This window comes from Molossus molossus, unplaced genomic scaffold, assembly GCF_014108415.1.
Source record: "Molossus molossus isolate mMolMol1 unplaced genomic scaffold, mMolMol1.p scaffold_m16_p_1, whole genome shotgun sequence".
Classification (NCBI taxonomy): domain Eukaryota; kingdom Metazoa; phylum Chordata; class Mammalia; order Chiroptera; family Molossidae; genus Molossus; species Molossus molossus.
In genome coordinates this window covers 119,708-258,324 of record NW_023425344.1, presented here as the reverse complement: position 1 = coordinate 258,324, position 138,617 = coordinate 119,708, and the positions used below count along the sequence as shown (strand labels likewise).

Here is a 138,617-nt window from a genome sequence, read left to right as displayed (position 1 = left end):
AAGTTATATAGAAAGTGGAGAACCTGGCTGGTGTGGCTCAGTGGATTGAGCATCGTCGGGTGGACTGAGAGGTCACAGGTTTGATGCCGGTCAGGGCACACGCCCAGGTTATGGGCCTGATCCCCAGGGGAGGGCATGCAGGAGGCGGCCAATCCATGTTCTCTCTCATTGATGTTCTATCTCTCTCCCTCCCTCTCTCTAAAAAAAAAAAAAAAATCAAAAAAAATTTTTTTAAATCAATAAATAAAAATCTAAAAAAATAATAATGATAAAAATAAACTTCACCTGTGCTAATCACTCATTGCTCTATGTAAACATATTGTCTCAGGAGGAAAATCTTCAGATCTGGTTTTAAGTGTACAGACTCTGCGGAGCCCTTTCTGCTGTTTACCGACTAGGACAAGCTCAGGGCAGCAGGCTCACGGCAGAGGCTGGGGAGAGAGGTCACCACAGCTCCCGGCTGTGGCCACTCATGTGGCCTGCGCCCAGCCTCGTGACGGGGGGTGTCAGGGAAATGTCTGTCCGTTTTGTAGACAGAAACTCACCTCCAGGTCCAGGAGCAGTTCGTAGATACCTGCCCACCGTCCTGCCCCTCCTGCCACGCCGAGGGGTGGACGTGTGATTCTAGTCCAGGCTGGACCCAATGATACGGAACTGAAGCTACATCTTTCTCAGGTCACCCCGTGAGAAGAGCCCCTCGTATTTCTTGGTGATGTGCTCACTGCTGTCACCTCAGAAGTGCTGCAGTTTCCCGGGATGGATTGGGGACCCACAGGGGACAGACCTCCACACCCCACACCTCCAAGGTCATATCAGCGATGGGTGCCCCTGTTGCCATGGACACGTGACTAGTCATCACTGATGAGCTGGTGCCAGGCTACGTTTCTTTCTCTTAAGACCTTCGAGCAGGCCCTCCCTTGAGCACGCTCTCCCCTGAGCACACCTGTGCCCCTTTGCCTCAGGTGTGTGCGTCTGCTCCCTTAGTCTAAGCTCGAAGCTTCCGACGAGACTTGCAAGCAGGGAGCAGTGGGCACCGCAGTTCAGCCCAGGCTCACCCCTCGATGTCCCGAGGGACCTCCTTTGCCTCACTGACCTAAGCTTTAATAAACTTGCTCTCACTTTTAAAAAACAAAATCTTGCCCTGGCCGGTTTGGCACAGTGGTTAGAGCATTGGCCTGCGGATCAGAGAGACCCTGGTTCGGTTCCTCAGTTGCAGTTTGTCCCCGGCCCTGGATGGGGTCATGTGTCTCTCTCACACCGATGTTTCTCTCTCTCTCTTTCCCCCTCTCTCCCTCCCGTTCTATCTGAAGATAAATGCAAAACTGTCCTCGGGTGAAGATTAAAAAAAAAAAAAAAAAATTAAAGATGGAACAACAAATTGATGTTTCTGTCTCCCTCTCTAAAAATCAATGAAAGAATAATTTTAAGAAAATGAACAAAATCTTTGATTTGCCTATAATTAACAAACATCTCATTTTCCATTTGCCTAATTTTCTGTGTGCTACCTTTTTCTTTTTTTAAATTCTCACCCAAGGATATTTTTTCATAGGTTTTCAGATAGAGCGGAGGGTGGAAGGGAGGGGGGGAGAGAGAGAGAGAAACATCAGCGTGAGAGAGACACATTGACTGGTCGCCTCCAGCATGACCCCCAACCAGGGCCCAGTATTTAACTGCAACTGAAGTATGTGCTGTTGACCAGAATCAAACCCGCAAGTCTTTGGTCCGAGGGCCAACACTCTAACCTCTGAGCCAAACTGGCCAGGGCCTTTAATTCCACACCCATGAGGTTCCAGAAGAACCGTAGGTATTTTCCGAGCAGCTGCCCCAGGACATTGGCACCGCCACTGCCGTCCAAATGGCTGCTGTCAGGGCCTCGTCTTCCTTCCTGGCCAAATCCTTGGGAAGTTTCCGAGGTGGGGACACGGAAGGCCAATGGAGTCTCTGGTCCACCCTCACTTGTAAGTGGTAGTTATGGGTATAAAATTTCAGATTCAAAAGAATTTCGTCCTTAAAAAGTGGAAGTCATTTTTCCATGGTCTTCCAGCTCTTAAAGTTGCTGTTGAAAAGCCAAGTGCTATTTTTACTTCTGGTGATTTTTTTTTTTTATCCTCACCTGAGGACATTTTGTTCAGATAGAGTGGGAGGGAGGGAGAGAGAGAGAGAGAGAAACATCGACGTGAAAGAGACACATCGAGTGGCTGCCACCCACACGACCCAACCAGGGCCGGGGACAAACTGCAACCAAGGTACGTGCCCTTAGCGGAAACCGAACCCGGGTCTCTCTGGACCGCAGGCCGACGCTCTAACCGCTGAGCCAAACCGGCCAGGGCGATGATTTTTTTTTTTATTGTTTTTCTTTATTTTTTTAGAAAGACAGGAAGGGGGAGAGAGAGAGAAAAAAAAAAACATTGATGAGAGAGAACATCGATAAGACGCCTTCTGCATGCTCCCCCGCCAAGGCAATTTGGTCCACAACCTGGGCCCTGACTGGGAACCAAACTGGTGACCCCCTGGTGCATAGGTCGATGCTCAACCACTGAGCCACACTGGCTGGGCTATTTCTGGTGGTTTTTACATGACCTTTTTTGTTCTCTCTAGAGACTCCCTCTCCGCCTCCCCCTGCCCCCTCCCTTTCACCCCCTCCCTCCTCCCTCTTCCCCTCCCTCTCTCCCTCTCTCTTCATTTTTGATGTTGTTCTTATGCTGATTTCACAAAAGTAAACTGTGGAATTACCCTTGTTCTGTCCCTTCCAGGAACATTCTAAATACCACCGGAATGATGTTTCCCAAGTGTCTGAAAGACTCTGTCTGTGACTTCTCAGACACAGTTCTGCTTTGACAACACTTTTTAGAGTCCATGACATTCCAGTTTTCAGAGGTGTTAGGATGGCGTGCTCAGCACACGGTGTGGTTATTGTCAGTTCCTTCCCATCACGGCCATTGCTCAGCGTGTTTCTGTTCCGACCGGCTCCTTCCATCCGGCCCCGGGCAGGCGCCTGTCGGGACGGTTCAGGTCGACGTGTGCACTTGGCCGCTGCCCTGCCTTCGACAGCTCGCGCCGCACAGTGAGCTTCCCACACCTCCCCTCCGCGTCCTTGTTCCTCGCCAGACTCAGGCACAGGTGTGCCCGCGTGTCTTGCTGACTCGGGGACTCGGGCAGAGTAACGGGGCCTCTGCGGCGCTGGCAGCCCTGAGGCACTGCCAGATGGAGGCCTCGGCTCTCTGGTTCCCAGACATCAGCACAGTGGTCTGACTCATGTTCTAACTCGTTTGCCGTTGGAGTTCACACTCACGGGAACCCGGGCTGGGGTCCTGCCATCTGTCACGCGAGACGCGGTCCTGTTCCTCCTGCATGTGTTGCGGCTGTCTCTGCAGCCTGACGGGCATGCTCCCTTTCTCTATCGGGAGGAAGCGCAGGTGACATTTACCATCCCAACGTTTCTGAGCTGTGTGGTCACAGGGTTCTGCAGCTGTCTCCACGTGGTCTCCCCATCTTTCTGTCCCCCACACTGACACTCGTCCCCGTCAGACACCGCTCCCTCCCCTCCCCCACCCGGCGCCACCATCTGCTTTCTGTCTCTGCGGATGTGACTTCTTGGGGACCTCGTAGAAGTGGGATCGTACTGTTTTTGCAAACACTGTCTGACTCAGTCACATCGCATCATAGTGTCAAGGTTCATCCATGTTGTAGCAGGTGTCAGCATTTCTTTTTTATTTTTTTTAATTTTTTTTTATCCTCACCCGAGGACACTTTTCCACATTTTGTTCAGATAGAGTGGGAGGGAGAGAGAGGAACAGAGAGAGAGAGAAGCATCGACGTGAAAGGAACACATCGAGTGGCTGCCACCCGCACGACCAACCAGGGCCGGGGACAAACTGCAACCGAGGTACATGCCCTTAGCGGGAACCGAACCTGGGTCTCTCTGGACTGCAGGCCGACGCTCTAACCGCTGAGCCAAACCGGCCAGGGCAGGTGTCAGCATTTCCTTCCTTTATTTATTTATTCATTTGTGAATCCTCACCTGAAGATATTTTTCTATTGATGTTTAGAGAGAGTGGAAAGGAGGGAGGGAGAGAGAGAGGGAAAAAAAATCAGTGTGAGAAAGACACCCTGACTGGCTGCCTCCCACACAACCCTGACTGGGACCAGGCATCGAACCCGTAACCCAGGTACTTGCCCTCACCAAGAATTGAACCTGAGACCCTTTGGTTGGTGGGCGGAGGCTCCAATCACTGAGCCAAACCAGCCAGAGCTGAATCTCCTTCCTTTTTTGCTTTCTGGACACTGGCCTTTCTTGTGGGCTTAACGAAGACGAGGCTGGACTTTCTCCACAGTCGACTGTCCGGAACCTGGTGCAGCCATTATTTCAGCCCCAGGAAAATGTCACCACTGAATTTCACCCTCCCATGCAGGGTTCCCGGAAATGCTGTCATCACAACTCCACGAAGGGGCCCGTTTCCACCAGCGACAGAACAACCAACAAGAAAAAAATGAACAACCCTGTTGAAACTAGCCTGCAAAGGACTCGAGCAGACAGTTCGCAGACAAGGAGATCGCAACACGAACACAGGGGTTGAGGCCCAGCCTCATCACTGATTTTACTTATTTATTGTATTTATTTATTTATTTTTTATCCTCACCCAAGGACATTTTTTCATTTTTTGTTCAGATAGGGTGGGGGGGAGAGAGAGGAAGAGAGAGAGAAACAATGACGTGAAAGGGACACATCGAGTGGCTGCATCCTACACGACCCAACCAGGGCCGGGGACAAACTGCAACCGCAGTACATGCCCTTAGCGGGAACCGAACCCGGATCTCTCTGGTCCGCAGGCCGACGCTCTAACCACGGAGCCACACTGGCCAGGGCTAGGCCTTTACTTTCTGACAATAATTCTGTGGTTCTAGGTGCAGCAGGCTTGAACATCTATTAAGAATATCGTTATAGCCCGGCCGGTGTGGCTCAGTGGTTGAGCGTCGACCCTGCACCAAGAGGTCACCGGTTCAATTCCCAGTCAGGGCACATGCCCAGGTTGTGGGCCCGATCCCCAGTGGGGGGCGTGTAGGAGGCGGCCAATCGATGTTCTCTCTCGATATTTCTATCTCTCTCTCCCTCTCTCTTCTTCTCTCTCTCTCTCTCAAATCAACAAAGAAAAAAATGTTTTTAAAGAAAAAGAATATAGTTATACTTGGTTTTGTCAGCATTGTTGATGAAATTGTTTTTATATTTCATATTCCAACTGTTTGCTGCCGATACCTAAAAATCCACTTGTTCGTTGTTTACTAATCTCTTGTGACCTTGCTCCGTTCACCTATCGGTTCCACTAGGGGTTTTGTAGGTTCCTTCAAATTTTCTGCACAGATGACCATGTCGTCTGTTAATAAGGATAGCGCTGCTTCTTTGTCATCGACCTTCATGTCTTGTCTAGATGCAGGGCAATGGCTGGGTCCTTCAGCAGAGGGGGAGAGGGCACCCTTTGCTCATTCCTGAGCGACAAGAACAATGTTCAGTATTTCACTGTGGACTCTCTGACGTTAGGGTTTGTCAAGGTTTCGTTTGTGGCTGAGCGCATGATGCATCTCTTAAATGTCTTAAATTCATTTTTTGCCCATTATTTGTCGAGCACCTTCTACGTACCAGGCCACTGTCTAGGTCCGGTCCGGGTCCCTGTCCTCCTGAGATGCTGTTGGCGGCGACGGGCGGGGAAACGCCAGCGAGCCCACCACACCCTTCAGGTCACGGTGGTCGCTGTTGGGACAACGGGCTGCTGACGGGACAGAGGGTGGCGCGGGCTGGTTTCCCTTTGCCCATTTTCATGCTGGGCTCATTTCCAAATCTGTAACAAGAGTTTGTCGTGCTTCCCCACCAGGAGCTCGCTTATCCCGGCCCCATTTCGGGAGAGCTGGTTCTTTCTCCAGGGCGCGGTCTCAGCTCTGTGCAGCCCCATGTCTGGGGGTCTCGCTCTGGCCCTTTCTGCCTTCCTCCCCTGAACCACGCCGGGCCACGCCGGGCCACACTGGTTCTCCCTTCATGGGTCTGTCCCAGCTGATCGGGGCCTTTGCCTTTCTATACAAAACTCCCTTCGCCTGTCCAATCCCACAGTTCCCTTTGCAAGACGGGATTTCGCTTTGCGATCGCACGTACCTGTCCCTCCGTTTAGGGAGAGTGCGAAGTCTCCCCACCCACAAGATTCTTTTTTTTTTTTTAAATTTTTATTTATTTATTTATTTTTATCCTCACCCGAGGACACTTTTTCATTCTTTGTTCAGATAGAGCAGGAGGGAGAGAGAGAGAGAGAGAAACATCGATGTGAAAGGGACACATCGAGTGGCTGCCACCCGCACGACCAACCAGGGCCGGGGACAAACTGCAACCGAGGTACGTGCCCTTAGCGGGAACCGAACCCGGGTCTCTCCGGACCGCAGGCCGACACTTTAACCGCTGAGCCAAACCGGCCAGGGCACAAGATTCTTGATTTAGGTATTTTTTAGTTTTACATTAAATGTTATGATTTTCCTCATAGTTTTTTTTCAAATTAAAAATACTTTTCTCTTTTGAAAAAATGGACTTTACACGCAACACGGGGCCTGGGACAGAAGCCAGGCGCGGGTGGAACGCGGGGACACTCAGTGGCAGGCGGCGGCCGACGGGGTCGCCTGTGGGCAGGGGCAGCGCCCACCACTTCAGCTCCAACGTGGCCTGTGGTCAACATTAGGGGAAGCTGGTCCAGTGACGAGTGCACACGACCTGCGTGACTCTCCCATCTCTTACTTAAATATACGTCGTTTCAATGATGGGTGACGCAGTGGGCACCGAGCCCCGTGCTCTGAGCGCTGGGGCGACTGGTATGCACGTAAAGCCCCAGGCAGACTGTGTGGGGGACGCTGGGCTGGGAGCAAGGGGGGGAAGTCCTGGGAGCAGCTCCAGGGAGAACGTGGGAGCCCCTCACCCCACCCAGCTCAGGCCGGTTCCCCTGCAGGCCTGGGGCGGGTGTGCTATGAGCTGGGCATTGAGGGAAGGGGACCTGGGTGGGTGGCGGCCAGAGCAGGACCCGTCTCATGAGTTGCAGGCCACCATGGACATTGGTGAGCGGCTCTTCAGCTTGTTGGTGGGTTTCGGCGCGACACCCCCCTCCAAGGATGGGACCCGATCCAGGGTGCCACCTGGTGCTGTGCTGGGGTCATGCCCTGGAGGCTTGTCCGGTTGTGTAGAGCGGGGTGGGAGGCACTGAGCTCCGGTCCCCACTTGTCACCCGGGAGTTGAGCCTCAGGGGACCCGGGTACAGTTACTCCCATGACACCTCCTGCCCGTGTCCATAAGGCCAGCGCCAGACCCAGACCTTGCACTGCCCCTGCATCGGACACTCCGGCTGCCGGTGTCTGGGCCCTGGGACACCTGTTCAGTTTCCTGCTCTGTGAACGGGAGCGTGAAGAGCCTCTCTGGAAAGCTGTGGGGGGCCCCCGTGTGCTGGCTCAGGGGTGGGGGACACTGTCAGCACCTACCACACAGACGTGGCTGGGATTTGTGTGCGTCTCCACCTCCTGGTTCATTCCTGAGGCACCGACTTGTGTGGCCTTGGGCAGTGCTCATGGGGGCTGATGAGGGGCCTGAGAAGGGGAGACCTTCAGAGACAGGGCCTCCATGTGCAGGAGCAGCTGTCACTGGGAGCAACGGGGTCCCCTCAGGAATACGGCCAGTCCAGCGGGAGCATGCAGGGCAGGGTCGGCTGGCTCCTCCTGGCCGTGTGTGTGTGTGTGTGTGTGTGTGTGTGTGTGTGTGTGTAACCCTGCAGGGCTGGCGGCCCCAGCCTCAGTGTGCTGACCTGCAGCACCACAGGGCCAGGGCGCACGGCGGGGCCTGCCCAGATCCGAGGCTGTCACGACAGGGCTCTGTCCTGTGGGCCGAGTCACAGGGGAGTCTGGGGAGGTGTTTGTGGCTGCCTGTGAACCAGGAACTCAAGAGCAAAGTGGTGACGGGTGCCGGGGGAAGATTAGGAGCTTGGTGCTGAGCCTCAGCAGATGGGCCTGCCCCTCGACCCACCCCTCCAACACCTTCCAGGGGCTGAGCCTTGGCTGGACATAGGGCCCAAAGGGGACACACGCCAGTCCACTCCAGGGGCTCACGGAGACGTGTGTGCGCGCGCGCGCACACACACACACACACACACACACAGATACGACTGCAGCACCGTCACACACACAGGCCGCCTCTCCGCTAACACCCTGTGCACCCCCCCCCCCCACATCCACCTCCCTCTACAGACAGAACGTGCGGGGCCAACGGGGCACCTTCCGTCTGGGCGGGCGCACCCTGGCAGGGCTGCCCGACTCATTCCCTCTCTGTCCCCAGGGGCCACCAAAGACATGGGAAAGATGCTCGGGGGCGACGAGGAGAAGGACCCTGACGCCGCCAAGAAGGAGGAGGAGCGCCAGGAGGCCCTGCGGCAGGAGGAGGAGGAGCGCAAGGCGAAGTACGCCAAGATGGAGGCGGAGCGCGAGGCCATGCGGCAGGGCATTCGAGACAAGGTGGGGCCCGGCGGGCGGGCCAGGGCTGCAGGGCCTGGCTTGAGTGTGGGGGTCGGGACCCGGCCCTGGGCAGAGGGCTGCTGCGGCCACAGGAGCCCGGTGGGCCCCTCCTTCTCTTCTTTTGCCTGGTCCACTGGACAGACCTTTGGACTGTCCACTCAGGAGCTCCGGGCGTTGGTCCCGGGAGGCAGGACATGTGAGTTCTCTGCACCCCAGGTGACCTCATCTGCCACAGACTCACTGAGGACTGCAGAGCACCCTGTGGGGCCCCAAGTCCTCCCTGTTTCTGATGGCGGCCAGTGTCCTCTTGGGTGGTGGCTCCCAGGTGCCCTTTGGGTAGGAGGCTGGGGGGTGCAGTGAGGCTTCTGAGGGGATCTCCATGGTGCCTGACCCTGGACCAGCCGAGATGCCCGGGATGCTGGGTGGAATAACCTGCCAGGTTGTGCCTCAGTGACCCAGGGAAGGGCCGTCTCCATGAACCTGACACGCAAGCTGGACCTCATGAGGTGGGGCAGTACTGGGGGGCACCTGCAGGCGTCTGAGCCCACAAAGGCCCCACATAAATGAGGCACACCCCCAGATGCCCCACCACCGGTCACTGGACTGCTTTCCTGGGAACCTGCAGAAAGCTCAAGTCGATTTTGTTGTGGCAGCGACTGACAGGTCCCCGCCCCCCAGAACAGCCCTGCGGCAGTCAGGAGCCGGGAGGGGAAGAACCAGAGACGGGTGCCATGAGCCAGACCTCAGGGAGCCTGTGCCCGGGATGCTGGAGTACTGGTGGGCGCGGGGGAGTGGTCAGAGACAGAGAGACCGAGACAGACAGAAACAGAACCCCCAACTCCTGGGTCAGAGGCTGCTCAGGAGGGTCGGACACGTTCTGGCTGCTGGAGCCCCAGGGCTTCCCTACCTCACCACTCCAGCCTCCAGAATTTGGTCCACCCTCTCCCAAGAGCGTTCAGCTCGGCGGAAGGTGCCCGCCCAGCGCCAGGTACCCCCAGGGTGGGAGGAGAGGCTGGCCCCTTGACCGGTGAGGTCAGGGCGCCCCCTGGCGGCACCTCCCTCCCGACGGTTGCGGATGCGTCTCCAGCACCGCGAAGTGACCCAGCCCCAGGCCTTGTCCCCGAAAGGTCTGTCCGACGCCCAAGCCCGCACCTTCTCCGAAGAGCCCGTCTGCACCTGGGTATGTCCAGGTGACTCGCCCCCAGCCCTCCTGCTTCTCACAGGTGGGAGGCCTGCTCTTCAGGTGTGACCCCCTCCCCATGGCCCTCGCTGGCCCCCCGCGCCAGACCCAGCTTCCTCCAGCCCTACCTGGTGCCCTGTACTCCCCCTCCCAGGACCGGGGCGGGTTAGCGAAGGGGGTGTTGAACTGTCCAGTGCACGGCCCCAACAGATGGGGGTCCGAGTCACGCGTCCTGGGGGGGGGGCGGCCCGCTCCCCAGGCAGCTCACACCCGGGACGCGGAGCTGGCTGGTGGGCGGTGCCTCCGTCGCTCTCCGGGCGCCCGCCCAGGTGGGAGCGGAGATCCGCTCGCGCGCCGCCGGCTTTGCGTGCGGGCTTCTGGGTTCGCACAGCCACCTTCTGGTTTGCACACCTGCCCTCTGGTTTGCACACCCACCTTCAGATTTGCTCGCGCACCGTCGGGTTTGGTGCTTCCAGCGTCCAGGTTCCGCAGCTTTGAGCCAGAACCGCCCTCCTACCCGCGCCGAGCTGTTATAGATTCTCACCGTTAATGAGCACGCTCCGAGCTCCCCCCAGCCGCAAGGTGTCGGTCAGGGCTCCAAGCTGGGCGCCTGTTGTCAGTGTCTCTGGTGAACAGCTGTGGATGGACTCCGGGGCCCTGGGGCATGGCAGCCTCAAGCTGACTCAGCCAGACCACAGTGGAGCCAGGCTCTGGGGTGGACCCTAGCTCAGGAGCCTCACCCCGCAGAGTGACCCTCAGGTCAAATCCAGAGTGAGGGGCGGGGGTCTGGGGTCTCCTTCCTGGACCCCAGAGGGGACGACCCAATCCCTGAGCTCACGTCCTTGGTCAGGGAGTTTCTCTGCTCAGCGGTGCACCACGTGTTACACGTGTGTTCCTACCCCACGCCTGTGCTTCCGGCAGGACCTCGTGTTCCCCTGAGCACGTTCCCCTTCGCTGTGAGAGTGGGTGCTGGCTGTGGCAGCACAGCCTCCTGGGGCACCCTGGCACACATGCGCCTACCGCGTGCATAGTCATCCTGGGAGGAGGCTGCTGGGCTCTCTGCCCCTGGCTGGAGGGAAGCTCTCTCGGTCTGACCTAGTTTCTGGCAGCCTCTCTCTCCAGCCCACGCTCTGCCCCACGGGACTCCCAGTTACATGTCCTTTCCTCCCTTCTGTGCCTGGGGGCCGCTGCTCTCCCAGGTGAGGTTGTCCCAGGGCACTGACCCAGAGGGGCTTGTGCACCTTGCACTGGTCCCAGGAGAGTGCCTGGTGCGTGGCCAGCTCGTCTCCCTCTGTACCCTCAGCTGACCTGATGCACTGTTCAGTAGGGAGGCCCTCTGGGCAGTGTGCCTGTTGCTCTGGACATTCTTGGGTGTCCACTGCCCCTCGTCAAGGCCCTCCTTGGCTCAGGTTCCGAGTGCAGACAGGGCTGTGAGCCGCTCAGGGAGTTGCTGAAGAGGCTTAGACAACCCTTGTCCCTCCTCCTGGCCTGCAGGTGCCCTGGCTGCGCTCTGGTCACAGTTGGACTGAGACTGTGGCCTCTTCTTGGACCTCTGCTGAAGGTGGCACTGGCCTCCCCCATGCCTGAGGCCACCCGTCCAGGGGAGGTGAGCGGTGCTGAGGTTCCCCCAGCAGGATTGGGGTGCGGCACAGTCAGCCCCCAAATCTGAAGCAGAGAAGGGACTTGGAGAGGCAGATTTTGGGGGAGGGGCTGATGAAGAAAGATGAGCAGCAGCAATGGGGGGGTCCTCCACCTTGCCAAGGCATGTGTGTGCCCCTTAGCAGGGTCCTGCGGCCTGGCAGTCGCTGATACCCACACCTTCTCTCCATCCCCCCGTCTTTACCCTCATTACTGCTTCTGCTCCTGTTCACTCCTGAATGTGTGATCTGGTACCTTAGACCTGACTGAGGGCAACCCTCCCCCCAACCTGGGTGGGTTGGGCTTAGTCCATGGGATGACCAGCCCCCCAAAGCCATGAGCAGTTTGGCCCTGCCTGGTTCGCATCAGCCCTAAGGTGGGAGGTCCTTCTGTGGTCTCATGGCCTCGCCATGACCACAGACTCCGTGCTCCTGGGGGGTGGAGGGAGCCCCCGACGGATGTGGCAGGGGGTGTATTCATCTCCTGGAAATTGGTTCTCAGTTCTGGGGGCACGAGGCCTGGGCTGCGCTCTCTCTGAAGCTTGTAGGAGCGAAGTCTGTCTGCATTTCTGGTGGCTCCCGGGGTCCTGGGTGTCCTTGGCTCGTGGCAGCGACATCCCGGCTCTCTCCGTGTCACGTGACTTTCTCCCGTTCCTTCTCCAACAGGAAACTCCCATTGGATTTAGGGCCCAGCAGTATCTCGTTTCTGCCCTTACCTTAATTACATCTGCAATAATTAATTACATTTCTCAATAAGGTCGCATTCTGAGATTCCAGGGGGACACCATTCAACCAGCACAAAGGGGAGACTCGGGTAAGGGTGGAGGCCAGAGACACACAGGAAACCAGCAGTGGGGGCGCTGTGGTGCCCAGCAGTGTTGGCTGAGGGCACACCTGGGTGGGGTCTAGGATAGCCGCCTAGAAGACCCCTGGGCAGGCTGCTTCCCCACCAGCTGCTTGCACATTGCGTAGAGGGACCTGCCAGGGGCTGGGGTCATGGCTGCATTCAGGAGGACGTGGCCAGGCATGAGGGTGTGACTGCCTGTCCCTCGACCAAGGATCTGGGCTGCGTGGGGTCAGCCAGCCACAGAGCAATGGGTCCTCTTCACCACTGTCCGCCCCTCACGCGGCTCCTGTAATGCAGCCCAGGCCAGCATCTCTTCCGCAAGGAGGGACTGTCAGGTCAGGCCAGGGGCCCGGGTCGCGGCATTGGCCCCTGCTAGGGAGACGCGCCCCTCCCCCCGCAGCTCTCCGCTCGGCCTGGCCACAGCCCCGGCCTCCGCACCCTCAGTGGGGTCTCCCGGCCCCTCCAGGCACCCTCCTGGGGAAGGACTTCTCTTTCCTTTCGAGGTCCGGGTGGCCGTTGGCGGGGCTTCCCTTAGCCGCGGGCTTTGCCCCTCGCCCAGACCCGCAGCGCCGCGAGGGTCCCACCCTCCGGGTCCTGCGAGCGCCGGGCCTGGCGGGAGACCCCTGACCCCGCCCTGTCCCCACAGTACGGCATCAAGAAGAAGGAGGAGCGCGAGGCCGAGGCCCAGGCCGCCCTGGAGGCCAACGCGGAGGGCAGCCTCACGCGGCCCAAGAAGGCCATCCCGCCGGGCTGCGGTGACGAGCCCGAGGAGGAGGACGAGAGCATCCTGGACACGGTCATCAAGTACCTGCCCGGGCCGCTGCAGGACATGTTCAAGAAGTAACGCCCGGCGCTGCACAGCAGCCCGCCGAGCCCGGAGCCCCTCCCCGCCGCCCCTCCCCACCCCCTGCCCGTGCCCTCCACGGAGGCCCGAAGGGATGTCGGGAGCAGAGTGCAGCCCCAGCGCCAACATAAGCCATAGTCTCAAATCCCTCCGCCCCACGCCCCTCTCGCCTCGGGAGCCTCCGCCCACCTCTTCACCACCCCCTGCACTACCGTCGCCGCCGCCACGTGGGAGGCGCGCCGACCCCCAGGGCCCCTGCGGTCTGTGCTGCAGGCCCGGGACGAGCCCGAGCTCCTCTGGCCGCGGGTGGGTTGGGCCCTCCCCCAGAGCCTCGAACGCCCTTACGGCTCCCACCGTTCACCGCCCACCCAGCAGCGCCTGAGGCGGGGCCACCGAAAGGGCCAGCCCCCGACCACCCCTCGGCGCGCGGTCCCTGCGTTGGTGCGCGCTTGTCCGGGCCCAAACTCAGGAGCACAGCCATAGTTGGGGGAGTGGGCGGTGGGAGGTCGTGCTGGCGGGGAAGGGTTGGGGAGGGGCAGCAGCTGGTGCCTGGGGCCCCACCCTTAGGGCAGGGGTGGAAAGCCCCTCCCCGTCCGGATCAGCCTGGACCCCCAACACCTTCCTCCCGCACTGACACCTGTCCGCTGGCTGCCCACTTCTCTCCATCTGAGCCCGGCAGGTTCACTGTCCGTGTGTCTGTCCTTCCCTCTCCCCTGGCCCGCTCCTCTGGAAGGTTTTGCTTCTTATGAATGACATGGCCCTTTTCTAAACGAAGGGAAACAAAGCAATACGATTAGGGGGGAAATTCTCATACCCCCGAGCGTGGCACGGTCCCTCGCACACCCTAATAACTCACGCTCCCCAGTGAGTGCGGGCACAGCCGGGCCCGCCCACTCCCCTCCCTGGTTGTCACCTCGTCTTCTGCGAGGCTGTTCTGGGGGAGGGCCTTGCTCTCCCCTCTAACTCACCCCTTCAGCAGAGCCGGGGAGGAGACGCAGAGACCGTGGTTAGGGCTGTGCGTCTGGAGGTGTGTGCGCTTGCCCCGGTCCATCCCTTCGCAGGCTGGCGGTGGACTCGATGGGGCAGGCCCCGCCAGGGTGGGTGCGGGTGTCCTTGCGCACAGCCAGACAGATTTGACAGAAACGCTGACCAATGCCCTCCTCTGTCCGCCATCCTTGTTTAATTTGCATTACAATGTGTTGAATCTCAGGTAAATGAGGTCTAATGTATTCGGGGAGTTCATCTGGACAGAAAGCCCGTGGCCTGGCCCCGAGCCCTTTACGTCCACATCGGAAATTCAATGTGTCCAAGTGCTGCGGGCCAGGGGCGTCGCCTACACCGCTGTTTAGAGAAGCCATAACAATTAGACTGACTGCAATACTAACTGCGGACGCCCCGCGCCCTGCGTCCCTGGCTCCTCCCGGTTCCACGTCGTTTTAAATGCCTGTTTTCACACTTTCAAAAGCCAGTTCTGAGCAGACAGGGCGTTGTCTTGTAGAAACCCCGCATCCCGTTTCCAGCGCATGGGGCGCCCGGAGCAGCCGAGCTTAGCGTAGACCTTGGATGTCGTCCGTCTGTCTGTCCTTGCGCCTGCGCCTCCTCCTGCATGTCGGGGGCTCGCGCGCGTTCTCTCCGGATGGAATCACAGCCAATAAACAACACAGTGATTTCATGCCGTGTGGACCTTCTCTCCAGAGTCCTGATTCCTCCCGGAAGGCAATGGCCCGTCGGGCGACCTCACGAGGACCCACATCCTCCAGGCCGCTGCCAAACCCTCACCTGCACCTGCCAGATAGGAAGCTTCTCCCCTCTGGCTGGAGCAGCAGCTGGGTCTCCCCTCCGCACAGACCCAGATTCACCCCTGACCCTTTCACTAAGACAGCCCCGCCAGAGTAACCCTCATCTTAAAAAAAGATGAGCCCTGGCCGTTTGGACTCAGCAGTTAGAGCGTAGGCCCGGGACCAATGAATCGCAGGTTCAATTCTGGTCAAGGGCACGTATCTCGGTTGCAGTTGTCCTCAGCCCTGGTTGGGGTCGTATGGGAGGCAGCCAGTCAGTGTGTCTGTCTCCAATCGATGTTTCTCTCTCCCTCCCACTCTATCTGAAGATAAGCAGAAAAATATCCTCGGTGAGGATTAAAATAACCAAAAATAAAATTAAATGAAAACAGCCCCTTCAGCCAACCTCCCACATACACCACCTGCAAAGACCAGTCACCAGATTCTCCTTCCCCATAGCTATACCTGGCCCTGGGGGCTCTGCCCCCCCCCCCGGGGGGGCATTCCTGCAGTCCTGAGAGGCCTGCCCCTGGTCTGTCCCGTGGTGGCATGCCCCTTTCCTATGTGTCAGGGAGGCCTGGGTCCCACATCTCCTGCTGCTCTGGGTGCTGCACCCCACAGGTGATGCCTGCCCATGAGGCCATTCGGGGTGCTTGTGGGACCTGCTTGGCATTGGGCACCTCAGCCCAGCCCAGAGAACAGCCCTGCTGTCTTGTGGACCTTGTCCATGACCCTCCCATGCCCAGAGCCCACCACAGGTGTAGCTACTCGTGTCCCCAGAAAAGTCTGTTTGACATTCACGTCTGGGGCCTTTCTCCAGGGAGGTGGCAAATCTGGGTCACCTGTGCTTTTTCTCACTGTACTTGCTTGGAATGAACAGAACCTCCCAAATGCCTGTCCAGTGTCAGTGAAGAGAAAGGCGACGCTGGTCCCCACCTTGGGCCCTGCTGCGCCCCTCCCAGCAACCTGTGCCAGGAGGGTAGAGAGGGAGCCAGCATGGCCCCGCCCCTCTCCTCAGGTGCTGGGACCCGGAGAGGAAAAACGCGCTCTGCGGAGGTGGTGTGGTTGGTTACAGCCCCAAGTACCCCTGAGCCGCCCAGTGCACCTCCCACCCGCTGAGGAAGCAGCTGTTCACCCTCTTTCCTTAGATCCAAAACTCACGGTCTCACAGCCAACTGTGCTTTGCTCTGCAGCCCCTGCCCCCCCCCAACGGGACTCTTAGAAGAACACCCCTCTACCCAAGCTCAGCCTGGACCTGGCTGGGTCCTGAGGAGCAAGCTGGATGTGCCAGGTGACCTGGTGCACCTTCCCTCAGCCCTGGCTGCCCTTCCTGGGTGTCTGGTGGGCCAGCCCCTCCGGGGAGAACCCTCGCTCACTCGTGTTTGCTGAGCCCGACAGGTGCCCAGCTCAGTTCCACGCACTGCAGATAACTGAGGTCCCCTCCTCTGGGAACTGGTTTCTCCAGTGGCAGGAGACAGATGGTAAAGAAAGTCAAGTGATGCTTTCTTCTGTGGAGGGTCCTGAGCCGGGGCGAGGGGACAGAGGACTGTAAGGCCCCTGCTTCACCTGAGGGGGGGTGTGCACAGAGGGAGCCCCATGGGCCACAGCGTTTCAGGCAGAGGGACAGCCGTGCCCTGGGCGCTGCAGAGCGGTGACCAGCTGGCCCTGGCCTTGTCCCTGACGCTCGCTTTAAGTCACAGTGCCCACTAGCAGTTTCTTTCCTTTCTGCACGTTTAACCACCGTGACAGAGCAGAGCCCACTCGGGTACCGGGCCCCCTCCAGGGACCCTCCACTGGCAGGCAGGCGCCCTGCGGCTCTGATGCCCTCTCCGTGCCCCGGGGCGCAGCCAGTCCAGCTAGGGCTCAGCTTAGGAGTCGCAGACACGAACCACCAAGCCTGTCAGGACAGCATTTTAAAGGTCTGGCAATTAAGGGCCATTTGTCTGTTGTGCTAATCCGCAGCGAGACAGTCGCGCTGCCGCAGTGACAGCCAGCAGGTCGGGAACCCCGGGTCTGCGCCACCTGTCGGCGTCGGGAACGGCTCCACTCCCGCCTCAGGCGGGCCCGGGGCTGGCGCGGCTCCGGCGGGGCCGGGATCCGGCTGCCTCGAGGCTCAGCCGGGGCAGCGGGTCCGCGAGGCCCGGGGACCCCAGACCAGAGCCCGGCTCGCGGGGTGCGGGGGCTCGGCGGCGCGAGCCCTTCGGCGTTTGCGAGATCGACCACTGCGATTGGCTCCGAGAGGGTCACGTGCAGCAGCCTGGCCAATCGGGGCCGGGAGACGCCACTCGTGGGCGGTACCGGAGGCTCCCGCGGTCTCGGTGTCCTCGGAGCCACGGGAGGGGCGATCTCGCGGGGCCACATGCAAGCGGACGACCAGTCCCTCCCGCCGCCCCCGACAGGCCCCAGGACAGCCCGCGGGCGCGCGTTGTTCCCGCAGGAGCCCAGGCGGCCGGGCGGAGTAGGCCCGAGGCCAGCGCTGGGAGTGGGTGTCGTCCTGCGCCGGGTGGGTGCGCTCCGCCGGCACCGAAGTCCTGCTGATCCCAAGAGCGGGGTCTGGCGGGGTCCCCCAGCTGCTGGCCTCCGGCCCGCTCAGGCCTGGGCACCCGCCTTTAGGCCCAGTGGTGCCCAGGGTGGTTTCTTCCAGCCCAGAGGAGGAGGCCTGGGAGCTGAAGTTTGGTTGATTTCTACAAAATAAAACACAATTTCCTACCCCCCTGAGTGAGCGCATGGAGATTTTTTTTCCTTTATTGATTTGAGAGAGAGAGAGGAAGGGAGAGAGAAAGAGATAGAAACATCCATGAGAGAGAACATCGGTTGGCCGCCTCCTGCATGCCCCCCACTGGGGATTTGGCCCACAACCTGGGCATGTGCTCTGACCACTAATGGAACCTGCGACTTCTTGGTGCAAGGTGGACGCTCAACCACTGAGCCACACCTGGGGGAGTCCATGGAGATTTATGCTAAGCAACCAGCAGAAGACTATGTCTGGAGAGAGGTGGGGGCCGGCGGCTGGGTTGTCAGGGAGGAGACCCAGGGACCCCGAGCTGGTGGAGGGTTAGGGGATCAAGTGTACAGCTCCTGCTACTCCATCCTCCCAGTTCTCTCCAAAGTGCCCTGTGCACAGTTTTGCTCAGAAAGGCCCCTGTTAATGTTCATAACCAATCCCTGAGGCTGGCCCAAGCACTGCCCTTCAACCTGCTCTAGGAACAAACCTGTGGTTGGGGCCTGGCAGCCGCAGAGCTCACTCCCCACCTGGCCTGTGCTGTGTCCAGGTGGCCCCAGACCCGGAGGCTCTCCAGAGTCCTAGTTTCCAGGGTCTGTCAGCCGGAAGCCAGCCTCTGTCCCTATGTGTCCTGCAGGTCCTGGCCATGGGGCTGGAGGAGAGGGCACACTCATCACACCTCCTGCCCCTCCCTGGCCTGCTCAGGACTGGGGCCAGGGAGGAGGGGCTGGGCCTGGCTGGAACTTCCAGGCTGAGTTGGGCAATTGACACTCCACACAGATTCTCTCTCCTGCAGTTAATTCCTCATACAGTGAACAGAAGTAACGTTAAATAAATAATCAAAATGCACCCACCAGGAGACATTCACTGACAGATGGGGCAGGAAAGATCCAAGATGAGCCTGGAAGCAAGAAAAAGCTAAATAACAAACACACCTGCACTGATGGCCATGTGATTGCAGCTCCGCAGCCCAAGCTGCCAGTGGCCCAGCTGGAGCAGCCTGAGCGCTGCGTGAGGCCCACTGCGGAGCCAGCGGCCATGAGCCCACCCCGATGCCAGAGACGGCAGACGCACACAGCAGCAGAGACAGTCTCCCAAGCAGAAGGGTTCCAAATAATTGACCCAGACACTGCCCCCAGGAGACGGAGCGGACGGCCCGCTCTGAGTGAGGGCTGCACCGGGTGCCTACCTTCCAGAGCACAGCGAGGACAGGGCTGTGCAGTCCCTGAGGAGAGGACCTGTGCAGAAACCTGACAAAGCACCTCTAGGAGGTCAAGGTCAACACAGTGATGGGTCACGTATTTTCTTTTTTTTTTCAATTTGAGAGAGAGAGAAACATCTATTTGTTCCACTTATTTATGCATTCATTGGTTGCTTTTAAAAAAATGTTTTTTCCTTTGATTTTAGAGAGAGAGGAAAGGAGAGGGAGAGAGAAACATTGATTTGAGAGAACATCAATTGGCCACCTCCTGCATGCCCCCCACTGGGGATCGAGCCCACAACCTGGTCATGTGCCCTGACTGGGAATTGAACACGTGACCTCTTGGTGTACAGGTCAACGCTCAACCATTGAGCATCATACCATGAACAGAAATGAAGTTAATACATTTAAATTTTGGTTGCTTCTTGTATGTGCTCTGACCAGGGACGGAACCAGCAACCTCGGTGTATCGGGATGATGCTCTAACCAACCAAGCTACCCGGCCAGGGCGGTGGGTCACACCCAGAAAGGCACTTTGCCTCTGTGCTCCTCCTCCCCCAAACCCATGACCCCATCTAACCACGAGAAAACATCGCAGTAACCGCAGGAGTGATCAGCACTCCTTAAAACGGTCACGGTCAGAGAGAAGGGCTGCCTAAGGAGCTGCGACAGCCAAGTGTCGCGTGGAGTCTTGGAAAAGAGACATCAGGAAAAACTGGAGATCTCAATAAAGAATGGACTTTGGGCCCTGGCTGGTTTGGCTCAGCGGTTAGAGCATCGGCCTGTGGTCCAGAGAGACCCAGGTTCGGTTCCTGCTAAGGGCATGCACCTTGGTTGCAGTTTGTCCCCGGCCCTGGTAGGGGTTGTGTGGGTGGCAACCAGTCGATGTGTCTCTCTCGCATCGATATTTCTCTCTCTTCCTCCTTTTCTCCCTCCTGCTCTATCTGAAGATAAATAAAAAAATGTCCTCAGGTGAGGATAAAAAAAAAAGAATGGACTTTGGTTAATGAAAATGTATCCAGGTCCGTTCACCTGTTGCAACAGTGTGTCGTGCCGATGCTCCTCCCAGGGAACTCTGTGCCAGGCGCAGGGAACACTGCACCATCCTCAGTGTTTCTATAAATCTGAAACAGTTCTAAAAATAGTCTAAACATTTGCTTTATAAATTCAACTGGAAAAGGCACAATCCAACTCAACTAACATTGAAACAAGCAGCTAATGCCAGACACAGAGAAGAGGGGCGTGCGGGCTCAGCCCCTCAGCAGCTCCCCCGCAGAGCCCCTGGGCCCCAGGGGAGTATGGCAGCGCCTGCGGGGAGCGGCTGTGACCCGGGAAGGACAGCGGCCATGCCCGGAGGAAGGAGGGCTGATTCCCGCTCCCACATGACATGTGCCTGACAGCAGAGGCTGACGCCTGGCCCGGCCCCTGCCGTGCTCAGGACACACAGGGTCAGCGCTCCTACACAACGCAGAAGAAAAGGCAAGTCGGGCTCAGAAATGGTGGGAAGAGGGTAACCTCACCACAGCTGGCCCAGCTCTGGGCAGAGGGGCCCAGGCAGGGGCTGAATGGAGAGCCAGCGCATCTTCCTGGGGACGTCTGCTTCCCTTTCTCTAGGCAAGTACCTGGGGTGGCACTGCTGGGTCCTGGGCAGTGCCCGTCTAACTTCAGAAGGAACTGCCAGACTTTATTCCAAAGCGTTCGTAGCAGCAACACGTGGGGAATAAACAAGACGCTCTCGGCAGTCCTCAGCGCCAGTTGCTCTCGCGGTCCTTTCGGCCGCTTTAGTGAAGATACCACGGGCTGGGGCTTAAACAACAGACACTTATTTCTCACAGCCTGGCTCTTCGATCAAGGTGCCGGCAGCTTCGGTGTCTAGTGAGGCCCCTTCCTGGTCCATAGACGGCATCTCCTCGCTGTGTCCTCACAGGGTGCACGGGGCGAGAGACCTCTCTGTGGTCTCTTTTATAAGGACACTGGTCCCATCTATGACCTAACTACCTCCCAACGGCCCCACCTCCTAGGATTTCAACATACGCATTTTGGGGGTAGGGGGTCGCGAAGATTCAGTCCACAGTCTTGAAAGTTTCCGTCATTCCGGCAGGTTTGCAGAGGAAGCTCATCTTGGCTTGTTTCCCTGTGACGAACGGGGCACTTTTCCCAGTGTTTGTGGTCCCTGTGCATCTTCCTGTGAGAAGTCTGTTAGGATCGTCTGTCATTTCAAAGAGTTGGGTTGTTGTCTTTTAAAAAACTAAGACTTTATTTTTTGAGCAGTCTAAGTTAGGTTCACAGAAAATGAGTGGGAAGGACACAGCATTTCCCGTTAGTAGCGTCTTGTATTCGTGTGCTACATTGTAAACATTGTGAGCCAGCATTGGTACATTGTTGCTAAGCAAAGTTCCCAGTTCAGAGGTCATTCTTTTCCACACGACACAGTGTCATACAGACGGTTTCACTGCCCTGAAAGCTATGCCCCAGCTCTGCTCCCTCCGTCCAAACCCTCCACCACCTCCTCTGCGCTAAAGTCACAATTTAAAAAAAAAATTTTTTCTTTATTGATTTTAGAGAGAGAGGAAGGGAGAGAAACACTGATGAGAGAGGACATCGATTGGCGGCCTCCTGCATGCCCCTCACAGGGGATTTGGCCCACAACCTGGGCATGTGCCCTGACTGGGAATCGAACCAGCGACCTCTTGGTGCAGGGTCCACGCTCAACCACTAAGCCACACGGGCTGGGCTTTTGTACATATTTTAATTGAGTTGTTTTCTTGTTGAGTTTTGATAGTTCTTCGTATATTTTGGATAACAGTCTTCTATCAGATATCACTGATTTGCAAATATTTTCCTTCAGTCTGAGGCCGGTCTTTTCATTCTCTCAACATTGTCTTTCCCAGAGCTGAACTGTTCAGTTTTAATGGAGTGCAGCTTACCAATTCTTTCTTTCACACTTGGTGTTGTCTCTAAGAACTCATGGTCAAACCCAAGGTCATCTAGATTTTCTCCAGTTATCTTTTAGGAATTGTGTAATGGTGCACTTTACATTTAGGTCTATCACCATTTTGAGCTGGTTTTTGTGACAGGGTGAGGTCTGTGTCCAGATTCCCTTTTCTGCATGTGGGTGTCCCTGCCCCAGCACCATCTGTAGGAAAGCATGGCTGCCCCCTTGTCCAGGGTCAGCTGACTGTCATCTCTGGGCTCTCTCTACTCTGCTCCACTGCCTGGTTTGCTCTTCTGCCAACACCACACAGCCTTCTCTGCCTTCGGCGTAGCCCGGAAGCGGGCGGGTCAGCCAGTCCTCTGACTGTTTTCTCCTTCACATTGTGTTGGCTGTTTTGGGTGTTTTGCTGCCTCGTGAAGTTTAAAATCAGTTTGTCAATATCCACAAAGTAACTTGCTGGGATTTCGACAGGGATTACATTTAACCTGTGGATCAATCGGGAAGAACTCACATCTTGACAGAGTTGAGTCCTCCTGTCCGTGAGTAGAGATCCCCTTTGACTTCTTTCATCAGTCTCTGTTTTCCTCTTACAGATTTTGTAAGACCTGTAGCTAAGTATGTCAGTTCTTTTTGGTATTATATAAATGACATTATTTTAAATTTCAAATTCCAATTGTACATCGCTGGTTGTTGTTTTTGTTGTTGTTTTATCCTCACCAGAGGAAAGTTTTGCATTTATCTTCAGATTGAGCGGGAGGGAGAGAGGGAGGAAGAGACAGAGAGAAATATTGATGTGAGAGGGACACATCGAGTGGTTGCCACCCACAGGACCCCAACCGGGCCTGGGGACAAACTGCAACCCCAGTACGTGCCCTTAGCGGGAACCGAACCCAGGACTCTCTGGTCCACGGGCCAACGCTCTAACTGCTGAGCCAAACCGGCCAGGGTTTTTTTTTTTTTTTTTTAAATGTATTATACAGCCCTGGCTGGTTTGGCTCAGCGGCTGGAACGTCAGCTTGCAGACCAAAGAATCACGGGTTTGATTCCAGTCAAGGGCATGGACCCCAGTTGTGGTTCAGTCTCCAGCCCCAGTCAGGGTCGTGCAGGAGGCAACCAATGATGTGTCTCTCTCACATCGATGTTTCTCTCTCTCCTTCCCACTCGATCTGAAAATAAATGGAAAAATATCCTTGGGTGAGGATTTTAAAAGAACATATTATACATTAAGACAGACTTTTTTGCGTTTAGTATACAGACCTATGAACTGTAATGTACAGGGCTGTCTAACTGCATAATACTTGCTGGTGAAATAGAGAGTGAGTGCTTCCCCGCTGAGATCAGAACCGAGTAAGGATGTCCTCACTTGCCACTCCTGTTCAGTGCTGGCCAGCGCCCTACGGCAGGAAAAGGAGACTAAGTAACACAGGTTGGAAAGGGAGAAATAAAACTTCCCCTGTTCACACACCACATGCGGCCAGTGATTAGACATTATATATGATTGCCTACGTACAAAATGCCAGACTAACCTAAAACTACCACAACATGATCACAGGATAAGACACAAAAATCGATCTGATTACTATATGCAAGCAGCAAAAAATTGGAAATTAAAATGGAAAATAGCCTCCTTCAGAGAGAGAAAGGGAGAGAGACACACAGACAGACGTAGGTATAAATATAACCACACATGTACACGACCTGTACGCTAAAAACCACAACATGCTGACGGAAGGGTGAAGACCTAAGTAAACAGAGACACACAACATGCTCATGGGTCAGAAGACCCCAGGGTCAAGATGTCAGTCTCCCCAAATCCCAGAAACTCCAGCAGGAACTTTGTAGTGAAAGACGATTCTAAACTTCTGTGGAGGGAAAAGGAGCTCAGGCAGCTAAAATAATTCTTACAAGAATTTTAACACTTCCCACCCATAAAGCAACAACAATTAAGGCAGTGTGGTCAGAATGGAGAGCCCAGAAGTGGACGTGTGACCATCAGGCTGAAGCAGGCCCGTGGAGGAAGGACAGTCTCCTCATGGGGCACCGCGACCTGAACCCCACTCCTTCCAGGGAACCCCAAGTGGATGATGTGAAACATAAAGCTATGAAACGTGTACAAGAAAACAGAAAGATACATTTGTAACCGAGCCCTTGGCAAATAGTTCTCGACAAGGCTCCCAAGGCCTAATCCATGAAAGAAAAATGTGATAAACTGAACTTCATCAAAATTAAAAATGTTTGCTCTGCTGAAGACTGTCAAGAGAATGAAAACACAAGCTACAGACTGGGAGAAATATTCACAAACCACATATCCAACTTAGGACGTGTGTGCAGAATACATAAAGAACTCTCAAGCCCGGCCGGTGTGGCTCAGTGGTTGAGTGTTGGCCGGTTTGATTCCTGGTCAGGACACAAGCCCAGGTTGTGGGCCCGATCCCCGGTGGGTGGCGTGCAGGAGGCGGCCAATCGATGTTCTCTCTCATCAATGTTTCTATCTCTCTCTCCTTCTCCCTCCCTCTCTCTTTAAAATCAATAAAGAAAAAATATTTTTTAAGAAAAAGAACTCTCAAAACCCAATTATCAGGAAAAAACTCAATTTCATGCAAGTGTAAACAAACAAACAAAGCTGGGGTACCAATACTTATGTACCAGACAAAGAAGACTTAATAACAGGAGACAAAGAAGGACCCAACAATTCCACTTCTGGGTATGTATCTGAAGAAACCCAACACACTAATTCACACAGACATAGGCACCCCTGTGTCCACTGCAGTACTAACCATGGCCAAGATATGGAAGAAACCTAAGTGTCCACCCATAGACAAGTGATAAAGAAATGGAGCAAGCCCTGGCCACTGTGGCTCAGCGGTAGAGCGTCGGCCTGTGGACCAATGAGTTGCAGGTTCGATTCTGATCAAGGGCACATGCCTTGGTTGTGGTTCGTCCCCGGCCCTGGTTAGGGTCGTGTGGGAGGCAACCAGTTGATGTGTCTCTCTCACATTGATGTTTCTCTCTCTCCCTCCCACTCTATCTGAGGATAAACAGAAAAATATCCTTGGGTGAGGATTAAAAAGAAAGAAATGGTGCAGTCGGCAGCAACATAGATGAACCCAGAGAGTATTGTGCTGAGTGAAATAAGTCAGATAGAAAAAGAAAAACACTGTGTGGTTTCACTTCTATGTGAAATCTGAAAACAAATGAACAAAACAGAGACAAACCCATAGATACAGAGAACATTTTGATGTTGCGAGATGGAAGGAGGGTGATGGCTGGGTAGAAAAGGTGAAGGGATTAAGAAATACAAATTAGCTGTGGCCAGTGTGTTCAGTGGATTGAGTGTCGTCCCATGGACTCAGTGGTCCGGGTTCAATTCCTGGTCAGGGCACATGCCCAGGTTGCAGGCTGGATCCCCAATAGGGAGCGTGCAGGAGGCAGCCGACCCATGTTTCTCTCTCTCCTCCAACCTCTCGCTCTAAAAAAATCAATAAAAACACATTTGAAATAAAAATAAAAGGATGTTTTAAAAAACACAAATCAGCCCTGAGCCACTTTGGCTCAGCGGTTAGAGCGTCGGCCTGTGGACCAGAGAGACCCGGGTTCGGTTCCTGCTAAGGGCGCGTACCTCGGTTGTAGTTTGTCCCCGACCCTGGTTGGCCACTAAATGTGTACCTTTCACGTCGATGTTTCTCTCTCGCTGTCTTCCTCTCTCTCCCTCCCATTCTATCTGAACAAAAACGAAAAAATATCCTCGGGTGAGGATAAAAAAAAAATACCAATCAGTTGTTATAGAACAGTCGTGGGATGTCAAGTACAGCACCGGGAACACAGTCAATAATACTGTAAAAACTACGTATGGTGCCAGGTGGGTACTAACTTTTTTGGGGGGAAGACTTTGTAGGTTATATAATGTCTAATCACTGGCCGCATGTTGGAACTAATATAATATTGTACATCAAGGTTTTAAGCCTAGTGCAACTCCCCCTCCCACCTCCCCGCGCCAAATGGTCTGTGGTTAATTTCATGTGTCAACTTGACTGGGACCCTGGGTTGCGCAGATAAAACTATGCTCAGTGTGTGTGGGCTGCTAAGGAGGAGGTGAGCATTTGAATCTGAGTCTCCCTCAATGTGAGTGGGCTACCCCCCCAGGACATGAAAAGAATGAAAAAGTGGAGTTGGAGGGTACGCCGCCCGACTGACAGGCTGGGCTGGACATGGTCTTCCCAGCCCCTGGACTGCACCACCCGGTCCTCTGGACTGCACTGCCCTGGACCCCCCTGGACTGCACTGCCCCTCCCCTCAGGACTGCACTGCCCCTCCCCCCTGGACTGCACTGCCCCGACTCCCCTCAGGACTGCACTGCCCCTCCCCCTGGACTGCACTGCCCCGACTCCCCTCAGGACTGCACTGCCCCGACTCCCCTCTGGACTGCACTGCCCCTCCCCCCTGGACTGCACTGCCCCTCCCCTCAGGACTGCACTGCCCCTCCCCTCAGGACTGCACTGCCCCTCCCCTCAGGACTGCACTGCCCCTCCCCTCAGGACTGCACTGCCCCTCCCCTCAGGACTGCACTGCCCCTCCCCCCTGGACTGCACTGCCCCTCCCCTCAGGACTGCACTGCCCCTCCCCCCTGGACTGCACTGCCCCTCCCCTCAGGACTGCACTGCCCCTCCCCTCAGGACTGCACTGCCCCTCCCCCCTGGACTGCACTGCCCCTCCCCTCAGGACTGCACTGCCCCTCCCCCCTGGACTGCACTGCCCCTCCCCCCTGGACTGCACTGCCCCGACTCCCCTCTGGACTGCACTGCCCCTCCCCTCAGGACTGCACTGCCCCTCCCCTCAGGACTGCACTGCCCCTCCCCCCTGGACTGCACTGCCCCTCCCCCCTGGACTGCACTGCCCCTCCCCTCAGGACTGCACTGCCCCTCCCCTCAGGACTGCACTGCCCCGACTCCCCTCTGGACTGCACTGCCCCTCCCCCCTGGACTGCACTGCCCCACTCCCCTCTGGACTACACTGCCCCACTCCCCTCTGGACTGGACTGCCCCTCCCCCCTGGACTGCACTGCCCCTCCCCCCTGGACTGCACTGCCCCGACTCCCCTCAGGACTGCACTGCCCCCCCCCCCTGGACTGCACTGCCCCTGGCCCCTGGGGCTGCTCAGCTCCCACAATCCTGAGCAAGCTCCTCGGGTAAATCTGCGTAGGCAGATCTCTGCATATGTGTCTCTTCTCCCGTTGGGGCTGGTGTCTGCAGAACCCCAACTCACTCACTATCAGAGGGTGCACCTGACCTGCCCACGTGGGGGCAGGTTCCCAGTAGCTGTCGTTGGCACAGGTGCTTCGAACCACAGGGAGCTCCCACCAAAGCCGTGGCACCAAACACTGGGCCAATTTATCTTGCATTTCTTGGTTAATCCTCACCCAAGGATATTTTTTCTATTGATTTTTAGAGTGGAAGGGAGTGAGAAACATCGATGTGAGAGAGACACATCAACTAATTGCCTCCTACATGCACCCCAACTAGAGCCGGGAATTGAACCCCAAACCCTCTGGCGTGTGGGCCGAGGCTCTAAACACTGAGCCACGCCAGCACGGGCACTGGGCCCAGCTGAAGGTGGAGGTGAGCTGTGAGGTGCAGGGCCAAGGTGTGCGCAGGGCAGGGTTCTCACAGGTACTTTATATGATAAATTTCCAACCCAAGAGAAATTCAGTTAAGTTTTTCTTTTGCTTTTATTACAAGCATATAATATTAATTGGCAAAACACTGAATACAAGCTTCACTGTCATAAAATCAAAACATTTAAGCAATATTCCAAAAAAGATTTGACAAAAACTAGCCACCAATAGTACAAAAATTACACACCAACACAAAGCATAAAAAATGTAAACTTTCAAATTAAACAGTCAAAAATATGTGTCTGCACTGTCATCTCCATGACCCGCGGCAGTGTCTGCGGCACCATGAGGGGGCGGGCTTCGTGGCGAGCTCCCCGGACCCACACCGTCTAGGGAATGTGGTTTCCTCACTCCCAGCGAGTTGTCGGGACAGACATCTGCACCGAGGCTGCGCATCTCAGGGACACTCTGCCGTGGGGACGCGGCGCCCTCCCTGCCCGCAGGCCGTCTGGCGGACGTGCGGCCTGAACGTTTTCTCGTCTACTTATCCCACTCCCTCCGTTCACTCCAAACCAAGGCAGAGACACACTTTATCGGGCTAAGGTCACAGGTGAAGTGTGGGGTGCACATGGGTTCCTGAGGAAATCGAGAAACTGATTTTTTATCTGCACTGAAGTTATTTTTGATGTTGAGAGCACATCGAATATTGACATAGGATGCAGAAGTCAGCTGGTTTGTTCCTGGAACATTCGATCCAATGACACGTGTCCGATCAGTGAAGAGCGTGTGCTCTGAGAACACAGACGGGCCGCCCAGGCTCCGAGGCCACGAGCCCCACGGCACGTGGCTGGTCGGGAAGGCGCCACGGCACCTCAGGCCGCCGAGTCACTCACTCGTCATGCTGACAGGCACACGATGCCGAGTCGTAGTGTTCCTGCCGCGACAATGAGGAGGAAGAACCAAACAGCTCGATGCACAGGTTTCACTCCCACCTGCTCCCTTGCTCTGCAGCAGGAGAGGCTGCTCCCAAGCAGACGAGCCTATTGCACACCAAGCACAGCGTGGACAGTGCTCTCCGTCCGTGTGAACAAACATACAGGTTACAGCTACTGAAAGGAAAAAGAAGCTTGCAGAACATCTCAATTTCATCTTATATGCCTGTAAATAAAGCAGGGCCACGGAACCGAACAACTGGATGGGAAAATAGGATAGAAGGCTTAAAATAGAATAAATAATTTTATAAAGTTAAGTTTTCTTTTTTAACCCCCCAACTCTTAAATTCCATATTATATATTCTATCTGAACTTTCTGTTCCATGAAGACCGCACGGCGAGTCCACGCCGCCAGAGGGCGCGGTCAGGGAAGCCGCGTCCAGCCGCAGACAGGCGTGCACTTCACAGGGTCCACCTGTCAGGGCGCCTGGCTGGGTCCCCTCACTCACCGACCCCGACTTTCACGCTGGAGAGAATGAAGTGCAGCTGTTGTGTGAGTTGGAGCCCTTCACGTGGCCCCAGCTGTCCTGGCTGCGGTCAGACGGGGCAGGTCCCAGGGGCCGTCCTGTGTGGACAGTCTGCACGAGGAAATCTTAGAAAAATAGGTGCTTCTGCTGCTGAGCTCCCATCAGGTCAACACGGCCACAAGGCGGGATCACACCAGAGCGGTCGGCAGTCGGCGGTGTGGACGTGCCCGGCCTACCTCCATCTCTCTGTATGTTTAAATGTATCGACTTAGCACCATAGCAAATTCAAGTGATTTCAAAGAGAGCTACAAAGTTACAGGTGTAGTCAGAAGATGGTTACAGACATATTCGGCTGAGTCTGAGCTGGAACCAGTTTTGTTTGAATTTGGACGCTCACGCTGCTCACCCCTCACTTCACCCCACGGGAAATCCCTGCACCCTACGCCCCCAGAGACCGCACCGTGGTCCTGTGATCTGACAGGTGCGCCAGCAGTAATGTGCGTTTTGAGGTAGACAGGTCATATTTACTCATACACATCTACTTGTTAAAACCTCAGAGAGTAACTAAAAACGATTTGGGTGAATAGCGAGCTTAGGTAACGAGACACTCTGAACAGAACTGGGCAGTAAGGGGCTGAAATAAAGAGTGAATTTTGACCAATTCCTGAACAATGTGTTGTGATGTTTTTAAAAGGCCTTTCATTAAAATTGCTGGGACTGAATGAACTTGACGTTTCTGCAGCTGCTTCTGGCGCCTGCGCACGCGGAGCCCGTCGGCGAGCCCAGGCCTATCTTCTGGAGCAGATTCGAGAAAGTTCTGGTCACTGAAGTGAATGGAAAACCCAGCCTGGGGGTGGGGGTGGGGATGGGGGTGGGCAATGGCCCCAGGACCCTCATGCCTGACAGGTGACAGAGAGGAGTGCAAAGGTCACCGAGACCTCAGGGGACAACGAGGGTGACCCGCGCTCCAAGACAACACTGCAGCCACGGGATGGGTCTTTCTCCTCGATCTCGCCTTCCCAGGTTCCAAGATCCTGTTTTAAAGGAACACATTTGTGTGCGGGCAGAAAGTGTCTTCTCTGATTGCACAGATTAACGTTTGGGAGGAGAAGGGTTAGAACGCAAGTGTTGCGGTGGCTGTTTTAGGTCTCGTGTAGGTGAAGCCCACTTAATGGAGTGCTGGTCCCTAGCAGCTCCGCCCGAGACGCCGACCCGTGAGGCTGGGTGAGAACCTCCCCCACAGCATTGGGCAGAAAGGAGGGCTGGGTGCCATCCCCCTTTAAAGGGGGGATGGATGTGGGGGACCTGGTGTCTACGAAGTCCCCGCAGGCCACCAGCTCCCCCGTCAGCAGAGCTAATGCAGGGAAGAGGGAGGAGGAGAGCAAACAGTGGCACCGAAGGCCCGGTGCCCTATTTCATAATAAAAGTGATTTTTAACAAGATTGTTCTGCAAACCAGCGCCAGGTCCCAGGTGTCCAGGCCATCGGAGCCCGAGCACAGGGGTGGGAGCTGGGCTCCATCAGGTTTCACAACAGGGGCCTCAAACACCGGGTTAACACACGATATGAATGGCAGCCTCTTCTGGTGTGCTTTCAAATGAAACTTTTATAGCTCTTCTAAGTCTTCAGGAAGCTAAAGGCAACGTAAAAATCGTCATTCACCATGAAAAGACATATTTTCAATAACTTAGTAAGGATTCAATAAACGTACAAGTATTTCTGAGGCTTATCATGAAACCTAATTCATAAACTAAATCGAAACGACCAAGATTTGAAGACCTGGAGAGAGGCGGGGTCCGCCGTGGGAGCCTGTGCCGTGTCACCACCTGGTCACCGTGCTGCTGGTGGTGGCTTGCTGAGTGTGAATTCTCTCGTACAAAAGTGATAAATATTCTCTATTCAGAAGTCTGGTCCCAGGACGCCTGAGGCCCCGTCCACGGGCGCCACGGTCCTGCGCCCTGTGCTCACGGCACCTGGGCCAAGTCTGGGCGTCACAGCAGGTCCATCTTGGGTCTGTAGTGCAGCAGGAGAGGCGCCTTCTGCAAGACAGGCCACGGTGAGGGTGCCACGCGGCAGCTCCGTGGAGCCCCAGCGGCACCGCATTGGTTCCAGGGAGGGCGATGAGCCAGCAGAGTGCTGGGCACCCCTCCCGCCCCAGCTCACCCCATATCGTCACGGCCACCAGGAGAGGGCGAGTGGGAGGCGGCTCTGGGGCTGATTTCAGAATAACTGCGTCTCACAACCACCTGTGACTGAACCCTCATCTCTCAGGTGAAAATGCACAGCCCTGGCCCGGCGGCCCAGTGGGTTGCAGTGTCGTCCCGTACACCAAAGGCCGCGGGTTCGATCTCAGATTGGGGTGTGTGCAGGAGGCCACAGAAACATGTTTCTCTCACATCGATATTTCTCTCTCCACCCCGCCCCTTCCCCTCTCTCTAAAAAAGGCATTAAACGTGTTCTCAGGTGAGGACTAAGAAACTGCACAGAAAAGCACGGCATCTGTGAACACGGCTGCAGGGAGACGGGCCTCACCTTGAATCTCCACCTCGTGACGACCACGAACTTGAGTGTGTGGTCCTTGCCCAGGATTTCCTCGTTGCATAAAATGTCCAGCTGGCGGGAGAAGAAGCTGTGGTCAGAGGGCGGCCAGGCTCTCAGCACAGGTGGCCTCTCCACACCCTCGCTTCCCTCAGCCGGGCCAGGTGCCTCGTTCCTTGTGGTTCCGGGGAAGGAAGTGGGAGGCTGGCCCCACACTGCAGAGGGCCCAGGCCCTCGAGCTCCGTCCACACCCACGGGACAGCCCCCGGCGGCCCTCGCCCAGAGCACCCCCCGGTCCACCTCCTGGCCGAGCGTGTCCCCTCACCTCAGTGGAAAAGGTAATGGGCTTCCCAGTCTCTTCTCTTTGCAAAGAAAGATTATTTTTAGAGCAGTTCCAGGGTCACAGTAAACGGGAGCAGAAGCACAGACATCCCCATGTGCCCGCTGCCCCTGCTGCCCCACTACCCACCTCCCCAAGGGGACACTTGAGACAGTCCCTGAGCGTGCACGCCCACCATGTCACCAAGTCCACAGGCGCGAGCCAGGGCCACCCTGGCACCGTGCACCCTGCGGCCTGGACACAGCGCAGGACGTGGACCGGCCTCAGCCCCACACAGGGGCGTGTCCCCACCCCACCCCCGCGCCGCCTGCTCACCCTGCACCTCAGCCCTGGCACATGGTACTCGGGCCCCAGCAGGCTTGGCCTGCACCCCCACGTCCCAGCCGGTGGCTCCCGCCCTGTCGGTGTGGGACGTGCTGCAGCTTATCCACCAGCTAGTGAGGGCTCTTTGGTTGCTTCCAATTCGGGGCAATTTTGAATGAAGTTGTAAATATCCACATGCAGGTTTTTCATGAACGTTCTTTCTTTTTTGGTGAATCCTCATACGAGGATATTTTTTTTCCATTATATATTAGAAAGACTGGAAGAGGGAGGAGGAGAGAGACACATCCATTGGTTGCCTCCAACATGACCTCACCTAGGGCCGGGGATCGAACCTGCAACCCAGGTACATTTCCTTGACTGGGAATCGGTCCTCGGGCTGATGCTCTGACTGCTGAGCCAACCTGGTGAGGGCTGGGCATTCACCATGGACTGTAATTGCTGGATCAGGCGGTGAGTGTGCGTCTAGTTCTGAGACCCTCGTCCCGGCGCCCAGTGTGGCTCCTGCGACTCCAGGGCCGCCAGCCCGCGGGTGAGCTCGGGCTCCAGCCGGTTGGGCAGGTGCGCGGTGCTCTCACCGCTGCTTCCGTGTGCATTTCCCTGATGTGATGTGACGCCACACGGACGGTCTGTCACATGTGTCCGTGGGCCAGGGCTGGGGAAGGGCCCGCAGAGACGCGATGCCGGCCGCCGCAAGCTTGGCCCCACGCGCCAGGGAGGGAGCGTGGTGTTTCCGCTGGCAGAGGGTCTCACTCCCGGCCGGGCGAGGGGAAGGCAGCAGCGAGGGCGGCGTGCCGGGGCAGGGCCTGCGCTGCGGGAACCCGGCTGCTGCCTCGTCCGCGCTGGAGTCTTCTGGAACCTGGGAGCCGTCCAGAGGGGTGCTGTCGCTGCTAAAAGGCTGTTGTCCTTGGAGCGCTGTGCTCCCGGGGAGCAGGCTGCTGGTGGGGAGGCCGCTTTCCCTCAGGCTGCCGACTGCGCTGCCCCCAGGGCGCTGGCCAGCCCGGCTGCCTGGAATGTCGGCCTGGTCCTGAGCCTCGGGCTTGAGCTGCTTTAGGCCCCTGCTTCTCGCGCAGACAGAGCCTTGCAAAGTGGGGCCCTGAGTACCTTCAGGTGGCCCTCCTGCAGGGACCCCAGCCAGATTGGTTCAGAATCGTGGTCTCTCCTTATGGCCATTTTAACTAAGTGAACTGATCTGACCAATAGTAACTCAACACCTGAGACTCCCAAACTTACTTTTCTTTTTGATTTTTTAGAGAGAAACATTGATGAGAGAGAAACATCAATCAGCTTCCTCCTGCACCTACTGGGGATCAGCCCACAACCTGGGCACGTGCCCTGACTGGGAATCCAACTGGGACCTCTCAGTCCACAGGACGACACTCAGTCCACTGAGCCACACTGGCCGGGCCGAACTTACTTTTCTTAAAACCCGAACTGGAGATCTGTAGTGCCGACTGCAAAGCAGAAAGAACCGCCCATTCCGAGCGGCGATCCGAGGCTTCCAGAAACCACCGGGACGCTGACGGTGCCTCTTTGCAAATGGTGAGACTTAGCCAGCGCTACTGGACTTCAAAAGAAAGACCAGCCCTTAGAACATCCCAGCAGACCCCACGTTCCTAAGCTCCAGAAGTGAAGCAGCGCCGAGCCCTGGTGAGGTGCTCGCTGCGGGGCGGAGGGCCCCCCTCGGACCTGCAGGGTCCTCAGAGCACCCGCGGCTCAGGTCCACGGCAGCAGCTCTCCGCGCGTGGGGAAGGTAGGCTCGACACTGGCTGCCCGACGGCCGTCTCGAAGGGAAGTAGAAAACCCACCTGGATCTGGGGAAATGCTCGACCTCGCACCGGAGCCCGCGGAGCCGGCAGCAGCTCCCCGAGCCTGCAGGAGGCAGGTGTCCTCCCGCTCAGACAGGCCCCCGGCTCTCCTCCCACTGTGGCTCCGCCTGGGCCTCTCCCCCCTCAGTGCCAGGGGCCAGGGCGGAGTGGGACACGCCACTCGAGACTCCGCTGACTTGAAATAAGTGGGCTGGCACCCTCAGCACGCCGCCTGGAAGTGAGACCCTAAGATTTTAAATTCCCATCTCCAGCAAACGAAGGCTCCCAGCTTGGGCCATTATTGCAAACAGCCAGGGCACTGGAAAGACATCGTCACAGCTGTGAGCACGCCAGGGCCTTCGGCCATCTAACCCACGTCCTGAGCCCCTGATCCAGGGACAGGCTCCAAGAACTACAGGCCCCCCCGGCCCTCCCTCTTCATCGGCTGGCAGAAACTCTTCTCCCACTCAGGAAGGGCTCTGTTCTGGCTGACCCGAGTCCCCCTCTCAGCCCCAGAGCAGCCGTTCAGCTAACGCGGATCTCCACGGGCACCATCTCTGGGCCCCCTCCCCCTGTTCAGGCCCAGGAGAGGTGCCCACCCTTGTCTCCCCAGCTTCCCACCACACTCATCGACTAGGCTGAGACTTCCAGACACGTATCGTGCTGGAAATGTCTCCAGGAGGGGGTTACTCTAGAATTAGATGGTGCTGTCAGAACAGCCAATCAGCTCCTCACAGCTGCTCAACAGGGCTGGCTGGGCTCCTGCGCCTGGTGGCTCCGGGCAGCGTGGACCTGGCCACACGGTCAGGGTAGAGCGGGGAGTGCCGTGCGGCCCCTGCAGGGCCACCTCGAAGCCGAGGTGACGTTTCCACCGGGGCCACATCCGGCTCTCACTGGGCTGCCCTTCGACCAGGGCGAGACCAGTGGCCTACACACGGACAGTGCCGGCCTGTGCAGGAGCAGGTGCCAGCACAGTTCCTGCGTCCAGTGGGAACAAAGCAAAGTGCCTGGTGTGCCCTGGCTCGTTGTCTGAGCGTCATCCTGGGCACCAAACAGTTGCAGGTCTGATGCCCAGTTGGGGTGCGTACAGGAGGCAGCTGATGGATGCTTCTCACATCAGTCCTCCCTCCCCTTCTGAAGTCAGTGGAAGCAAGTCCTCGGGTGAGGGCTGGGAGAAAAAGCGACCTGTGCTCAGGACCCCCGGCCGCTGTGCCTTGACCTGCCACGGCCGCAATTTGCAAGGTCCTGTCAGCCCTGGGCACGGGGCGAGATCATCTGGGACACTGCTGTCCCCCCTCGTTGGCCAGAGGGTGTGTCTCCAAAGGATAATCTAGACAAACCGTGCAGAGGGCCCAACAGCTGGCTCCGGAAAGGAGAGCGAGATTGGAGCTCCAGCTGCTGGTGTGACGAAAGCAGAGCTGTAGTTCAGACGAAACACAGCCCCTCCTCCCGGAGACTCCAGGTGTCCGTCCGGACCACGGTCCATGACAGGGAGGGCCTGAGAGTCAGCAGTGGGGGACAGAGTAACAAGGCCTTGGAAAAACAGTGACCTCATCGTCCACCTGTGCAAAGTGCAGCATCCCAGGGAAGCCTGTGCACACGGCCCTGGACACTGCAGATCGCCTCACGGGCCACTGGAGGTCTGGCAGATGGACTGCACACAGGTCCCCACCTCATGGACATCGATGTCATTTAGTCATGGTTGGCATGTGCCCTCACTGGACGGAACCTTTTCCTGTGGACAGGCGATGGCCTCATCTGTGGCTGAAGTTCTGTTAGGGAGAGTGTCCCACTGGGGACCCTCAGGAGCAGCACAGGGGTCCAGGTGCTCACCAGGTCTGTGCTGTTTGGCCAATTTCACCTTTTCACTGAAGTCCTCAGCTTAGGCGAATGCACTGTGGGTATTATTAGGGTTCAGTTGGAGCCAGGCTGGTGTGGCTCAGTGGTTGAGTGTCGACCCTGCACCAAGAGGTTGCTGGTTCGATTCCCAGTCAGGACACATGCCCAGGTTGTGGGCCCGATCCCCAGTGGGGGGCGTGCAGGAGGCAGCCAATCGATGTTCTCTCTCATCGATGTTTATATCTCTGTCTCCCTCTCCTTTCCTCTCTCTCTAAAATCAATAAAGAAAAAAAAATTAAAAAAAAAAAAAAAGATTCAGTTGGAAAATTTACACAGACCCTCCAAACTCCATGGCCCACGTCTGAGACCCACCCCTTCTGGCCCGAGCTCTGGCCCTGAGGTCACCACAGGACGCCCCGTGCATCTGGCCCCGGCCGCCTTCCACCCAGCTGCGGCAGAAACGGCAGGAGCACCCCGACTGCTCCGCACCCCGCTGTCCTACCGAAGGGACCGTGCTCAGGGAGAGCAGTCTGGCACTGGGCCCGGGATGACCCCACTGCCCTGTGCAGCCCGGCTCCACGCAGAGCCCACCACGGCCTGTCTGGAGGGGCGCCGCCAGGTGCTGTGGACCCACCTGGGCGGCTGAACTCCAGGGAGCAGGCTCTTGGGTGCACGTGTCACCCCAAGAGGGAAGCAGAAACCCTGGGCTGCGCGCAGTCGCGGCCTGAATGTACAGCTCGGTCATCCTCTTCCTGCAGTGAAGCTGTCACTGCTGTGGTCAAACCCGGACACAGGCCGTCCCTCCGGCACCGGGACAAGAGGCCGCTGACGGGAGGACCTGGCTGCCGACCAGCTCTCAGGGTGAGACCTGACGACAGAGAGCTTGACCCACACAGGGGGCGGGAGAGCTCACACCATGTTTACGGCGGGCTTGGGGTCGGAGCCTCCCCAAACCTCCTGCCCGTCAGAGGGGTCTGCTGCTCCTGCGCACCCCGCAGCACGGATGGAAACGCCAGGTTTCCTTTCCCGAGTGAATCCTTTTTGATGGCGGAACACCTGGTGGTGGTGTTTGTGGTCGACACACCGACACTCTCTCCAGCAAACAGAACTGCCCATCAAGCCCGTGGCACACAGCACCCACTTTCTGTCTCTCGGACGGTCCCAACAGCACCGTGTGAAGGGAGCTCACAGGACTGTGACGCAGCCCAGCGGCCTCGAGGTCTGTCCCTGCCAGCAGGTGTCAGCACTCCCCTTCATGTGATGGCTGCGCGTGTCCACTGGTGGACGGACCACGCTGTTCACCAGCGGTCAGTGGACACCGGCTGCTTCCATGTCTCTGTTTCCAGTGATGCTGCACATTCATGGACACGCATCTCTTTCAGATCCTGTGTTCTGTCCTTTGCACGCACACCCAGAAGTGGAATCGCTGGTTCGCGGACAGTTCTGTGGGTACTGTCTGAGGCTCCTCCCTACGTTCCCGCAGGGCCGCCTCGTCGGACATCCCCCCGCGGCCCGCAGGTCCCCATCCCTCCACGCCCCCCGACACGCGTATCTGTTCATTCGTATCACAGCAGCTGTCCTAATGGGTGTGGGTGGTTCTCATCGTGGTTCTGATTTCGTTTCCCTAGAGACTGGTGATGCTGAATGTCTTTTCATGTGCTCATTGGCTATTCATATGTCTCCTTTGGGAAAATGTTCAGATCCTCTGCTCATTTTTTTAATTAGATTGTTTTTTGTGAGTGTTAAGTTTTAGGAATTCTCTATATATTCTGGATAGTAATCCCTTCTCAGATATATAATTTGCAAATACTTTCTTCCATCCTGGGCAAAATTTTTAAATTTCCATGAAGTCCAGTTTGTCATTTTTTTTTTTTGCCCCTGCCTTTGGTGTCATTTCCAAAAAACCACGGTCAAGTCCAACAGCGTGAACCTGGGTCCTTCTGCGAGTTCCGTGACTTACACTGAGGGCTCTGAGTGAACAGTCCGTCCTGAGCTGTTCCGCACGTGGGGCTGGGCTGGGGTCTGACTCCTTCCGCACGTGGGGCCGGTGCTCCCCGCTCCTCTGTGGACAGGCCCGTCCTGCCCCATCGAAGGGCCGGCCCGGCGCCCGACAAAGTCGTTGGCGCGCAGGCGAGGGTTTATTTCTGGGCTTGCTCTTCCACCCCCGGTCGACATGTCCGTGTTTATGCCAGTGCCACGCCCTTGTGGTTACGGGGTTTGTAGTAAGTCTTGAAATCAGGAAGTGAGGCCTCCAGTATTTTTAATCCTTGCCCGAGGATATGATTTTATCGACTTTTAGAGAGAGAGGAAGGGAGAGAAGAAACATCGATGTGACAGAGAAACATCAATAGGTTGCCTCTTGCACTCACCCTGATTGGGGATCGAATCCACAACCCACATATGTGTCCTGACCAGGAATCAAACCCACAACCTTTGGGAGTGTGGGACAATGCTCCAACCAACTGAGTCACCTGGCCAGGGCCAGTTTTATTCTTTTTAAAGACTGCTTTGGCTATCTAGGTTCCTTGAGATTTAAGATACATTTTTAAAATTTCTGCAACATAGTCACTCGGGTTCTGGTAGATAACGCATTGAATCTGTAGTTTTTTAGTATTTTTAATCATTTTTTATTTATGTATTTTTTGCATTTATCTTCAGATATAGTGGGAAAGAGAGAGGGGGTAAGAGAGAGAAACATTGATGTGAGAGAGGCACACTGACTGGTTGCCACCCACATGACCCCAACTGGGGAGGGGACTAGCTGCAACCAAGGTACGTGCCCTTAGCAGGAACCGAACCTGGGACTCTCTGGTCCACGGGCTGACACTCTAACCGCTGAGCCAAACCAGCCAGGGCTGAACCTGTAGTTCTTTTAACAACATGTATGCCAAAACATATGAAAGAATGCGTCTCTATTTGTCTTCGATTTCTTTCAGCATTTTTTGTAGTTTTCACTGTACAAATATTTTACTTCCTTAGTTAATTCCTAAGCACTGCACCGTTTCAATGCGACTATAAATGGAACTGCTTCGTCATTTCCTTCTCAGACTGCTCAGCCTAGAAACGCGGCTGGGCTCTGTGGCTGGGCTCAGCTGCCGGCGGGCTCACCCATCGTGCTCACAGGCGGTGGTGTGGGACGTCTAGGCTCTTCCACACACATGGTCACATAACCTGCACACAGGTAACTTCACTCCTTCCTCTTCCATTTGAATGAGTTGCTTTCTTTTTCTTGCCTAGTTGTTCTAGCTAGGACCCCCAGCAATGTGCTGAGGAGAGGGGTGGCGTGGGCACCTTGTCTTGTTCCTGACCTTAGAGAAAAAGCCCCCCAAACTCACCACTGAGATGATGCTCATGGTGTGTTTTTCATGTATGGCTTTTATTCTCTTTTCATTTCATACCTGGCTTCTATCCCTAGTTGACTGTTATCGTGAAAGGATGCTGAATGTTGTCAAACGCTTTTCCTGTGTCAGTCGAGATGATCATACTCTTCTCCCTTCATTCCCTGATGGGACAGATCACATCCATCGGCTGTCATGTCGAGCCGTCCTTGCATTCCAGGTACAAATCCCACGTGGTCACGGCGCATGATCCTTCTAACATGCGGACGAACTGCTGGTGAGGATTTTGCATGCATGTTCATCAGAGACACTGTCCCATGGCTGTCTTTTCCTGCAGTGTTTGTCTGGCTTTGGTATCAGGGCAACACGGGCCTCATGAAAGGAGTTGGGACGTATTGTCACCTCTTCAATTTTCTGGAGAAGTTTAAGAAGGATAAGTATTGGTTCTTCTTAAAAGTTCAGTAGAATTCACCGGTGAAGCCATCAGGACCAGGGTTTTTCCTTGTTGAGAGATTTCTGATTAATGATTCAATCTCCTTACTAGTTATAGGACTACTCAGATTTTCCACTTGCTTATTATTTAGTCTTGGTCGGCTTCATGTTTCCAGGTGTTTGTCTACTACGCCTAGGTTATTCAATTTGCTGGTGTGTAGTTGTTCAGAATTCTCTTATAATCCCTTTTATTTCTCTAGAATCACAGTGATGTCCCCACTTTCATTTCTGATTTTAGTAATTTTTATTCTTTCTTTCTTAGTCCATTCTAGAAAACTCAATTTTGGCTCTGGCTGGTTTGGCTCAGCGGTTAGAGCGTTGGCCTGTGGACCAGAGAGACCCGGGTTCGGTTCCCACTAAGTGCATGTACCTCAGTTGCAGTTTGTCCCTGGCCCTGGTTGGGTCGTGCGGGTGGCAGCCACTCGATGTGTCCCTTTCTCTCTCTCTCTCTCTCTCCCCCCACTCTATCTGAACAAAAAATGAAAAAATGTCCTCGAGTGAGGATAAAAAAAAAAAAGAAAACTCAATTTTGTTGACCTTTTTGAAGAACCATTGATTTTCTTTGTTGTTTTTTTACTCTTTATTTGTTTATTTTTGCCACCGTCTTTATTATTTCATTTCTTCTGCTGGGTTTGGGTTTAGCTTGCTTTTCCTTAGTTCCTTAAGCTGTAGATTGAGGCTGCAGGCTGAGATCTGTCTTGACCCGAGTGCTGCAGCCCAGCCCCCGGCACTGCTCTCGGGGCGCCGAGAGCCGGGATGTCGTGCTCTCATCTCTAACCGTCGCTAAGTATTTTCAATTCTGCTCGATTTCTCATGTGATCTTACACATTTCTCATGTGTTGCTTACAAGTGTGTTGTCTGGCCCTGGCCGGTTGCTCAGTGGTTAGAGCATCGGCCCGCAGACCAGAGTCGCGGGCTCCATTCCAATCAAGGGCATATACCTCGGGTGCAGTCCGGTCCCCGGCCCGGGTCAGGGTCAGTGGGAGGCAATGTGTCACAGGTTCAATTCCAATCGGCCGCGGTTCGATGTGTCTTTCTTGCGTCTTTCTCTCCCTCCCTCCCACTCTGTCTGAAAATAAACGGGGAATATCCTCGGGTGAGAATTAAAATAATAATAAAAGTAAAATAAAAGTGTGTTTGTTTCCACAACTCTGTGAATGTCCCAGTTCCCCTTTTATTGATTTCCAACTCCACGCGCTGCGGCCAGAGAAGACACCTCATGTGATGTCCACCTTTTAAGTCCATCGAGACAACTAGTGCCCCGTCTCTCACGAGACCCCTCACCATTGCACTCAGGCCCCACTGGGTAATTCAGAATAATCTCTTTATCTCCAGATTCTTTTTTTTAAATCCTCACCTGAGGATATTTTTCCATTTATCTTCAAATAGAGTTGGAGAGGGGAGAGAGAGAGAGAAACATCGATGTGAGAGACATATCGACTGGTTGCCTCCTGCACGACCTGACCAGGGCCGGGGGCGAACCACAACCGAGGTACATGCCCTTGACTGGAATTGAACCTGTGACTCTTTGGTCTGCCAGCCGATGCTCTAACCGCTGAGCCAAATGGGCCAGGGCCATCTCCAGGTTCTTAGCACATATCCGATGTCACCCGAAGCCAGAACCATGCTCTGGGGGTAGGAAATGACATGTCTTTGGTGAGGTCACCACTCGCCCCACTGCAGTCAGCCTTCTCATGCCCCACGTCCACATCTACCCACAAGCCAAACACATTCAGCCCATCCCCCGAGCTTCCACTGATCCCAGCATCAACTCCCAAATCCCATCTAGATATTAGCAGTTCAAAAATCCCAGATCCTATTTCTAAATCATGTCAATCAGTGTAGGTGAGACTCTGGTTATGGCCCATCCTGGGGCAAAATTCCTCCCTGGCTGTGAACCTGCGAGACCAGAAGGCAGGACACCTGCTCCCAAACACAAGGGAGCAGCCGGCACAGGACAGCCCTCTCCCCCGGGGAGGCCTGTGAGAAAGCAGAAAGGGCGGTGGTCCCAAGCAAGTCTGACACCCAGCAGGGAAATCCCACAGGCTGCCAGAGAGCACACCGTGGTCGAGGTTCTGCCCTCTGGGCCCAAGCTCTGCCCTTGGAGACAGCCCTCCTTTCTCTTGAGGGGCAGCCCCTGTTCGCGCCCGAGGAGCTCCGTCAGCTCAGGCTCCGCACAGAACCGGAAGCCTGCTCTCAGCGCCTCCTGCTTCTGTCTCCTTCAGTCCAAGTGGGCGGTGTTTCTGCTGCTCCGATACTCGCACGCACTCTGAGGGTCTCCCATGTAGTCTCGGGCCCAGGACATCAGACAGAAAGATGCTCCAGAGATCTTCCCTAGTAACCCTCTCCACTCCCAGAGGGCCGGGCTACCGCGCGTCACACCACCAATCTGTCCAGCAGAAGGCTGTCCGGCCGCAGCCCGGCCTCCGCAGAGCTTCCCTCACAGCGGGTCCCTAGCACAGGCCTCTCCCTCGATCTGTCAGGCGTGGATCCCCAGGGCACCAAGCGCTGGTTTGATTTGCTCAGCAGTTCCTTTCTGAGCTCCTGCCTCCTCTCCTATTTCATCTCAAGTAGGAGAGACTAGACTGCACTTCCACACTCTGCTCGAAGTCCCCTCAGCGAACACCCAAGTTCTGCTTCCCCAGGACTGGAGAACACGGCAGCCGCACGCTCGCTCCTGCGCACGGACGGAGGCCCTTTAACACCCTGCTTCCACCAGCCCTGTCTGTGGTGCCGCGTCTCCTCCGAGAAGCACTCTGTGCTCCCCGCTCCCTCTGGGCTGTCACCAGAGTCACCTGTAAGGACCACGTTCCTACCAGCAGGCTCTTCCAGGCGAGCTAGGCTTTTTAAACCGTCTCGAATTCTTCCGGCCCCACTGTCGCCCAGTGCCGAAGCCACAGCCAGTGCCGAAGCCACAGCCAGTGCTCGGTCTTCGTTAGGCTGCTCTCCGCTTTCTGGCACCAAAACCTACTTCGGTTTCCCGCGGCAACGGACAAAGTGTCAGCACCCCGGTGGCCTGAACAAACGAACATGCTCTCTCAGACAGCAGCCGGAGCCCACGGTCCAGTGGGGCAGGTCGAGCTGGCGCTGGAGGCTCAGGGAGGGTCCCTCCTGTGCGCAGGCCACACTGTCTGTGTCCCCACGTCTCCTTCTGTGTCCAGACGTCCGCCTGGCTCTCCTTGTATGGACACTTGTAATTGGATTGAGGGTCCACCAGACAGACAGGATCATTTCATCTCAAGATCCTTAATTACCCTGAAAAGACCCTCCCGCCCCGAAGGCCACACTCACAGGCCCAGCAGGTTGGATGCAGCGCGGCTGGGCCGCCGCCCGAGTGCTACTCTCCAAAGTGCGGCTCAAGCCTGTCCACCCCCACGGCCCTGCACTGCCTGGTCCACCCCTCCTGCCACAGACACCCCCGACTGGTCTCTCTGGCTTCCACTTCTGTACTCCGATGATCTGTTTTTCTTTTTGTTAATCCTCACCTGAGGATATTTTTTCCAATGATTTTTTTTTTCTTAGAGAGTGGACGGGAGGAAGAGGAAGAGAAAGGGAAACATCGATGTGAGAGAGACCCATCGATTGGTTGCCTCCTGCATGACCCGACCAGGGCCAGAGATCAAACCTGCAACCCAGGTACCTGCCCTTGACCGGGAATCGAACCCGTGACCCTTTGGTTTATGTGCTACACTCTACCCACTAAGCTGTACCGGCCAGGGCGACCATCCATGTCTCTCACAGCCCGAGGACCACTGTGAAACGGCAGCTCAAACCGTGTGTCCACGCCTAAGGCCAGGCCCTCCCTCACACGCGGCCCTGCACTGTGACCCACAGACAGCTACCTCCACGCGGCCCCTCAGGGGACTCCCCGTGACCCCAGCTAATGTGCCCCCTCACTGGGCACAACTAAGTCACCAGGCTTTATTTTAGTCTCCGCAACAATCACAACCTGAAGTATTCTATCTCCCTACCTATCTTGCAGTCCCATCCACCTTGTGAAATGAACCCTTCAACATGGGGCAGTGGCCCCTGGGACCCCTTTCTCCCCTATTAGCAGTGGGCCCCCGTGCAGGGTCCCCGGGCCACGCACTGCCCTCACTCTCTGGGGGCAGGCACAACACACCGAGACCCCCGAGGGCGCTCCGACGGCTGTGGGAACGACCCCGTCCCTGGAAGCAGGCTGACACGAGTAAGAAAGGTGCTGCAGCGGCGCCGGCGAGCGTTACCTCGTTGAAGGAGGAGAGGTTGAGCTTCTTGGCGATGAACTTCTTGAGGTGCAGCACGGTGGCCTGGGCGGAGCAGCGGATCCACTTGCGCTTCAGGCCGCGCAGCTTGCTGCTGTTGCACTCCAGGCAGATGCTCACCTGCGGGGACACACCAGCTGGCGGGCGCTCCGGGCACAGGCCGGCTGCCCGCGGTGCTGCGAGGTCTAAGGGCGCTGGCTTTTTTGAAATCAGAAATCACCCAGACCCCAACACTGTGGGAAAGGGGTTTTAAAAGTCATTTTACGCACATTGTCTTAACACCAGTTCACCGTTTGCCATTTCGTGACGTGCGCTGTGCGCTGTCAGTCCTGTCTCATCGACAGCACTTGGGAGTGGATCCGAGACCTATCCATTCACTGCAGGCTCTGGGCTGGGCCGAGTTACACCAACAGACACAGGAGCTCTGTCTGCCGAGCACTCTGCAGCGGGACAGGGCTCGGCACAGGGGCCAGGCCCAGGTCCCCCCGGCACAGGGGCCAGGCCCAGGTCCCCCCGGCACAGGGGCCAGGCCCACGTCCCCACGGCACAGGGGCCAGGCCCAGGTCCCCCCGGCACAGGGGCCAGGCCCACGTCCCCCAGCACGGCACAGGGGCCAGGCCCAGGTCCCCCCGGCACAGGGGCCAGGCCCACGTCCCCCAGCACAGGGGCCAGGCCCACGTCCCTCCAGCACAGGGGCCAGGCCCACATCCCCCAGCACAGGGGCCAGGCCCGTCCACCAGCGCCGGCACAGGGCCGGCCACGTCTCCAGCAAGGGGCCAGGCCCACGTCCCTCCAGCGCGGCACAGGGGCCAGGCCCACGTCCCCCAGCACAGGGGCCAGGCCCACGTCCCTCCAGCACAGGGGCCAGGCCCACGTCCCCACGGCACAGGGGCCAAGCCCACGTCCCCACGGCACAGGGGCCAGGCCCACGTCCCCACGGCACAGGGGCCAAGCCCACGTCCCTCCAGCACAGGGGCCAGGCCCACGTCCCCACGGCACAGGGGCCAGGCCCACGTCCCTCCAGCACAGGGGCCAGGCCCACGTCCCCACGGCACAGGGGCCAGGCCCACGTCCCCACGGCACAGGGGCCAGGCCCACGTCCCTCCAGCACAGGGGCCAGGCCCACGTCCACACAGCACAGGGGCCAGGCCCACGTCCACACAGCACAGGGGCCAGGCCCACGTCCCCACGGCACAGGGGCCAGGCCCACGTCCCTCCAGCACAGGGGCCAGGCCCACGTCCCCACGGCACAGGGGCCAGGCCCACGTCCCTCCAGCACAGGGGCCAGGCCCACGTCCCCACGGCACAGGGGCCAGGCCCACGTCCCTCCAGCACAGGGGCCAGGCCCACGTCCACACGGCACAGGGGCCAGGCCCACGTCCCCACGGCACAGGGGCCAGGCCCACGTCCCTCCAGCACAGGGGCCAGGCCCATGTCCCCACGGCACAGGGGCCAGGCCCACGTCCCTCCAGCACAGGGGCCAGGCCCACGTCCACACGGCACAGGGGCCAGGCCCACGTCCACACGGCACAGGGGCCAGGCCCACGTCCCTCCAGCACAGGGGCCAGGCCCACGTCCACACAGCACAGGGGCCAGGCCCACGTCCACACGGCACAGGGGCCAGGCCCACGTCCCTCCAGCACAGGGGCCAGGCCCACGTCCACACGGCACAGGGGCCAGGCCCACGTCCACACGGCACAGGGGCCAGGCCCACATCCCCACGGCACAGGGGCCAGGCCCACGTCCCTCCAGCACAGGGGCCAGGCCCACGTCCCTCCAGCACAGGGGCCAGGCCCACGTCCCCACGGCACAGGGGCCAGGCCCACGTCCACACAGCACAGGGGCCAGGCCCATGTCCACACAGCGTGGCACAGGGAGAGGCGTCTGCTGGCTCACTCTCTCTAAAAATCAATAGAAAACCACGGTCGGGTTGGTTCAGCAGTTAGGGCATCAGCCCGCAGACCAAAGAGTCATGGGATCGATTCTGGTCAAGGGCATGTACCTCGGTTGCAGTTTGGTGCCTGGCCCTGGTTGGGGTTGTGCAACAGGCAACCAACTGATCTCTCTCTCTCTCTCTCCCCTTCCCTCCCGCTCTGTCTGAAGATAAATGGAAAAAATATCCTCAAGTGCAGATTAACAAAAACTGAAACTAAAAATAACCCATGGGTTAAGAAAGAAATCATAGTGATAATTTAAAAATATTCACAAAAGTAGTCTAGTTAGAAACTATACAAATAATCGACCAGGAAGCTAGAAAAGGAACAAAGGTCAACAACTTGCCATCTCGACTTGACACACTTCCCGGAGAGAACAAGGGGGCAGCGGGGCCGCAGTGCCCGCTCACATGCGACACCACGCGTGCGTGGTGGGCGGGGCCTGTCTGAACGCACAGTCCGCGTCAGCACCAGCACACCCAGAGACACTTTTTAAAACCACGACCAGACCCGTCTCAGGAACGACCACAAGGACGGTTCTGACAACAGAGACGTGCACACAGCCCCGCGTGCGGCAGGCCGTGCGGCAGACGCTGGAAAAGCACCGGGCGAACCTGTGGCCTCTGAGTGAAAACTCTCAGGGCAGGACGGGCAGGAGCCTGTGGCCTCGCAGCCAAGGGTCTGGACCCTCCTTCCGGTTGCAGCAGAACGTCCCCGCCCGCCCGAGCGGGGGTCCAGACAGCAGTGAGCAGACACGGACGGGGCTGTCGGGCTACTGCCCTCAGACCTGGGCCCCTACCTAGCGGGCTGAGCTTCCACAGGGGCACATCCAGTCCCCACTGGCAGCCGCGCCTACCTGTCTGGCCTGGAAGCCGACCTCCTGACCCCCAGCCTCTGCCCCATCACTGGACTGAGCACCCGCCCGGCCTGGCCCATGGGCCTGGGCAGCAGCCGTCTTCAGGGCCCCTGCAGCTCCAAGGGTGGGCAGAGGTGGGGACAGAGGGGAGCCCTGCGGCCAGCAGCCGATGACGCTGAGGGGCCGTCCAGGAAGTGGGTGAATGGTGGGCCCCAGAGGGCGCTGACTCCCCAGCTCTCAGTCTGTCTGGTCCCCAAGACCTGGGGTGCGGCCGAGCACACTGCATGGCACAGACGCCCTCGCACTGTCCCCGCAGCACACGGCACAGACGCCCTCGCACTGTCCCCGCTGCACACGGCACAGACGCCCTCGCACTGTGCCCGCAGCACACGGCACAGACGCCCTCGCACTGTCCCCGCTGCACACGGCACAGACGCCCTCGCACTGTGCCCGCAGCACACGGCACAGACGCCCTCGCACTGTGCCCGCAGCACACGGCACAGACGCCCTCGCACTGTCCCCACTGCACACGGCACAGACGCCCTCGCACTGTCCCCGCAGCACACGGCACAGACGCCCTCGCACTGTTCCCGCAGCACACGGCACAGACGCCCTCGCACTGTCCCCACTGCACACGGCACAGACGCCCTCGCACTGTCCCCGCAGCACACGGCACAGACGCCCTCGCACTGTCCCCGCAGCACAGACGCCCTCGCACTGTCCCCGTGGCGCACAGGCAGAGACCGGAACGGGAAGGCTCATCCCGGGACTGCGCCTGGTGAACGTGCACATCCATGTAATTATCACACACACAGGTGTGTCTGAGCATGATGTGTGTGTGCACAAGTGTCACCTGCATGCCCTGCCTGGCCCATCCCCCCCCCCCGGCTGTCCTCGAGCTTGTCTCCCCTGCTGGTTAAATTCCGTAACAAACGGAAAACCACCACCTCTGAGCTCGATGTGGGGAGCACCGGGATCTTCACACAACCCTCCCTCTAGGGACAGGCCGCGGTCTCCCCTCCCCTCCCCGCCTCCTCCAGGCCTCACTGTCTTCACTGAGGCCTCACTCACTTCCCGGGAGGCTACTCAAGGTGTCTGTTCGTGTGGAATAACTCACATCTGCTGATTGTTGCACATCGACCTTTTCAGCCTGTGAGCACAGCGAACCCTAACGGTCATGTCCCCAGTGACGTCAGATGAGCCTGACCTAAGAACCTGGCGTGTTCTTCTCACCCCCCTGCTTCTGTCCATCTGGGCTGAGGGACGGCTCACAGACATCACTGCGTCTGGCTCTCTGGAGGCCGAGTTCACGGAGAGCGCAACGGGCACAGCTCGCGCCCCAGGTCTGAGACTCGATGGGGCCGTCGGGCTCCTCCTTCCTCCCTGAAGCTGCAGCAGGCACACGGACGGGTCCTCCGTGAACTGGCGGGAGCTTCTTTCCCACCCGCCGGCTCACGGTCTACTGGCCTGAAACCTGCACCGGCTTGTTCAGGGACAACCTGGGGATGGGCTGAGGAGACCCAAGGTGTGCGCAGGCTGAACCTCACCTGTTTTCTATCTAAAAGCTTCACAGGTGCGCATGTTATTTTGATAATTAAATAAAAAAGAAAAATAATGTAAGAAATTGACAGGATAAAACTAAGGAAATGAATGAATGTTTTACGTCTGTTTTCTGTCCCTCGTGGCCTCCCCTGGACAAGGAGGAGTGGCTGGGAGGAGCCAGCAGTGGGGCGGGGCAGGATGGGGCGGGGCAGGGCGGGGCTCACCTGTTCGTCGCTCCGGTGGTAGTCGCTGTCGTCCTCCTGCTTCTCCTCCGCAGGCTCCTTGTTGCAACTCTCATCTGCTTTGGTTTCACCTTTTAGCAAAAAGAGAATGTGCTGTATTATTAAATCCAAAATGTTAAACCGTTAATTTTTTTTTGGTTAATCCTCACCTGAGGATATGTTTCATTAATTTTTTTGAGAGTGGAAGGGAGGGAGGGAGGAAGAGAGACAGAAGCACTGATGTGAGAGAGACACATCCATTGGCTACAACCCCAACTGGGTCGGGGGTCGAACCTGCAACCCAGGTACATGCCTTGACCAGGAATCAAACTCACAACCCTTTGGTCCAAGGTCAGTGCTCTAAGCACCGAGCCAAACAGGCCAGGGAGAAACTGTCACTTTAACTTGACAGCGTACTCAAAGTGCTGTGAAGATTGGACTGAGTGTACGCTGGACAGCACACACCACAGAGCACACGCCGCAGAGAACACACCTCAGAGCACACACCATACAGCACACGCCGCAGAGCACACACCATACAGCACACGCAGTACAGCACATGCCGCAGAGCACACGCCGCAGAGAACACACAACAGAGCACACACCATACAGCACACACTGTACAGCACACGCTGCAGAGCACACACCGCAGAGCACACACCATACAGCACACGCAGTACAGCACATGCCGCAGAGAACACACCTCAGAGAACACACCTCAGAGCACACACAACAGAGCACACACCATACAGCACATGCCGCAGAGCACACGCCGCACAGCACACGCCACAGAGCACACACCGCAGAGAACACACCTCAGAGCACACACAACAGAGCACACACCATACAGCACATGCCGCAGAGCACACGCCACAGAGCACACACCATACAGCACACGCCGCAGAGCACACACCATACAACACATGCAGTACAGCACATGCCGCAGAGCACACGCCGCAGAGAACACACAACAGAGCACACACCATACAGCACACACTGTACAGCACACGCCGCAGAGAACACACCTCAGAGCACACACCACACAGCACACGACGTACAGCACACTCCGCAGAGCATATGCACAGAGCACACGCTGCAGAGCACACACTGCAGAGCACGCCCTCAGAGGGCTGGACAGGGTCCTGTTGGATGTGTGCTCTTCAGTCAGGCCCAGGGGCGGATTCTGTGTGCTCTACGGCATGAGGGGCACAGACGGTGACGACTGTGGATGGTGAGAGGGGCCACACGGTGGCTGCGGCGCCTCCAACGCTACCCGACGCTCAACATCTCAACCTCCAGGGTCCCATCTGCAGGCACCAGAGGAGGTACTGCTCAACACCACTTTTTTTTTTAAACCTTACCCGAGGATATTCTTCCATTTATCCTCAGATAAATTGGAAGAAAGAGAGAGAAACGTTGATGTGAGACAGACACATCGACTGGCTGCCTCCCGCACGACCCTACCAGGGCCGGGAACAAACCACAGCCGAGGTACATGCCCTTGACTGAAATCGAACATGTGACTCTTTGGTCCTCAGGTAGACGCTCCAAACACTGAGCCACACCAACCAGGGCATCGATGCCACTTTGGAAATGAAGACGCCATGTGGGGACAGCCCTGGGCTCCCCTACGTTGCACCCACCGCCTCCCGGGAGCCCAGGGCCACCAGGGGCGCCCTTCCTACTCGGACAGTGAGACGCCCGGGGCGGTCTCACGTCGCCTAGGAGTTTGTGTGCCACGAGGACACATCACGGCATCAAAGGTCTCGATACTCTGTCACGCCACGTGGATTTAAAATGCCATCCGTTCTACGCGAGCACCGAATGCTCCTTGGCCGTCCTACAACGAAACACACTCGCGACGTCCTCGAGGGCCACCTGCGCCTCGGTGCCTCTGCCCACAGCCCCGCGAGAGCCCGTCTGGACACTCACAGAGGCCGCTCTCCCCACCAGCCTGGGGCAGGGTCTGGCCTGCAAGCCCCTGCCCTCCTTACCGTTCCGGTGGGGGTCCGAGTGCTGCCTCGCGGGGCCGGTCTCCCCCTTGATGTCTCCGGGCACCTCCAGGCCCAACTTGTGGTAGAATTCCCTCTGTTTTCTCATCTCCGCTGTTAAAGATTAACACATAACCTTTAATCTTAAGCAGCCAATAAACTGTATTAACATCACAAATGTCACATGAAAAACAGTTTGGAAGCCACTACGAAAAGGAAATGAAGTCGAACTGCGGTTCCCAGAACCTCCGAGAGGTTCCCAGCTCTGGACAGACACGGGGCTCTCGATGTGGCGGGTTCTGCCGACGCCGTGTTCAAATGATCCCACAGTTTCGTTCTGAGGCACTGTCTCCCGTTTACCAGACTGAACCCTAATCGAAGGGGACTACCACGTTTCCTTGGGCAATTTCATTCCTGTGTGAATGAATTCCACGTCTGGGAGACTTCCCAAGGGCAGGAACAATCTCTCCTGAGCTAACGCAGTCGCTGTATTGTAAGTTATAACCCTCCCCTGGAATTTAACCAGGAGAAACAGAGTTCCTAACAAGCCTCACCTTGGAGACAGCATCCACATGTCACCAGCAGGGGGCACCACCAGCCTGCCGCCCACACGGAGCGGAACCCGAGCCTCCCCCCAGCAAGCGCAGAGCAGTCTGTGCTCAGAGCTGTGCGAACCTTTGAAAGAACAGCTGCTCCCATCTCGGGGTACGTGCAGCACGTGACGTTTCTTTTAAATTCCCAATGGGATTCACTTTAAACACACAGTTGTTGCACCCCTGTGCCTGCTGCGCCCCCACAAAGGGCTTTGCAGATGAAGGTGAGGCAACGGGCGAGACCAGCCCCGGGCGCAGGGAGTTCAGAGCAGAGACAAGGCGGCTCTGCCGAACGAAGGGCCTCGCACCCCGACCAGCCCCCGAGGGACAGCACGCCAGCGGCCATGCTGACACTCACCCTCCTGCAGGCCTGGAACCAGCTTGTAAACAATGTCCTGCATGGTCCGGTCATGGCTGCGAAGAGAAGACAGGTAAACCAGAAGCTCGCTCCGTGATTCTCACAAGCTTCCCACTCAGCAGTGTCCCGGGGCCTGACGCACCATCGAGTTTATGCACTAGCTGTGCACAGACACTTCGAATGGCAACCCCGACAGGATCCTCCTGGTGACCAGTGCCCCGCCCGCTGGAGAGCAGGCTCCGTTCTCCGTGACAGCCCAGCCCATGCTCTGCAGACCGGAGCACAGCTGGGGACTGGCAGAGATGGCCCGGCAGTGCCCGCAACCCCTCGGCCACGGCACTGGGCGGGGGCCCGCTTACCCGATGTACTGCAGCGGGTGGCTCTGGTGGATGACGATCCTGCAGGTGGGGCAGGTGTTGTTCTCCTCCAGGTACTTGACGAGGCAGCTCCGGCAGACTGCGGCAGGAACAGTTCACGTGAGAAAGGGGGCCCAGGCCAGGGTGCCAGCGGCCCGTCTCCTGGCACTGTGAGAGCCCCGCCCGGCCCCCCGTGCTGACTGTCCGCTGCAGGCCTGCTGCCTCCTGTGCAGGCTGGGGCGCGGGACTAGAAGACTAGCGAGAAGCAGAGGCCCAAGCACCAGGATAGCAGCTGAGCACGGTCCAACCTCGGGGCCAATGGTCAAAAGTACTGTAAGTGAGCCCGAAAGGTCCCAGGGTTCTCTTTGTACACCAAAAATTCAGTGATAATAGTCCTGGCCAGTTTGGCTCAGCAGTTGGAGCGTCAGCCTGCAGTCCTGAGAGACCCGGGTTCAGTTCCCGCTAAGGGCACGTACCTTGGTTGCAGTTTGTCCCCGGCCCTGGTTGGGTCGTGCGGGAGGCAGCCACTCGATGTGTCCCTTTTGTGTTGATGTTTCTCTCTCTCTCTCTCTCTCCCTCCCACTCTGTCTGAACAAGAAATGGGGAAATGTCCTCGAGTGAGAATAAAAAAAAAAAAAATTCTGTGAAAATAACATGAATTATAACCCACGATCTAAAAGTACCATTAACTTTAAATTAGAAATTCTATGAAAATAGGAAAATATTTTATTTTCTAAAGTGAAAAGCACAGGATCAAAAAATGACAGGGCCCCGACCAGGTGGCTCGTCTCATGCAGCAGAGGCTGTGGGTCTGTCCCTGCTCAGGGTGCGCAGAGCAGGCAACCAATGTGTCTCTCTGTCCCTTCCCTACTCTGAAATCAATGTTTAAAAATTACACGTATTACAGGTATTCGTTTTAGTTTAAAAATCTTGTCTAAAAAAGGGCTTCTTCAACGCCCTGAACAACTACATTTCAAGGTGAACCATGGTGTCAACTTTTCAGTTGAGGCTGTGCTTAAAAAACAAACAAACAAAAAAAACCACCCAGCCCTGGCCAGTTTGGCTCAGCAGTTAGAGCATCAGCCCGCGGACCAGAGAGACCCGGGTTTGGTTCCCACTAAGGGCATGGACCTCGGTTGTGCTTTGTCCCTGGCCCCAGTTCAGGTCGTGTGGGTGGTGACCAGGCGATGAATCTCTCACATCGATGTCTCTCTCTCTCTCTCCCCCTCCTTCACACTGTGTCTGAAGATAAATGGAAAAATATCCTCGGGTGAGGATTTGGAAAACAAAAATCTGAGTTCAGCACGAGCCAGGAGTCTTGTAAGAATCAAAGCCCCGGAGGCACCAGGCACAGGACCCCTCTCCCAGACGTTTAGGGAACAAGCACTCTGCCCACTAGAAATGACGTTCTCTTTCCAGTTACTGGTCTGGCTGTCCTATGCAAATAAAGAAATCTCCTTGTATTTAGCTTTCTTAAATGGTATCTCTGTTGAAATTACCCACAGTATTTTTAATTTGAAATAATTTTTCTGATTTATCTTTAAGATCTTTTTTAGTCCTGCTTCTGTGTCCTGCCTTCTGCTTCAGCTAAAAGCTTTTGGTGAAAAAAAAAAAAAGCTACGTACCAAAGGGCAAATGCTAGAAACTGTCAAAGGCCATGTTCTAGGACATTCTCACACGCGTGTGCAGTCAGACAGCACTCCACATGACTGACAAAGGCCACATTCTAGAACATTCTCACACACACGTGTCCACTCGGTCAGACAGCAATCCACACGGCTGACAAAGGCCATGTTCTAGAACATTCACACATACACGTGTGCAGACACTCGGTCACCGTGGTTGCGTCGATGAGATACCCGCTGCACAGACGGCAGGTGATGTGGGCGTTTATGTCCCAGAGTTTAATCTTTCTGGTCAACATCTTTGGCTTCTGCAAGAGAAAAATGCACATCGATTAATATCTGAAATACTCTGGTACGTCCAGGTAAATGAAATCAGAAGACATCCTTCCAGGAGACCACAAGTGGCCAAGGCTGCACCACCCCTGGGCAGGTCCCAGCCAGCGTCCACTCTGCAGGCGGGTACAGTGCGGCGGCCTCAGGGGACTGGGCTGCCCCACAGCACCCAGGGCAGCGTGGCCTGGGCACTGAGCGAGCACCCTGCCAGCACACAGCCCCTCCCCCTGCTCAGGACTGCGCAGAGGCAGCTGGCGAGCTGGCGGCGCGGGTGAGGGTGGTCTGTGGTGCTCCAGGCCTGGGAAGCGGGCCGTGGGCTGCGTGAGGTCTGGAGTGGGAAGGGGGGGGCATCTGCGGAAGCCTCCGGCTCATCTGGCAAGCCGAGCAGACAAAAGGCCGCAGGGGAGGAGAGGCCCTCTTCCGCACCAGGCTCCGGCCTGGAGACGCGTGATGCAGGAGGGCGGCGAGCCCTAGTCTGGAGGAGCACAGCGCTGACAGGAGGTCTCAGCAGGTGTCGCTGACATGAGAGAGATCGGGAAGCGGGTGTTCACAGGGCTACCCGCCTGATGTGCCATTTCTTTTTTTTTTTTTATCTTCACCCGAGGACATTTTTCCATTTTTTGTTCAGGTAGAGTGGGAGGGAGAGAGAGGAACAGAGAGAGAGAGAGAGAAACATCGATGTGAAAGGGACACATCGAGTGTCTGCCACCCGCACAACCGACCAGGGTCGGGGACAAACTGCAACCAAGGTACGTGCCCTTAGCGGGACCCGAACCCGGGTCTCTCAGGACCGCAGGCCGACGCTCTAACCGCTGAACCAAACTGGCCAGGGCTGATGTGCCATTTCTAGAAATTTATCATAATAACCAGTCAAGTTCAAAAGCTGTTCACTGCAACTGTTCAGAATGGCAACAGAGAGCACACTGAAGGCGGCCGGAATGTCTTCCATCGAACCAGCAGGGGCTCCAGCCCTCCTCCCGGTACCAGGACCCCAGCAGCCCCGCATCCTGCCCCGACGGGATGCGGTGGCCCTCGGCCTGGAGCAGGGTCACCGCTGTCCCTGCCACTCTCCTGCAGGACACCAGCTAGCACGCGGACGGTGTGGGAGTCCCAGTGTTGTGCACCGCGAGCGGCCAGCCCTGGCGGTCAGGGCTCCGTCTCTAGATCAGAGGGTGTCGCTGCACCGAGCGGCAGAACAGCCCTGAAGTGGTCCACATCCTGCCCCAAACCTGCACGTCACCGCACGCGGCAAAGGGTCCATGAGATGGGAGCAGGCCTGGATCACGCGGGTGGACCCCATGTCATCACGGGGTCCTGATCGGGGGAGCCAGGAGAGTCGCAGAGAGAGACGGGGGCTGGTGGTGCTGCTGGCTGGAAGGCGGGGCCGCGAGCCAGGGGTGCGGGAAAGGGCAAGGCTGAGTCCCCCTGGAGCCTCCAGAAGGAGTAGCCCCTCAACACCTGGCCTGACTCTGGCCTCCAGAACAGCCCTGGGGGGGCGATGGCTTCAGCAGCGGGTAGGAGCCGACACAAAACGCCTTACACAGAGCAGGGCCCGGAGGAACTCACTGAGCAGACGCCCCGCAAACAAGCATCACGAGCAGCCTTCTGCGCCAAGCCCAGAAACAGAAACTGTGGCCGTCAGAGGCAAAGGCGAAAGGGCCACGTTCGTCACCAAGAGCAGCGGGCACCACAGCAAGCGTGGGCAGACGCCGTGGACAGCGAGCTCTCACGCTGCGCCCGAGGGCACAGGGCTCACTGCGCAAGGCCATTGGAAAGGAGGAGGAGAAAGTAGACAGCCCAAGGACGCAGACATTTTTCTTTTTTTTTTACCCTCACCTGAGGACATCTTTGCATTTATCTTCAGACAGAGCGGGAGGGAGAGGGAGACAGAGAGAAACATCGACGTGAAAGGGACACATCGAGTAGTTGCCACCCACACGACCCAACCAGGGCCGGGGACAAATTGCAACCGAGGTACGTGCCCTTAGCAGGAACCGAACCCGGGTCTCTCTGGTCCCCAGGCTGACGCTCTAACAGCTGAGCCAAACCGGCCAGGGCCAGACTTTTCCATTCAGATGAGGTACGAGGGGAGAATGTGGCCGTGACTGGCGCTGGGCAGCGAGTGGGGCCCAGGGGCAGGGCTCACAGCCGACAGGAGGCAGGACCGGAGGGGCGGCGGTCGGGGAGCTGGCACCCACATGCCGCTGGGAGGACAGGTGGGCGGCGGTCGGGTGAGGCTCCAGCACCAGCCAGAAGTTCACTCGCAAAACAAAGTGACTGGCAGCCGGCAGCCAGCAGCAGCACGCCGGACCGCTCCCAGGACGCAGGGCGAGTCGGGCCCCGCACGATCGATCGCCCAGTCTTCCTTTCCGAAGGGCCCTGAGGCGCTGACCTTGCGCTGCTCGGGGGCCCTGCTCCGGGGGCCTTCCAGTCGAGACTGCGGGAGCAGTGGGACTTCCCGCAGGCTCTCTTCAGGCCGAGGCCCCCGCTGTGCTCGCTCCGCAGGGAACGGTGTGAAGGAGGCCGCAGCTCGGAGCCCTCAGGTTCACGCTGTCTTCACGGAGGGCTTGTGAAGGCCCCGGTCAGGGGACTCTGACCTTCTGGAAAGTGGCTCATTGAAGAAGGATCCAGCCCCACCTTGGGGAGCTGGCAAAGAGGATGTAGTCCCTGAGAGAGGATAACCCTAAAAACATCCCCGGCAGAGCACGGCAGAGAACGGGGGTGCCACCTTGCAGTCTGCGACGCCGCCCCAGCCCAGAGCGGCCAGCGAGTGCTGTGCTGTCTCCATCTCCAGCCGGTGGAGCTCACGCTCTGGCCACTGGGGATGCAAGGACGTGCTCAGTGATGTGCACAGTCTGACCACACAGCACACTCAGCACAGACGTCTCCCCAACTCCGAACAACCGAACCACCGAGGAAAACCGAAGACAGAGACAAACTGCAGTCCCGTGGGCACGGACGTGCCTCGGCCCTCGCAGGGGGCGGCGTCCATGACTCTTGGGGCCATGGTCAGTGTGACTCACGCCGTGGGCAGGTGGTGAGCAGACACAGGTGGATGTGCACGGGCCCAGCCCCCCTGTCCCCCTGGAGAGGCTGCTCCTCTGCAGCCGGTCCTGCATGGACGCACTGTCCACCACGAGGGACTGAGGGTGCTCCGCTGTCAGCCGACCAGGCGGGCAGGAATGCAGCAGCCCTGGAGCATCCACGGAGCTCAGAGCACAGGGACCCGAGCGTGGAGACGCGCAGTGACTCATCTGGGGTCAGGTCGGCGTCAGAGTAAATCAGACTATCGTCTAGAGAACACAGAGGCCAAGCGTCCACACCGAGACAGAGAAGTAAGAGACATGCGTCCTCACGGGAGAACGTGAGCTGAGGACTGTGGGAGGAAGCGAGTCACCACCCGGAACAGAGAACAGGGACATGTGTCCAGGAGTCATCCGTGGGCGCGGTTGGTGCTACCAGTGGTGAGACTTTGCTGAGCAAAAGACTCACGGTCTCAAAGTGCCCCACCAAACGGCACAGGGGCCGAGTGGGGCACAGGGTGGAGGGAGCCCACAGACTCCATTCACTGAGTGACCAAGTGGCACCCTGGTGGGGACCAGAGAGATGGCAGGTGTGCCCCCTGATGCCTCCAGGGAGGACACGGCCCCCGACAGGACTCCTGTGCAGGCACACGGCTGGTCCCACTGCCCAGAACACCAGGTCAGCCCCAAAGAGGGGGTCGCTTTCAACACTGTCAGGGCCACAGAAGGCAAAGAAAGATGGAGGGAGAGAGGGACAGGGGCCTGAATGGAGCACCTGGCTGAGGGCCAGACCAGCCCACTGGCCAACCACATGTGGAGACAAGACGGGCCGTCCCCAGGCCCAGGCTCTCCCGGTGGCCGCGGAACTCCTGTCCTCAGGCACGTGAGGGCCTCAGAAGGGCAAAGACCTGGCCATCACCAGCTGGGCGCCTGCCTGGCCCAGGGCAGCGGCTCCCGGCGGCAGCCCCGCTGCCGTCCACCGCGCCCTCCTCCCTGCACTCGCGCGGGCGCCCAGGACGAGGCGGGACCCCGGCAGCTGCGAGCACCACCCCCGAGCCGACCCCCGATCACCTCCTCTAGACGCCTCCTGTCGGCTCCCTCCGCTCCACATGGGCACTCAGGCCGCGGCTGGGACGCTGCGACGCCCTGGCCGCTGCACCGCTCCACACTCCGCGTCTTCACCTCTGCGCCTTCCTTCCGTCCTTCGCTCTTTTTCCATTTTCTAGCACAGAAACGCATCGGTTAGGTCACGTCGTTCATGTGGGATGCACAGCCCTGTGCTCAAGTTCTCACTGGAACTTTCTGTTTAATCCTCACCTGCGGACACTTTTTGCATCATAGAGTGAGAGGGAGAAACATCAATGTGAGAGAGACACATCGAGTGGCTGCCACCCACACGACCCCGACTGGGGCCAGGGACAAACTGCAACCGAGGCACGTGCCCTTACGGAAGCCGAACCCGGGTCTCTCTGGTCCGCGGGCCAACGCTCTAACCACTTAGCACCGGCCAGGGTGCTCACTGGGCCTTTTATTTATTTTTTTATCCTCACCCAAGGACATTTTTTCCATTTTTTGTTCAGACAAGTGTGGGGGGGGAGACATTGACGTGAAAGGGACACATCGAGTGGCTGCCTCCGGCACGACCAACCAGGGCCAGGGACAAACTGCAATCGAGGTACATGCCCTTAGCGGGAACTGAACCCGGGTCTCTCTGGACCACAGGCTGACGCTCTAACCGCTGAGCCAAACCGGCCAGGGCTCACTGGGCCTTTCAGACGAGGCCATGAGCCAGCAGGGGGACAGAGCCATCAGCACTGCTGCCCAGAGACGCGCACTGACAGCCGCTCCGTCTGCCCTGGAGCCTGGCACCACACTGAGGACCCGAGGAGCCGAGAAGCCGTCCCCTGCTGCAGCCACTCAGACGGGTGAGAGCTGAGCTCAGCGCTGTGCACGCCCTGCAAGTCACCAGTTCGCGTGTTACCTGGACGTGGCCGCCGCGAGCCCTCCGCTACATTCTGGGGCCTGTGGAGACACAAGACAGGGGTGGTGTCACCCAGGTGCTGTCCGGAGCCCGCGTCCCCGCCACACCAGCAACTTTGGCCTTGCTCAGTGAACACGTCTGATCCTTTACTTAAAACCAAAAGAAAAACAAGAATTAATGACCGTGAAGAGCCAGGATGGACAGAGTCACAGGCAGGGCTCTGGCAGCTGGTATCCCTGAGGCCCAGGGGCTGCTGGGGCGGGCGAGGTGAGGCATGCATGGAGGCAGCGGGGGTGGGGGCCCAGGTGGCAGGATGAGGGGCTGGGAAAGCTCAGGAGGCAGCGATGAATTTCAGGGGCGACTTGGTGGCAGGCTGGGGCCTCGGGGGGCAGGTTATAACTAAGTGTGTCCTTTAATTCCTGGTAAAGAGCAGAGGTGTCTCTTGGGGCCACCCCACCCCGTGAACACACACACCAGGGGCCCCTCCACACAGGCTCCCAGTCGGGTTCTGGGCCCCCGCAGGGACGAGGACATGGAGTTCTGGGGGAGAAGGACAACAGACACACCCACGAGCACACTGCTTGTTGGGATCAAGGAGCGGCCCTGCCAGGCTCCGTGGCCTGGGCCTCGCCGACAGGAGCCAGACGAGGCAGGGAGGTGGGCCCCGAGGCCGCAGATAAGACAGTGGTGGGCTGGAGGCTCTGGGAGGACCACACACTGAAGGCAGGCCCGATGTCACAGACACCGTGCGTGGTGGAACTGCCGTGGACAGCCCCCCGGGGACCAGAGACGCCCACACGATGCTCATATCACATCCAATTTACATTGTTTCTATGCCGAGGTTTCCATAACTCCATTTTTTTATCAACTAGTCTTTGAAACCCAATTAACTTTTGCATAAAAAGTCAGAGGAGAGGGAGCAGGAGGCGGTCAGCTGTACGGAGCTGGGCAGGCCTGTGGGGCCTTTCCCAAAGGGCTGTGCGAACTGCGTCCCCACTGCCCAGCACAGCGGCCACCCAGCTGTGCGCTCTGGCTGGTGTGGCTATGGCTGCTTGGCAGGTCACAGTGCCGCGCTCTGCCCACAGTGAACAGGACAGGCGCCCGGCCCACACTCTGACGAGGGACCGCAGGGGGGCAGGTGCTCAGTGAGCGCCTCGCTGAGAGGTGGCCAACAGTGGAATATCCTGAACAACTTCATGCCAATAAAGTTGCAAATTTGTATGAAAGTGATACATTCTAAGAAAAGTAACATTAGAATCGAGGCTGTAAGCACAGAAAAAGAAAACCCGGGAAGTTCTGAAACTGTTAAGGAAGCCGACCCATCAGCAGAGAACTTGGGCTCAAGCTTCAGGGTGTCTGGGACCAACCCCGCCTCACACAGCGCAGCCGGCTTCCCAGCTCGCGCGATGAGCACAGCACACAGCAGGCCAGACGGAGGGGTGGGGGTGGGGGGGCGCAGGCCACGTGCACAGGTGCACAGTGAGAACCGTGAGCCGTCACCGAGTCCAGCTTGAGCGACAGAGGGTCATGCTGATCAAGCTAGGCTTATCCCTGGAGCAACAGGGTCAGTGTAAGAAATAAATGTAATTTGTGATAGAAAAGGAGAAAACTGATAAGCTCTTCCCCAAATGCATAAAAATCATTTGATAATACACATTATCCATTCCTGACTTTAAAAAAAGTATCAAATTAAGACTAGAATGAAATGTCTTTAACCAAATAAAAGTCTCTATTGAAGAGAAGCGGCTTTCGTCACACAGAGACAGGCTCCCTGCAGGGGTCACTCGGTGGTGCAGGGGACAGGCCACCGTGTGCCGGAGAAGAGCCCAGGAGCCTGCGTGTGCCTGTGCCTGGGACTCCGCAGGGACCGAGGGCTCTGGGGCGGGTCAGGACCGAGGCGTGGTCACACGGCCAGACTTTCACCACAGGACACTAACCGCACCATAAAACTGAACTTCAGGCTGTGACAAGTGAACCTCCAAGAAAAGGGTATTTTACAACTTAAAAAAACCTACAGCAAAAATCATTCCTAGTGGTGAGGTGGGGGGGGGGACCCAAATTCATTTGTACCTTATACCAGGCCTCTGCCCCATCCTCACCCCGATAATCACACCCAGGTGGACGAAGACCACTGCAGAGGTGCAGCTGGAAACCTTGGGAGGTACGGGGCTCACGGCCTCGGGAGCAGAGGCCGTGCAGCAGAGGCAGCAGCAGAGGGGTCACTGCTAAAACCAGCGTGCACAGGCAGACCTCGGCCCCCGAAACCCCATGCGGAGACACAGCGCGGCTCACACAGAAGTCAGCGGCCCAGGGGCACGACCTGAGCACCCACGCCGTGACCTGTCTGTTTTGGAACAGAGACACTTTAACGTCACATGTCCACCAGGCTGTGATATGCTGTCTAATCTCTTAAAGAAAAGGGCTGCCAACCGGCCCCAGACAGAAACTTCACAAAAGACCCAAGGAAGCACTTTGTGCCCGTTCACCTTCGTAGTGAGCAACCAGTAAACACGCAAGAGCCTCACCAGGTTGTTGAGAAAGTGCTGGTGGAGGCTGGTCCCACCTCCCGGCCGGTCGCTGGCTTTCTCCCCGCACAGCCCACCCTGGGTGCACGCCCTGCAGACACTCGTGCCCATGTGTGCCTACCCTTCACACACACAAACGCTCCCAGAATTCTGCCCCACTGGAAACATGGTGTCCCCCTCCCGGAAGGGGTGCGTGTGGTGGGGCTGGCCAGGCAGAGCGGCACCCATACCTCCGCCCATGGAGGGGAAGCACCTAAAAGAGAGTCGGGAAGGTCACAGCACTTCCCACAGGAAGCCACTTGCTTTGGTGCAGAAGCCGCTGGTGGTCGGGGTCGGGGCCGGGGGAGGAGAGGCCCTCACCTTGCACTTGGCCTCCAGGAGGGTGTAGTTGCATGACCAGGGCTTACACACATTAGAACCTTAATTTGTCAGTTTCCTAATTTGCATACTTTTAAATTTTAAATGGGAAAATAAATGCCATAGATAGACTTGGTCCCATATTGATGACAGTGGACAGTCCACGCAGTCCTGTGTCTCATGCAGCCTCTGGGTGGAAATGACCATGGGAACAGGTTGGTCAGCGCTGCCCTCATTCAGACACATGGAAAGATGCCGGGTCAGACGCCACAGCCCGTGTACTGGTCACCAAACAGGCGGGGTGATTCTTCGCTGTGCATAACCATGTACATGTATTTAAAGATTTTCTAACTTTATCAACACTAAAAATAAGGTCTAATAAAAATATAAAACAATAAGAACGGGCCATTTCAGACAACACCAGAGCGTGCACTGGTTGGCCACTGTCCCCACCGGTGCTGCCCAATGTGGAGGCCAGTGCGGCAAGGCTCCTGCAACGTGGCAGCATGGCACAGGGCTGAACCCCACCTTCCCTGGAGGACAGCCGAGACCTGCCTTTGAGAAGCCACAGAGGGCCCTGGGCCAGCACCTGGGAACCTGGCTGGTGGCAGCTCCCCGGAGTGACTGAAAACTTTCCCAGATGCCAGGGGTGGCTCGTTGGGCCCAAACGTGTGAAATGCAGTGAGGTTCTGTGAGAGGCCTTCCTCCGGGTTCTGGGGTCTGGGGTCCAGGGTCCAGGACGAGCCAGGCAGGGAACCTCCATGACACACGGGTGCCCGCCCAGCCCCACAAGTGCTGGCAGCAGCTGGATGGGGAATTCAAGGAGCCCGGAGGCTGCGCCTGGCTTCCCCAGACCTCACCCCACATGCCCGTCCCTGCGCCGGGCCCTCTGCTGAGGACAGTGCAGCCAGGACACTGACATTCTGGTGCAGCACAGCCAGGACCTCCGTGCCTGCAAACCCGCTGCCCAAATCCCTCCCCTGGCCCCACCCCCACCCTGGACTCTGGCTTGTGCCCCCCACCCACGCCCCCAAGCCCAGCCTTGGCTCCGAGTGTCGCTAGGCAGCCTGCCTGACAAGCCCGTTCCCGACCCTTGCCTTGCCTTGGCCAGAGCGACAGGCCTGGCCGTTCCGAGGGGCCCCACCCTGGCACCGCCTGGTGGCACTCCGGCTTTCCCAGGCACCCACCCCTCCCCGGGAGCCCTGCAGTCACAAAGCCCCTGGTTTCCAAGGGGACCTTCTCCCTCCTCCCTGGGGGGCCAGATGGCAGCACCCACACCCCTCCTCTGGTCTGCCCTGGACATCTGCACTTTGTGGGGGATGAGGACGGGGCACAAAGAGGGCACAGGCTCAGCGTCAATCCCTGCGAGCTCATAGCAGGAGACAGTCACGCTGGGCAACGTGAGGAGAAAGGGAGGGCGAGGTTAGAGTTCAGCTGAGCAACAGATGACATCTGACATTTACATGACCACAGCGATTCTAACTCAGACCCACCTTTCAGAGAAGCATGAAAACCAGGAGTGAAAGGGCTGTCGGTCCCCAGGCCCTGCTGGCAGGGTGCCAGCTGTGCACCTGTGCCACCTCATGAGAAAGGCTGACTCAGGTAGGACCTGGAGCCCAGAGGGCAGGGCTAGGAGCCAGCAGGTGGCCCGATGTGGAATGCTGGGCTTTGGAACTGCGCTGGCCCTGCGACCCGTCACCCCTCACCTCCCTTTGAGACTGCCCACGCCTGCCTGCCCTGCTGCGCAGGGAGACGCTGGCCCCTGGTTCGCAGGTGCTCAGGAGCAGGTGCTCGTGGAGCACACTGGCCAGGTGGCCCGGGGCTCCTCAGAGGCGATAGGCCAGGGGCAGCATTCGAAGGTGGCCCCAGCTGTACACAAACCTCCATCCTTATCACCCAGCAACTGCAGCAAAGGAGCTCTTGAAGAGGTGGTTAAGGTCCCAAATCAGCCGACCTTGAAACAGGGCGAGTCAGGTGGCCGGACCCAGTGGCCAGGCCTTTGCAAGCAGCGTCGCAGCTGGCGAGAGGAGTGTGGGGACGAGACCCGCTGGCCTGGCAGAGAGCAGCAGTGTGTCGGCTGCCACAGCCCTGGGCACACAGCCAGGTCCCTAGGAGCTGAGAGCATCCGAGCCAACAGCAGTGAGCTCTTGAGAGGACCGAGCCCCAGACCAGAGCCACAGCCCGGCTCATGTGCCCTTTTGGCCTGAGGCCCAAGCCAGCCCCACTGTGCTGAGCCCAGACCTGTGACGAAAGATGGGTGTCCTGCCCTGGCCGGTTTGGCTCAGCAGTTAGAGAGAGCGTCAGCCTGTGGACCAAAGAGTCGTGGGTTCGATTCTGACCAGGGGCATGTACCTCAGTTGCCGTTTGATCTCCAGCCCTGGTCAGGGTCGTGCGGGAGGCAGCCGGTCGATGTGTCCCTCTCACGCTGATCTCTCTCTCTCTCTCTTATTCATACTCTATCTGAAAATCAATAGAAAAAATGTCCTCGAGTGAGGATTAAAGGGGGGGGGGCAGTTATTAGCAAAAGAAAGAGCCTGTTTCCCAAGCACGAAAATACAGAGTGGCCGCCAACTCCAGAAAAACTTTCATTAGGCAACAATCCTCCCCACTCTAGAGCCAAGAGGCAGGTTAATAAACAAACAGCAGAAGCCGGACTGAACTGTGCCCCCAAATACGGGGCCTTTGGGGGTCACTAGGCTCAGACTCACGGCAGGGTCCTGTGATGGACACGGGCCTGTGAGACACAGGCAGCAGCAGTTCTCCCCAGGAACCAAACCGGCACCTGGGTCTCAAACGTCAGCCTCCAGCAAACCCCCGGGACCGGGCATCACGGCAGCTGAGCCGACTGACGCCCTCTCCTGAGCTCTGACGTCCGCCTGGCTCACCAGGCGCCTTCGACGCAAGGCCAGGGGCAATGAACTGCCTCTAGCCGGGCCCATCCCTGTGGAAGGAAGGCAGTTACTTTATTTGACAGCGAAAGTCCTGTTTCCATGGACAGCTTCAAACACTCTGTACCCACTAAGTCTGCCGAAAGCAGCAAAGCCAACTGGGGCGGGACTCGCCATGCGAGGAACGAAGAAATGATGGCGGACGCCCCTCGCAGAGACGGAACGGAGGGCCGTGGTTTGCCCTCTTCCGAGCACACTGGGACAGCACCCAGGGAAGGCTCCGAGAATCCAGACAGGTGGTCTGGACAGGCGATGACGAGGGGGAGTGGGAGTCCGATGTGAACAAGACAGAAAGGGGGCACGACCCTGGTGCCACGCTGGGAACTTGCCCGCCTCTGATGAAGGGAATCGCCGCCAAAGACATTCTCAGGACACCGGGAGATTGGAAGTGGACAGGATATGAGCTAACAAGAGAAAAAGTGGCCACCTCCCAGGTGTGATAGCTTCCTGCAGCCAGGGAGACCACCCGTTCCGGGACCTGGAGCTCGGAATCACCTGGGGAATGTGCGGCTCAGCTGCAGTCCCTTCGTGATCCAACAACAAACAGCATGTGTTTAGAGAGACGTCCCCAAATGTGACAAGATAACTACTGGGCCTAGGAGAGGTATGGGGTGCTCACTGTGTAATTCTGTTTTTCCCCAAATAAATCATGGGTAGAAAGTACAACCACAGCACTTGAAATAAAAGAAGTGGAAAAGCAAAGCTCTTTCTGCCCCTCACTTCCCACCTGTGAGGGGAGGGGGTGGTCAGAGCCGTCCTGCCTGTGACTGCCTGCGTCTCCTGTGGGGGCACAAGGGGGTGGTCAGAGAAGTCCTACCCGCTTTAAGGATCAGGGTGCCTTTGGCACAGGGCCGGGAAACGCACCGACCAACAGCAGCTTTTAGTTACTCTCTGCTGAGCACCTAACTGAGACCGCGCAGGCCCTGCTGAGAATCAGATAGAGCAGCTGACAGGACCCTGGACACCCACGGGTTAGCAGGGGGCTTCAGAGAGGTCTTTTGGCAGCTTCCTACTATTTTCATCTTGCTAAACATCTGGAATCTGCTGTTAATGTAGCAAAGTCCAACAAATGCAGATGTGTTTACAAAAAAAATCCCCTTAACCTCCACTCTCTACACACACCTGTACATCAGACAGTCTCTTCAAAAACCAACCAACCTAACAACTGGTCTTCAGAACTCAATTTTCTAGTGAGTTTTAGTTCTCGTCAATGAAAGTTTTGCTTAATTCAACAGACAATTCTGAAAATGCAGCTAAAGCGATGCTCATACCACAGCCCCCCCATCGTATGTGGGGTCTCTTTGGTCCCCTCGCCCTTCACACAGCCAGTCCCGCAGGGAGAAACACCCGGCAGGAAAGGGCACCTTGTGATTTTCGAAGGTCTCACCTTTCAGAGTTTAATGATCAACTTTTAACTCGTAGAACTGAAGAATGACAGTTCCACTTTCTGAAGCACAATGATCGTGCCGCATTTTTGCAACACTGACAACGATTATCAGAAAGGTAATAAGAAACTATTCCCAAACCTCAACATATTTCAATAGTAAAAGAATATTACATTTTCAACTTCTAATTTGATTCTGACCATTAACCAAATAAAGCTCCAAATGAAATAACAAATCCTGCTACTTAATAGAGTAAAAGTACAGAACAAAACAAACCTTGCTTCATGATCTAAACTACTCAATCCAAAAAGAATCCCTCTCACCAGTGGGTCCACAGAGCAGGTGGGCAGGAGAGGAGGCCCCCTCTCGTGGGCTCCTGGGACAAGTCCGGGAGGCCTGCCATGCGGGACCTGGTGGACGCCTGTCTCAGCGCTGTGCCCCAGCCCAGCCCAGAACACCGGGAGAGGCGCTGAACCCAACGGCCCTGAGCACTGCGGCCCTGGGAGCATCACTTCCTTACAAGGGTCAAATAGCCGGTTCTCACATCTTACAAAAACTTCTCACAAAGGTCAGTTTACAACTTTTGGAACAAAATCATTGGCAGGAATAAAATGACCTCTGGAAACAACTACAATCACTGCAGTGAAGCTATCAACGAATTCAACACTGATACACACACTGACGATTCATGTTTGCTACAGGCAAATTCCTAAAAATCTCTCCTATCTGTAATTTGCCTTCCCTCACATGTGAGCTCCAAGGACCATACTAGTTTTCAGTCTTTGCGGTGACGTCAGAGGGACCCATGCGACCACAGAGACGGCTTCATACAGTTCAGTTAACCTACCTCCAGGACACTTCTCAGACACAGGCCCTGTGTGAGCTGAAACCTGATAAGTGCAGGTTTTATGATGGCCCAGGGACCCCCACCCCCACCCCACAGTATGCACACCCTTGTGGAGTTCCTCCCCGTCAACTGTGGGCTGGACCCAGTGGCTCTAACAGACAGAATATGGCAAAAGGATGACTGTCACTGCCAAGATTAGGTCATGGAGGCTGACCTCCTTCTAGCTCACTCTCTCCGTCTGAGCTGCCGGATGGAGAGCCCCACATGGAAGGAGCTAGCTTCCCATGAGTGAGCCTGGAAGCTAACTCCCCCCACCCCGTGGAGCCCCCACAGGCACCCTGGCTACAGCCTGAGAGCCCGAGCCAGGAGACCCAGCCAAGTGGTGCCCAGACTCCTGACCCACAGAAACTGAGATAACTAACGACCTTTTAAGGCACTAAGTTTTGGGGTAATTTGTTGGACAGCAATATATAAATAACACAAACACCCAGCACCGCTGCCCCTTTAAAAATCCAAAAGTGGGAAAATAAAGAGCCTAATCAAACTAAATGCCCAGTTTCACAAATCTTTTCCAAAAATTAAGTCAAGTGCATGTTTAAAGAGAATCAGAAGAAGCAAGCATTGAGTAAGAAGTGTGGTTATATTTGGCAAATAAAAGTTTCTAGCCTGGACTACTCTGGGACTCATTGGTTAAGATGTGGCCCCAGGAAATGTTAAACTGAAAATCTAAAGGGCTTTCTCCTCAGTAACCAACTGATGTTGTGGCACAAAATGAAACACCGAACTGACTAGTTCCAGCCTCTCTCCTGGGAGTCCATGCAGCTCAGAGTTAGATTTGTATCTCATCCTACCGCCCAAGTGCTGGGTAAGTTTTCAAGCCTAAGGCAACTGATCTTTCTAAAAGTATCCCTGCTCTCGTCTGTCCCTTCACGCACCCAAGCAGTAAGAGTGCTGCTTGCTGATCTCATGCCAGGTGGCCCGTTCTGGGCCCTGGGCTGGGCAAGGCCCCTGCCTGCTAGGCCTTCCCTTCTCTCCGGCCGCCCAGCAGCATCTTACTGGACACAGTCTGGAGCCCTTCCCCAGGCAAAGAGCAGCACTGACCACATCCCACTTTTTCATCACCACTCTGAATTAAAGGACCACACAGGCAAGTTCTGGATGAAAGTCTGTGTTAAATGTTTCAGAGAAGCAAAGGCCCCATCCATCCCAAGACTCTCTGACGTGTCCCCCCTGAAGTGGGGAAGGTGCCCGAGTCCCCTGACGTGCACCCCCACCTGCTTTGCCTTTCCTGCACTGGGCCCACTGCCCCCAAACGTCGGAAGCCCACCCTCCCAGCCTGGACCCACCCCTCCTGGAACCTCCTGGACACTAGAAACACCTCCAGACTCAGGATGGAGGGTGCACCCACATGGCCTGGAGAATGGGGCAAATCTGGTGACACCACAGAGGGAGAGGAGGGCAGGAACAGTTGAAGGTGCTAGACACTGACCACAGGGCCAAGGCAAGGCCAGCAGCCCAAGAGCAGGGGCTAGTAGAATAGGGGCCAGCTTTCTGGGTCTGGGGAGTGGGCACAGTGACAGCCTGGGAGCCAATATGAACCAGGAGGATGGGCTCCAATCCTGCCTCACATCTGCCTCCGTGTCCCAACCAGGCGGCATCTGCTGAAGGTCAGAAGGTCTGTAAAGCTGGCCCTGGAGCTCAGATGTCTGGGTGCACAGGGGCCGCATGGAAGGGGGCGGGAGTGTGCACCTGTGGGGCCCAGGATCTTTGATGTTCCAGAGCCTTTGTAACATGGGAATCCAGCGAGTGGGCTGGGGAGATTCGGGGCACCCTGGGTGTCTCAGGTCCTAACTCCTGGAGCCTACCTTGGCTCCCAGCACTCCTTCGTCTGCCCGAGAGGCCTGGGTGCTTCTTAGTGACTTGTCAGGAGTCTGGGACTCCCTGGAGACCTGTCCCCAAGTCCAGCTCTTATCAGGGTCCTGGCCCTCCCCGGAGCCTGGCCTTCTTCATGGTCCTGCCCTGGCATCGCGGCCCTCCTCAGGGACCTACCTGGGGCCCCTTCACCCCTGGGACCCTCACACAGCACAAGCCCTGCCTGCTGGGACGGTCCCAGGGTCCCAGGCTCCAGGGAGGGGTGTCTCAGGGCCCAGAAGGGCTCACTGGGCTGTTCCAGGACCCGGCCCTCTTTACTTCTAAGGTCCCAGTCCACCCTGGTGGGTGTATTCCGGAGTCCTGACCTTCCCATGGCCTGTCCCAGGGTCCAGACCTCCCAGCTGGCCCCTCCCAGGTCCCGGCCCTCCCGGGATCCCGCCCAGCCCTGGGGTCTGGTCAGTCTTAGGGTCCCAGCGTCCCCGGTGACCCTCCTGGTCTCGGACCCCCGAGGCCACCCCACGGCGGGCGCTCCTCCGTGACCTGTCTCCGAGCCCAGCGCTCGCTGGCCCTGCCTGCGGGGTCCCGGGTCGGCCTCCGGCGGCCCGGCCTGGGGCCCGGCACTCCCACCCCCAAGTGACCGGACGTGGGGTCTGGTCCCGGGGGCCTGAGGATCGGTGTCGGGGCTCCGCGGGCCGGGCCAGGTTCGGAGCCTCCCGGGCCCGGACACGGGCCGAGGCCGCGGCCTGAGCAGCGGGCGCCGCGGGCCAGGCCGGGCGGGGCGCGGACTCACTGACCTGCCGTCTCGGCTGCGGACGAGCGGGGCGCACGCGGGGGCAGCGCCGGGAGGGGAGGGGGCGCCGCTCCCTCCGGGTCCCCCCCAAGAGCCGGAGAAAAAAACCCGTCCGGAGTTTAAAACAAAGAGGCGGAAATGCCCGAACGGAGCCGAACGCCGAGTCGGGGGCGCCGCGCTTGGAGCATGCGTGCTGAGCGGCCCGGCTCCCACCCGGCGGCCGGGGCGGGGGCGGGGCCTACCGGGGGCGGGGCCTGGGGCGGGGCCGGGGCGTGGTGATAGGGCGCAGGCGCGTTCTGCCAGGGCTGGGAGGTGCGCGGAGAGGAGGGTGCTGGAGGCAGGGCCCGGGGCGGGGCCGTGGTCAGATAGTGTGGGCGGGGACAGAAGGGGACGCGATCGGAGGGCGTAGGGGGAGGGGCGGGGCGCTGCGGAGAGACTCGGTGGGCGCCGCAAGGGGTCGGGGGGTGAGGCCGGAGGCGGGGTCTGTTGGGGGCGGAGCCATGACGGAGGTGGGGCTTTGTGGAGGCGGGGCGGGTAGAGGCCGAGCGGAGGCGGGACTTTGTGGGACAGGGGCATGGGGGCGGGGCCCGGCGGGGGCGGGGGCGGGGCCGGGCGGAGGCGGGGCCAGCGGGCGCTGAGACAGCCGCTGCGGGGCCTGCGGGACCTGTCCCGCAGGCAGCTCACGCCGATTCCTGCTGCTCCTGGACCAGGGTTTCTTCCGGCGGAGGCGGTGTCGTTCTTGCATGCCTATCTTTCCTGGGAACGGGCACCGAGTGCCCTCCGTGCACTAGTCAGGGGCCCTGTGGACAGACAGGAGCCCTGCCTCTGGGCTCCCAGACAGTGAGCAGCAGGACTGAACCCACCATGCGTCCGTGTGTCCACATTTGCACAGGCCGCGCCCTGGAGCTTTAAGCAGTGATCGTGACTTCTACGCCCTCGTGGGGCTCACACTGTGGAGGGGACAATAACAGAGGGAAACAACTGGGTGGGGAGGCAGTGCGTGACCCCGTTGCAGTAGGGTGGATGGGAACCGAAGGGACGCAGAAGGCGCCAGCCCTGCAAATATCTGTAACAAAAGAGTGCAATACTTAGATTCTGACAACTAACAAATATTGTTGAATGAAATTAAAGAAGACCTAAATAAATGGAAAGATATTCGTCTCCATGGTTGTAGACAATGTTGTCGAGATAGTAATATTCCCCAATCTGATCTACAAATTCAACACAATCCATGTTAAAATCCAGATGATTTCTCTGCAGAAATTGCCAAGCTGAACCTAAAATTCGAACGGAAATTCAAAAGGACCCAGAATAGCCATGGCAATCTTGATAAAGAACAAAGTTGCAGGACTCCTGTTACCTGACTTTAGAAATCACCGCAGAGCGACAGTCATCAAGACAGTGTGGTGCTGGCATAAGGAGAGGCATATCGGTGAACCGATTAGAATTGAGAGCCCAGAAATAAATCTTTACATTTATAATCAATTGGTTTTCATGAAGGGTGTTAAGACAATTCCATGAAGTCTTTTCAACAGGTGTTGCTGAAAACTGAATGTTCACATGTGAAAGAATGAAACTGGACTCTCAGCATACACAATTTCAAAAACTAACTCAAATGGATCACAAGGGCCTAAATGTAAGAGCTCAAGCTATTAAACTCTTGGAAGAAAACATAAGCATACATCTTTCGACCTTGGAATAAGCAATGGTTTCTAACACATGATATCAAAGGCACAAGCAACAAAAGAAAAACTGGATAGGTTTGGCTCAGCGGTTAGAGCATCGGCCTGCAGTCCCTAGAGACCTGGGTTCAGTTCCCGCTAAGGGCGCGTACCTTGGTTGCAGTTTGTCCCTGGCCCTGGTTGGTTGTGCGGGTGGCAGCCACTCGATATGTCCCTTTCATGTTGATGTTTCTCTCTCTCTCTCTCTCTTCCTCTCTCTTCCTCCCACTCTATCTGAACAAAAAATAGAAAAATGTCCTCAGGTGAGGATAAAAAAAAAGAAAAAGAAAGAAAGAAAAACTGGATAAACAGAATATCATCAAAATAAAAAACCTGTATTTCAAAAGATACCATCAAGAAAATGAAAAGATGCCCTGGCAGGTTTGGCGGTAGGCCCGCGGACCAGAGAGTCCCGGGTTAGGTTCCTGCTAAGGGAATGTACTTCGGTTGCAGTTTGCCCCCAGCCTCGGTTGGGGTCATGTGGGTGGCAACTAGTTGATATATATATCTCTCTTATATCTATGTCTCTCTCTCTCTCTCTTCCCCCCTTTTCTCCCTCCTACTATATCTGAAGATAAATGCAAAAAATGTCCTCGAGTGAAGATTAAAAAAAAAAAAAGTGAAGACAACCCAAAGGATAGGAGGAAAATTTTGCAAATCATGTATCTGATGAGGCATTGGTGCCTAGAATCCATAAATAATATGTAAGAATATAAATAATGTGTAAACTGTTACTCAACAATAAAAAGACAATTAAAAAATGAACAAACGGTCTGAACAGACATTTCTCTAAAGAAAACGTACAAATGGCCAGTAAGTCGTGAAAAGATGCTCAACATCATCACCCATCGGGGAGACACAAATCAAAACCACAGTGAAATGCTGCTTCACACCCACTGGGATGGCTGTGATAAAAAAGACAGGCAAAACAAATACTGCCAAGGATGTGGAGAAACTGGAAACGCATGCACCTCTGGGGGATGTGACTGGGTGCAGCTGTGGAGGACAGTCTGGTGGTTCCTCACAGTCAGCATGTGACCCAGCATTTCCACTCCCAGGTGTAGAACAGCGAGAAATGAAAACATACGTCCAGCCCTGGCCGGTTTGGCTCAGCGGTTAGAGCGCCCACCTGCGGTCCGTAGAGACCCGGGTTCGGTTCCCGCTAAGGGCATGTACCTTGGTTGCAGTTTGTCCCCGGCCCTGGTTGGTCGTGCGGGTGGCAGCCACTCGATGTGTCCCTTCACATCGGTGTCTCTCTCTCTCTCTCTCTTCCTCTCTCTCCCTCCCACTCTGTCTGTACAAAAAAATGGAAAAATGTCCTCGGGTGAGGATAAAAAATAAATAAATAAATGAAAACATACGTCCACCCCAAAACCGGGACACAATGTTCATAGTAGCAAAATTCATAATATCCCCGAGATGGCAACAACTCAAATGTCAATCAAGTGATTAATGGATAAATACAGGGTGGTATATCCATAAAATGAAATATTATTTGGCAAAAAAAAAAAGAAAGGAAGGAAGTATTAATACATGCCACAACATGGGTGAACCTTGAAAACATGATGCTCAGGAAAGAAAACAGTCACAAAAGACCACATATTATGATTCTATTTCTATGAGATGTTCAGACACACAAATCCAAAGAGACAGAGAGCAGATCAGTGATCGCCAGGGGCTGGAAAGCCGGCGAAAATGGGGACTGACTGCTAATGGGCACAGGGTTTTTTTGGGGGGACAATGAAATGTTGTAAAATTGATCATAGTTATGGTTGCACATATTTGCAAATATATTAAAATCTATTGACTTGTACACATTAAATGGGTGAATTGTATGACATGATAATTATGTCTCAATAAAGCTGTTGTTTTATTTTAATTAAAAATTTTTTAAGTGTAAAGACTTTTTTTTAAACTTTTTTAATTAATTTTTTTAGAGAGAGAGGAAGGGAGAGAGAGATAAAAACATGGACTAACATGGGCTATAGCTGTTATTTTATTTTATTTTACTTTATTTTTATCCTCACCCGAGGACATTTTTTCCATTTTTTGTTCAGATAGACGGGGAGGGATATTGAGGAAGAAAGAGAGAGAGAGAGAAAGAAATATCGATGTGAAGGGACACATGGAGTGGTTGCCACCCGCACGACCCAAGGAGGGCCAAGAACAAACTGCAACCAAGGTACGGTACATGCCCTTAGCAGGAACTGAATGCGGGTCTCGCTAGACTGCAGGCCAACACTTCAACCGCTGAGCCAAACCGGCCAGGGCTATAGCTGTTATTTTAAAAAGAGAACTATAGCCCAGCTGGTGTGGCTCAGTGGATTGAGTGTGGTCCCATGGACTGAGAGGTCCCAGTTCGATTCCCCGTCAGGGCACATGTCTGGGGTGTGGGCTTGACCCCCAGGAAGGGGCATGCAGAAGACAGCAGATTGATGCTTGTCTCTCACACCCGCGTTTCTATCTCCCCCCACTTCCTCTCTCTAAAAAAATCAATAAAAACATATTTACTTATTTATTTAAAAATATTTTTTTCTCCATTGATTTTTTGAGAGAGGACAGGAAAGAGAGAGAGATAGAAACATCGATGAGAGAGAACACAGATTGGCTGCCTCCTGCATGCCCCCCACTGGGGACCAGGCCCACAACCTGGGCATGTGACCTGAATGGGAATTGAACTGACGACCTTTTGGTGTATGGGTCGACGCTCAACCAATGAGCCACATCAGCTGGGCAATAAAAACATATTAAAAAATAAATAAAAAGAGAACTACAAAATATTTAGAACTGATAAAAAAATGAAAATGCTACATGTATATCCCCAAGGGAAAAATATAACATTAGATAATTAACTCACACCATAAATACAAACATCTATGCATAAATATCTTACACCACACACAAAAGTTATTTATTGCAAACACACAAAAATGAAAGGTTAGCTACTCTCTCCCATTATACATACCAAAAACGAGGTATCTATTTCATATCATATACAAAATACCAGATCTTCAACTTCCAGCATAGGGACACATTGACTCCCGATCACTCCACACACACAAACATAGACACCTGTTTCCAGAAAAATGTGTTAACTATCTCCTACCATTCACAGAATTTCATGCCACACAACAGACAGAAAAGTGACATAAAATTTCAACCATATAGAGAACAAAGTTAGACATCCTCACTCTTTACACAAGTAAATCAGACACTCATGTCACACACACACACGATACTTATTTTCTACATCACAGCACTAAGCTAAAAGATTAATCATGACATATTCACACACAATAAAAAACAGATGCCCATCTTGAAATAGTCTTTAAAAGTAGGTCCTGCCCTGGTTGGTTTGGCTCAGCGGTTAGAGCGTAGGCCCGCAGACCAGAGAGACCCGGGTTCGGTTCCCGCTAAGAGCACATACTTTGGTTGCAGTTTGTCTCCAGCCCTGGTTGGGGTCGTGTGGGTGGCAACCAGTCGATGTATCTCTCTCACATCGATGTCTCTCTCTCTTCCTCCCTCTCTCCCTCCTGCTCTATCTGAAGATAAAAGCATTAAAAGAAAAAGAAAAAAAAAGTAGGTCCTCTTGGGAAGTAGTTGTCCATGGTACCTCGTTTTTCTGTGTCTGCTTGTCCTCCTCCTTGGAGCGGTCATTCACAGCCACGTTTAGTATGTTGGTCTCGGAGATAGTCCAGGGGGGTCAGGAAAAGGACCCCTCCTTTTCCTCCCTGGAGGACATATGCTTACGATCCAGAGTAAAGAGAAGGCTTCTCTCTTTAGAAGACAGATGGGTGAGTTCCCTAATGTCAGGGTTCTTCTGAAACACAGCCTACTGCGTGAGCAGGGGCCACCCACACAACCGTGGAGTCGGGGCTGGAGGAACCAAATGCCACATGGCTGCCCTTGAGTAACAGCTGCCCTTTGCCTCTGGCCCGGCCTCATGTGTCCTGGGAACTCACACATGGGGACTGTGGTAGGCTACTTCCCTAACTTGCAATAGAGCGAAACCTCACACTCTTCACAATTTCTGATTTAACACCAGACATGCACACAGCCAACACAATTCTCACATTATACACCGAAGAATTAGTTACGCACGCTTTCCCACTTAGACAGAAAAATCAGATAACCATCTCACCCATACACACACCAAGACAGAGCCCCATCTCTCACCACACATACCGATAACCCATACAGCTGCACATAACACACCCTGGACACACACTGGATACCTACTCACACCAGACAGGTACTCAAACAGGTGACGATCAGGACCCACGTCAGATACTCCTCCCTCCCCCGTCCTCATTCTCTTTCCCACAGACACATACTTCAGATAGTGCCCATCTCACACTACACAGTCACTCACACTCACACACACACACAACAGTGAGATAACCAGCTCTATGTTCATAGGCTGAATAGGTCTGAGCAGTAGAGATGGGACCACAGGGTCCTCAGTGGGAGGGGCCAGCCATCTGGGCTCCAGGTACTTGTTGCACAACTTTGGGGTATATGTGAGCCCTGTGCTGGCCTCCTTGGACAATGCCGGAGGGAGAAAGAGGAGAAGGGCGACCCCAGGGGCTTCCCTCTGGCACGGGGCGCAGGCCACAGTGAGCAGAGCCTTCTTCTTTCTGGATAGCTGGCCGCAAAACGTTTTCTGTGGACAAGTCCCTCATCGGTCTTCTAGACGGAGAAAGAGGAAGTTACATGTCCTCTTTGAGAATCCAGGTTCAGACCTGCCTACTCAGCTGCCCGCCGCTGGTAGTGATGTTGTGCATGGCCTTTCAACAGCCTCAGCCCGGAGGCGAGCTGCACCAGCAGGTATGAGCAAAGACCTGGACACTGCGTGGTGGCTGTGCTTCTGGAATCAGGTCCGGAAGGCGCGGCCCAGCATGGGGGTGGGCAGGATGGAGAACCTGCCAGACAGGCCAGTGGGGGCTGCGGGTGCTGCCAGGGAGGGGCGCAAGGCAGGAAGGTCACTCACCCCCCACACTTCTGTTGGCAGCCACAGCCCTGCGCTGGCCCCAAGCAGTCACATGTGGACACACCCAGCTCCTGTGCCCACATAGCTGACATTCCCTTCACAAGAGCCGATACAAACCAAGTGAAAACCAACAAACAGGTTGGGGCCACGACCACCTCGCCATATACGGTGAGACTTCTGTCCCGACTTTATCCTCAGCAAAGAAGGTGTCTTTCCACCGGTCTTGGCAAAGCAAGGGCTCTCCGTGGCTTAATTTTGAGCAAATACTGTTTAGGGAAGACACGTTCACCTGAAAAAGCCCCAGCTGGTGCTACTTTGGGGTGCTGATAGGAGCCTATATCTGGTTAAGTGAAAAGGAGGTAGAGAAATAGAAACAGGTTTAGCCATAATTGTGCGTGCTGATTTTAAACAAGCCTTTAAAGATCATTTGAAAAGCAAGGTGTAGGTGTTTTTCATTTGAATTTCACTAAAAGACCTTAAGATGCGCTGGACCCAAAGGTGCGCACATGCACCTGGGCTCAGGTGAGGCTTCTATGCAAGGTGTTCAACCTGGATTTGTGAGAACAGCTTAGATGCTTATATTGAAGAGACTGGCCCAGAACTTAAATAAAACTTTCACTAAAAGTAGAAAAAGCCATCGTTTCCAAATGAATGTACTTTGCACATTATGTGAGTCAAAATTTTTTTATTTTCCACACTGGCTAGAACAGTGTGTGAGTGACCCAGGTCCCCAAAGGGGCTGCCATGTTAGTCATTCAGAAAGGTGTGTGGCAATATCTCATCCTGGTTTTAATTTGCATTCCCCTAAAGGCCAGTGATGTGTCATTCATCACCACGTGCCATCTGCATGTGCCCTTCAGTGACCCGTCTCTGTGTCTTTTGCCCATTTTCTAATGGCACGTCTTTGTCGTTTTTTACTGTTGAGTTTTGCGGCTTCTTTCTCTCTTCGAGGTACCAGTCCTTTGTTGGCTGCGTGGTGTGTGACTGTTTCTCCCAGTCTGTGCCTACAGAATTGCATTAACCCTATAGCTCAATCTGAGGTCTTGACTAAGTTGAGTCTTCCAAGCCATGAGCATAGCATGCCTCCAGTCCTTAGGGTTTTGTTGTGTAGTTTTTAGCATTAAAGTACTATGTACATTTTGCCAACTTTATACACAGGGTCTTAATTTTCTGTGAGGTAACTGTAAATGGCACGCCTTCAACTTCGGGTCCCACGTCCACTGATCGTCATGTTGCCCTTGCATCTGCGACCCTGCGGAGCTGTGAGGTCCACGTAGGAGCCCTCGGCCTGGGGAGGAGGCCCAGAATCTGGGCAAGAGGGTCCCAGGTGGTGTCCACTTATGTTAGTTAGGGACACCATGGGCGACCTCAGGAAGAGTCGCACTGGGACAGCAGGGAGAGATGTCCTAGGTGGACTGCTGGGTGGGGAGGGAGCTGGAGAGGAGACTGCCACCCACAGAGACAAGCTGCACCCCCTCTTCCCTGCCTTCCAGCCCACGGGTCTCTTAAACAAACAGAAACTCGTGTCTCCTCCTCTGCTCAGCTGTTTGCTCAGCTGCAGATAATACCCGCGTGGGAGGCTGCCTCCCCGCCCCGCTCTTGGCCGGGTTCAGGCCGCCGCCCATTTCCTGGAGGGCCCGCCAGGCGCTCTCTTCCTGCTCCGCCAGGCTGTCCCGTCCCGTCCCGTCCCGTCCCGAGGACTCGGCTCCGCGCTCCTGGAACGGACTCGGCCTCCTCTTCCAGGCTGGCCTTCGGCGGCTCCCTGGGACTTGCTGGGACGTCAGGAGTCGGGCTGAGGGGCAGGGAAGGGCTCCGCCCCCACTTCGGGAAATGCAGACCTGCTGGGCAGTGACTCCGCGGCGCCCTCTCGTGCGCCCACCCACGTGGGCGTGTCCCGCGCGGGCCTCAGAGGCGGCGCCGGCGGGGCCCTGCGAGGGGACTGTCCCCCGTTTTCGTGGCAGACACTTCCCCCCCGACGACCGAGCAGGATCTAGCTTCTCCGCCGGCCCCGTCCCCCCGGCGCTGCTGTGACCTCTGTCCCTCGGGCGGGGACTGGCCCGGAGCCCCCGCCCCGCGCTCCCCGGCCCCACCTCCGAGGCGGCCCGGGCCACGCCCCGGTGGTCCCCGCGGCGGCGATGGCGGGGCCGGCGGGGGACGGGAAGTGCGCGGCCGGGATCACGGCCACGGCCGCGGGCGAGCTGCGCGCCTACCGCGCCTACGCGCGCCGCTGGGTCTTCCTGCTGGTGGTCAGTCTGCTGAGCTGCTCCAATGCCACGGTACGGGGGGGGGGGGGGGGTCCTGGGGCGGGGCGGGGGCCGAGGCCGGGACCCAGCGCGGAGCCCGGGAGCCCGGACCCGCCCCCGCCGGTGCCCTGGTGCGCCCGGGGCGCCAGCCTGCTCGGGCTCGAACCTGCGGAACCCGAAGGCACAGTGGGGCCGCAGGGGCGGGGAGCCCTGCAGCCGCGGAGGGGCCTGGGACCGGAGCGCCTTTTCCTGGCTGTGGTTGCTGGGGAGACGAGGGCCGGTGTGACGTCTCCCTGGCTGAGCCCAGGTCCTGTGATCTGTGGTGGTCTCCAAAGGATGGCCCTCCTGAGACAGGCCGGGGAGCAGTCACCGGACAGATGAAAGGGGGCACCCTTCAGACGCCCCACTCCCTCTGAGAACCCACACGTGGGTCCGGCCTTCACCACCTGGCTCCTGCCCTGCTTCCCACACCCCCCAGGACAGGGTCCTCTGCTCTGTGCCCAGACCAAGCTCCTGCGTTCCTGAGTCAGTTTTCAGATCCCTCAAGAGTCCTTCCTTATCTGCCCCCTCCTCTGTCCCCACTGCTGGCAGCCCTCAGCTCCAGCCCATCAGCCACTGAGAGCTGATCAGCCAGTTCCTGGGGCCTAGCACCCCCAACCTGCTCTTCCCCCAGACCACCCCTGAGCCCCGAGTTGCTTTACCCAGAGGCCTGTGCTCCTCTTTCCCTAGCCCATTATACATAGGTAGGCTCAGTGAGTGAACCTTTCTCCACCTCTGCACCCCGGTTTGGGCCACCCCCATGTCCCTTGAACAGGCATCTAAGTGCACTTGAGCAGAGGGGGTGTTTGGGGAGAGTCTTCTTCCACCCTTCTAGGTTCTTCTGGCTGGTCTAACAATCAAATCGACATGAGACAGATTAACAAGATAAAAGAACCATATTTAATTCCACATGTACCCGTGGGAACTCCACACACATGAGACAGAGACAGACGATAAGATGAGGTGCAAGGGTTTCCCGGGCTAAGGTGAGCAAGGTGCCTGAGGACGCCAGTGGGAGGAAGGTCATTTCAGGACGATAAGAGCAGTTGTCCAGTAACGAGAAGTTTGCCCTGCTCTGTAGATGGGACGTAAAGTTACCTCTGGTGCTCACTCTTCTTGGGGTAAGGCCCCTTTTCTAAGTTCTTTAAGGGAGAGGTAAGTCTCTTGTGAGCACGCAGGGTCTCGGTTGCCTTCAGCTCAAAATAACACGCATGGCAAAGTGGCACATCTTGGGGAGGCCTCTTCTGAAGCCCTGACCCTCCCGTGGCCACTGGCTCATGGGTTAGGCTGCAGGACTGCCCACAGGCTGACTGGGCCACCAGCATCTGACCTCCGGATGTGCCCGAGGAGCGCGTGTGCCATGTCAGCCTCCCACGGGCGTTTGGCCGCCGTGTGATCATGTGAGGCAGAGCTACAGTTGGCAGCAGGTCTGGTCCCTGCTCTGCTGGCCACATGCTCTGGGGAGAGGCACGGTGAGGGCGAGGCACTCGAGGGGTGGGCTCTGCTCTGCAGGGCCGGTCAGCTGGGTCAGGCTGGGCCAGAGGCAACCAGGCCTGCCTGGGGACTCTTTCTGCACCTGGGAGGTCTCTCCCCTGCTCTGTCCTTGTCACACGAGTCAGAACTCTCAGTCAGGAAGCTTGGTTCTCGCCTGAGGCGAGCTCCTGGGTCCTCTCCCAGCTGGAGGATCGTGAACTTGGATTTGCGACACCCTCTTTGTACACCCTGGCCCGTTTCCCTCCTCCCTCCCACAGTAAGCCTTGGCGAGCCGCCCCCCCCCCCCCCCCCCCCCCCCCCGTCCCACGCACCCTGCAGGGACCCGGTGGTGTTTCACTTCCTCAGGAAGCCTCCCCTCCAGCTGCCCTCCCTGTTTGCTGGAGGTCTGCTCAGTGAACACGTGTCCTAGCGCCTACAGCTGGGAAATGTCTCCTGCTTCCGGAGGTTCTCACCTCCCCAACACCTGTGTCTCCTACGGGGGAGGTGGGTTGGCCTTGGGCAGGGCCCCCACACAATCCAGCTGTTTCCACCTGGGACAGAATTTGCAGACAGGCTTTTGGGCTGTCTTCTGTCCCCACCCCCAGTATTCCTTCCACTGTCTCTTCTACTTGGCCATCCATAGCTCTTAGCCCACCCTGCCTCCTGCCCTTGTCCACCTGGACACCCACCACAGACGTGCTCCTCTGTCCAGCCTGTCCACGCGCCTGGGGGCCAGGGCTGCTGGCTCCCCCACCCCAGCACCTCTTTCCGCTTCCGTGCTCAGCCGTGCCCAGTGCCCACCGGCCACACCGCACAACATGTGCCAAGGTCCACCTCCCCCGACAGCCCTCGGGCCTTTTCCTGGGAGGGTCAGTCCTGGCAGGCTGATAGTCCTGCAGGCTCTGGCCAGGTTGTCAGCCCCCGGCTGTCCCCAGGACCACACCTGCAAAGATGGGACTGTTCACAGTCAGCGTGCTGCCTGACCCCCTCCACCTGGCAGTCTTCCTCAGGGATGGCCAGAAGACCGGGCCATTACGGGACTGCTGGACACTTTCACTTTCTCTGCTGGCTGGCCAAGCCCAGGACAGCGGGTGGCTGTGGTGCCCGCCCCTGGGCTGACGCCAGCATGTGTCCCACAGCTGTGGCTCAGCTTCGCGCCCGTGGCCGACATCGTCGCTCAGCGTTTCCTCCTGTCCACTGACCAGGTCAACTGGCTCTCACTGGTCTACCTCGTGGTGTCCATCCCGTGTGGCGTGGTGGCCATCTGGGTTCTGGACTCAGTTGGGCTCCGCTGGGCGGTGAGTTAGACCCCACAGCAGGGCCCACTCGGGTGGGGCAGGGTCCCTGAGGGCTGGAGAGCCGCGACCCCCGCCCCAGTGCAGGGTTCCCAAGCAGAGTCACCCGGGTGGTGCTGGAAGGGCATCCCGGCCGGCCAGGCAGAGGCTCCTGACTTCGTCCCCGCAGACCGTCCTGTGTGCGTGGCTGAACTTTGCTGGGAGCGCACTCCGGGCCCTGCCCTGCATAATTGTTGAGGTCCAGTACCCGTTTGCCTTCCTCATGGGTGGCCAGAGCCTCTGTGCCCTGGCCCAGACCCTGGTCATCTTCTCTCCGGCCAAACTGGCTGCCTTGTGGTTCCCTGAGCATCAGCGAGCCATGGCCAACATGATCGGCACCATGGGTGAGTTGAGGGGTGAGGCCAGCGGCCGCCTCTGGCTCGGGGGATGGGTCCCGGTACCTCTCTGCTCTTGGAGGGCGAGGGCTCCCCTGCGGCTGAGGCCAGGCCAGGCCGTGGCTGAGCTGACGTGTCTCTGTCCATCCACCCAGCAAACCCCTTGGGCATCTTGCTGGCCAGTGTGCTGTCGCCTGCCCTGGTGAAGAAGGAGGATGACATCCCTGTGGTGGTGAGGGAGCTCGTGGGTGCACCCACACGCATGTGTGTATGTTTGGTGTGTGCACATGTGTGCATGCGTTTGGTGGGCTCTAGTACACGAGTGTGTTCGTGCCCCTCCTGTGCCCACAGGGCAGTGCCCTCGGAGCACGGGGTATTTATGGATTTCTCCGTGTGTGCGGTCCTGAGCATCTTCTCAGCGTCAGGCAGGGTTCTAGGGACCAGGGTGTCGGAGGCGTTCCTGGGTGGGGAGAGGCCTCGGTGAGGAGGGAGGCTGGCTGGGGCAGAGGGCATTTGTGGGGGGCCAGGGAGGGAGATGAGGGGCAGGCTGAGGGGTGGGGGCTGAGCCAGGGAGGGTGGCCAGGAGTCCAGAGCAGCCCCCTGAGGAGCCTGTGCATGTACATGCGTCTGAGGGGCCTGCGTGTACATGCACACACGGGCCTTACGCCACCCCCTCCCCAGCTGGGCATCTACGTCATCCCTGCTGGCCTGGCCTGCTTGCTGGCCACCGCCTGCCTCTGGGAGAGCGTGCCGCCCACCCCACCCTCCGCAGGGGCAGCCCACTCCACCTCGGAGAAGTTCCTGGATGGGCTGAAGCTGGTGGGTTTTGTGGGGTCCGGGGCTGGGGAGGGTCTGGGGGCAGGGAGGCGGCCAGGAGGGGAAGAGGGTGGGCTGGGCCCTGTGGGAGCCCTGCCTGCCCTGCGGGGGCTCTGGGCTGAGTGGCCCTTCCTCTCCAGCTCTTGAGGAACAAGGCCTATGTGGTCCTGGCTCTGTGCTTTGGGGGCGGTGTCGGCATCTTCACCAGTTTCTCGGCCCTCCTGCAGCAAATCCTCTGCGCCAGTGGCTACTCCAACGTGAGTGCTCACCGTGCCCGGGCCCACGCAGGGACGGGACGGGGCTGGGAGCCCGTCGCCCACCGTGCCCGGGCCCACGCAGGGACGGGGCTGGGAGCCCGTACGCCCGCAGGCTGTCTGCCTCTGGCTCCTGTGTGTGGCCGTGGAGTGGCCCGTGGTCTCCCCAAGCCCTGGGTGTCCACGCCTGGACAGGGTGACCTCCTGTGACGGGCACTACTGACGTGCCAAGAGTGTCAGATGCCAACTTGGTCACAGATGGTAGGCTGGGCCATGGGGCGGGGTGGGCCGTGCTCAGGGTACTGGGAATGGTGGGGTGCTTTCATTCTGTCCCAACGCCCCCCACGCCCTGTACGGCCTGCGGGCTCCGGGGAAGGGTCCTCCTCCCCCTGCACTGCAGAGAGCAGAGCCTTGGTCTGCTGACAGCTGTGCCCTCTGCTGTCTGGCGTTGGCCCCGGGAGTGGGGTTTGGACCCAGCATGTCCCCACCTCCTCAGGGGCTCAAGGACTGAGGGGCATCCGCAGCAACCAGGCTCTTCCCTTTAGCACGTTGAGTTCCCGGGGCAGGCATGACATGGGAAAGAGGCACCTCCAGGGGGCACATGCCACCCCTGATCTATGCACAGTTAATGGTGCAGGGAGCCCGCTGTGCAACTTTGCCTGGGCCTCGGCATGGCTCCGTGACCCTGCCGTGTGCTCCCTGGTGATGGCACGTGTCCTCGCCGTCTCCTGGGTCCCTGGTAGCACAGTGCCCTGATAACGGGTGCCCCTGCCTCCTCTCTGCCTCCAGGAGTTTGCAGGCCTCTGTGGGGCTCTCTTCATCGTGTTTGGGATCCTGGGGGCGCTGGTTCTTGGCCTGTACGTGGACCGGACCAAGCATTTCACGGAAGCCATCAAGATTGGCTTCTGTCTGACCTCTGTGGTCTGTGTGGCCTTTGCCCTGGTAAGTGTCTCCTCCAGCCAAGACCACACTGCAGGGGGACTGGGTGCTCCTGGGGTGGACAACTGGCAGTCCAGCCAGAACAGAATCCAGGCCCTGCCTGCTGAGGTGGACCCTGGGCACGTGCTGGTGCGGGGCCTGGTGGGGCTGAGTCCGGGCTGTGGCGTGTGACGGCGGCTCCGGTGGGGTTTGCCGCCAGGTGTCCCAGCTGCAGGGACAGGCAGTCGCCCTGGCTGCCATCTGCTCGTTGCTCGGGCTCTTCGGCTTCTCGGTGGCGCCTGTCGCCATGGAGCTGGCGGTCGAGTGCTCCTTCCCTGTGGGCGAGGGCGCGGCCGCAGGTCTGGTGTTCATCCTGGGGTGAGTGTACCCACCACGCGCCCTGGGGACCCCATCAGCCCTCCCCTCACCATCCCAGGCCACACAGTGGCGACCTGCCTGCTCTGGCAAGGCTCACGTGATCCGAGCACCCGCTGTGGACAGGCCTGGGCGGGCTGCGGGGGCCCACGATGACCAGAGCACTGACACTGGGCGGGGAGCAGTGTCCGGGCTGAGGGCCTCGTGGCTGTGTCCAGGCAGGCCGAGGGTGTGCTCATAATGGTGCTGCTGACCGCCCTGACTGTGCCCCGTGTGGAGCCGTCCTTCTCCACCTGCCAAGGTGGCCAGGATCCCCTGGACTGGAAGGGTGAGTGTCAGCCCTCAGGGACATGGGGAGCCTGAGAATGCAAGGGAAGAGGGCCGACCAGGGCCTCCACCTGCTCCAGCCCTGGGAACCTACCTCCATGGGCCCTTTTGCTGTTCTTGGTGGGCAGGATGGGGTCAGAGGCCACAGGCAGAACCCCTGGCTCAGGAGGGTGGGAGCAGCCCTAAGACCCTTTTAACCCGGTGTGAGTCATTTTAAAATGAGATTAGGAAAAGAAAAAGATGAGAGAGGGAGGGAGACAGACAGGAGGAGAAAGAGGGAGGGAGACACAGACAGAGACAGAGACAGAGAGACAGTGAGAGACGGGAGTGGGGATGGGACACCATGCCGAGACCCTGCCAGTGGGAGCCTGTACCAGTGACTGTGGTCTGTGCACACACCCTCGGGGCCCGCTGGGGCCTGGGCGGGGTCTGTTCCTGGTCATGGACAGTGGGTCAGCTGGGGCTCTGCTGGCTCTGGCCACGCAGGGTCCCATGACGTGAGCCTCAGGCAAAGCTGGCTGTGTCCCCAGTGTCCGTGCTGCTGATGGCCGGCCTGTGCACCGTCTTCAGCTGCTGCCTGGTGCTCTTCTTCCACCCCCCCTACCGGCGCCTGCGGGCCGAAGCCCACATGAGCCCGTCCATCCAGGAGAGCGAGTGTCCGGCCACTGTGGACCACGCACCCGGCCAGCAGAGCCCCCCTGAGGGCCCGCCCAGGCCCCCCCAGGGCCCCGGCACGGATGCTGCGGGAAGCCCAGGAGCAGCTCGTTCCTAGAGCCTGTCCCTGGTGGACGTCAGTGTCCTACAGACGCCACAGGGACTGTAGCAGACACGCAGGATGGCCCAGTGGCCATGCCAGACCAAGGGTGACTGGTTGAGGGACAGCATATGGAGACATGCTGATGGGGAGCTGGGTGGGTTGGGGGTCCTGAGGGCCCCTAGATGTCAGTCTGGAGTGCACAGGTGTGGGCAGGGCTTTTCCAGAGCTTTGCTCAACCTCCAGTCCCCAAATGACCAGACCCCCAGCCTGGGTGCTGACAGGTGGGCCATGCTGGGCTTGTGGGGAGCTGATGGGGGGTCCCACAGGCAGATGTCCCCCAGGCCCTCCTGTCCCAGGTGGACACGTCCACCTCCCCACAGACACTTGCAGGCAGGTTTGTGGGTTTAGGTTTATTGAACTGGCCACAGTGTAGGTGGGGGAGGAGGCAGCCCTCACTCCTCCTTCTCCTCCCCGTGCGTGAGCACGTAGCTCAGCGCCTTGTAGTCCAGGTTGCCAGCAGCGTCGATGGTTGCAAACTGCAGCATCTGGTCCACCTGTGCACAGGGTGGAGGGTCAGCCAGGCAGGAGGGCAGGGGCCAAAGGGCTGCAGCCCGAGAGCGAATGACAGGCCCTGAACTCCAGCTGGCTCCAGTCTTGTTTCTGAGCTTGTGGGGGTGAGGGGTGGGCTGGGCTCAGCCATGGGGTGTCCCACCCTCAGCAACACTACAGCCTCTCAGGGCCAGGGCGCATGCTCAGCCAACCCCTGAGTTCTGAGGGCCATGGGGGACGGAGGTGGGGTGGGGGCCGAGGGGCCAAACCTCCTCTGCAGTCATCTTGTCTGCCTGGGACATGAGCAGCCGCTTGATGCTGAGGACAAGGAGGGAGACACCCAGTTAGGCTGTCCTGAAGAAAGGGTCAGCACTGGACAGTGACGGGGGCCCTGTGACCTGGGTCAGTTCACACCGTGCTCCTCCATGGGGGTAGGGACACTGAGGGTGGGCTCACGGAGTCTTTCCTGATCCACGCAGGGGTCACCTCCCCTGGGGAGCAGAGACTGAGGGCAATTGAAGGCAAGTACCTGGCACAGCAGACATGCCTGTTCCAGTGCTTGGGGGGTCCCCAGACCTAGTGCTGGGCCGTGTGGGCAGGAGTGGTTTACCCTGTTACCTTGGAGGCTGGGGGAGGTGGGCTTGGTGTCCCTCAGACCCTGTAGCCACACTCACTAGTCCTTGTTGATGCTGCCTTTGCCTTCGGGGTCCAGCATCTTGAAGGCGTTGAGGATGGTCTCCTCAGCATCCGTACCTGCCCACAGAGACTCCGGTCCTGCTCTGGTCGCCTCACCTCCACTCTGTCCTCAGCCCGACTGGCTCCTGCTGCTGAGTGCCCGGGGCACGTGCTGGCCCTGCCCTGGGCAGCTGTTCTCAGGGTCCTCGGGGTCCCACCCAGGCCCATGGGGGACGGAGGCCACCAGCGGGCAAACAGGAGGCTCCGCAGGGAAGGTGCGGGACGTGTGGGGGCCCACACATGCGGGTCCCAGAATGCCAGTTCCTAGGGCTTGTGGAGATCTGGAAGTGTGGATTTGATGAGAAATGTCGATTTCTAAATAAACACATGCTGTATTGGCCAACGGCCGGAGGCTCACCAGTTAGCTTCTCCCCAAACATGTTCAGGAACATGGTGAAGTTGATGGGCCCTGAGGCCTCCTTGAGCATGGCGTCCAGCTCATCGTCCTTGACGTTGGTTTTGCCTGTTGCAAACATGGGGTCACTGCGAATGCCCCCATCCTTGTTGACACGTGCTGTACCCACTGGCAGGTGCCCCACGGGGCTGCCCACCTGTCGTTCTCCAGGCAACCCCAGAACAAAGCTGGGGAGACTGGGGAGGGAGGCCAGCAAATGGGGGGACACCTGGCCCAAGTGTGGTGGGTGCAGGTTCTGTATGTTAGCAGAACCCCAAACCCTGAACCCCAGGGAGGTGGACTGCTCGGGGGGGGGGGGAAGAGGAGGCTACATGGAACCGGGAAGGTCTGTGACCTGCTTACCTGGGCATAAGGGGCCCAGAGGGAAGGCAGGTCTGGGTGAATCCCCACAGGTGGAAACCAGCCTGTTCCCCCAGCTCCAAGAGCAGGACCCCCTCAGGCTGCAAAAAGCGTGTCCCCAGATGGGGAGCGGAGGGAGGCTGGGTGCCAGGCTGCATGCTGGGTGCAGCGCCCGCCTCTGGCTCTTGCTGCCTCCTCGGTGGTGGCATCCCTTCCGGGACCTAGCCCCAGCCTCCACCTTCCTGCCTGGGCTGTCCCCTCCCCCGTGGGCCCTGGTGACACCCCGGCCAGCCCCTATCAAACTAGAAGGGGTTTCTCCCCAGCCTGTGGGATTCAGCTCAGACGCTAAGGCTGAGGACCGGGTGGGCTGTGACAGAGTTCTGCCCGAGCACCTACCCAGGGAGGCGTAGGTGTCTTTCAGGTCCTCCTTGTCAATGAAGCCATCTCGGTTCTGATCCATTAGTGTGAAGGCCTGGAACAAGGCCGCCCCGTGTGAGGACAGATGCCCACTCTTACTGGCTCCGGAGCGAGGCTCGCTCGGTATCTCTTGGTCACCTGTGTAAGGATTCTCAGGGGACCCCCGGGGCAGGAGCTTCCGGGCTCTCAGTATAGGAGCAAAGCCTCACCTCCTTGAACTCCTGGATCTGGGTCTGCTCAAAGTTGGAGAAGACGTTGGAGGAGGCCCTCTGGGCCCGGAGGGCCCCTCCTTCCTTCTTCTTGGTCTTCCTGCTGGCCTGAGATGAGAACACTGAGGCTGAGAGTCCCCCCGAGCAGGCGTTTTGGGGGACTTAATGCAGAGAATGGGTGGACTGTGTACCCAGGTCCTGGGTCCCCAGACTGGAGCAGCTGCAGGTGCTTGGTGGGCACAGGGGCCCTGAAGACGCCCTGACCACACAGCACTCAGGGTGCACCTTGAACTTCGCCCTGCTAGGTCTGCAGTCCAGCCAGGATCCAGCTGGGTGTCCAAGGAACAAATGGGACTGTGCAGGTGGCCGGCAGGGGGTGGGCTTATTCTGGGGTCCCTGCTACAGGGAAGGCTCACTGGGGCAGTCACAGGGCACAGATCTGCCCTGTCCCCAGCCACCAACACAAATACACCTGCGTACAGGTACCCAGACTCCCCTTGTGTGCACACGCACTCACACACAGTCACACACGCCTCCGCCCAGCTGCTGCCTGGGGCACACTCACCATGCTGGGTCTGCCTGGTGTGATGGTCTGTGCCCTCCCTGCTTAGGTCGTCTGTCTTAAGCTCCTGCCCAGTCCCCCAGGACAGCTTGAACTCTGGCTGTCACTCCCTACAAGGACAGGCTCAGCCCCCTCCCCCCACCCAGGGGACTGGACAGCTGCCGAGCTTTGGCAGTCAGCAGTGACTCAGACACCCCCATCCTGCCCTTACCAGCAAGGACCCCAACCTCCCACTAGCTCCCTACCCAGCAGCCCTTGCTGTCCCAGATTTTGTGCATCTCCTGGGCCACCTGCTATGGGATGAGGGCCTAAGGGGCTGTAGGAACCAAGTAAAAGGGTTTTTCCCAGATTTGCACAAAGTCCCTTTAAGTGGACCTACCGGTCAGTCACCAAGTGTCCCCCAAGTATATTCTGTGTGCCCTTACTTCCTTGCCTTGGTGGCAGAGAGGTCCAGGCCCCCAACCCTGGCCCTGGGGCCACCCCTCCTGTCCCCACTGCAGGCCCACAGGAGGGGTTGAAGAGCCAGATGGGCTGGCCGGGGCCAGCACTCAGCCTGTTCTTCCCACTGTGCCATGGCCCTATGGCTGCCTGTCACCACAGAGGTTGGATGCCCTGGTCTTGGGTGGGGGCAGCAGCTGCAGCCCTCCGTGTGCAGGGATGAGGGATGTGGAGTCTGTACAGTTGTGATAGCTGGGAGTTGGGGGAGGGGTGTCCCTGAGGGCACATCTCTGAACCTTTTTTGCCTCTGCTGCAACTGTAGCAGGGGCACACCAAGTGAGTGTGAGGAACCTGGGGAGGCACGACCCACCTGCAGGGACCTGGGGACTTCCAGGGGGCTCTGCCTAGAGGACTCCCAGAGAGAGAACATGTGACTAATGTGGGAGACATGGACTTGGGCTGCACGTCGAACAGGGACTCCGCTGCCCTCAGCTCGGTGGGATCTGGCTGGGTCTGGAAGGGTCCCAGGCTGGGCTGCAGGAGTGGGGGGTGCCACACCCAGAGGGGAAGGCATGTGGGATCTGTGCTCAGAGGCCCCTGAAGGAGAAGACCAGAAGAGCCAACAGAGCCACTGGGGAGAGTTCCTGGAGTGGCCACGGTCTGAGCACAGCACTAAAGATAGCCTCGGAGCCAGCTCCTGGGAGAATATCGGGATTCGGCATGGACAGCTGGCCCTGACAGGTGCAGGGAGTCGCGGCCGTCCTGCTGTCCTGAGCCAGGTGGAGCCCCCACCTAGACCCCAGGAAGGGCCCGGGCCAAGGTGGGTGTCCCCCGGCTTCAGGGGTCTTCCTGGGATGGTGGTGGTGTGTGCGCCTGTGTGTCCTCCCAGGTTACTACCTTCTGCCCAGTGGAAGCTACTAGTATGTGGTCCCCCACCCTAGGCCCCAGAGACTCTTATTTTTGATTCTGGAAGCAGGAGTTGCTGAGGAGTCTGGTTTATTTTAAAACCCAGGGAAGGATAAAGATGTTTGTCACCTGAGGTCATCTGCCCAACTGCTCAAGGGCAAGAGCGTGCGTGCTTGTGTGTGAGCACTCAGCACATTGGCACAAGGGTTCGTCTCCTACCTCCTGGGGTCAGGGAGCATTCAGGGTGCTCAGGGAGGCCTGCCCTGGGCCCCAGGCCCTCCCAGGAGAGGGCCTAGGCCCTGTAGGGCCCATCGCCATGTTCCTCCCCCCGCCCGGGACACAGCCCAGGTGAGTTCCCAGCCAACTGCCTAGAGTCAGGGCGGTGGAGAAAGTGAGGGAGCACACTCTGCCCAGCCCCTTGGAGGTGGTCCTCCCAGCCTCCCCTTCGGAGGCTTAATGATTACGGAGCCCTCGGTGCCCTGCACTTTGTTCTTTAGGTTCAGTTCAGTTCTCTTCCAAAAACAAGGGTTTGGTGAGGAGTAAGAAGTGGGCTTCCCCCACCCCCACCCCCAGAACCGACCTTAGTGAGTGCCAAACCCTGGGCCTCAGGGAGCTTCTCACAAAACAGGACCAGGGTGGACAGTGCGCCCGGGGCCCCTATGCCCAGTTGCCACGGGAACCATGTGCCAGCGTGCGGCCAAGGTCTTGCCACCGCTGCCCCATCTCCGGGCGGCCCCTCCGCACCCCTGGGTCTGGCCCGGCGGCGGCCTCAGCAGCGCTCACCGCACAGCCTGGGGAGACAGGGCTGCTCCAAGGGGGCAGTGGGGAGGTTTCCCGCGGAGCCGGGGGGAGGGGGGCAACCCCTGTGGGTGTGACCGTGGCCACCCTTTCCTTCGCACGCGCGGTCTGGGGATCAGAGCCCCCTGAGGCCCAGCGTGAGGTGGACCCTGGAGCTTGGACTGCAGGGTTCTGCGGGCAGGAGCCGGGGAGACCCAGGGAGCAGGCTCTGCTGGGGGTGGGGGGCTCTTCCCAGGCGCACCCCAGGCCCCTGCACAGAGAGGCTTCTGGGATGAGGAAGCTCTAGCCCCGCTGGGGACCGGATGCGGGATGGCCGGAGGGCGCCCGAGGCCACCGCCCGTGCGAGCCCAGCGGGTGCAGCCGCCTCCACTGCCCAGGGGGCCGGCCTGCTCTCGGCGCTCAGTGCGGACTCCCGGGGCGGCGGCGAAGGGGCCCCGCCAGGGCCGCGCGCCGGCCTGACTTCAACTTTCAAATGTCGGACCCAAGGCGCGCGGGCCTCGGCTGTGCTCCCCACCCGGGGACGGCAGGCCGCAGGGGCCGCTCCCGCCCCGCCCCACCCAGTCCCGCGCCCGCGCGACCCCGCTTTCCCCCGGGCCCCGCTTGCCCCGCGACCGGTCCCGCGCGCCCCCCCGGCCCCGCTCCGCCCACAGCGCGCACGCGCAGCGGGTCGCGAGCCGTGCCCCGCAGACCTCCTGCCCCTCTGTGACGTCACACGCAACCTGCGCGGACGCCGGCCGTTTCCCTCCGGCCGCCAGGGGGCGCCGCGCCCACTCGTTGCTGATGGCGCATGCGCTCGCCTGGGTACACTGGATCGACTCCACCGTCTTTCCGGGCCTTGGGACGGCCTCGTCAGGCGGATTGTGTTTCCGGTGCGGAGGTCACGGACAAGATGGTGCCGCCGGTGCAGGTTTCTCCGCTCATCAAGGTGAACTAGGGTTCGCGGCCGCCTCCCGGTGCTCGGCTCCGCGCGGGCTCCCGTGTGTGCGACCGTACGGAGCCCGGCCCCCGCCCCCGCCGTGCGGCCCCGGCCCCCCGCTCCCCGACCCCGCGCTGCAGTCGCGTCCCCCAGCCCCCAGCCCCCGCCGTGCGGCCCCGGCCCCCCGCCTGCGGCCCCGGCCCCCCGCCCCCCAGCCCCGGCCCCGGCCCCCCGCTCCTCAGCCCCCGCCGTGCGGCCCCGGCCCCCCGCCCCCCGACCCCGCGCTGCGGCCGCGTCCCCCCGCCCCCTGCCCGCGCTCTCGTTCGGGCGCCCGTCTCATCCGCCGCCCCGCCGCCCTGTCCCCGCAGCTCGGCCGCTACTCCGCCCTGTTCCTCGGCGTGGCCTACGGAGCCAAGCGCTACAGTGAGTGACCGCGGACACGGGTGGGGCCCCGCGGGGGGCCGGGCAGGTGCGGGCCGACTCGGGGCCGCTGGGCGGGGAGCCCAGCGCGTTGCGGGGCGGCTGGGTCTGAGCCGAGGCCCCGGGGCGCGGCCTCCGGAGGGGTGACCTGCAGGTCCGCGGGTTCACCGCGCGCCCGAAGGGGACACTGTGTGTGGGCGGCCCTGCGTTGATGAGGAGTCGCAGTGAGGAAGCACCCCGTTCCCGCCGTCCCTGAACAGGTTACCTGAAACCCCGGGCGGAGGAGGAGAGGAGAATAGCGGCCGAAGAGAAGAAGAAGCAGGATGAGCTGAAGCGGATTGAGAGAGAACTGGCAGAAGGTACAGGTGTTCGCGGATCTTACCCACTTGTACCCCACCCAGACGTTCAGGACCGACCATCTGCTCCAAGTGGCTGCGGGTGGGGGGAGGGGCCCCTCCTTCCACCCAGCGCTGGCCCAGTGGGTGTTCTGGGGGGACATGGGACACCTGCCTTGGTGAGCGCCAGGCCTCCCTCGGAGAGGCCCGGGCCAGCACCGCACACCCGCCCTCTGCTGTGCAGGGATAAGGACCACCGCGGGCTGGTTTGAGCCGAGCCTAGTTGGGCTTCCCTGGGGCTAGATGCGGAGTGTGTAACACCAAGAATCTGAAGTGCTCCGTTTGAGTTGCTTGAGCGGGTAATAACTACGTTTCTTTTCTAACCTTGCAGCCCGAGATGACAGCATACTGAAGTGAGCCTGCCTCCGAGCAGTGTGCATGAATAAAGCTTTCTGTGTTGTGTGACGCCCTGGTTGTCCCTTCATCCTGTTTGTGTCCGGTGGGGGTGGACGGGGTTTCAGAAGAATTATCGTTCACCACAGACGCAAGATATGGGGGGGGGGGGAGCACAGGAACTCTGTCACCTGTTCTCTGGGGCAGCCAGGTGGGAGCCCCAAAGGGTGCAGTTTGTAAGGGAGACATAGCTGGACTGTCATTGTGGTGGTGTTTGACCTTCAGTCGTCTGAGCCCTGGCCCGGGCCCTGATTGCACTGGGGAGGGGGGGGGGGGGCCTGCAGTGCAAATGTAGGTGGGGCTGATGCCCTTACAGTTGAGAGGTGGATCTTCAGCCCCCTGCACGAATCCTCCCCTTGACCTCAGGGAGGGGTGTGGCCTGAGAAGGTGGATAGGGGAGGGCTTGGGTTCTGGGACCTGAGAGGAAAGCCAGGTTCTGCTTTCTCTCACCCACTTTTATTGTAAAATGAGTTCACATGTAAGCGGAAGAGAACATGGAGTGCAGCATACCAGCACTTCAGGGTCCTGGTTTTGGTTCAGGTGCTGTTTGAATGAGCCCACCTGTGAGGTTGGTGAGCTCCAGCCTAGAGCTGTCAGCTGGGGCCGAGGAGTTCCTCCGCAACCTGGAGGAGCCCGGGCCCCAGTCACAGGACCTTTTCACCAGGTGTCACTGACTGCTGGGATGGAAACTGAAATGCTCCTTCCTGTGAGGCCTGGCTGTGTGGGGTGTGTCCACCGTCCCATCTCGTACCTGCTGGGAGCATGTGGGGAGGGCCTGGGTGGCATCTGAACTGGCTTTGTAGCAACTGGCCTAAACCCGAGCTGGAAGAAGTTTCCCGTGGGGTTAACTGTCATCTCGTGTCGGGAACAGATGCTTGGAGCTCACATTAGGAGTTAAAAGTCCTTAGTTTCTGCTGGGTAATTAGTACCCATCTCACGTATGTCCTGTGTTCCCCAGTTTGGGGGTGACTGCCTTTCTTCCTGGCTCAGACATTAAGCCACTGGAGACATGTGGTGCTGCAGTAGGAGGACACCCAGCTGCAAAGGAGGGGACTGGGCAGACCACCGGTGCTGGGAGGAAGACCCACCCACACGTCTGGGTCCATCAGCAACACAGCAGCCTTCATGACGATTATTTCTGCACAGCTCACTCAAATCTGACCACTGCCCTGCTCACAGTTTTGACCTTCCTGCCAGCACTTTCTGATTGGTCATACATAGTGTACCCTGTGCCGCAATTCCCACCACAGAAAACAAGGGCAGCTTGTTTTTATTCTATATTTTTGGTCATGTATTTCCTAAACTAGGAAACCATCTCTTCTCCGTCCATCTGCCCATATACACACAAACGCACGTGCAGGCGGTCTCACCCCGTGCTTCGGACACGTCCACAAGCTTGCCAAGGTCTCTGGTGTGACTATCCAAAGACAGGTGATTTTGAGTGTTGGACAGACTGCACTGTTATTTGCAGTTGGCTTTAGTTTATAAAAACACAAACCTTAAAAAAATTCAAAGTATCCAAAATTGTCTTCAGTCATTTTCTTAGGCTTCCTAACCTCTTGTACCAAGTGGCTAGAAGCAGAGTCCCAGTGGGTGTGCAGGATGGGGGTGCCATCAGACCCCACAGAATGGCTCACAGGATGCAGCAGGTTGAGGACTGGGGTGCTGGGCCACCATTGCAAATTTCTGTGCCCACTGCAAGAGAAGACACAAGATGGTGAGAGAGAGCTGCATGTACCCCAGCTGGGCTCCCTCCCTTCTGCTTGTGTGTCCTCTACCAGCCCTGCAGGAGGAAGGGCAGAGCCAGGTGGCTGTGGTCAGCCTAAGCCTATTAGCTGGGGCTCAGCCCTTCTTACCTTAGCCCTGGTGACACTTTCAGCCCTGGCCTCCCGTAACCCTGAAACCATTTTGTTTATGCTGGTTCCCTCCCCAGAGCTGACGGGGCCGAGCATGGGCGAACACAAGGCAGCATGGTCACTGATTCCAGTCGGGATATCGCTGCTCCTGTGCAGCTCCCGTATTATAGGGTGAACAGTTAACAAGCGCTCCAGACACAGTGCAGGGAGGTGTCATGCACACCTGACTCCTGGCTCTTATTTTCCTGTGTGTGTGTGTGTGTGTGTGTGTGTACGTACAGGTGGATTTTCTGAGTTACTCAGGAGGGAACTGTTCTTTGAACAAAAGATCGGTGAAGAGTTTAGGATATTTCAGTGAGGCTTTGCTCCCCTTCATAAAGGAAGTGACACTCAACTATTACTTCCTTGGAGAAAATGAGTTCCCCTGCTAGGACCAGGAGGAGACCCTTTCTGTCCAGGCTTGTGAGCTACCCCGAATCAGCAGGGCCCATTCCGCGGACAGGCCTTCCCCCGCGGCTGCCTCTGCAGTGAAGAACCCACGAGCGCCAACCGCAGGGCGGACACCTACCTCTTCTCCAAATTCAGTTCTGTTGTTTAATTCTGTCTCTGTACACACTCCGACTCTGGATTACCCAAGCGCCCCTCCCCCCCACTGTGTGCTGCTCCCCATGGCCCAGACCTTTCTTGGCTGCTGTCCTCTCCTCCTGCTTCTTCTTCTCCTCCTCCAGGGCCTTCACCTTCTCCTCGTACTCGTCGGCCAGGGCCTTCCACTCCTTCCTGTTGTTCTGCAGTCGCTCTAACATGGGCAAGATCTCCTCGTGGAAGCGGGAAAACTCCTGGAGAGGGAATGGAGACGGTGGGCTGACCTCCCAACTGCTCCCGGGCAGAAGGGACAGGCCACGTCCCCCTGCCTCGGCCCTCGGTTTGCTCTGAGGGGGGTCCTGAGGGGCCTCCGAGACACCATTTCCCAGCAAAGCCCTGAAAAGGGAGAAGGGCGTGGTGTTCGTGTTCTTGAAATTAGATGGAGCTGTGGGCGTGAACGCTTATGACACGTGCGTCATAGAGGGGAAACAAGGAGCCTAAGGGTAGAGTAGAAAGTGTCAACTGCAGAGGGCTGGACTCTGCAGTCAGGGCCGAGAACAGCGTGCAGGCCCTGGGGGCACCTCAGGTGGGCTTTGGGGAGGGGCTTCGAGGTGGGATGTCCAGGTGCCCGCGGGGACATCAAGAGGGAGAAGGCCTGTGGAAAAGCCGCTGAGGAGCTGACCAGACGAGGTGGAGCGGGAGGAACTCGACTTGGGGTGACACTGAAGATTTGGATTTTAAGTGCATATGGGAGCAGAACAGGAGCCAGGGCGGTACTGGGCAATCGACCCCTTCCTCCGCCTATGACCCAGCAGGCCCTGCACTGCCCGCTCACCTTGTACACAAAGGTGCACACGAAGTCGATGAAGCCAACCTGCAGTTTGGGGAGCTCTGCTGCTTTGTTTCGGTCCATCATTGGCTGTGGGGGAAGAGGGAGCACAGTGAAGGGCCGGGAGCAGGTGTGCCAGACATGCCCTCCCCGCACCCAACTTGGATGAACACGCCCATGGAGACACACCGGAGGAAGGGAGAGCCCCCAGCCCTGGGCTCAGCCTGCCTGACAATGCTGGCCCTTGGAAGGGAAAGGCCAGGATGTCCCATGCCCCTCTGAGCCATTGGGCCCTGGTTCCAGGGCATCCCTGTCAACGTCTGTGGTGCTGGCTTGTCCCACATCCCCCAGGCTCCCAGAGAGCCAGCCTTCCGTCCAGCTCCCCGGAGCTATCCATGGTGCTGAGCCAGGACCCCAGGCTCCCTGTGGGGCAAACCCCTGGTAAGCTCAGAGGCGCTGCCCTTTGTGTCCACACTCTCTGGACCCAGCAAGCTGTCTGCTGTCAGTCTCTTCTTTGCAGTTACCCGTGGTCTGGAGCTCAGTGTGGTGGAGGTGAGCCAGGCAGAACCTTAGAGGCCTGGCCTGGAGGGGACACGCTGGCTGTGTCCTTCCCCCAGGAGCTGTGTGGTTGGACACCACGCTGCTGCCCTTGTTCCTTTGTTCCCATGCAGGGGCCACCATGGTCTAGCAGCATATTCATGACCCTACATTGTGACCTGAAGACCTCAGCATCATCCACCTTCCAAGGTGTGGGCCCCTGGGCCCCAGCCCCCGGCTCTCTGGCTGGGCACTCTCCCTGTGGCCGAGCCTGTCCTGCCTGGGCCTTCCTGGAGCAGCTGCAGGCCCAGCTGCGTTTACTGCAGAGCTGCCCGGGCTCATGGAGCCTGGTTCTACCAGTTTTGACCTCTGCATGGGCTTTCCCCAGACCCAGAGACACCTAAACTCAACCCAGCTCATGTCACATGGTCCACGGGGTGAGACCGAGGCCCCAGGACTTCAGAATCCCAGGGGTTCCCGTCTGCACCGAGCCAGGACCGAGGCTCTCAAGGCTCCACGACAGGGGCAGAAGATTCTGGAAGCAACACTCACAATAGGCTGCTGATCCAGAACTGTCCTTTCCAAGTCACCTTGCTCCCAGAACTCAGCTGCCACCAGCAGAGCGACCTGGGGGCACAGAGGGCAGTTGTCCGGTGGGGCAGGTCCTCAGTCTTCACCCTGGCCTTTCTGGGAGCCCTGCTGGGAGGGTTGGCCCGACACACGAGCACGGGGCACCTTCCGCCACAGCAGCCGCTGGAGACTGGCCCTCAGCACTGCACAGACCAAGGGGCTTCCGCATGTCAGGCTCCCCTAGGGGCCGTCCCACAAAGGAGGGAGGTCACGCCCAGGTGACTTCTGACCTTGCTCTGGACTTCCCAGGGCTTGGTGATGGCAGACAGGTCGCAGGCCGTCATCATCATGGCCCTGTGAGCAGATGGAGCTGGAGGCAGGCCCAGTCTGGCCTCCCTCTGCCCCCACCCCTGCACCCTCCCGCCTGCAAAGCCTAGAGACTGTGGGTCCTTCCGGAAGTGGGCAGCCTGCCTCCTGCCCCTCCCCCGGAACCACCACTGACGTCTGCAGCGGTTATCAGGCGCCTTCTACGTGCTGGTGATTTACCGGTACTTCGTGTGGATTTCTGGGACAGGCCTGGGGGAGAACCCACACCTCCACTTTGTCAATGAAGGAACGAAGGCTCCTAAAGTGAGTTAATTATTGCAAAGTCTACAAACTAAGGAACTGGCCCGTCTGACCCCAAACCCGGTGTCTCCCTGAAAATGAGGACCAAGATGGAGCATTTGTTTTGAGGTCTCAGAGCCAGTAAGAGAAGAGCTGTTGTTGCTGCAGAGCCTTCGGGGACCTGGGTCTCGGGGTGCTGTTGGAGGGCTGCAGGAGTCACCGGACCCCCACCTCCGCCTGCTCACATGACTATCTCCTTCCGTGTTGTGTCCAGGGACAGGTACTCCACCCAGCTCTTCCTGTCCGTGTAGTTCTTAGACTCGTCCACAATCTTCTGGAACATTGTCCTCTTCCTGAACCCCAAGAACAAGGGGAGAGAGGCGACCTGACCCCCTTATTCCAGGCAGGACCGCACCCACACGCGTGTTCCCGACCCCACAGCCCTTCCGGGTGAGGAGCCAAGCGAGGAGTCCAGGCGCCTGGGACCACGGGGGTCTTCCCGGCTCCCCATGCCAGGGCTCCCCCTCGGCCTCTGAGCCCCGGGGTGCCCACTTGAAGTACAGCGCCAGGTCCGTGGCGATGATGGCGATGTCCATGAGGCGGATCACGTGCTCGTGCTGCCGCCGGTTCAGGTTCTGGTAGATGTTGAGGCTCTGCGGGAGGGTCCAGTCTCAGGGCGGCCCTGGGTCCGCGCCCCCCCCCCCGGGGTGTGCACGTTGCTGGCTGACTTCTACCCACGGTCACGGGCACTGGGCTCAGGTAGCCTCCCTCCGGACGGAGCCCACCCTCCGCGTGGAGCCCACCCTCCGCGTGGGAGGCTTCGGAACACGAATCTCATGCTCTGGCCGGACCTGCGCCCCTCTGGCTCGCGCGAGGTCGGGGCTCCTGTCCCGGGAGGAGGCCGCGGGGGCGGACGCGGCCCAGAGCGGCCCAGGGCGCAGGGGTCCTCAGCCGGGAGCGGCGGCAGGAGCCAGGCGAGGGCACGAACCTCCTCCGCCAGCAGGAACTTCCCGAACTCCAGGTGGTGTCGCTCCAGAATCGAGGAGCCGTGCAGTTTGGCTAAGGGGTTCTGGGACCTGCCCCCGGTGCGTGGAGAAGCAGCAGCGTCAGAAGCCGAGCGGCCGGGCAGGGCCCCCCCGGGCCCCGCAGCCCCTCGGCAGCCACGCCCCTGCGCCTACTTCATCTGGTACAGGTTGTTGGTGCCCCTGTGGTCGATGTCGTGGCACAGGCCGGCCGTCACCATGGCGAAGGCCTCCAGGTCCGTGTAGTAGCTCTTCAGCTTCCCCGTCTGCGGAGACAGCGCCCGTGGTCCTCCGCCCAGCCAGCGCCCTGGCCGTGCCCCAGGCACGGCTCCGATGAGGGCGCTGGGCACTGGGGTAGGCTGGGGGCTGGCGGGACCCAAGACCCCTCCCAACCCTCCGCCTGCTTCCGGCCGGGGCGCAGCCACGCTGCCCTCGAAGGAGCCCCCTCGGGCGCCTGGGCCGGGAGGTCCTCACACCCTGGTCAGGCGTGGGCTGGGGGTGCTCTGCCCCGCCCGCCCACGCACCGTGAGCAGCGTGAACATCGTCTGGGCCACGTTGAAGCCGTGGCGCCAGTTGTGGTAGGTGATCCTCCGGTACCCTTTGCTCACGGAGAACAGGAACCGCACCAGGACCTGCGGAGGGCAGGAGACGTCAGTGCCGCCAACACGTGCCTCGCGGGGTGCCCCGCGGGGTTCCCGCGCGCCCTCCTCTTGGCTTCCGCCTGTAGCCCGAGCGGCCGGTGCCAACCCAGGGGGGCTCCAGCACTCAGGGGGCTTCCGGGGTCTCCGTCCTGTCTCCCAGCCCCAGATTAGGAAGAGAACCCCAGGCAGGCGTCTGGGGTATTTCAGAAGAAAAGGTCTGTTTTCCGCATGGGCACTTGAGTGGGCAAGATGCAGGGACACCTGGCTGGGTGAGGGGACCTGAGGGGGGGCTGAAGGTCCTGAGCCGCAGAGGCGGGGTGGGGGTGGGGTGGGGGTGCAGGGCGTTTGTCTCTGGTCAACAGAATGTGGGTCCAGGGGAGCCTTTATCTTTCTGTGATCTTTAGGGCCAGAAAATTATTTGGAAATACTTTTTTTTTCTGTCAATATTTTCTGTAATTTTTTCCTTTTTTCTTTTCCTTTAGTATTCAGTAAAATGCCTTCTGAAAATGCCGCCTGCAGCCCTGATGTCGGGGGCACGAGGAAAGACGGTCCCTCAGGTGTGAAGGGGACACCGAGCGTGCAGAGCTGTGGCAGTGGGGGGCTGCCCTTCACCCCATGTCCAGGGCCCGTGTGCCAGCACAGAGGATGGCCTGTACCTTCCGCACAGGTGCTGGGCTGCTTCTGTTCCTGCTCCGCCCCACGCCAGGCCCCCACGCCAGGCCCCCACTGGTGCCCCGTGATGCCCCTGATGGTGAGGTCGCCCAGACTCCTGTTTACCAAACTCCCCACCCATCAGCCTGTCATCCCCTGTGCGGTCGTGACTCCAGGCCTACTCACTGCCTGGTTGTGCCTGCACTGCTCATTCTGCAACGGACATGCCTGCCCCAGACCTCAGGCAGGACCCGGGACCCCGACCACAGCCTCACCTCTGGGGCACCCGGGACCCCTGAGCACAGCCTCACCTCCTGGGCACCCGGGACCCTGAGCACAGCCTCACCTCCGGGGCACCCGGGACCCCGAGCACAGCCTCACCTCCTGGGGCACCCGGGACTCCGAGCACAGCCTCACCTCCGGGGCACCTGGGACCCCGACCACAGCCTCACCTCCTGGGCACCTGGGACCCCGACCACAGCCTCACCCCCTGGGCACCTGGGACCCCGACCACAGCCTCACCTCCGGGGCACCTGGGACCCCGACCACAGCCTCACCCCCTGGGCACCTGGGACCCCCGAGCACAGCCTCACCTCTGGGCACCTGGGACCCCTGAGCACAGCCTCACCTCCTGGGCACCTGGGACCCCGAGCACAGCCTCACCTCCTGGGGCACCTGGGACCCCGACCACAGCCTCACCTCCTGGGCACCTGGGACCCCGACCACAGCCTCACCTCCTGGGGCACCTGGGACCCCGACCACAGCCTCACCTCCGGGGCACCTGGGACCCCGACCACAGCCTCACCCCCTGGGCACCTGGGACCCCCGACCACAGCCTCACCTCTGGGCACCTGGGACCCCTGAGCACAGCCTCACCTCCTGGGCACCTGGGACCCCGAGCACAGCCTCACCTCCTGGGCACCTGGGACCCCGACCACAGCCTCACCTCTGGGCACCTGGGACCCCTGAGCACAGCCTCACCTCCTGGGCACCTGGGACCCCGAGCACAGCCTCACCTCCTGGGGCACCTGGGACCCCGACCACAGCCTCACCTCCTGGGCACCTGGGACCCCGACCACAGCCTCACCTCCTGGGCACCTGGGACCCCGACCACAGCCTCACCTCCTGGGGCACCTGGAACTTCCTGACCACGCCCAGCTCGTAGTACATCTGGATGCCGCACTTGACCAGCTCGAGCTCCGTGCACTCCAGGTCAGAGAAGTGGAACTCGTAGATGTCGAACTTGGTGGGCCCTGGCAGCACTTCCTTCTGTGGGAGGGACTGTGGGGCTGAGGGCGGCAGGCCACCCACCCCACTGGTTCCTCACGTCTTCTCCTCCCAAGACCCTCTGTCCAGGGGCCCAGCTGTCTGGCGACACCTCCCCTGCCCGTTGCTCTGGCCTGTAGCCTGGTGCACGAATCCCCGAGGGCTCGGCCGCTTCTTCCCCTCTCCTCACAGCCTCACCCCAACGAGGACTTGCCTCACTGGGCAGACACAGTGACGTTGTCAGGGAAACAGACGCACAGATGCACACGGGGGAGATAGACAGACACAGGATGGGCACCCGGGATGACCCGCTGCAGCACACCGGCCCCTGGGAACGAGGAAACCTGCCCTGCCCTCAGGCCCTCCCAGCCTCCACCTCAGGGGTCAGATTCTGACCAAGATTCCCCTCAGCTCCTCCTCCTCACAGTCAGCGGGCTCCTTCCCCAGGTGTTCTCGCGTGGGCTGGGAGACAAGACCAGTGTGTTGTGAGACGGTGACTGCGTCCGCTGCAGCCCTCGCGAGTGGGGACAAGGTGCGGAAGAGTAAAGGCCCCTGCAGGAGCCCCGGGCGGAGCTTCCTGCTGCAGGCCGTGCAGAGCCTGAGAGACTCCAGCATGGCCACTGCTCCCAGGCTGCGCGTCCCCGGGGGGCGGGGGGGCCCAGGAGGCGTGGGGGCCGTACCAGGATCAGTTGGATCTCTTCCTTGTCGCATCTCACATGGTACAGCACCATGTCCTGGGCGATGTCCTTGCGGTTCTCCAGCTTGTTCATCTTGTCGTGGGTGTCGGTGTTCAGCACCGACCAGCCCAGGAACTGCGTGAGGGACTGTGGATGGAGCAGCGCATCACCCACCTGCGCGCACCCGCGGCCGGCGTGCGGCCCATTGCTCGAGTCCCTCCGGGGGCCTGCAGGACGCCTGTTGGCGAGCGGCCCCTGCCTGTGTCCACGCTGGGCCAGTGCGGGCTCAAGGGCGAGAAGACGGCGTGTCCCCCAGGCTGCACCCCGACAGGTGCGTACCTCCATGAGGACTTCGTCCTGCTCATCGAAAGGCTTCCCGTCTTTCCTGTTGTAAAACGTGGCGACCCCCACAATCTCCTCCTTTTTGTTGACGATGGGCATGGACAGGACATTCTTGATGACCCACCCAGAGTCATCCAGGGGGCCTTTCTGCAGGGACAGGCAGAGGTGACCGCTGCTTGGGGTCTGACTCTGGCCCCTCACACCGTAGGGACCGGTCATTGTTCCTCTGGGGTCTGTTCAGTCCCTCCCCTGCCAGGGCAGCTTCACCCGGTTAGTGCTCCGGTCGCACAGGGCCCCCCTCCAGGGTCTCACACCCCACGGACCATGCAGCTGGTCCTTCCTCCAGGACCCTGCTGCCTGGCCAGTGGGCTATGAACAGTGGCCAGTTCCTGGAGGAGCCCTCGACTTCAGAGCCCCCTTCTGCTGGCACACGTGACCCCCCGCCCCTCCAGAAAAGAGCCCTGGCCGTGTGTCCCCAGGGGAAGGTGTGGGGAGCAGACTGGACTCTTGCTGGGTCCAGCTGTGCCAGCGAACCCACAGCCCTGTGGGCCTGGCACGTGTGTGTGCTGCCGTCTGTCACGGGGACTCTGAGGTGGTTTCTCAAGCAGCGAAAACCAGTTCAGACCATTTCCGACCACAGGGCCTTGTTTCCCTAGTGCGGTTCACCTTCTAGCAACACACAGATACCTGGAATTGGAACATTTCGTCTGCAGGGGCGTTCATGATGTTACAGATCTGAAAAGGACCAGAGAACAAATTCAGCCGAAGTGGCCACACGGACGACACGATTCTGACAATGACCGTCCGGCCCGGGGAGCTTCTGCGGAGGCAAAGCGGGGCCCAGGGAGCCGGGGTGGGTTGCTGGGAGGCCGGGTGAGGGCCTCAGGGACTCACAAAGCCGCTTTCTGCCACGTAGGTTGGGAGGCCGCTGGCCAGGGCCCAGTGGTCGGCCGGAGGTGTGCTGGGGAGAAAGCAGAGGGTCAGACGGACAGATGCCTGGCCTGTGAGGTGTGTGTTCATGTTTGTTCCACTCTCTGTGCTCTGGCTGGGACAGGGATTGTGGGGGTGGGGTGGGGGAGGGGCATCTGTGCCCCCTCATTTCTCCTCCTCTGCCCACACTGAGCGCTATAGGAACCCCTTCCCCACATTCCGGCCTCTGGAGCTGAGTGTTGGTCCCCTGCCTGTGGGCCTGGCCCTGATCTATGGATCCCAGTCCCCGCATGGGGCTGGAGGCGGGGGGGGGGGGGGGGGGGGCTCCTGACAGGTCCGTGGGGCCTGGGGCCATGAGGCGAGAGGGCTGGCACCCGTCTCTCTAGATTGGGGCCTCGCCCTGAGCTCTGCCGGCTGTGCTGCTCGTTGGACTGGACACCCCCTCCTGTCCCATCCCACCGGGTACACAATGTCAGTGCTCCCCGTCCAGGGTCTCCACCTGCCGGGGGGCTGGTGAGCCAAGATGAGACCCAAGGTCAGTTGCTGCTGACAGAGCCACTGGACAGCTCACCTGACCACCTGGACGTCGCTGTGGATATTCATAGTGTCTTAGGCCGTCACCAACCCCCCCAACCAGCATCCATTTTCTCCCAGATCAGCGAGTCCGCCGCCCGCCCCACCCCCGAGTGGGCCACAGCACAGGGAGCCCTCATCTCCACAGGCGACGCTTCTGGGGACGCCGCACTCACGGGATGACCTTGATGTCCTCCTTGCCGTGAAGAATGTAGTCGATGACCTTGTAGAAGAGAACTTCCTGAGAACAGACGACGACAGTCACGAGGGCTCCAGACCAGCACCCCGTCGGAAACCCCCGGGAGACGAGGCGTTCGTGCCGGGCTCCCCCCATCTCCTGGGTGGGCTGGGACGGGCCCCTCGCTGCCCTGGAGTTGGAGCTTGGGAACAGGTATGTGGGCTGGCCTGCCCCCGCCGGGACTCACGCGGCCGTCGGGCGTGCGTGGGCCCGAGTACGGCTGGGCTTCTCCCATCAGAACAGGCCACACATCAAAGAATTCCTGGGCAGAGGAGAGGGAGAGGTGGCGCGTCAGTACCGAGTGGGGCCGGCTGGCAGGACCCCCGGGAGAGCTCAGTGCTCACCTTCTCCTTGGTCATGTCCAGGAGGCCCACCGAGTACCGGTCACAGTTCAGATAGGCCCGCACCGTGTAGAAGGCCTTGTGAAACTGCCTCTCGATGTCTGTGAGCTCCTCGAACACCTTGTTGGCCGACCACAGCAGCACCTGGGGGAGGGGCACACCCATGGGCCTGTGTTCACACCCACACCCCTGTCTGACCACAGCAGCACCTGGGGGAGGGGCACACCTGTGGGCCCGTGTTTACACCCACACCCCTGTCTGACCACAGCAGCACCTGGGCACGAACTGTCATACCTGGGACACGCCTGCACATGCATCTGCCCACAGGGCCCGGGGACACAGACCCAAGGGCCCCTCCCAACAGCATCTCTGAGGAGTGCCGCCCCTGTGGGCTTCACCCCAGCACCCGACGTCCAGCTGCCCGATGCAGGAGCCCTGGGAACCCCTGGACGGCGAGGCCCCCCGCTTCGGCCCGGTGCAGCCTCACTCTGGGTTAGTGAGCGAGAGCAGCTGGGAGTTGGAGTCAGTGGCCAGGAGCTTGGAAAGCAGACACCTGACCGGCTGCCTGCACAGCCGACGGTGGGGCGCAGACAACACAAGCTCACCGTGTCCTGTGCCAGGTCCTTTCACGGTCTCAGCACCGCGAGTTGAGAGTGGTGGCTCACTGACACGTCCCTGCAGGCCCTGGCCTGCCCCTGGCCTGCATGTCCACCCCCAGGCCTCAGGCTGCTGTCCAGGGCAGATGGCCGGGCTCAGTTGAACTCTGTGGGGCTCCCCTCTCCAATGTCTCCGTCTCCTCAGCCAGAGACCAAGGAAAGGTCACCTCCAGGCCACACCCTGACACATCCACTCAGCACCCCATCTGTCTTCTGGCCTGGTGCCGAGCCCCTTCTCCTCCTAGATGGCCCCTTGCACGGCCACCTTCTTGCCAGCCCCTCTCGAGGCCTCTGCAGCCCCCTCTGTCACAGGCAGGGACTGGCTCTAGTGACCCCACCTGCCCTGGAGTCCTCTTGCCAGGAGGCAGCCCACGGCCCACGTGGACAAGGTGTTCCAGGTGGCGTGGCCCCGCCTCCTCTGTGCCCACTGCTCACGCCCACGGGTTCTCAGCACTCACAGGGACCCACCACAGGGCCTTTGCACAGGACCTGTCCTCTGCCTTCATCGCCTTGCCCGGGGCTTTCTCGTGCTGGAGCTCAGACTCGCCCTCGGGCCAGAGGAGCCGCTGCCCCCCACACCCCTTCTGTCCTGGCCTCACTGAGGCACATTCTCCGCACTTCTGCCGTGACCACAGCCACGTGAGGCCAGGAGGCCCAGGCAGCTGCGCCTGGGGCACTCAAGCGTGTTTGCTGACAGCGTGGAAGGCTGTGAGTCGTCTGAACGCGGGGCCTGCGGCCAGCCGCCACCCGGACGTCCATGTGCCTGTCGCCCACGGGTCTCGGCAGGCGGACGCACACCTCAGTCCCCGCCGCTGGAGGCCTGGCAGCGAAAGTGGCCACACGGGCTCTCGGCACGTCCGCCACGCCCTTCTGAAGGACTGCCACCTGGCTCGTGCCCTGGGAGCATCTAAGCGAGACTCCCCCTCCCACCCAGCCTCCATCTCCGTCACCCGCCACCTGTGCTGGACCCTCGTCTGAAGCAGGTTCTACAACAGCCTGGGGAAAACGGGGCTCAGGGTGTTGGTCTGGCGCCGGCCAGCTGGCCCCTCGAGGCCCCCCCACCCTCCTCTTCCTGTCTGCTTCTAACTGGGGGTTGAGTCCCGGATCTTCGTACACACTGGGTGGGTATCTAGTCAGCATGCCCCCTGCAGCCATGGGCAGCATTTAGGACGAACCGGCCGAAGGCCCTCTGCCCCGTTAGGACACCGGCCCCGCCTGGAACTGCTCTGACCCCAGGGGCCCTGGGACGTCACCCCCGTGACCTCACGAAGGGCCTGTGCCATGTCCCTCTGCCCTCTGCACTCACGGCAGTTCTGCCCGAAACTCCTCCCTCCGTGGGTGGACCCCTGGGCTGCTTCTGTCTTCACGGCTGTAACGCGTGTCTGGCAGGACCTAACCTCTCTGGAGGAGCTAGAAACGGGTTCTTCTGTGGAACCTCGACTTTATTGGAAACTTGTTCATTCAAACTAGGGCCGTGTGTCCAGTGACATACACCCTCCTTGGGGTGCCGTGCCTGCCTCTCCCGTGAGTCCAGGACCTCGACTCTCCCCAAGGAGTGGCAACCTTGTCTGGACCCTGAGCCGGTACCGCCAGCCCCCATGATGCTCAGGGACCCACACGTCACGTGAGCAGACCCCAGGAGCAGGCCGCCTCCCTGGCAACATGGGGTCATCTGGTGTATCTGGCTGCCAGTCCCAGATAAAGCTGGGGTGATGTGGGGGGGCCGCCTGGAGATCTTGGGAACTAGGGGTGTCCCATTACACTTGGGGACAGACAACACAGAGGGCTGGAAGGCCCAACCTGTGCTCGGATTCCAGGAGAAGATATCAGGACACCTGGGGGGGGGGGTGGACAGAAAGGTGACCCCAGGAAGTCCCTTGAGCCTGTGACTGGCTTAGTGCCCCCCTCACCACAGTGGGGCTGAGTTCAGGAACTTTGAGAGCCAACTGTCAAACACCCCCATTGTTAAATAACATACGTTTAAAAATTAAGAACGTTACATTAAAACTATATTCATGTATCTGTTCACATAGTACTTGCATTCCCTCGTAATTGCTTATCTTATAACAAGCCACGAACTTAACGATTGAACTAGAGCCGTTTAACGAAGCTGAACCCCTCCACGGCAGACTGACTGCATGCAGCGCACCTGCCCTGTGGCCGGCAGGGGAGGCTCCCGGGACTGCGGACAGCCTGCCGGGCCCGCCGAGAGTGGGTTGTCCAGAGTAGAATTTCAGTTCACATTTAAATTCACCTAAAAATAATCATTTTAATGGAAATTTAAATACCTACCTAAAAAGGAACAGCCTTTTATTTCTTTATTATTATTATTATTATTTTTCGGTAATTCTCACCCAAGGATGTTTTTCCACTGATTTTTAGAGAGTGGAAGGGAGGGAGGGAGAGAGACAGAAAAACATCAATGTGAGAGAGACGCATTGGTCAGTTGCCTCCTGACCCTGACTGGGCCTGGGGATTGAACCTGCAACCCAGGCATGTGCCCTTGACCAGGAATCAAACCCGTGACCCTTTGGTCTGTGGGCTGAGGCTCTGACTGCTGAGCCAAACTGGCCAGGGCAAAAGGTGCAGCCTTTCAGATGCAGGACACAACCTCTGTTAGACAGTCAGCCCAGGAAGTGTCACCGCTGGCCAAGAGCCACCGTCCAAGAAGGCGCTGAGGTTCAGGAGTGCGATTCTCCTAATTCCAGTAACAGGCACTGACCCTAGCTCAGCATTGACCGTCCATGTGAGCAGCAGGAAGGGTTTGTTCCTGCCCAAGACCATCTCGGAGCGCACAGCCCTGGTCGTTAACAAGGTAGAATGCACCCCACAATTCAGCGACTAGGAAGCGTTGTTACCCAACCCGGATGCACTCAAGGGAAGATGAAAACAGGCAAACGGAACTTGGGAACCTGAAGGCTGCTTGTTCAGCGAGGACATGGCCTCCAGCACTGCCAACCCCAGGGCGCCACCCGCCCGGACGGCTGCTCAGTGGTGTGGCATCCTGCCCGGTGGTGCAGCGTCCTGCCTGCCCCAACGGCTGCCCGGTGGTGCGGCATCCTGCTCAGTGGTGTGGCGTCCTGCCCGGTGGTGCGGCGTCCTGCCCGGTGGTGCGGTGTCCTGCCCGGTGGTGTGGCAGAGCAGCCAGAGCCCCGCTCTCTGGACAAGCACTTGTGTGAATGGCCACATGAGGGTGTCGGTGTCTCTTCCTTCTAATGAGTGACACTGGCCTTCCCGGGACGAGGCAGAAATAAAGAAATAAAGTGAGAAGGCTCTGTGGGGCTTTAATTCATTAGTCCAGAGAGCAAGATTATGAGCCCTCTCAGGAGAGACACATCTTTAAATGGACTAACCATTTTGGTTGGGTTGACCTCAGAAAATAAACTAACCTCCAAGTGATTATAATTTAGACCGGGCAGTTGAAATACAGTATCACATGCCCGGCTGTGTGGCCCAGTGGTTGAGCATCGACCTGCACCAAGAGGTCGCTGGTTCGATTCCTGGTCAGGGCACAGGCCCAGGTTGTGGGCCTGATCCCCAGTGGGTGGTGTGCAGGATTCATGCAAAACACTGATCAATGGAACAAGTTGCCCAGGGGTAAGGTCACCTTCTGATTCCAGGGTCCTGACTGACAGCAGAGGTCACGACCTCCCAGTTGGATCGGGATGTCCCAAAGGAGTAACTGCTGTTAACCGTGCGTTTGTTCAACAGTGAAAGTGCCGTGATGAGTTCGATCCGAGGCACGCAGGTGAGTTTCCATCTGTTTTATCTTTCCCAGCACGAAAGGACCAGAGAAACAAGGCCCACTTCACAGAAGCACCTTCAAAGCAACAGGCGACGTGATTCCTTGTAATAGACACGGAAGTAACCGTGCCCAGGACAGGGCTCATCAGGGTGCAGAGCCTGGTTAAACCTCCATCGCAGGAGTCCAGCTCCTCCCCCTGACACATGCTCCTAATTCATCTTCTGTCAGAACCGACCCCCACTCTAGTCTCCACAGCATTTCTTGCAGCAAGTGACCGAAAAGCATTAGGTTGCGTATGACTCCATCAAGACCCCAGGAATTGCAGAGATCCAGTGTTAACCTCACCGATATTTCTGTTTCTCGTGTGCTAATCCTGCCCTGTGGTGGGCCCTGTGTGAGGCCCCACCAGGTAAGTCCCACCGCCTGCCCCATGGCCCCTGATCGACAAACCAAGGATGCTCTTGTTTGTTTGTCTTTCATCCTCACCTGAGGACATTTTTGCATTTATCTTCAGATAGAACTGTAGGGAGAGAGGTGGGAAGACAGAGAGAGAGAGAAACATCGATGCGAGAGAGACACAGCGACTGGCTGCCACCCACACGACCCCAACCAGGGCTGGGGACAAACTGCAACCGAGGTACATGCCCTTAGCGGGAACCGAACCCGGGTCTCTCTGGTCCATGGGCCAACACTCTAACCACTGAGCCAAACTGGCCAGGGCTGTTTGTTTGTTTTTAAATCCTCATCTGAGGACATTTTTCCATTGTTTTTTTTAAGATGGGGTGGGAGGCAGAGAGAGAGAGAAACATCAATGTGAGAGAGACGCCTGGATTGGCTGCTTCGCACACGACCCTGACAGGGATCAGGGATCAACCTGGGACTCTTTGGTCCTGGGGCTGATGCGTTGAACTTACAGGAGGCCCACCCCCACTTCCTGTCTCTGGCAGAGTGTGCCCACGTTACTGTCGTAAACACCTGCACGGCAGCTATATTTCTAGGGCATTTCACAGCCCCCCCCACGAGAACGCTGCAAGAGCTACGTGGTCATTAAAACCCTGCTCCTGACATTCTCCTGCCTGGGGAGCAGGCACCCTGTCCCCCCTCCCCACACGATGGGCTCACCCCACAGCGGGACTCTCACCACGGGCACGGGCCCTTTGCACGGGACACAGCAATGCCCGCGTCAGGGACCAACAGCAGCTCGAATCCCCTTGTTTCCAAAAGCGCAGGCATCGAACCCTCCCCGAGAATCCAGAGTGTCCACGTGCCACGTCACAGCACATCCCCCAGTCTGGCCAGCCCACCGCTGTCAGGCCCGTTCCCTGAAGTGCTGGGTCACGCCCTTTCCGCACCAAGAAACCTGGTGATGATGAGCTCTCGTCACCAACAGCCTGAACTGGCTTCGAAACACCTGCTGCCCCCCACGAGCCACGGAAGCACCTGGATTTCCTGATGGGCCACCACAGCAGTGGTCCTGGCAACACTCCTGCCATCCACTTACTCTGCCACGAGCTGCCACGGAAACACGAACCCCACCATGGCCACCCTCACGACAGTCCTCTCCGCGGACCTGGGTCGTCCGCGTCCCCGAAGTCGCACTCGGCATTTGATGCCCATTTGGCTTTATTCACTCTCCTGACGAAATCTCGTCAGCATCGGTCCGATGTGAAATCCCGCCATCCATTGACCGAAATATACGGTGACTGTACGTCTCCTACCACTCACGGGAGGAGAGAAGGACTAAAGCAGACCCAGCCCTGAGAACCACGGCGCCTCATGTTGGCCACGCCAGTGGCTGCCATCCTGCCGGGTGAAGGTGTCCAGCTGGTCAGCACCCTCCGTGGAGCTGATAGGCCCGCTGAACTGTGGGCTCTGGTTTTATTTTTGTAGCCAGAGCAGGAGGTTCACCAGGGACTGTCCTGGCTAAGCTGCCACGTCACTGTGGTCCCGACAGGCTGTCCCAGCGCAGGTCCCAGCATGGGTGGACTCGCCGTCATGAGCTGTGCCTGAGCCCCAACATGTCCAGGCTACACACTGCACATGACCGAGCAGAAGCCCCTCCACAGCGTATCTGCAGCGTCCAGGTAGCGTCTCCCACGGCGCCTCCTCGGCGGTCAGGGACAGCACTCGCCACCTCGATCACCCAGGTGCACGCGCAGGGTGAAATGCCACCTTAACCAGAGGCTCAGAGCTCGCCAGCAGCCGTCACACTGACTGTTTACAGTCTGAGGGGCATGCGTATCCCAGCGAGAGCCCTAGCAACTGCACCGAGGTCCTCCACCCCTCACCTTCGCCTTCGAAGACCCCGCGTGTCAAATCAAAATGAGAAATGAGGGCCTCGGACCCCTCTGACTTGCTCCAGCCAGTGTCATCCCCACGATGTCCTTCTCGCCGTGGGATGTCGGTGACGCGTCCGCAACTTTGTCCAAGTGAAGTTACAGGTCTAAGCCTTTTCTGTCTCCACGGTGGGTCCCTTCCAGCCGGGCTTCAGAATGCGATGTCGGCCACCCCGTCGGGGGCGTTTCCACGACCTCCCAGGACTTCGCTTCCGGGGTCAGCTCTCGCCCTTCGCAAGGTCTCACTTCTATGAACTCGTCGAGCCCACGGGAGCTGCAGCGACCTGCCGTCACTGTGGTCCTCTCCGCCACCGAGGAAACGAACCACCTTTCTAACCGTCAGCCTCGGGCCACCAGTGACACTGAGGATACGCGCTTCTGGGCAGGAAGACTTAAATTTAGATGCTGACGTCACACCTAAAACCAGGAGCGCTTTGCCTTCTCGTGGTTGATAATCGAGTAGTTTTATCTATGGAAACAACTCGAATACTAATTGCATCTGAAGATGTCCTGTGTTCCCTGGGCAGACGCCTCCCAGGACACCCCAGTCGGACAGCTGGGATCTCCACACAACCAGGCCCACACTGCAGACCGTGGTCTGAAACGTGGCGGTGACACCAAAGCTTCACACCCACTGTTCTTGATCGAGAGCTGTTAAAACACTTGAGAAAGGGGCCCGGCCACACCGCGGAGTCACTAAGAAGCTGTGACCTTTCACGTGAAGCAGAGAGCATGTCTCCCCAGTGATACCCACAACCAGAGACGTCAGCATGATCCACCAGATCCTGTCAACAGTCCTCACAGGATTACTTAAAACACAACCAAAAATTTCGGAACACTTTCACTACTTTAGTCCTGAACCTGAAGCAACTGGACTATCAACACGCTTTATCCCTGAGAAATGAACAGACATTGGTTTCCCTCTTCATTGCTCCTAATGAAGGGGACTCTGTCGCGATTTGAACACATCCCCAAGTATTGTATTTCTGTCAACTTGGCAACTGACGGAGGGCGGCCTACTTGCCATTCAACAATGTCTAATAACTGGCATAAAACAGATAATAACTATTCACAACCACAAGTGTCAAACCTGGACCCTAATACCGACACCACTCATTCTATGAATTGGCTCAACAAATTGGCTAGGCTGTCCCCAGACTGGCCCAGGTGTAGATAAGCTTAGGGGCAGCCATTCCCCTCGGGGCAGGGACAGGAGTCCTTGGATTCTGCCACAGAACAGAGGCAGCCCACCCCCTCATCCTCCTACTGATGGCTCAGGAGCCCAGGCTGTGTACCAGCCTGTACCCTCACCTGTCACCACTGCCGCAGGGGAGCTCGCTGGCCTGTTGGAGGCGCTGCTGGCTCTGTGTCACACGTCAGCACAGCTGCCACCTTCACTGGGTTGTCATTCCCATGGCAGTGGCTGCCTGGGATTCACAGGGGCCATCCCGCAGGCCTACGTGTGCACCCAGGTCAGCTTGTGCTCCGTGATCACACCTGAGGACCCAGCAGACCGGGCCACCTGCAGGAGCCCTCCCCGCCCCTCACACCATCCCCTCATCATGTGCCAGGTGTGCGGAGCCGTGTGACACGCAGACAGACGGCGAGATGCCACCGACAAAGCCCTTCCTGAGCACACTCGACCGTCCAGCATCAACTCCAACGTGGAATAATTATTGTTATCATGTCAGAAGTCCTACTTTCTCATTCCAGCACTTGAACTTGGTGGATGGTGACCTAGGTCATTCACCCCCTAGGATCCTACAAGTACTGCTTTAGTTTTTTTTAAATCTCAACCCAACGATTTTTAAAAAATAAATTTATTCTAAGAGAGAAGAATCAGTGCGGGGCGGGGAGAAACAGTGATGTGAGAAGCAAACAATGAGCAGCTCCCTCCCTACGCACCCAGCTGGGGATCCAACTCGCAGCCGAGGTGTGTGCCCTGATGGGAGTCAAACCTGCAGCTTTTGGTGCACAGGCTGACACTCCAGCTAACGGAGCCACCTGGCCAGGGCCAGGGACTGACTGCTTCTCCTGTTTGGTTACTCCTCCTCTGAGGATGCTTTTCCAATCTTTAGAGAGTGGAAGGGAGGGAGGGAGGGAGGAGAGAGAGAGAAGTATTGATGTGATAGAGACCCATCGACAGTTGCCTCCCTCACGACCCCGACTGGGGCTGGAGATCGAAACCACCCAGGTATGTGCCCTTGACCGGGGATCAAACCCGTGACCCTTTGGTCCGAGGGCGACGCTCTAACCACTGAGATCACCAGCCAAGGAAGTACTGCTTCTTCACAGCTCAATACCATTGGCCTCCAGAGTCTGCATCACCTGCCCCTGCCCAGTCTGCTGGAGAGAAACCACAGGTGGGTGCTCCAGGCTCATCACAGTCGCCTGGGGTGTAGTTCACAGCACGGCAGGCCTCAGGGTGCCTGGAAGCTCACACAGCCGTACACGAGCAACACTGTTGGCAGCGGCGGGCGATCACGGGTGAGGGTGATTCCTGCTCTGCCCTTCGTACTGCCTGGCGTCCGCGTCAGTAAGACGGCACTTCCCACCCCGTCTCCATTCCGGAGTCGCAGCCGCTGCCGTTATCAAAGGTGTAGTTTATCATCTCGTGTGCATGCACTGGGAGGCCCCGATCGGTTCGTGTCAGTGCTGTGACTGACTTCTAGTCCCTTCTTTCCGGTGCCGTTGGGAAGGAATAGTAACCTCATACCCGCGCTGTTTACCAGCATAGGCTCCGCTCATCAGACTTCTGGCGCTGTGAGTAAGTGTCTACATGGAACCTTCCAGGCTGTACAAGTGTGGACCTCCCATGGGGTCAGCGGGTCCAGGGGCCTCTCCCCAGGAGCCGTCACACCCCCAGGATCTGTTCGAGAAGTCCTGCCCCTCTCACCCTTAGCCCCAGCGCCCCACGCCAGCAACCTGGAAACCACCCTCACTGGACACCAGTCCTATTTCCCTGCTAGCCGCTGGTCTCCCTACGAATGAACTCAAAAGGGGTAGAGTGACCTGAATAATGGTCATTCGTTTAAAGTAAAACAGATGGTTTTGACTTGGTAGAGCATGATTATCAAGTGTCTGGTCTACATTCCACTATAACAGCTTCTGTAGTGTCCCCGACGCTTACCAGTGCACCAGTCGTACTGAATAGTATCCCTGCTGCTTAGAGGCGATGATGTTCTCAACAGTTCTGTCCGTGTCAGCCTGCCCAGCTGGTATACCAGTTGTCTCGCTAAGATCTGCAGCCCAAGTAGCTGCTCCAGGATGGTCGGCTCCACCATCTGACACCACAGTGTTGATACAAAGTATCAACCTTCTCCAAAGCTAAAATGATTATTGCAACTCTTTGGTCAGTAGCAGTTACATGATTAGGAAAAAATGCCATTCTCTGAATAAACACCACAACCCGTGGCCTAATAATTAGGATCATCGGCTTGCTGGTTGCAGTGAGAACAGCCGCAGCCTGTCCCTGGGTGCCTGTTCTGATCCCCCACCGACACGAGTAATATTGAACACGACTCTCCCTTGACGTGTGTGGCCAGCCGGTATCAAAAGCACCCACCGCCGCTCTGTGGGCCCACTGAGCGGGTCCGCCCCACGGTCTCAGTGGAGCAGCTCTGGGCCCACCCTGCCCACCCTGACTGGCCACTTGCCCAGGAAGTGAAGGGGACGGTTAGATAAGGCTCTTTGCTGCTGTTTTGCACTCATGGGGCTGCCGACACATGGCTCCGTGTTCAACACCCCACGTGCCCAGCGGGCCGGCATTGCGTCCCCCTCCTGCCTGTGGTGACCTGACATGTGTGTGGCCAGCGGCACAGCATGGGTATGGCCACGCTGCCCCTGCAGGCCTCCATTCCTGATGATCAGGGGCACATGCAGAAGCCCGTCCTGCCCTACAGTTCTCACAGCTCCAGCACCCAAACTGGGGCTGCTGTGCGGCATGCCCAGCCCTCCACAGGCACCTGCGGCGGGGGCCCCTTGGAAGCAGACGGAGGCCGAGTCCACAGCCTCACACAGCCTGACACTCTAACACCATCCTGCCTGGGAAACAAATTGTGAACAAGTTCATTGCGGGAGGTGACTTAACTCGTGGCCCATCACAGTTGCCCCTCTGACGGAGCGAGCGTGGTTATCCCTGCCCCAGGCTCCCTCTGCACCCTGCTTATAAGACAGCAGGAAGGACTTCCCACAACCAAGCCTGTGCTTCCTGTTTCTGTCCACAAAGCCCAACGTCATCTTGTGATAGAAATAGAAATACTGAACTGGAATAGAAATATCAGATGTGACTCTGATAACAGAAGGTAAAAATTGTTACTATGAAAAAGTACGCAAGAACTGCTAACATGTGACTTCATATACAATAGTATGTATTTTTCAAATTTTTAAAGGGTGAGAGGTACCCATTTATGTTAGCCGATGAAATGCTGGAAGAACTGCAAATAAAGTGATAAACCGGCTCGTCTCCTCAATAGTAATTTCACGACTTACATTAATTCTACTAATCATACCAACCACATATGATGTTTATAGAAGCAGGACTTATCCACATTACATAAAAACTATAATTTCATATGCCTTTGTCATGACCCTAATCCCAAGCATAATATTTACCCATTTTGCGCTTGCTGGCTCCAATCCACATGGGAGCCCAAACATCAATCCACATACGAATGTGTGCAGCTCTCGCGCCAGTGACGTACGTGGGCCTGGCCGAGAGGAGGCGGCACCTCGCACTCATGGAATAAAAGGGGAGGCAGCAAACACCAGCACGAGAACCTCTTACACCCCGGCCCCCAAGGGAGGGACTCCACTCTGCTCAGGCTGGAGTGTCCGCAGACACAATATTTGAAGATCATGGATGGAAACCCCTAAACTGGATGAAAGACATGAATATCAACACCCAAGAAGCGCAACAATGCCAGTGAGGATGGACTCGAGGCCACCATCTAGAGATACGTCCGGAGAGTCCGCAGTCAACCCGCCAGTGACTGGTCCCACGAGGGGACCGTGGTGAGGCTGACTCGTCCTCACGACTCCGGAGGCCGAAGGCTGACACTCGAAGTGCTGAGATAGAGACCTTGCCACCCAGACCATGCACACGGCAAAGCTGTCCTTCCGGACTGAGGGAGGAATGGACGCCCTTCGGGAGCTGCCCAGCAGTGGGTGCCCGGCAGCCCTGCAGACACGGCTCAAACCACGTCTCGCTAAAGGCAAACATAGGGCAACGCTAAACCTGGCATTATTGAAACAAGGGGAACATTAAAATATATCATAACAGGCCTGGCTGGGTGGTGCAGCTGGTTGGAGCATCATCACCAAAAGGTGGCAGGTTCGATTCTCAGGGCACATAGCAGGGTTGTGGGTCCCATCCCTGATCGGGGCACGTACAGGAGGCAGCCAATCAATGTTTCTATCTCTCTTTCTCTCTCTCTCTCTCTCTTTCTCTCTCTCTCTCCTCTTTCTCCCTCTGTCGTTCTCCCCCTCCCTGCCTCTTTCTGGAATCAATAATAAAAATACTCATTTTATAATAAATAGAAGAAAATGTAAATATATAGAATCGGAGGACTCAATATTACCAAACCTCAATACTACCCCGAGGTACCACGGATTTAGTGCAGTCCCTATCAGACCATGATGATGTGGAAAAGCCCATCCCTAGGAGTCATGCAGAATCTCAATAGACCCTGAACAGGTGAAACAGTGTAGCAGAGAACAAACGTGGAGAACTCACCCTTCATTGAAAACATATCACAAACCTACATTGATCAAAACTGTGTGGCACTGGCCTCAAGAGCAGAGTATAGAGCAGTGGTGTGGAACAGAGTCCAAAACTGATCTTTGACTACATGGTCAGATAGTTTTTGTTTTTGTTTTTAAATTTGTCTTCAGAGTGGGAAGGAGAGAGGGAGGAAGAGAAAGAGAGAAACATTGATGTGAGAGAGACACATCGAGTGGTTGCCACCCGCAAAACTCCAACGGGGGCCAGGGATGAACTGCAACCAAGGCACGTGCCCTTAGCAAGAACCGAACCGGGACTCTCTGGTCCGCAGGCCGACATTCTAACCGCTGAGCCAAACTAGCCAGGGCTGGTCAAATTGTTTCTGACAACTGTGCTAAGACCATTCAATGAGGAAAAAGCAGTATTTTCAACCAACGGGGCTGGGAAACTGGATATTCAGATGCAGAAGAATGAATTCGGAGCCTTACTTCACACCATGTGCTAAAATGAACTGGACACAAAACCCAAACATAAAATCTACAACTGCAAAACTCTTAGAAGAAAACAACAATAAATGCTTCACTGTACTGGATTTGGCAACGATTTCTTGCATTTGACACTAGAGACACCTGCAACAGACCATCATAAACTTCTGTGTATCCAAGGATGCTGTCGAGTAAAAACACAACCCATCTGCAAATCATCAATTTAATAAGGGATTAATATCCACAATACAGAGAACTCCTAAAACTCAACAACCAGATTCAAAATAGCCAACGCTTGGAACAGACATTTCTCCACGGAAGGGACACAAATGGCCAGTGAGCACCCGAAAAGATGCTCCACATCACGGTGACTAGAGGAACATAAGTCACAAGTGCAGCGACACCCCACTTCACGCCTGCATGCTGTGGGGAGGAGGAGAAAGGGCCCAGCTGTGAGGTCAGCGTGGCTGCTCCTCGAAAACGCAAGCAGTTAACCGGACACCACGGGTCTGCAGGCTGGGGGCTCCTTGTTGCACAGCGAGAACGTACTTGCTGACACTGAACTGGACACTTACAGATGGTGAGCATAGTAAACTCCATGCTACACACACGATACCGCGTCGAAAATACCTGGAAACAGGTGAAGAGATGGAGAAACACGTACTATGCTGGCACCAGTCGAAGGGGAGCTGGAGTTGCCACGGTAACCTGAGACGACGCAGACTTCAGACGGATGTCACCGAACGGTCAAGAGGACCTGTCTGCACAGAGACGTCACCGTTCTTAACGTGTGTGTTCCAGACAGCGGAGCAGTGAACCGCACAGAGCAACCCCCGATGGAAGGTGAGCACAGATAAATGCGTGGTGGTAGCGGCAGATGTCAACCGTCTTCTTCCCTAGCTCGTAGGTCAGTGGCAGAGATCAGGAAGAACCAGCAGCACCAACCAGCGCTGGACGTTAGGCCTCGGTGAGGCTCACTCCATTCCACAGCCAGGCCCGCGTGCGCCGCGTGAGCACGGAAACAGACCAGGTCCTGGCCTCAAAACGCATCTCCACAAAGCTTCAAGAGAAAAAGCGTAAGAACACCTTGCCACACCATCATGGAACTCAACTAGAAAAAGAAGCATAAACATAGCCGGAAAATTCCAAAGTGGATTAAAGAACAGACTTTCCTACAACACGTGGTCCAGGAAGGCGCAAGAGACATTTATAAACACTTGGAACTAAATGAAAATACGACGTCGAAATCGGTGGGTGCAGAAAGCTGTGCGGGGGGATGTTGGCTGCTTTGCAGGCACACGTTACAGGACAAAACACCAAAGCCAGTAATGTAAGCTTGGTAAGCCAGAAAAACAAGATCAATTTTAGCCTCAAGCAAGTGGAAGAAAATAACACATATTAACAACTCGACGCCCCTGAATTTATAACTTAGATAAGATGAAATTCTCAATGCCTTGAACAACACACACAAGGAGAAATAGAATAACTGGAACAGACCCATAGCTACTGAAGACATTGGGTCAACAATCAATAACCTCTCTGAAAGGAGGAGTCGGTCCTGGTGAGCTCACCAGTGAATGTCACCAAATACCCAGGAGAGAAACTGTGCCAAGTGACTACAGTCTCCTCCAGAAAACAGACGGGACACTTCCTGCAACACTTTGAGGCCAGCACGACCTTAATACCAAAACCAGGTAAAGACATTACAAGAAATGACCCTGGCCGGTTTGGCGCAGCGGTTGGAGCATCAGCCCACGGACCAGAGAGGCCGGGGTTCGGTTCCCGCTAAGGGCATGCACCTCCGTTGCAGTTCATCCCCAGCCCCTGTTGGAGTCGTGTGGGTGGCAGCCGGTCGATGTGTCTCTCTCCATTGATGTTACTCTCTCTCTCTTTCTCCCTCTCTCCCTCCTGCTCTGACGATAGTTGCAGAAATGTCCTTGGGTGAGAATAAAAAATAAAAAAAAGACATTACAAGAAATAAAAACTACAGACCAAAATCTCTCATACACACAGATGCAAAAATTCTTAACCAAATAGTAACACAACCCGTATAAGAACATATGAAGTAGCTGTGCTCCGTGTCTGGTGACTATTAGTGTGTCTCCTCCCCAGCTTGCCGCGCAGATCCAAGGCCATTTTGATGAGAGTGTCAGTCGACAGATGACTTTAAAGTGCACAAGAGAAGGCAGAAGCAGGGCCTAACCAGCACAAGACTGAAGAAAAGAGATGGTGAGGGGCTGGTGTCCCCAACGTCAACACTCGTGATCAGTGTGGAGGGCACTGCCCTGGCCAGCTGTGTGGGTGGAGCCCAGTCCATGCGGCAGAAGGTCCCGGGCTCGGTTCCCCCTCAGTGCACATGCCTGGGTTTCGGGTTCAGTCCCCGGTAGGGGGCGTGCAGGAGGCAGCCTATTGACGCTTCTCCCTCCCATCGATGCTCCCATCTCTCTCTCTCCCTTCCTTTCCCTCTAAAATTAATAAAAATATATATTTTTAAAATTAGGATGGCATTGGCGCGAGCAGACACGTGGGCCCGTGGCAGGATGCAGAGCCCGGAGCAGATCCACCCCACGCGCAGGGTGCTGCGTGCAGGCCATGGGTTTCAAGACACATCACCCAACTAGAATCCATGAAGGAAAAATCTGTATCTTGAACTTTATTTTTCTTATTATTTTTATCCCCACTCGAGGACATTTAAAAAAAAATTTTTTTTTTTTGATTTTTAGAGAGAGAGGAAGTGAAAGGGAGAGAGAGATAGAAACATCGATGAGAGACAACATCGATTGGCCGCCTCCCACACGCCCCCTACTGGGGATCAGGCCCACAATCTGGGCATGTGTCCTGGCTGGGAATCGAACCGGCGACCTCTTGATGCACGCAACCACTGAGCCAGCCGGACTCGAGGACATTTTTGCATTTATCTTCAGATAGAGCGGGGGGGGGGGGGGCATTGATGTGAAAGGGACACATCGAGTGGCTGCCACCCACATGACCCCAACCGGGGCCGGGGGCAAACTGCAACCAAGGTACATGCCCTTAGCGGGAATCGAACCCGGGACTCTCTGGTCGGCAGGCCGACGCTCTAACCGCTGAGCCAAACCAGCCAGGGCAGAAACCCTAATTTTAAAATGGGCAACAGTTACCTCTCCGAAGAGTAACACGTCCAAATGGCGAGTAGGTGTCTGAGAAGATGCTCAGCGTCACTTGTTGCGAGGGAATTACAGATCAAAACAGCACCGAGACACACCGGCAGAGTGACGAAAATCCAAGCAGGTGGCAACACCAGGGCCAGGCTCCTCACCCAGTGGGGCAGCCACAGAGCCGCGTCCGCAGCCACGCCCCCCGGACTGCCTCGGCCGAACCGGAAACTCAGGTCCGCACAAATGTCTATAAGAGTTTTATTTGTAATTGCCCCCAACTAGGAGCCACCAAGAAGCCCCTCGCTAGCTGATGGGTCAGTACGCCGCGGTTCGTCCAGACACGGGTGCTGTCAGCACCGAGGGACTGAGCCAAGGCTGTGAAGGGGCCGGAAAGGCTCGCGGCTGAGTGAGAGGCCAGGGCGAGCCGTCCGCACACTGCGGTTCCGGCCACAGCAGCTCTGCGGGCACAGTGGGAAGATCGGGGTTTGCCAGGGGTCAGGGAGGTGGGGAGAGGGGTGAAGAGGCAGAGCCAGAGGATTTCTAGGGGCAAAGTCATTCTTTGAGACTAGAATCGTGGATATATGCCATGACGCATTTGTCGAGACCTACAGAAAAGTTTGGCCACCAAGCACTAACCTGAAAGCATGAGGTTTAGAAATCTTCGGTGAGAACGGCAGAGTCCAACAGAAAACACAGACTGCACTGCAATGCAGGCCCCTGTCGGGGGGCCGGAGGAGAAGGTCTGACCTCGCTCACCAGGCGCAGTGGGCGGCAGCACCCCAGGCAACAGAAGCTGCTGTGCTCTAGCTCCCCAGGGCGCACCCCAAGGCTCTGACACCCGGGCTCACACTGGACCCGGACCAGCAGGGACCTGGGCCTGCAGAGCGACAGACTGTTCCTGTCATCCGCCCACAATTCTCCCAGCTCCTTCCGGAGAAGGTTGGGCGACCTGCAGGCGGGCAGTGCCCTCAGCACCTGCAGGTGCCCACACCCACCTGGGTCCCATGGCCAGCAGGATGGCAGCCAGGTGGAGGCCCAGCCTCTGACACCCCAGCACGCATGGCAACACACACCGCTCTCGCGCACCACGCCCAGGGACCTGCCCAGGTGAACACAGCCCCCGTCTTTGCTCAGAGAGAGCAGGTACCTGGCCGCGGCGAGTCTCGCAGCTGTGCAGGTAGCTCAGGTGGTAGATCTTCAGGTTCAATGTGCCGAAGTTCAGGTACTTCAGGAAAACCTGGAGGAGAGGCGACAGCAGGAGTGTGAGCCTGGTTTCCAGCCGTGCGTCTGCGGGTCTCAGCACGGCGCCGTGGGGCACCCAGGTCCCCGCGTGCATGCAGATGCCCTGCACAGACAGACGGACGGATGCCGATGGCTGCACTCACGTCCTCGTCTTCGCTGGTGAAGCACGGGCCGTCCAGCTTGTTCACGGCCATGACCACGGCCACCACGTCCTTGCCGTTCATGACGGGCGTGGCCAGGATGTTCCTCGTCACGTAGCCGGTCAGCTCGTCAGCAAAGGAGCTGAAGTGGGCATTCTGCAAGGAGACGGGAGGAGAGACAGAGGCTGCTGCTGGGGCCAGGGGTGGGCAGCCTCCACGGAGGCTCCCGGCCAGTGTGACACCCAGCGACCTGCCCCTGGCGTCTGGAGCCTGGACACAGCCTGGCGCAGTCCCTGTCACCCGCCTTGGAGCCCATGACCCCGGCTGTGGGTTCCAGACTCTGCAGAGGCCTCACAGCACCTCCCGCCCTGTGCCCGCCTGTCCCCTGGGTGCCCGTCCCAAGCCTCTCCTACTCCAGGTGCAGGTCCTCCTGCCTCCAGCCTCCTGGGCCAGCCCCACACGACCCTCCGCCAAACGTAAGTGTGACTGAATGAATGGCCAGCACCAGTTTGAGGGGCGTGTCTGTGGGACAGCCAGCGGGTGGGGGTCGAGAGCCCACTGCACCCCGGGATCTGTCCACACACCAGCTGGTTTCTGCTGCCCCAGGGTGGGCCCCACCACCCAGAGCAGCTGCTCAGGGCCGCTCCCTGTTGGGGTGGTGGAGGGGCTCTGAGTTCTCTGTCCACAAAGGAAGGGTCAGCAAGCCCTGGTTTAGCCCCGGTCCAGGACCAAGGGCCCCAGGTGACTTGGACTTGTCCTGCAGAGTGTGTGCGACCCTGGCCTCACCCTCCTGCTTCTCGAGTGCTGAGATGTTTTCACAGGAGCCAGAGTGACCTGGTGCAGTGGCCACGTCCATCGGCACCATCAGACACACTGTGCGCTTTGGCCAGGGAAGGACATCTGAGCCCCTGTCCTCCATCCACTTGGGTTGTGCAAGGACATCCCTGTACATGCTCCACACAGTGTTTGTTATTATTTACTGTTACAGGAACTTCTTCAGGATTGCTCAAGGCGCGGAGCAGGCAAGGGGTGATGGACCCCCTGTGGCCTCCTGAGGCTTCTCCTCGCGGGGCTGTCTGGCCTGGGAGGCTACGGGCCAGGGGGTAGGAGGAAGCCCTGCAGGGAGGCAGCTCTCATCCTCCTGCGGGCCTGTGGCTGGGGCATCCTCCCCCTTTTCACCTGTGGCCACGTGCCCCCTGGCGTGGGAGGGAGCTCTGTGGGCAAGCCCTGTGGCACCAGCAGTAGCACCAGCATCGGCTGCACAGGGTTCAGCTCTGACCAGCAGGAAGCCGGTGCAGGGACTTGCCGGCAGCTTTGGGTCCTTGTGTCCCGAGAGCGCAGGAAGGTCTCCGTGCTCAGCCCCTCTGCCTACCATCCTCTCAGGTCCCTTCAAAGCTCTGTCACTTGGGCTGCCCACGTTTGTGGCTTTGCTGCCCGACCGTCTGACTGTCCTTATGCCCGTGGGACCCACAAAGGTGCCAAACACCTGCTCTGGCTCCAACCCTTGGGCCTCCGCCCGGGGCCCGAGGCTGCAGCGCCTGGTGCCGGCCACAGTGCACCCAGGTGAGCAGAGCCTTGGAGGGGCTGGGTAAGTTCTGGCCAGGAGCTACGCTGACTGAGCGGCCACTAACGGGCTCAGGTGGGCTGAGTTCCTCGTCCCTGCATCCGTGCCGACTCGTCGTCCTGGGAGTGAGGCTGGGCTCCCGCCTGCGCTATCCTGCTCCACTGTCTCTCAAACCCTCACCCTGAGCAGCTCCGTCGCGGAGTCAGGCTCCGCTGCCCCAGAGCCCAGCCTGGACGCTCTGCGCTGTGGTGCTGTGCAAGCTGGAGCCCTGGAGCCAGACTTGTCTCTGAGCAGATGCAGCCTCAGGCCCCCTGGGCCTAACCTCCTTCCCAGAACTACCTGCCCCGTGCCTCCGTCCCAGGGCTTGGCACCCACCCCCTCCCAGAGGGGACCCAGGTGTCACCTCTCACGCAGACCTAGTGGGATGGTAAGCCTATGACTTCTGTAATGTGTCCCCTCTGATCCCGCTGCCCTGACCGTGTCAGCATCCCCAGACCCCCACTGTCCCTAACGCCAACCCCACAGCCACACCCCTCCAGCTGCCACCCTGGGCCTGGACACCTCGGCTCCACGCAGGACTGTCACGGCCGGGCATGTGGGGCCCAGAGCTCTTTGGGTGGAGGGTCAGAGACCAGCACAGAGCCAGGACCTGGTCTGGCCCGCCTGCGCCACAGGGCCCTGGGCCGTCGCCCCTCTGCTTCCCCGCGAGCCCCTGGGTCTGGGAGCTGCACAGGGTGCGGCCCTGCACCCCCGTGGTCCACGCCATGGGCACAGGCGCCACCTCCCCGGAACAGGTACCAGCACCGAGCGGGGGCGGCTCTGCCTCAGGCTCCCCTGTAGAACCACCTGGAACCTGACACTTGCTCAGGGGTGTGACCCACTGGATGGGCTCTGACTCTGGTCTCTGTCCCACCGCACAGAGCAACCCCACGAGGCCTGGCCCAGCGTGACGCACACTGGGAGATGGTGAGAAGTCTGGACGACCCCAGGGACACAGTCCGGTGGGGGAGGGACATGCTCTGGGCAGCCCCAAAGATTGAACCAGACCCCAGAGCCGCCATCGGGCGCCCACAGTACAGGCTTGGGGGTGGGGAAGCTGGAAAACAAGCCCCTGGGCCTGAGGGGACAAGACACGGGGCGAGGAGGAAGGCGCCCCGCTGCTGAACTCTGCTTCCGGATGACCCATTTCTTAAAAAGGAAGTGAAGACGAGGCTAATCCCGGGGATTACTGTCTCCAGGTCCAGGGTGCCGGCGGGTCCACAGAGGCCGTCTAAGAGGATTGCCGTCTGGCTGCTTCCCCTCCAGGCACCATGGTCTGGGGGTCTGTGCCCAGGTCCCCTGTCTCCAGGGACACAGGGGCAGGGGCTGCTGGGCTGCACCCCTCTGGACTTCATGGGACTGGAAGGGGCTCAGCCAGGTCGTGGCTTCTGTGCGTGCCCAGGCCGACCCTCTCCCACGGGGGAGCCCCTGACTCCCTTCCATCTGCAGCCGCTCCCTGCTCCTCCTGGGAGACACCCCTTCCCTCCACACGGGCCACGACGACCACCCACGGGGCAGTGGGGCCTTCAGGCGCTGCCAGTCCCGGCCTGGGACCCACCTCGGTCACGTCCTTGACGTTCACCGTCTTCTTGGTCTGGGCCACGTGGCCCACCACCCCGATGTCCAGCGGGAAGACGATCTCGGAGTCGGGCGGCACCAGGCAGTCCTCCAGGGCGCTGTCCGGCTGCACGCTGAAGAGGCGCGTGGCCAGCTCGGCTGCGCCGTTGCGCTGGCGGTGCATGAAGAGGCTGCAGCAGTCGGCGCGCAGCAGGGGGCCGAGGCGGCGCAGGATCTTGAACAGCACGCGCTCCATGTTCACGTTCTCCTGCATGTCCCGCACCAGCTCGAACAGCGCCACGCCCTCCTCCACCTGGCACAGCTCCCGGAAGCTGGCGGCCTCGGCCGGGAGCCCGTCCTCCCAGGCCTGGGCCACCTTCTCGGGGCTCAGCTTCCTCCCGAAGTACTGGTCCGCAAAGCCAGGGTTCTGGTCCAGGTATTGCTTCACCTGTTCCTCGCTGAGGCTCATGGTGTCCAGCGGCCTGTCCTGGACGAGTGGCCTGTCCCCAGGCATACGGACTCCCCACAAACACTGTCATCAGCAAAGCCTTTCTTAGTGACGATTAGAGTCCTGGGAGGACACCAGCTGACTCACCCGCGCCCGCCCCCCTCGCCTTAGATCCTGGACTTCCTGCCTTCCCTGGAAAAATGGGGGCCTCAGGGGACAGCCCAGGGCTTCTGCCTGTGGCGAGTCCTCGGCAGCAGGGCGGCTGCTCATCTGCAGAGGCGGCCCCAGGTCTGCGTGGCGCCCAGGCCTGGGCTCAGGTGTACCAGGCAGGTGGGGCATCTGCCTTGGGGAGGTGCAGCCCAGTCCCGGGCAAGGAGCGAGGTCCCCCAAGGGTGCTGCAGGTCCACGGGTGCCACTTGGGCCTCCCACAGAAGGAGGTGGGGACAAGGGAGGAAGGTGGCCCCGTGCCTGGTGTGGAGGTGGGAGGGGCTCACACACACTTTCGCTTCTCTTTGCTGGTGAAGGGGAGGCCCTGGGCATTCAGTCTCGCAGGCAAGGAGTCTGCACGGGAGGACTGGTCAGCTGATGCACAGCAGGACTAGCACCCTTAGTTCAGTTATCTGGATGAACCCCCACCGTGTTCTCTCCTCTACCTAGTTCCTACATACTGTGCACCTTTACTTGTCCACAACCCAACTGCCATGTCCTACCGACAAGACTGTTCCTGGGCATCTGTGCCTTGGACAGGGGCTTGTGTGTCTGGACAGCAGCAGGCACCTCTCATCGATCTGTCCTGAGTGTCATCAGACATGAGCTTCTCTGTGAATCAAGTGTGAAAAAAGATTAAATTCCAACAGGAGGACTCACCCCACGTCTGCCTGACCCTCCTGATGCAGGAGTGCCCTTTACTTTACAGAAAAGAGACTGTTCAGATGTGTGTATGTGCATGAGTGCATGTGTGCCGGCGTGCATGTGTGTGCAGTGCATATGCAGGTGCGTGCATGAGTGTGTGTGCATACTGGGTGTGTGTGTGCATGCACAGGAGTGTTGGGTGTACATGTGTGTGCAGTGCATATGCAGGTGCATGCATGAGTGTGTGTGCATACTGGGTGCGTGTGCACGCACAGGAGTGTTGGGTGTACATGTGTGTGCAGTGCATATGCAGGTGCATGCATGAGGGTGTGTGCGTACTGGGTGTGTGTGCAGTTGTGCTGGGTGAGCATGTGTGTAATGTTTGTGCACACACAGGTGCATGCATGAGTGTGTAAGCATGCTGGGTGTGCATGTATGAGTGTGTGTGCATGTGTACCTGTGGACTGCTGGGAGGCTGGGGGTAGGAGCTTCGGCCGTGGTGTGAACAGTGTGCACATCTCTCAGCAGAGCCTGGTGGCACCTGGCATTTGGGACTCACTTTCTGAAGCAGGAGCCATGGAATGATACCCACCAGCCCGTCTGCAGAAGAGGCTGCAGAGCCGTTCAGGTGGAAGGATAGGGGTTCCTCTTTGGGGACCTCGACGGAAGAAAATGGGCCACGGTTGCCTCGTCTCTTCCTCATGCAGCCTGTGTCCGTGTAGCCAGCACACTTTTCACCAGGACGCAGGGTTTGAGTGTGGTTCTGACTTTCACTGTGCTCACTGGTCAAGCTGTGTGTGTGCACAGTGTGTGCGAGGGGCCAGGCGCCTCGTGTGCTCAGACAGCTTCCTCAGCGCAAGCTCGGTCCCAGGGGACCTTCTGGGGTCTGGGCCCTGCAGCTGTGACAGCCACAATGGACCCAGCTGGCCGGGAGCGGGCGTGGGTGCTGCGATGTTCCCGCCTCCACTGAGTCACCCAGCCGGTTCCTTTCAGGGATCTGCTCCAAGGTCCCCCACTTCTCCTAAAAACAGTGGCTCTGCCTGGGGATGGGAGGGGCGGGGGCGGCCCTCAGCTCTCGGATCTGGGGCCAGGGTTGCAGTCCCCTCGCTCTGCGTTCAGCCCCAAACCGCTCCCAGACGGTGTCCTGGGCGTTGTCTCCGGACGCCCTGTGTGGGCCTGGGGGTGAGGGACACATGATGCCACGCCATCGGACTGAGTGGCTGGGGAACTGGGTCTCTGGGGGGCACTTCACAAATCCTCAGCTCTCTCTGGGTGCTGCAGCCCAGCCTTCGGATCCTGCCAGCCACCCGCCTCTGCTCTCTCCTCCCCCCTCTCCAGATGGCTGCGGAACGGGGCGTTGGCATGGAGCTCGCGGGGTCACCGCAGTGGGAACCCATGGCTGGGGCTCAGGCACACAGTGTGCTCGAGGGCGTGTTCCCTGTGGCTGACCATGTTCCACAGAAGGTGTGGCCTGGCGCGGCTGGTGGCCTTGCGAGCAAGCGCCCTTAGCTGGCGCTGGAGGAGCCCACATCACCCACACTCACCCACACTCACCCACACTCACCCACACTCACCGGGCTGCCAGCCGACGCAATCTGGGGAAGAGGCGGACTCCCTCCGGCTCAGAATTCTAATGGTTTTGCCTCATTCAATCTAAAATGACCAATGGCCACGGTCGCCAGGCAGATGGCATTCAGCCTGCATGGGGTGGGCTGGTGGGGTGCACAGGGGTGCTCGGGGCAGGGAAGTGGGAGCCACCATCCCTCGGTACCCCAGGGTTGTCTCAGAAGGCTGTGGTGAATCGCCTTCTGCCTTTTTTTAACCTGGAGTTTGTCAGTGCGATCTCATTTGGAGATAAAGTCTCCGCAGAGGTAACCAATCTAAGATGAGGCCGTTGGGGATCACACAGGGCCCTCACCCAGTCGGCAGTGTCGTCTTCACCAGAAAAGGCTGAGCACAGGCCATGTGAGGATGGAGGCAGAGAGGGGAGCGATGTGTCTAGAAGCCAAGGGACACACGGGCTGCCCGTCCCGCTGGGCCTGGGGAGGAGCTGGGAACACCCCCGCAGGTCCCCAGAGGAACCCAGCCCTGAGCTTCCCCGAGGGAAGTCTCCCACATTCTGTCCACGGTCAGGCCACCCTTGGAGACTTACAGGGGCAATGGGCCAAGTTCGTCTCTGGGCTGTGATCTGCCTGGTCCGAGCTACCACAGCCTCATCCTTTTGGTCAGCAACTGGTTGGGGACCACATCTGAGCCAACCCAATAGCTTCTCAACAATGGCCAGCAGTGCAGAGGGACCCCCGGCCCGTGGTGGCTAGTTAGGGTTCCTCCGGGACATGCACAGTGGCTGTCCTGGGGCCGTCCCGAGGGGCCAAGACTGAGGCAGAGCCAGAGGGCAGAGCTGCATGCCGGTCTCTACGGTCCACCGTGTCACCCCCGGAGCAGTGGCTCTGTGGCCTGCAGGGGCAGCGTCGTACGAGGCTTCTCTGCCTGTTCAGTCTCTGTGCTCAGCAGACCTGTCTGGAGAACAGTCAGCAGCATGCAGAGGGAGAAGGGAAGTTTGCAGAAACTGCTCAGGTGGTTCTGGGGCTGAGAGGTCCCGCAACCTGCTGTCTGTTGGTCAGAGACTGGGGGTCCGGCAGCACCCCCGCCTGGTGCCAGAAAGGAGGTCCCAGCTCAGCTTCCTTCGTTCCCGAGTCCACCAACGCCAATGCTGGTCTCACCCTCACTGAGCCACCTAGAATAATGTTTAGCAAAACAGTTGGGCCCCCTGTGCCCTGGCCAAATTGATAGAAAAATAATCATTGCAGTCACCTAAAGGTCATCTATTACACCCCAAAGGCCAGCCCCGAGTCATACTGGGCCTGTGAAAGGTCAGGCTCTGCCCCGGCGCAGCTGCGTCAGACACGCCCAAGCCGAGGACAGTGGTGGAGCTGAGCTGGCCCCGGCCTCAGACGCGTGTCCCCATCCCTTCTGCTAAGATGCCCAGGTGGAGGCCCCCAGCTCCACCCTGCCTTGCAGACCACCCCGAGGCCACCAGCAGCACCATCCCGACAGGGTGTGAGCACCCTCACCCCCCTCAGGGCAGCCTAGCCGGTGCATCTGGGGGTGCCCAGGGGCTGTCCTGGAGGGAGCTGTGCTGAGCGGGGGCCTGGCCCCTGGGTGCTCACCACTGCGGCCAGGTCCTGCTCAGAGCAGCCAGGAAAGCAGCAGAAACCAGCTCCGACTTAAACAGGAAGGAAATGTGTCATCTCACACACCCCACCTCCAGAGGTGGGGTGACCAGAGGTAGACGGTGTCCCTGCAGCGGCTCTGGGGGTCCCCTGCTGGTGGCTGCAAGTGCCCAAGTGGCCAGAGACCCTATGTGCTGACTGGCTTAGCCGGGGCCTCAGGAAGTCACAGAGCCCCCCAAAGCCCAGCTCAGAGCAGGGAGGGACCCTTAAGGGCATGGGCTCCAGGGAGAAGCCGCCCACAGTGGGCTTCATGCAACGGGCTGCTGGTAGCTGAGCCCGCAAAACACAGACTACGTGCCCACAGAGCCCCAAGCATTTACCGTCTGGCCCTTGTCAGAAATGTTTGCTTCCCCCTGACTGAGGTTCATCAGAGCCCACCCTGAGCTACCTGGACAAAAACTGTCCGACAGCACCGGGCCTGCCAGCATCCAGCGGCACCTGTGGGCACAGGCTGAGTGGGTGCTGCTGGCACCCAGGGCATGAGTTCCCTGGAGGTTTGGTTCCCCTGTTCATCCCATTTCTCAGCCAGGCAGGAAGATGGGCGCGTCCCGAGCCTGGCATCGGCCTGGGCTCACCATGGGAGGGGTGAGACTGAATGCGTTAGGGCACAGAGCAGGGAGTGGCTGCAGGGCGGTTGCTGAAGACAGAGACGGGCCCTCCGGTGAGCGTCACAGACCCGAGCACCACGAGGAACATCGAGGGCCCCGTCAGCGGACATTCTGCCTCCAGAAGGAACTGCAGTTGGAAGTGAAGCGGCCTCAGGCCCTGGAGGAGGGAGGACATACTACTCCCCAGCCGGGGTGGAAAAGGCAGCGGCTGACGCTCTGCTAAGAAGGTTGAGCTCCACCCCCTCACCTCACAGCTGACCTGTGGCAACTGACCTGTGGCTTCGGCTAAAGAAATACGTGAAGGCCCTGGTCAGCTTGGCTCAGCGGTTAGAGTGTCGGCCTGTGGTCCAGAGAGACCCGGGTTCGGTTCCCGCTAAGGGCACGTACCTCGGTTGCAGTTTGTCCCCGGCCCTTGTTGGTTGTGCAGGTGGCAGCCACTCAATGTTTCTCTCTTCCTCTCTCCCCGTCCCACTCTATCTGAACAAAAAATGGAAAAATGTCCTCTGGTGAGGATAAAAAAGAAACATGGGAGGAAGGGAGAATGTACTTCTTAGCAGCCATGGGCCAAGCCCACCACCACTTCATCATCGTGCATGGCCCCTCTGGTGTCTGATTTTATCTATTCGTCACATTTAGCTCTCTATCCACCGTCCGTCCCTCCACCACCGTCCGTCCCTCCACCTCCGTCCGTCCCTCCACCTCCGTCCGTCCCTCCACCCCTGTCTGTCCCTCCACCACCGTCCGTCCCTCCACCTCCGTCCATCCCTCCACCCCTGTCTGTCCCTCCACCACCGTCCGTCCCTCCACCCCTGTCCGTCCCTCCACCACCGTCCGTCCCTCCACCACCGTCCGTCCCTCCACCTCCGTCCGTCCCTCCACCACCGTCCGTCCCTCCACCCCTGTCCGTCCCTCCACCCCTGTCTGTCCCTCCACCACCGTCCGTCCCTCCACCTCCGTCCGTCCCTCCACCCCTGTCTGTCCCTCCACCACCGTCCGTCCCTCCACCCCTGTCCGTCCCTCCACCCCCGTCCGTCCCTCCACCCCCGTCCGTCCCTCCACCCCCGTCCGTCCCTCCACCCCTGTCCGTCCCTCCACCTCCGTCCGTCCCTCCACCTCCGTCCGTCCGTCCCTCCACCCCTGTCCGTCCTTCCACCACCGTCCGTCCCTCCACCACCGTCCGTCCCTCCACCCCTGTCCGTCCCTCCACCCCTGTCCGTCCCTCCACCTCTGTCCGTCCCTCCACCTCCGTCCGTCCCTCCACCCACCGTCCGTCCGTCCACCCCTGTCCGTCCCTCCACCACCGTCCGTCCCTCCACCCACCGTCCGTCCCTCCACCCACCGTCCGTCCATCCACCACCGTCCGTCCCTCCACCACCGTCCGTCCCTCCACCCACCGTCCGTCCATCCACCACCGTCCGTCCCTCCACCCCTGTCCATCCCTCCACCACCCCCTCCACCCACCGTCCGTCCATCCACCACCGTCCGTCCCTCCACCCCTGTCCATCCCTCCACCACCGTCCGTCCCTCCTCCACCGTCCGTCCCTCCACCCCTGTCTGTCCCTCCACCCCTGTCCGTCCCTCCACCACCGTCTGCCCCTCCACCCAACAAGATGTTTAGAGAGAGTGGAAGGGAGGGAGGGAGAGAGAGAGAAAGGAAGGAAGGAGAAACACTGACCAGTGTCCTGCACTCGCCCTGACCAGGGCCTGGAATTGAACCTGCGACCCAGGTACGTCCTTGACTGGGAATCAAAGCTGCAACCCTTCAGTGCTCGGCCCGATGCTGTAACCACTGAGCCACACCGACCAGAGACAAACACTATTTTTGCATGATCAAAATTATTAGTAAACCTATAGCCAAATTGATGTAAACACACACACACATTACCAATATCAGAAATGAAAGAAGGAATTTCACTACAGATCCTAGAGACATAAAAGAATAAAAAAGCTTTAAAACGTTTTATTCTTTCTGCTTTATTGAGGTGCATTTTTCATGTAATAAAAATAACAACTTACAAGGGAATGATGTGAACAAACCTAAAACGTGTGAGGGACAAATTCCCCGAAAGGCACGAATAATTCATTCCAGAAAAAACGTAATAACCTAAATAGTTCTCTACACGTTTTCACAAGTAAATTTGTTAAACTCATTCTATGAAGAAAACTTTAACCCAGGTGGTTTCACAGGTGAACTCTGCCACATACTTGAGGAAGAAACACCAACTCCACAAGCTCTTTTAAAAAAGAAATTTTTTTCTTTATTGGTTTGAGGGAGAGAGAGAGAAACATCGATGAGAGAGAACATTGACTGGCCGCCTCCCCCATGCTCCCCCTGGGGACCGGGCCCACAACCTGGACCCTGACCAGGAATCGAACTGCGATCTCTTGGTGCAGGGTCGACACTCAGCCACTGAGCCACACCGGCTGGACCACAGGCTCTGATATAAAGTAACAAATGTTGAAATCCTTCCCCACTCCTTTGACAAAGCCCACATGCCCCTGATGCTGAAACAAGCAGAGACCATTGTAAACAGCACCTCGTTAACGCAGACACAAAATTCCGCCAGGAAACAACAGCAAATCAAATTCCCGTGTGTAAAAAGGATAGTCCAGTATGACTGTGTGTGTTCTCTCCTCCCCCACCAGGAGGCGCCTGTGCTGGGCCTGTCACCTTGCGCGGGGATGTCTTCCCCTCTTCCAGACTCAACATGCTCCCTTGTCTGCTTCAGCGTGTGGGCCCCGTGCGCCTGGTCAGCCCCCGCTGGGTCTGTGCCATGCGGGCGGGGCAGGCCCTCCTGCTGCACAGGGGTGCACACCTCCTAAGAACCGCACATCCGCTGCGGGGGGCCCGCTGGCCTTGGGGAAGTGACACACACTCAGATCTGGTCCCGCGGCAGCAGCTGTCACCTCTGTGTGTGTGAAGCCTGACCCTGTCGTTTTCCTGTGGGCAGAAGTATTTGTCCTGATGACAGGCAGCAGACTCAACGGGCTTGACTACACCAAGTGGGATTCACCTGAGGGATGCGAGGCTGGCTTGACATGGAAACTCCGTGAATGTAATTCACCATATTAAAAGACTGAAAAGAAAAGTCATCCAATAACCTCAACCACAAAAAAGCTCTGACAAAATTCACCTACTCATGATAAAAGCTCTCAGAAACTAGAAATATATTTCAACCTGATAAAAGTTATCTACAGAATCCCTACAGCTTCCAGCACAATTCCGGAGGGAAGACCGAAGTTTTCCCACGGAGTCTCCCCGCTTCTGCTCAAGGCTGTGCACCAGGCCTCACCGAAGCAGTGAGCAGGAGGGAGAAACCAAGGTGTGCAGGTGAGAGGGACGGGGCGAAACTGTTTCTCCGCACTGTGATATGTCTGTGGAGGATCCTCAGGAATCTGCAGAAAGAGCTGCTACAGTTAATAAGTGGATTCAGCAAAGTTCCAGGATCAAAAAGGCAATTTGAAAAATCAGTTGTATGAAAGTTATGAGGGAATCACATGGTGACGGACACATTCTGTCTTGACTGCATCGCTGTCAGCATCCTGGCCTGGGTGGTGTTGTAACATGTTACCACTGAACTGGGTGAAGGTCACACGGGACCTGTACGTCTTACATCTTCACTGCTCACTGCATGTGATCTCCACCCATCTTAAAGCAATGTTCTAAAAATCAACTGTATTTTCATATACTACAAACAATTGGACAGTAAAATATTATTTAAAGAAACATTTACAAAATCATTCAATATATGAAATACTTTTGGATAAATTTGGAAAAGTGTTTGCTGAAAACTATAAAATAGTGAGAGAATGAATGAAGACTTAAATAAATGCAGCAGCAAGTCATGCTCATGGGAGGAAGATTCAATATGGCCAACATGTCAGTTATGCCCAAATGAATCCATACATCAGTGTCGGCTCAAACAAAATCTTGATAGAGCTTCTTTCTTTCTCTTTCTTTCTTTCTTTCTTTCTTTCTTTCTTTCTTTCTTTCTTCTCTCTTTCTCTCTTTCTTTCTTTCTTTCTTTCTTTCTTTCTTTCTTTCGTAGAAATTGACAAGTTGGTTCTAAAATTTATATGGAAATACGAAGGATCTAGAATAGCAAGATCAAAACAAAAAAGTTGGAGGACTCACACTCCCTGACTTTAAGACTTTCTGTAGAACTGCAGTGAGGACAGTGGGACAGGCCTAAGGGCAGACAGACGGCCTGATGGGGCCAATTCAGGGGCAGCCCCACCCTTCTGCAGGACGTTGATCTTCAGTAAACGTGCCGCGGTGGTTCAATGGTGAAGGCGCCTATTCCCAGCGCGGCGCTGAGACAACTGGACATCATTACGTGAAGGAAAATCTGACCACTCGCCCACACCTGCACAAAATTAATTCAAAACAGATCATAGACATATGTGTGGGGGCTAAAACTACAAACTTCTGAAAGACACAGAAGATGGTATCTGTGATCTCGGTTTAGGCAAGTATTTCCCAGATGCAAAAACCACAAAGTGAAAAAGCAATAAATTGGACTCCATCAAGACTGAAAAATTTTGCTTTTTAAAAGATACTGATAACAATAAAAAGGCACATCTAAGACTGAGAGAAAATATGTGCAAAAACACTTGACTGATAAAAACTTGTACTGGGATGTACACAGAAATCTTACAATACAATTACATGAAAACAACCCAATTTTTAAAAACCAGCACGCGATTTGGAAAGATATTTTACTAAAAAAGATATGAAAAGGCCAATCACTTATTACCTTCTTAGAAACACTTACGAACAAAAACTTCACCGAAGAAGATACAAGAAAGTCTCAACGTCGCGAGTTGTCAGGGAAACGCAAATGAAAACCAAAGTAAAACCCCGAAGCACAGAGCGGCCAGTCCTTGAAGAGGGTGCCGGCAGAGCGGGACACGGGCGCCTCGGACGTTCCCAGGCGGTGGCACAGCCGCTCTGGACATTGGTGTTTCTTCTAGAGTTAAATTTAAAGTTGATACAGCCAAGCAATCTCACTACTGAGTATATAAATTGAAACTATGTTACAAAAGGCTTGTACCTGCCTGTCTATTCATAGTAACTGCAAATGGGGAAAACTGTGACGTCTGTCTTTTTGTGAATGGAGGAACACGTTGGTGGAATTCTACTCAGCAGTAAAAACAAACGAATAAGAGCAAAGCACTGTACCAAGTAAAAGAAGCCAGACGTGAAGATCACAAACTTGCTGAGTCTGGGTGTATGAAATTCCGTACTAAAACCACAGCAGCAGAAAGCAGATGGGGTAGAGGAGAGGGTGACTGAGCAGGGACGTCTGGCAGTGGGGTGGGACCATCCTGCATCACAACCATGGTGATGACTTATACCGATGTGCACAGCTGTCTAAAACCATCGAGTTTTGTACACTTACAATCAGGGGCTATTTCACTCATGTAAATTGTATCTCAGTAAAAAGGGCACAGAAGCTGCACATATATCCCACAAATACATGCCCAAGTGCCCCTGCGCACGTGCTTGGGAAAGTTCATGACAGTTTCATTCATAATGCCCCCAGCTAGGAACAATCAGACGCGCGTCATCAGCAAAACGGATCAATGAGCTGTGGTCGTGACCGTGAGTGGACAGACTGCTGATTCCTACAACAACAGGGTAAACCGCACAGATGTCAAGTTGAATGAAAGAAGCCAGACATACAACAGTCATGCTGTACGAGTCCATGCAGAGAAAGTTCCGAAAACAAGCACCCAAACTAGAGCGTTCAGGGCGCCTGCCTGGGCGACAGAAGTGTGAACACACCAGGGAAGGGTTTGGATAAAGTCAGCAGAACCTTTGTCGGACGGGAGGCTGCAGATTCAAGTCCAAGTTCTTGATCTGTCAAGTACAGCGATGCCTGTTCACAAGTCAGCTGTTACATCAGCTGTTACATGTAGGTTCTATGGTCGTTTCTGGGGAGCTATTATATTTCACAAGACAAAAGCTTTTTTTGTTTGTTAATTCTTACCCGAGAATATTTTTTCCATTGATATTATATATATATATATATATATATATATATATATATATATTTTTTAGGGAGAGTAGGGGGAGGGAGGGAGGGAGAGAGGGGAACACTGATGTAAGACACATCAATTGGTTGCCTCCCACACATGCCTTGAACAGGGCAGGGATCACACTTGCAACCCAGATATGTGGCCTTGACTTGGAATTGAACTCGTCACCCTTTAGTGTGTGGGCCAGAGCTCCAACCACTGAACCACACTGGCCAAGGCAAGACAAAAGCTTTTAAAATAATGATTAAAATGCATTCTGTGTCTTCAAGAACGCACTGGCTCTGGTTTCGTGGGACAGGTCTGCATGTTACCTGCCACCTACAAAGACGAGGCGCCGAGACGCCTGCATCTGCAAGTGGGGACCAGTATTGGTGGCTTCCAGAATAAAGTGGGTGGAGAGCGGGTAATAAGAGAAAATTTAGAGTATTGCCAGTTAAAAAGATAAAGGATAAAGACAATGAAAGATAAATTATAAATTAGAATAATTAGAATCAGCCAAATTAAGTCAATATACTGGGAGACTAGATTTTAAACACAAATAGAATTGTAAATATTAAAATGCAGTTTAAAGGCGAGAGGAAACTATTTTTCACTGGACACATGAGTCTTGTTGTCAGGAAAAAACACATGATGGTTAATCAATCAATCAATCAATCAATTAATTAATTATTTTTTTAATCTTCACCCAAGGATACTTTTCCATTTATCTTCAGATAGAGAGGGGGAGAGAGAGAGAGAGAGAGAGAGAGAGAGAGAGAGAGAGAGAGAGAGAAACATTGTGTGAGAGGGACACATCGACTGGCTGCCTCCTGCATGACCCCAACCAGGGCTGGGGACCAAACTGCAACCTAGGTATGTGCCCTTGACTGGAATTGAATCTGTAACTCCTTGGTTCACGGGTTCAATGCTCTAACCATTGAACCAAACTAGCCAGGGCTATTAATTTATTTTTGATTACTTTATTGGGGTGACATTGGTTAATAAAGTGATATAGCTTTCAGGTGTACAATTCTATAACAGATCATATGTACACTGTACTGTGTGTTCACCATCCCAAGTTAAGTCTCTGTCCATCACCATTTACCCAGTGCACAGGAGGATAAACACACGGTAGTGTGAAATCTGATCTCTGGGCTCTGGTGTCTTTAGCAGGACAGTGATGTGTTCCACATGGTGGTGCTACGAGGGTCCCTGGAAATGTGCTTGGCATGTTGTGGGCTCTGCAATTTCTAAAATAATTCCTCTTTGCCCGACAACCTGTGGAAAGTCATTTTTCACTGGGGTGGTGCTTCTCCCAGCTGTGGCCCTCACCTGTCTGTCTGGTCTCTGGCTGAGGACATGGGAGTCGTGCCTAAGGGGTTGGGAGGGAAGAGGCCTCAGCTGAGCCTGGCAGAGTTGAGGAAAGATTTCTCCAGAAAGCAACTGAATCAGCTTTTATTTTTATTTTCTATCCTCACCCGAGGACAGTTTTGCATTTATCTTCAGATAGAGTGGGAGGGAGGGGAGGGGAAAGAGAGCGAGAGAAACATCGATGTGAGAGAGACACACCGAGTGGTTGCACCCACACGACACCAACCAGGGCCAGGGACGAACTACAACCGAGGTACATGCCCTTAGCGACAACCGAACCCGGGACTCTGCAGTCTGCAGGCCGACGCTCTAACCGCTGAGCAAAACTTTCCAGGGCCGGAATCAGCTTTTGAAATGTGCACAGATAAGAAAGCAGCAGAGATCCTCACCGTGAGAGAGGGGCAGTTATGGGGTCCCTGTGAGCCCAACAGAAACCCTAAAAGGAAGGTCTGTAGGGCAGGACCACAGACATTCGCTGCGGGAGACAGCTGACTCTGCTGAGTGCCAGGCAGTGAGGGGTCAGTGGACAAGCCAAGACTGCTGTAAAGGTGGGAGCAGCATGATGGGGACAGGACCCCACCTGCACCCCCCAAGCATGCCACCATCTCCCCAGCCCATATGGCAGTGCTCCATCTAAAACATACACCGGGCACTCCCTTCCCTTCCAGGGTCTCCTCATTCCCAGGATGAAGTCTAAACCAGCACAGCTCAAGACCCATCATGCCAGGCCACCTGCTGGACACTCAGTTCCAGCTTTCCTCAAGTTCTACCTCTCCCCAGGGCCTGGGCTCTCCCTCCTCTGGCTCCCTCAGCTCCACGCCAGGTGGTGCCTCTCCTGCCTGCGGGCCTGGCACGCGTCACCGGTCCCTGTTCTTCCTGTGAGCAGAGCCAGACTGCCACTTAGATTCTGTCACACAGCAGAGTGGGCACTCGTTCACTCATTCCCTGCAGCCAGGGCAGCGTGGTCCTGGTGGGCGGGGGCGAGCTGGATACGGACCATGCTTGCACTGAGCTCCCGACCGGTGGGCAACACAGACATTTACACATGGGGCGATCCTGCCTGTCATTGTGGAGGCTCTGCCAGGGGCTGGGGGCAGAGCTGGTGGAAAGCTGGGAGGTCAGGGTCCTAGGGAGGCAATGTCCGCGTCGGAGTCTGAAGCCTGTCTCCACGGGGCAGACTCATTCAGGGAAAGCCCCGCTGAGGGTAACAGGGTGATGGCCTCGGGGTTTGCTGCAGACACTGAATGAGAACGCCCAGCCAAAGCACTCATCATAGGAGGACAGCAGGCATCCAGAAAGTTAGTTACTCGTAAGAGAGTCCGTGCTAAGATCCAAGACATAAAAAGGCAGAAACTGGGTAGGACGTGGCAAGGGGAACATACTGCAGGGGGGGAACAGCACATGCGAAGGCTCTGTGGCCTAGAGGCAGGGTGACTATGAGGAACAGGGAGGTGGTGAGGTGAAAATGCCCAGGAAAGGATTGGGGGGCGGGGGCTGCTGGAGCAGAGAGATGCCGGATCTGAGAGAGATGCT

At 57.6% G+C, this 138,617-nt stretch overlaps 6 protein-coding genes across 8 annotated transcripts in view; 3 read left to right on the top strand and 3 right to left on the bottom strand.

The window, feature by feature from the left end:
• CPLX1 (complexin 1) overlaps positions 1-13,083 on the top strand; it is a 22,868-nt gene extending 9,785 nt beyond the window's left edge. The window contains exons 3-4 of the mRNA XM_036280224.1: positions 8,348-8,523; positions 12,834-13,083. Of these exons, the coding sequence (XP_036136117.1) occupies positions 8,348-8,523; positions 12,834-13,031 (374 nt within the window). The 3' untranslated portion in view covers positions 13,032-13,083. The remainder of the gene's footprint in view (positions 1-8,347; positions 8,524-12,833) is intronic.
• Positions 13,084-29,624: 16,541 nt separating this feature from the next.
• PCGF3 (polycomb group ring finger 3) lies at positions 29,625-58,591 on the bottom strand. Of its 3 annotated transcripts, XM_036280203.1 has the most exons (10): positions 58,470-58,591; positions 57,560-57,710; positions 53,323-53,440; positions 51,511-51,607; positions 51,152-51,207; positions 50,204-50,314; positions 48,213-48,301; positions 43,639-43,776; positions 31,269-31,349; positions 29,676-30,775 (listed from the first exon to the last, which is right to left on the bottom strand). In XM_036280203.1, the coding sequence occupies exons 3-10, from the start codon at positions 53,429-53,431 to the stop codon at positions 30,728-30,730; spliced, it is 729 nt and encodes a 242-aa protein (XP_036136096.1). In that variant the 5' UTR covers positions 53,432-53,440; positions 57,560-57,710; positions 58,470-58,591; the 3' UTR covers positions 29,676-30,727. The 3 variants fall into 3 exon arrangements, with proteins under 3 accessions (XP_036136090.1, XP_036136096.1, XP_036136104.1); XM_036280211.1 differs by lacking the exon at positions 43,639-43,776 and having other exon boundaries at positions 58,470-58,590; XM_036280197.1 differs by lacking the exons at positions 57,560-57,710; positions 58,470-58,591 and having other exon boundaries at positions 29,625-30,775; positions 53,323-53,461.
• A 19,448-nt stretch (positions 58,592-78,039) lies between these two features.
• Positions 78,040-86,411, top strand: SLC49A3 (solute carrier family 49 member 3). The gene is made up of 10 exons (XM_036279219.1): positions 78,040-78,180; positions 80,799-80,957; positions 81,124-81,337; positions 81,484-81,560; positions 82,010-82,147; positions 82,285-82,401; positions 83,188-83,340; positions 83,537-83,694; positions 83,910-84,019; positions 84,549-86,411. The coding sequence occupies exons 1-10, from the start codon at positions 78,040-78,042 to the stop codon at positions 84,788-84,790; spliced, it is 1,509 nt and encodes a 502-aa protein (XP_036135112.1). The 3' UTR covers positions 84,791-86,411.
• On the bottom strand, positions 85,217-90,932 carry MYL5 (myosin light chain 5). The gene is made up of 8 exons (XM_036279107.1): positions 90,863-90,932; positions 89,926-90,002; positions 87,440-87,547; positions 87,210-87,285; positions 86,418-86,522; positions 85,999-86,077; positions 85,594-85,642; positions 85,217-85,329 (listed from the first exon to the last, which is right to left on the bottom strand). Exons 1-8 carry the CDS (start codon positions 90,930-90,932, stop codon positions 85,228-85,230), a joined length of 666 nt encoding a protein of 221 aa, XP_036135000.1. The 3' UTR covers positions 85,217-85,227.
• A 6-nt stretch (positions 90,933-90,938) lies between these two features.
• Positions 90,939-92,279, top strand: ATP5ME (ATP synthase membrane subunit e). The gene is made up of 4 exons (XM_036280238.1): positions 90,939-91,068; positions 91,428-91,482; positions 91,740-91,838; positions 92,206-92,279. Exons 1-4 carry the CDS (start codon positions 91,033-91,035, stop codon positions 92,229-92,231), a joined length of 216 nt encoding a protein of 71 aa, XP_036136131.1. The 5' UTR covers positions 90,939-91,032; the 3' UTR covers positions 92,232-92,279.
• Positions 92,280-93,775: 1,496 nt separating this feature from the next.
• On the bottom strand, positions 93,776-125,179 carry PDE6B (phosphodiesterase 6B). Its single transcript, XM_036280147.1, has 22 exons — positions 124,553-125,179; positions 121,395-121,547; positions 121,157-121,246; positions 103,932-104,072; positions 103,775-103,849; positions 103,526-103,590; positions 102,741-102,807; positions 102,534-102,581; positions 101,844-101,993; positions 101,508-101,651; positions 101,224-101,289; positions 100,684-100,830; positions 98,794-98,901; positions 98,426-98,535; positions 98,236-98,323; positions 97,800-97,900; positions 97,493-97,600; positions 96,932-96,995; positions 96,624-96,698; positions 95,541-95,624; positions 94,803-94,959; positions 93,776-93,962 (listed from the first exon to the last, which is right to left on the bottom strand). Exons 1-22 carry the CDS (start codon positions 125,063-125,065, stop codon positions 93,901-93,903), a joined length of 2,616 nt encoding a protein of 871 aa, XP_036136040.1. The 5' UTR covers positions 125,066-125,179; the 3' UTR covers positions 93,776-93,900.
• Between the last annotated feature and the right edge of the window lie 13,438 nt (positions 125,180-138,617).

Coding starts and splice junctions, on each gene's coding strand:
- PCGF3 (XM_036280197.1), bottom strand. CDS start 53,461: ATGTGCATTTTTCTCTTGCAGAAGCCAAAGATGTTGACCAGAAAGATT. Junction 51,608..53,322: donor GACCGAGTGTCTGCACACGT/GTATGTGTGAAT, acceptor TTCCTGCCGCAG/TCTGCCGGAGCTGCCTCGTC. Junction 43,777..48,212: donor ACCACCGGAGCGACGAACAG/GTGAGCCCCGCC, acceptor GTGTCCCCGCAG/GTGAGCATCTGCCTGGAGTG.
- PDE6B (XM_036280147.1), bottom strand. CDS start 125,065: ATGCCTGGGGACAGGCCACTCGTCCAGGACAGGCCGCTGGACACCATG. Junction 98,536..98,793: donor CGATGTTCACGCTGCTCACG/GTGCGTGGGCGG, acceptor CTGTCTCCGCAG/ACGGGGAAGCTGAAGAGCTA. Junction 96,699..96,931: donor CCTGGGAAGTCCAGAGCAAG/GTCAGAAGTCAC, acceptor CTGTGCCCCCAG/GTCGCTCTGCTGGTGGCAGC.
- ATP5ME (XM_036280238.1), top strand. CDS start 91,033: ATGGTGCCGCCGGTGCAGGTTTCTCCGCTCATCAAG. Junction 91,069..91,427: donor AGGTTTCTCCGCTCATCAAG/GTGAACTAGGGT, acceptor CTGTCCCCGCAG/CTCGGCCGCTACTCCGCCCT. Junction 91,839..92,205: donor TGAGAGAGAACTGGCAGAAG/GTACAGGTGTTC, acceptor CTAACCTTGCAG/CCCGAGATGACAGCATACTG.
- SLC49A3 (XM_036279219.1), top strand. CDS start 78,040: ATGGCGGGGCCGGCGGGGGACGGGAAGTGCGCGGCCGGGATCACGGCC. Junction 80,958..81,123: donor CAGTTGGGCTCCGCTGGGCG/GTGAGTTAGACC, acceptor TCGTCCCCGCAG/ACCGTCCTGTGTGCGTGGCT. Junction 82,402..83,187: donor GCGCCAGTGGCTACTCCAAC/GTGAGTGCTCAC, acceptor CTCTGCCTCCAG/GAGTTTGCAGGCCTCTGTGG.
- MYL5 (XM_036279107.1), bottom strand. CDS start 90,932: ATGCGCCATCAGCAACGAGTGGGCGCGGCGCCCCCTGGCGGCCGGAGG. Junction 87,286..87,439: donor AGATCCAGGAGTTCAAGGAG/GTGAGGCTTTGC, acceptor GCCTTGTTCCAG/GCCTTCACACTAATGGATCA. Junction 85,643..85,998: donor GGCAGCATCAACAAGGACTA/GTGAGTGTGGCT, acceptor CCTTGTCCTCAG/CATCAAGCGGCTGCTCATGT.